Source organism: Chenopodium quinoa, unplaced genomic scaffold (genome assembly GCF_001683475.1).
Source record: "Chenopodium quinoa cultivar QQ74 unplaced genomic scaffold, ASM168347v1, whole genome shotgun sequence".
Taxonomy (NCBI): Eukaryota; Viridiplantae; Streptophyta; class Magnoliopsida; order Caryophyllales; family Amaranthaceae; genus Chenopodium; species Chenopodium quinoa.
The window spans coordinates 3474555-3617146 of record NW_018744718.1 but is presented as its reverse complement, the minus strand read 5'-3'; the positions used below and the strand labels follow the sequence as shown (position 1 = coordinate 3617146).

The 142592-nt window shown below is 36.3% G+C and overlaps 9 protein-coding genes, 1 long non-coding RNA gene, 1 other non-coding gene and 2 pseudogenes across 15 annotated transcripts; 7 read left to right on the top strand and 6 right to left on the bottom strand.

Annotated features, from left to right (window-relative positions):
* The first annotated feature begins 14876 nt into the window (after nt 1-14876).
* Nucleotides 14877-22312, top strand: LOC110703457 (UBX domain-containing protein 1-like). Of its 5 annotated transcripts, none has more exons than XM_021881269.1 (11): nt 14877-15611; nt 16159-16254; nt 16739-16815; nt 17759-17838; nt 17974-18034; nt 19256-19323; nt 19428-19509; nt 19950-20027; nt 20228-20296; nt 21260-21379; nt 21738-22312. In XM_021881269.1, the coding sequence occupies exons 2-11, from the start codon at nt 16161-16163 to the stop codon at nt 21936-21938; spliced, it is 930 nt and encodes a 309-aa protein (XP_021736961.1). In that variant the 5' UTR covers nt 14877-15611; nt 16159-16160; the 3' UTR covers nt 21939-22312. The 5 variants fall into 5 exon arrangements, with proteins under 5 accessions (XP_021736961.1, XP_021736958.1, XP_021736963.1 ...); XM_021881266.1 differs by having other exon boundaries at nt 19950-20048; XM_021881271.1 differs by lacking the exon at nt 20228-20296.
* Nucleotides 22313-28143: 5831 nt separating this feature from the next.
* On the top strand, nt 28144-36207 carry LOC110703456 (ankyrin repeat and SAM domain-containing protein 6-like). Its single transcript, XM_021881265.1, has 6 exons — nt 28144-28427; nt 32301-32359; nt 32452-32714; nt 32987-33061; nt 33152-33214; nt 35822-36207. The coding sequence occupies exons 1-6, from the start codon at nt 28321-28323 to the stop codon at nt 35864-35866; spliced, it is 612 nt and encodes a 203-aa protein (XP_021736957.1). The 5' UTR covers nt 28144-28320; the 3' UTR covers nt 35867-36207.
* Nucleotides 36208-36808: 601 nt separating this feature from the next.
* LOC110703455 (GPI transamidase component PIG-S-like) lies at nt 36809-46343 on the bottom strand. The gene is made up of 13 exons (XM_021881264.1): nt 46013-46343; nt 45057-45750; nt 44086-44170; nt 43861-43950; nt 43510-43583; nt 42421-42505; nt 42246-42335; nt 41978-42108; nt 41057-41138; nt 40331-40378; nt 38207-38279; nt 38015-38118; nt 36809-37398 (listed from the first exon to the last, which is right to left on the bottom strand). The coding sequence occupies exons 1-13, from the start codon at nt 46215-46217 to the stop codon at nt 37282-37284; spliced, it is 1878 nt and encodes a 625-aa protein (XP_021736956.1). The 5' UTR covers nt 46218-46343; the 3' UTR covers nt 36809-37281.
* A 4696-nt stretch (nt 46344-51039) lies between these two features.
* On the top strand, nt 51040-53774 carry LOC110703452 (putative pentatricopeptide repeat-containing protein At3g25060, mitochondrial). The gene has a single exon (XM_021881262.1). It carries the CDS (start codon nt 51096-51098, stop codon nt 53127-53129), a length of 2034 nt encoding a protein of 677 aa, XP_021736954.1. The 5' UTR covers nt 51040-51095; the 3' UTR covers nt 53130-53774.
* Nucleotides 53775-53905: 131 nt separating this feature from the next.
* Nucleotides 53906-58769, bottom strand: LOC110703453 (B-cell receptor-associated protein 31-like). The gene is made up of 2 exons (XM_021881263.1): nt 57692-58769; nt 53906-54604 (listed from the first exon to the last, which is right to left on the bottom strand). The coding sequence occupies exons 1-2, from the start codon at nt 57975-57977 to the stop codon at nt 54240-54242; spliced, it is 651 nt and encodes a 216-aa protein (XP_021736955.1). The 5' UTR covers nt 57978-58769; the 3' UTR covers nt 53906-54239.
* A 3078-nt stretch (nt 58770-61847) lies between these two features.
* Nucleotides 61848-64570, top strand: LOC110703142 (annotated as a pseudogene).
* A 2334-nt stretch (nt 64571-66904) lies between these two features.
* LOC110703451 (RPM1-interacting protein 4-like) lies at nt 66905-70202 on the top strand. Its single transcript, XM_021881261.1, has 4 exons — nt 66905-67097; nt 68444-69346; nt 69472-69642; nt 69736-70202. The coding sequence occupies exons 1-4, from the start codon at nt 67092-67094 to the stop codon at nt 69763-69765; spliced, it is 1110 nt and encodes a 369-aa protein (XP_021736953.1). The 5' UTR covers nt 66905-67091; the 3' UTR covers nt 69766-70202.
* Nucleotides 70203-71095: 893 nt separating this feature from the next.
* On the bottom strand, nt 71096-71177 carry TRNAS-UGA. Its single transcript has one exon. It is a non-coding gene; the product is annotated as a tRNA-Ser (tRNA).
* Nucleotides 71178-73401: 2224 nt separating this feature from the next.
* LOC110703450 lies at nt 73402-77197 on the top strand. Its single transcript, XR_002507675.1, has 2 exons — nt 73402-73708; nt 74268-77197. It is a non-coding gene; the product is annotated as an uncharacterized LOC110703450 (long non-coding RNA).
* A 6836-nt stretch (nt 77198-84033) lies between these two features.
* On the bottom strand, nt 84034-95092 carry LOC110703141 (annotated as a pseudogene).
* A 21421-nt stretch (nt 95093-116513) lies between these two features.
* Nucleotides 116514-123903, top strand: LOC110703449. The gene is made up of 6 exons (XM_021881260.1): nt 116514-116554; nt 118213-118520; nt 118633-118693; nt 120079-120194; nt 121086-121322; nt 123465-123903. The coding sequence occupies exons 2-6, from the start codon at nt 118260-118262 to the stop codon at nt 123525-123527; spliced, it is 738 nt and encodes a 245-aa protein (XP_021736952.1). The 5' UTR covers nt 116514-116554; nt 118213-118259; the 3' UTR covers nt 123528-123903.
* Nucleotides 123904-125275: 1372 nt separating this feature from the next.
* Nucleotides 125276-131600, bottom strand: LOC110703448 (oleoyl-acyl carrier protein thioesterase 1, chloroplastic-like). Its single transcript, XM_021881259.1, has 7 exons — nt 131047-131600; nt 129171-129304; nt 128981-129094; nt 128312-128407; nt 126284-126371; nt 126082-126150; nt 125276-125811 (listed from the first exon to the last, which is right to left on the bottom strand). The coding sequence occupies exons 1-7, from the start codon at nt 131386-131388 to the stop codon at nt 125533-125535; spliced, it is 1122 nt and encodes a 373-aa protein (XP_021736951.1). The 5' UTR covers nt 131389-131600; the 3' UTR covers nt 125276-125532.
* Nucleotides 131601-133291: 1691 nt separating this feature from the next.
* On the bottom strand, nt 133292-139380 carry LOC110703447. Its single transcript, XM_021881258.1, has 2 exons — nt 138572-139380; nt 133292-135654 (listed from the first exon to the last, which is right to left on the bottom strand). Exons 1-2 carry the CDS (start codon nt 138862-138864, stop codon nt 134229-134231), a joined length of 1719 nt encoding a protein of 572 aa, XP_021736950.1. The 5' UTR covers nt 138865-139380; the 3' UTR covers nt 133292-134228.
* Between the last annotated feature and the right edge of the window lie 3212 nt (nt 139381-142592).

Here is a 142592-nt window from a genome sequence, read left to right as displayed (position 1 = left end):
TTTTAACTACTAGTATCATTCAAATTTTATACTTCTACTTATCAAATTTCATAATAATACATTTCCTATCATATGTTTTTTTTTTTTTTTTTGTTAAACCATTTTCATTTTTACACTATTCATCACACTATAATTTAACTGTAAATCAAAATATATGATTGTTTTATATAACAGAGTATGTACTTTTACGCTTTGTTTGGATAGAAAAGAAGGAAGGAAAAGGGGAGGGAAAAAAGGAGGAAGGGAAAGGGAAAAGAAAGGGAGAGGGATGTGAGGTCCATTTTCCCTCCAAATCGCTCCAATTTTGGAGAGGTTATGCTTATTAAAGAAAGAGGGGAAATGGATCCCTCCCTCTCCCTCTCCTTCCCCTTCCTTTCCTCAATCCTTTACCCAAACAAGAGAATTTATCCCTCTTCCTTTCTCTTCTCTTCTTTTCCTTCCATTTCTTTCTATTCAAACAAAGTGTAAGAAGATATCAATTTTTTTCCCGACAAAAAAAAAAAATAAAAAATCAATTTTTATTAATATATTAATTAATACTTTAATAGTTGAACTTATACGGCGACATGCATTAACAATATGCTTGAAAACATGTATAAATATTAGGTGCAACCAAAAATAAAGGGAAGTTGAACATTTTTTTTTTTTTTTTTACTTTCAATTTGTTTTTTTTAGGAAAGTGGAACTTAATATAACGGTTTTCATTAGGTGTGTTGCACCGGTTTATATTATACTTGTATAACATAACGTTATACACTTCTACATTATCATTTACACAATGTACAATAATAATAACCAAGTTAATTTAAGCTTGATCTAATAGGTAGGGTTGAAGCGTCCTAGCCTCTTGGGTGCGATTCAATTAGAAGAAGAAGAAAAAAAAAAAAAAAAAAAAACCTATTTATATGTAGATAATGGTAATTAAAAAATAAAAAACAAAAAAAATTCGTTGTAAATAAAATAAAGATATTTCATTGTAAATCATTGTCATGCACGTTGAGTGAGTGTACGTACAGCAGCAAGCCATCACGAAAGAACCATTCAGGGAAGGTTGTATCTATGAATTGATTGAGCAAAACCATTCATTTATTTTTGAGGAAAATAAAGGCCCATATTTCATCATCACAAATTTTGTAAATACTGTTGAATAACGCAACATTAAAAATAATTTTAGATGATGTCACTGCTTTAATCAGAATCATATTAAGATAAACTAGTGTCATATTATAATATTATTAAACGCATTGACAATATGAACCGCTCAACCTATGCAAAATCAAAACATTAGCAACCAGCAGACATCCGACGGATTTGGTATACGCAGAGACTCGGAGAGTTCATTTCATGCATTTGTACACTTATCGATTATTATATCATTATGTTTCGAGTACCTTTTCAATCTATAAATTAAATTAAATTTGTACTAATTAGACACATTATTGTAAGAGGATATTTAATGGGTCTATTGTAAAAAGTTGCATGTGTTTGGAAATGGTCTATCTCATTTCGTCTGTTTCTTGATATAAGGTCAAAGTTTAAGCAATAAAATTAGATCAAAGTAGATTAATAAAAAGCTCATGTAAAATTAATTAAGCAAAAATTAGGTGAATTAAATTTAGTCTTAAAAAAAATAAAAATAAATTCGAAGGTAGATTAACTTGGTAATTAACTTGGATCCCTTGAATCAAGGGAGTGTGTAGGTCCTAGTTCAATTCACACCAACCCTTTTTAAGGAATTTTCCTCATCAAACATTAAATTACTACTGCAACTTTTTTTTATTGACCTCAGTATTAATTGAAATCAAATTCAAATTAATTAGTGCCAACCCCCAAGTCTTAATCAGCTAAGATCCAACTGTATTATAATATGATTAGGGGATAAAATTGATTAAAAAGAATATATGCGGCATTAAGGCATCAAGATCCATGCTGACTGTGCATGCATGTGGCAAGCAACTTGCTTAACTTGAACATGCAAGATTTGATAGAGATAGTCATAGAGATCTATAAGACCCAATTCATCATAGCATACATGTTATAAATATCACCAACTCATCAATACCTCACTGACAGATTAAAGATAAAGCTTAAATAATAATCCGTATAATTAAGGTGGTGTTCTCTTCACCTTATTTTTACTTGTTTTTCGTCTAATAAAACATCACCAATTATTCTCAAAGGCCTTATTTTGATCAACTTAACTTACTTTATGTGTACATGACACATGTGTATGGTTTATACTTTGTATATGTATTTCTTTCATTTCAAATTAGATGACACGTTTTGACTTTTGACACTATTCATTAACTTTACTTTAACTAACATTTGAGATTTATAGGTATAAAAAACATAGTCATGTGAGATTTTGTTATATTCATTTTAATGTGTACTTAATTAAAATTCAATTTTTAATTTTTTTTACAATCATATAAATAAAGATATTTTCGACTGAACCTTTATATTGGCAAACGTGATAAAAGAAACTTGTCATCTAATTTAAAACGGAAGAAGAATTATTTTATGCTTGTAATAAGCTACTCTGTACCAAAAAATTCCAAACAAAGTCGGCGTTCAATATACAAGTAATTTTTTTTTTTTAGTACATGTGGGCTGGATTGAGCCATCTTAATTCCTGGTATCAACCCAGCCCATGCATTAAAGCCCATCCCACTTATCTTATCACAACCTCATCAATCTCCTCAAGAGTCAAGATTATTGTTATAACTTACGAGTAACAAAGATTATGTTCAATTTCAATTTACTACTTATTAAATTTTACAACTTGTTTCAAATCACATTAAAAATAAATAAATAAACTTATTTCAAATTAGATCAAATTTTTTTTTATTTGCTTTTATTTATCATAAATATCTTTAGGGTAAGTGTTGTATGTGACTAGCCACACGGCGTGGCCACATTAGTTTATAAAAGTAATTTAATTTATATGTATGAGTAACCTACCAATTGGCTGTTGGTGTAGTGGTGATTGGGATTACACTTGGTAGGGGGGACTGCGTGTTCCATCCCCCGTAACAACAAATGAGAGAGGTTTGGAACCTAAAAGGGACCGGGTGGAACACCAAAAAAAAAAATGGTATGAGTAAACTCATTTTTTTATAAGAGTAACCCCATGTTGTCCATAAAAGTAACCCAAATTCATTATGCGAGTAAAATCAAGTAATTTAGAAATAAGTAACCCCATTTGTTCATTCAAGTAACCCTTATTCTTTTGTTTTAAAAAATGAAAGAATAATTCCATTTGTTTAAGAGAGTAACCCCTTTTCTCATTTAAGGAATCTACATATACGTTAAAAAAAAACCCCATTTGCTCATCACCGTGACCCCTATTACTTAATTAATTGCGTTATATGTGATTATGTGAAGTGACCACACCATGTGGCTAGCCACATATAAAAATTTGTGATATCTTTATTTTCATACGGAGTAATTCAAAAATAATACACATATGAAAATATAATATTTGAAAAATATATACAGTATCAATACAAATCTAACGAAATCTTATTTGATAAATTTTTTATCTTACGAGTATAAATTAGCTTATTCAGATCAGATTAAATCATGTGAACAAAACATAGCCAAAGTTATGTAGAAAATTATTTTTTCCTTATTTTATCCTTACTAATTCTCTCTTTTTTAACCTTCTTTTCATTAAGCTAAGAATAAGATTGTCTTTTCTAATATAATCCTTATCCCTGTCCCTAGGTGGCTAGGTATAATATTGATGTATTCCTTCTTAAATACCATCTTCTTAACCTTCCCCTTAAATAACACAAGATTTCTTCTATCCCCTTCAACGCCCCCCCCCTCCCCAACATTATCTCTGTTTGGGTCCAATTTAGTCCAATTGGGCCTAAGCACTAAATGATCCAATTAAAAGCCCAAGGTCAAGGTTCAACTCTCCAATTGTGCTAAAGTCAAAGGTCAGCCCACAAAGCAAGCCAATTGGGCTAAGGCCCAACCTCTCCATGTATGATGAGGTATAAAAGCCTTCATACTGATTCATTCGAGATTCATTCTGATTCATTCATAGATTCATATGTTCATTCATATATTCTGATATATTCCATAAAAGCCTCAAGCAACAAACTCTCTTGCATAGTGTCTTCTTCTTACACATTGTACTGACTTTAGCATCGGAGGGACCTTCCTCGGCAACACCCCCGAGGCTAGTTTACGTGTGTTTACTGTGCAGGAAATCTTCGGCCCAGCATAACTTGGACCGAATCCAGCCTTCTCCATTTCAGCGGACCTTCGGCAAGGTCCCATTGTTTTCACCCGAAACAATTTGGCGCCGTCTGTGGGGAAGACTTTCAAAAATCTTTAAGCCAAATTCCTAACCAAGATCATCTTGCAATTATCTTAGCAGCAATGGCTAAGAACCGCAAGAGCAAAAGCCTCCGTCAAGGAGCGGGCGAAAAGCCTAAAACCCCTACACCATCGCCCTCGCCGGACCCGAACTCTTCCAAGGGTGCCGGCTCGGGGGGAGGATCATACAAGGAGGATTCCCTATCTCCCGTAATTCATGACTCTCAATATAGGTCGGGCCACTCTCGGTCTAGCAGGGGTCAGTCCGATCATAGGACATATTCAGTGTCCCAAAGCCAACCATCGGCTGCGCGCCCTCATTCCCACACTCGGCCGAGGACCCCTTTGACGGGGCCCAGCTCGGAAGAGGTGGCAAGAGCGCTGGCAGTACTCATGGAGGCGATGAGGGCACAAAATATGCCACCACCTCGTGATCGAACTCCTCCGCATACCCGGCATCAGCGGAGGAAGTTAGACCATGATGGTGGGAAGCTTCCTTCCTTCCGGGAACTGGAAGAGTGGGAGGAGGATTCTTGGAAAAATGAAAAACAGAGGAAAAAGAACCCTCAATTTTTAAAAGGATCCTCATCCTCAAGACCAGAAGCGCATAAGAGCAGCAGCTCAGCTTCTCGGCCAGAATCTACTCACCGAGAACCTGATACTGTTCGCAGAAGCGTCCTTGACCGACTCGGTGGCCAGGAACCGAGCGTGCGTAGTCGCCTCTCGTTCCCTGCAGCCGAGGCCCAGACTTCCCAGCCAGGGACGAAAACCACTCCTACCTCTCTAAGAGGGCGGAGCGCGGTCCCTTCGGCCAGGAACAAGGGCAAGGCCGTTATGCTACCCGCTAGTTCACCATTCGAGCAATGGATACTGGAAGAGCGCGTACCCACGGTTAAAATCCCTTCGCACATCACATATGACGGGACCACGGATCCGAAGGACCACGTGGCCTCGTATGAGACTCATATGCATCTTTGCCCCAGATCCGAGGCGACTTGGTGCAAATATTTCCCAACCACTCTCAAGGGGGTCGCGCAAGCGTGGATCTCCAAGGGAGTAAGGCAAGGCTCCATAACAGGGTGGGATGATCTGTCCTCCAAATTCAGGAGCAAGTTTTCCACGACAAACCGCCGAGAGAAGACTACCGCAGAGCTCATGAGTCTGCAACAGGGGGAGACCGAAAGCCTTCGAGACTACCTGACCCGTTTCAGTAACGAGTCATCAAGCGTCTCCCAGCTGGACCAGGGGCTAGCCGTTTTCGCAATGCAGAATGGCCTTCAGCCAGGAAAGTTCCTAGACTTCATGGTCATGCATACCCCGCAGACTTTGGAGGAAGCTCTTAGTGCTTCGGATAAGTTCATCCGAGCCGAAGAATGGAACAAAGCGAAAACCCAACCTCAATCCGGGGGAGGGAAACAGAGGCAAATACCCTTGTCTGAAGGCCAAGGCCATAAGGCAAAGGGAAAGACAAAGGCCCCGGAGCAATCTTTGGCCAACGACCCAAAGAAGGAAAGATTTGCCTCATACACAGGCAGATACGAGTCCTACACTCCGCTCTCTCTTCCACGCGCCAAAATTTACAGTGTGACGAAGGAGGAGCAGAGTTACCGAAAGCCGAGACCACTCCCAGAGTGGTATCACCGAAAAAATAAAAATCAGTGGTGTGAGTTCCACGAGTCTTCGGGCCACAACACTGAGGAGTGTATCCAACTGAAGGACCAGATATAGGACATGGTCCGGAAGGGATACTTGAAAAAATACATCGCGGATCACCGTGAGAAAAAAGAATCCGAGAGGTCAGCAAAGGACCCTCGGCAGGACCTTGATTTCCCCCGGAAAAACAGTAAAAAGCCGGAGGGGAAATTCCCTCCGATCAATGTTATCTCGGGAGGAATATACTCTCGGAGGGAGCACAAGCGCCACCTTAGAGCTTTGACTCACCAGGTGAACAACGCTGACATTCAATCTCCCCAGTCGCCGGTGCCGAACATGACGTTCACAGCCGCCGACTGCCGGGGGATTACGTTCCCTCACGAGGATCCGTTGGTGATCATCGCCACGGTGGCCAACCACGACGTCAATAAGGTCCTTGTTGACGGTGGCAGTGGAGCAAACATTCTGTTCCGAAAGGCCTACAATCAAATTAAGCTGAAGCCCAAGCACCTTACGCCGGGTACCCTATCCGGTATCCGGGTTCAATGGGGCTTCAACTTATCCAGATGGGAAGGTGACACTTCCTGTCACCATCGGTTGCGATGAGGCAGCCCGGAACGTCATGATTGAATTTTTGGTCATCGACGCTCCTTCAGTGTACAACGTGATTTTGGGGAGACCCATAATTCACGAGATCCAAGGGGTCGTCTCAACTTATCATCAGCTGATGATTTACGTCTCAGACGCCGGCTTCCCCGAAAGGATACAGGGCAACCAAAAGGACGCCCGAAGGTGCAACTACCTCAAGCCATCCAGTAGTCGCCCAGATGACGACAAGGATGAGGAGGAGAAAGAAAAAGAAAGAGAGCCAAGCACAAAAAAGCCGAAAGGCCTAAGTGCTTCGGCCCAAGGATCTGTACCCAGAGGTAAAGGGCCCGAAAGGGAAAAGGCTAGCTCCTCAGCTGAGCCGCAAGACTCAGAGAGCCTCAGCTAGTTGCATATCAGATCAGTGGCAGCTACGAGGCCAAAGAGCCCTCCATGATAGCTTATCTTGCCAAGATCAAATCAGTCATTGCAGAGCTGAAAACTTTTGAGGTTCAGCTGATCCCAAGGGGTCAGAATACTCAAGCCGATGCACTCTCCAAACTTGCTAGTTCATCTTTTTACCGAGCTGAACAAGATCTGTATATGTAGAAGTGCGTCGAGAGAGAAGTGTCGACAAAGCACCTGAAGTGTGCTGCGCTGACCCAGAGCCTAGTTGGATGGACCCCATCCTAGCTTTCAAGCTTCGGGGAGAAACTCCTGAGGATAAAGCTTTGGCCTCCAAGATGAAGAGAACCAGTTCTAGGTTCATTGTCTTCAGGGGGGAACTTCTGAAAAAGTCCTTCTCAGCCCCATTGCTGAAATGCGTGGGACCAACAGATGCAGATTATATCCTACGGGAGATTCACCTCGGCATCTGTGGGAACCACATTGGGGGAAGAACCTTAGCCCACAAGGCATTGAGGGCTGGATATTACTGGCCCACCATGATCGCAGATGCTAAGGAGCTGGTTCGGAAATGCGAAAAATGTCAAAAATATGCTCCAGTTATCCATCAGCCAGCAAGGGATCTTCAGCCGATCCTTAATCCACTCCCGTTTGCCCAATGGGGACTGGATATACTGGGACCATTTCCAGAGGCTGTGTACCAGAAAAAATGGCTGATAGTTGGTGTCGACTATTTCAGTAAATGGATCGAGGCCGAAGCAGCCTCGAACATTACAGAGCAAACTGTCAGAAAATTTATCTGGCAGAATATCATCACTCGCTTTGGCATCCCGAGAGTAGTTTGTCTTCGATCATGGGAGGCAATTTGATAACTTACCGCTGAAGCGGTATACAGATCAGTTCGGCATCAGACTGGCATATTCAGCGGTATGTCACCCGCAAAGTAACGGACAAGCCGAGGCTGCAAATAAACAGATCTTAAATGCCCTCAAGAAGAGGGTGGAAGATCAAAAGTCCAAATGGCTAGAGGAGCTCCCTGGAACCCTTTGGTCCCTTCGGACAACTGAAAAAGAGGCAACGGGCCACTCACCTTTTGAACTGGTGTATGGTGCCGAAGCCGTCCTTCCAGTGGAAATTGGCTCTGAGAGCCTTCGAGTGCACCACTTCTCGGCTGAGAATGAGCGACTGATGAGGGAATCACTTGATTTCCTCGACGAAGTAAGAGACTCAGCCCGAGATAGAATGGCCGCCTATAAGCAGAGAATCAGCAAATTTTATAACCGAAGGGTCCATGCAAGGCCTCTCAAAATTGGAGACCTTGTCCTTCGGAATGCTGCTGCAGTTCATAAAGGCCGAATCCATGGGAAACTCTCAGCTGCATGGGAAGGACCTTATGAAATTTATGATGAGCTTCAGCCAGGGACATACCGACTTCGGCAGTTGGATGGAACTGAGTTGAAAAATCACTGGAACGCTGATGTACTGAAAAAATACCATGTGTAAACCCTTCGGGGCAGAACAATCTTTGTAAGTACATTTTGAACTAATGAAAGGCCTTGGAGCCGCCATTTATATAAATGTTTGCAACTTTTTATCCTTTCAAAATTTTCTTTGTTCTATCTACTCTTTAAGGGTTTTTTATTCAGCCCCGTCTGAAACCTTCGCCTTCGGGTAACTGGGTTTCAGATTGCTGACAAAACTCGTCTTTTTAAAGAACACTGGTCTTTCAGCTGAAGTCAAACTTCAGTAAGACTTGTTCTCCAAAGACATGAGTCCATGGACAATTCTGGGATATTGCCTTAACTGAGCCTTGTATCCCAGAGAGCCATTATCCGAAACATTGCCTTAAGTTGGCCCTGTGTTTCGGGTATCCATTTTTCAAAGATAGACAGAAAATCAAGGGTAACAGCAACAGTTGAAAATTTTTATATCAGCCTCGTCTGAAACCTTCGCCTTCGGGTAACTGGGCTTCAGATTGCTGACAAAACTCGTCTTTTTAAAAGAACACTGGTCTTTCAGCTGAAGTCAAACTTCAGTAAGACTTGTTCTCCAAAGACATTAGTCCATGGACAATTCTGGGATATTGCCTTAACTGAGCCTTGTATCCCAGAAAGCAAATATCCAAAGCATTGCCTTCAGTTGGCCCTGTGTTTCGGATATCCAACTTTCAGATGAAGTCAATCTTCAGTAAGACTTGTATCCCAGAAGCATTGCCTTCAGTTGGCCCTGTGTTTCGGATACCCATTTTGAAGAAGTGAAGAAATTGCTTATCCCGCTGAAGTCATACTTCAATTTCTGGGGGGCAAGAAGCACTCTCAGTGCAAGTATGTGCGGCAGAATTGAAGAAACAGAAACAGTAAAGCATTCAAAAACAAAGCAACTGAAGAAAAGAACATCAGATATATAATTCATGCTCAGAAATTGAGCTACAAGTTCAATTAAACTGTATCGGCAGCCGCCCACAAGCGGAAAATAACAGCTGCCGAAATACGTACATAAGCAAAAAAAAATAAACTGCTGTACGACAAGGCAAGCTGAAGCAAAAAACAAGGCAAAAAATTCAGAAAGCGGCAAGTCTAAAGTTAAGCACATGATGAACCGCAAGATTCTGAAGACGACTGCCCGAGTTCCTATGCTTCAGCCTGAGGATCAGACTGATCAGCGTTGAGCCCCATGGTGGCCTCAGCCCCAGCAGCAGAAGAAGCGGGCTTTGCACTCTGCCGAGCCTCCCTTTCCCTCTGTTCAGCTTCCAACTCCATTCTCTCAGCTTCCTCTTCGGCTTCCTCAGCCTTAAGGATTTCAGCTTCGGCTGGAGTTGCATACTTCATATGAGGGTCTTCGGGATTCTGGACCCATTCAGCACATTTAGACCAGTCCAGCTTCGGTTCAGCATGAAGGCAGACTCTTCGGCATACTCGGAACCCGTTTCTGAAACCCATTTCATATTCCTCTTGGGTATAGACACGGACTTTGAGTAGAGCCTCAGCATCAGCCAGCTTCTTCTGGGTCTCCTCCAAGTCTTCCTTGGATTTCTTCAGCTCATCAGCGAGCTTGGAGGAGGAACCTTTCAGCTCATTCAGCTCCTGCTGAACTCGGGAAGCCTTTGTCTGAGCTTGGGTCACTTCGACTTTCTGGGTCATCAGTTGATCCTCAGCCTCGAGGAGTTTAGCTCTTTGGGCTTCGGCAGCAGCAGCAGCCTCTGAGAGTTGGACATCTTTGGCCAGGAGCAGCTCTTCAGCAGCCATTCGGTTGGCTTCAAGAGCCTCTAGACGTTGCTGCACTTCAGCTTGTGCAGCAGCTCCTTCCTGAATTCGGCTCTCAACAGCAGCCTTGAATTTGGAGACGTCCACTCCCATATGCTCCTGGAGGAATTTTTCCCCTTCCATCAGTGGGGGAAAAACTTCCTTCTCCATAGCGTCGCAGAAGGTTTTGAGGGCTTCAGCAGCTCTTTTCTCATACTCCTCACCCTTCTGCTGCTTCTCTTCAGCTGCTGCTTGCTTCAGCTTAGCAAGCTTTAATTCCTCTTCAGCCACCTTCTTGTCGTGCACAGCAGCGTCTATCCTATCTTGTAGGGTATCTATCAGCTCTACAGTGAGAGTCTGATTGTGCACGAACTGAAAACAGGAAGACAAAAAATAAATAAATAAAAAAAATAAAAAAAATATATAGAGCTGAATTTCAGAGGAAATGAAGACAAGGAAAATTACCTGCATCATCAGCAGTTGGTTAGACCTGGCTGGGTCAGGAACTGATCTGCTGGATTCGCCCATCCCAGCAGTGGCCTTCAGCGACCAGATCCTTGCCCTATCTACTTCGGACATGCCAGCAAAATCGCCGAAGTAGGCTGCAGCTCCTTCTCGGTTCTGACCCCATATGAGGTCCCAGATGTGGTCTGGGATTGGAATTCGGGGGCCGAGAAACCCATTTCTCCAGATTGCAGAGTCTGGAAAGAAGGGAAGGATGACGATGGAGCTTGATTAGCTTTGGATGGCTCAGCATCATCCTTCTCAGAGGAGTCAATTACTATGACCTCCTCTTCTTCAGGGGTGAGGACGAAAGCCTCAACCTCTCTTGCGATGTCTGCCGTGAAGCCCTCAGCACTGGACATCACGGCATCCTTGTTTTCGTGCTCAGCAGCACTCTCCCTAATTTCTTCTTGGACCCCTCCCTTAGATTCGGGAGTTTTCTGATCCACCTCCATCTCAGGAGGTGGCGGAGGGGTCTTTTGAGGTGATTGGGGTGGTGGCCGGGGAACCCTCGGCGATCCATTGCCTTCCTCGGGTTCCCTTATTGCAACGCCGATGGTCATCGGCCTCCTCTGAAAGTCATGAGGGCCGATGATGGCCATTCTTCGACGCCTTTTCAGAAGGGGCTGCTCGTCCATATCTGAGTCTGAAGACTCTCCTTGTATTTGGTCTTCGGGACGAACAGGAGCTTTGCCTTCTCTGTGTCTGTTACTCTCTTCAGACTGTAACAGACAGGGGGGAGGAAGAATGTGAGTAAAAAAAAAAAAAGAAGAAAAGAAAAAAGAAAAAGTTGTCTGAAAGCTCACCGAGGTCTTCAGCAAAGCCTCGTCTTCTTCAGCTGCTCTAGCTGCAGCTTCTGCTTCAGCAGCTCTGGAGGACCCTTCTCCTCCTTCGCAAGCTTCGAGAACCCGTGCAACCTCTTCGGCTGTGCGGGCAGCTTCAGCTTCTTCGTCCAGCAGCTGAAACCAGGGGTCTCTCTTCTTCCACCAAGGCTTCTGCCTCTGATACAGAGCAACAGCCTCAATTTGGAAGTGGGAAGAGTCTAGATGAACTTCCCTATGCCTCGGCTCAGTGATAGACGGGGCCCGTTCAGTTACAACTCGTTCTCGGTTGACACCAAGACGAGCGTAGTTAATGCCAACGTTGGTCTCGTCCCGCTCTGAAAAAAGGAAAGGGGAAAGGTTAGCTCAGATAGGTTGGCACAGCATAAAAAAGCGAAGCGAGAGAAGAAAAAGAGATAGTTAAAAAGCCTCGGCCCCAGCCGAAGAAGCTTACCATCCTTAAACTTTCGGCTGAGGCCAACAGCTGCTAGCATGTTCTCTTGGAAAACGTAATGCGTATCGGGGAGCCAAGTCTCCGGGATATGCTGCATTCGGCCACTGCCCCCCCGGTTCGGCAGCTTGCCGAAGATATGTTGCTGATCCAGGTTCGGATCCGCCCCGTTATCTGCGGGGGGACCTAGACTTCCCATTTCGGGATCAGGTTCAGCGAGGTACCGGGGAGCGCTGAAGACGCAAGGGTGGCCCGGATCTGTGGGTGCCCTAACCCAAATCCATTGACCTCTCCAGTCCTTGTCTGAAGAGTCGTTTGGCCACATGGTTAGGTATTGGGGCCGGGACTCAATCCGGTACCACCCAGAACCATGGCTTCCGTGCCCACTTTGAATATTTGGCACTAGCCGATGGAGCTTTTTGAAGCAGTGCAGGTTCAGCACGTACTTGAAGAACTTGCAGACCCATAAGTATGTCATCACCCTTCGGATGCTGGTGGGAGTTAACTGACATAAAGAGATGTTGTAATGGATCAGCAAGTCTCGGACGAATACGTCCAAAGGGAACCTCAGCCCGTACTGAAGATGTCTCGTGTACACCCCCACATACCCCGGGGGTGGACGATGGATTCTATCGGATGCCGAGGGCATTCGGCACCAGTACCCATCAGCTTCAAAAATGCCGTAATGCAACTCAATTTGCTCGGCAAATCGATATTGATCGGCATTCTCCACCCACCATGGGTAGGGGCGGTTCTTTATCATGGCCGAAGCAACTTCGGCATTCTCCCATTCTGAAAACCCGGGGAGGATATCCCAAAGGACAGCGGGAACTTCATCATCCCGTCCAGAAGCGCTCGGCTCCTCCGTTCTCTGAGGAGGAGCCGAGGAAAGGGGAGTCGCCCTAATCCCTTCAGCAGGGTCAGACTCCGGCCTTTGTCCATTCCAGGTCCCAATCCTGTTCCTAGGATCGGGAATCGGCCTTGCTCTTCTTGGAGCACGGGCTCTACCTCTAACTCCTCTTGCCATTGATTATTTCAAAGAAAAAAAAGTCGAAAGAAAAGGGGAAGGAGTTCGAATTCGAAGAAAAATAAACTGAAATCAAAGGAATTTACCTTAATCTGAAGCGAAAGTTGCCGATTTACGAGTTCGTAGTGGCAAGTCTCAGTTTCTAAGCTTAATGCTCGGGGAATTTGCGAAGTTTTGATGCGGGTTCTTGGTTTCTCTCTCGAGAATTCTGGGTTTGTGTTGGTGAATAAGTGAGGAGAGATGACGCGCCTTTGTTTATATCTCCAGGTACGGGATACGAGGAGTCTGCGTTTTAATTTCTCTTAAATACTCCACTAAGTAACCGTTAAACACATGATCTTGTGATTAAACTGCCCATTATCCGTCCAACTTCCACAATCATTAATCGTTGTTATCTCATTAATTACGGTTTAAATTCAAATTTTTGGATTAATTAAATCATTTACTTCCCTCCTTTTCTGAATTAAATCAAACCCGACCCGTCATCCTTCCAAATCGGGTCTGGGGGGCAAGTTGTTTGGGTCCAATTTAGTCCAGTTGGGCCTAAGCACTAAATGATCCAATTAAAAGCCCAAGGTCAAGGTTCAACTCTCCAATTGTGCTAAAGTCAAAGGTCAGCCCACAAAGCAAGCCAATTGGGCTAAGGCCCAACCTCTCCATGTATGATGAGGTATAAAAGCCATCATATTGATACATTCAAGGAGAGAGATTCATATTCTGATTCATTCATAGATTCATAGGTTCATTCATATATTCTGAGATATTCCAAAAAGCCTCAAGCAACAAACTCTCTTGCATAGTGCCTTCTTCTTACACATTGTACTGACTTTAGCATCGGAGGGGCCTTCCTCGGCAACACCCCCGAGGCTAGTTTACGTGTGTTTACTGTGCAGGAAATCTTCGGCCCAACATAACTTGGACCGAATCCAGCCTTCTCCATTTCAGCGGACCTTCGGCAAGGTCCCATTGTTTTCACCCGAAACATATATTATTACCTATTTAAGGCTGATTAGCATGAGCACAAGACACATTGGCCTATACGCCACCACCTATGCCACCTTTACTGATATTAAGCCCTCAAATCAATAATTTAGAAGTGTAGACACATTCACTAATTCTACCTAATCTCAACTTGATCAACTCCCTTAGCTTCATAATAATTGAAACACTTTGATTTTTTCTTTTTCACTATTCATATACAATAAATTTAATTATAGTGTTTGGTTGAGGTATATAAGCAATTTGTATCGTGTAAAACTTTTTTGTTAGATATTAACATGAAGTTTAACAATATCATATATTTATACAAAAAATTTTGTATACATTCGATTTACACTAATATTAGTGTACATCGAGCAGTATAAGGGTAACTTTTAGTTAATTTTAGGGTAACTTTTTGCCTTTTTTGGGTACCTTTATACATAATACAATTTTTATTTAATTAGACAACAAGAAAAGTTTTATAAAGGTAATTTAATTATATTCAATCACTAATAATTGATTTTTAGTCATTTAAAATGTGATTCTTTACTAATAAATCATAGATAATTTTTATTTGAATTGGGTTAGTTTTACGCATATTGGGGTAACTTTTATTCATTTCAGGGGTAACTTTTAATCACTTTACGCTATCTTTATAATGGATGTACAATAATTATTGTACACCCGATTTTTTTTTAAAGTTTGTGATATTTATAACATTGTAAGCACTAAAAAAAAAAGTCAAACTCACATATTGACTTGTGTGATAAATTTGAGTGTGTTTATTATTACTAGTAAATGTGATCATCATTAGGACAGACTTTGTTTCCTGTGTTACTTGACTTTCTAGTTTAGTTATTTGTTTCCATAAATAAATTATGATGCTTGGGGATTTTGGGATTGAGAAAAATATACCGCCCTATTTTAATTTTTTTATTTATTTTTTATTATGTGTTGTATGATGCATATTGAGTTTTTAATCGATCATAATGATTTGTACATATGGAAATAAATTAGTTACATGAATATGTATTTTTTTTTATTAGGATACGTATTATAATCGTATTAATTTGTAATTTTTTTTTCTTCGGCAAAAATCATAATTAGGTCACGGCGGTTCATGTATTCCTTGAGGGCAATCGTGCTGCTGATTGGCTCGCCAATCGTGGAGTGGCTCAATCGGATAATCTTCTTATTCTAGGTAGTGCTCCTTTGGAACTTTGTAGGATTCATAGCGAGGACGTACAAAGTGTGGCGGGGTAGTTAGTTATTGATCCTCTATTACTGAAATACTGAGTACAGGGCATATTACAAATTCTTTCCTTACGCCCATAGTTAACCCAAAAATATAAATTTGGAATCAAAATTTAATTTGTAGAGCAAGACAGAGATTGCTAGAAGTAGTAATCCAGGGTTTTCTATTCGATTCTTGTTACAACAATTCTCTGCAATTTTCAAAGAATCTCTCAAAATGGCTATTCTTCTGAACCCCTTACGAAAACCCCATCAATTTCTTCATCTCCACCCTTATAAACCCCCCTTACCCAGTTCACCTACAATGCTGCAATTCTTCTTTATTCTCATCTTTCAGAAATTCTTCAAAGTTTGAATCGGTACAGTTACATTTGTTAATTTAAGTTCTGAAATTGCTTTATGATTATGAAATGTGGTGAATTTGAATTAATTCAGTGGGTTCAAAACTTCTAATTTATAAAAAAATGTCGTGTTTTTTAAGTTTAATTGCTGATTTATCATGAATGGGTTTGAAATTTGCCAATTTGGTCTTGTGGATTAAAGGGTATCTTAAAATTTGATTATATGAAAGTCCCAGTTGTTGAATTTGATATTGCTTTTCGTGGTATAAATGGTTGGGGGTTCATATCTTTGTTGTTGTTTGTCAGCTGAGGAATTTGATTTGATTTCGATTTTGCTCTTATTATGATCTTGTTATTTGATTATATGTGACTATGAATTGTGGTGCTTATGATTTTTTTTTTTTCCTTTTTCCTTTTTATTTTTTATTTATTTATTTATTTATTTTATTTTTTATGATCTTGTCAGGTGATTGTTATTGCTCATCTCTAAATTTCGAGATTTATGAAGGACAAAATATTTGATGGTAGATGTTATAGCTTATAGTGTGCTTGTTATGTGTTTCAGAAATGGCTGTCCCTAAAGTAGACAAGAAATTGCTGGAACAATTGGAAGAAATGGGGTTTTCATTAGCTCGATCAATTCGGTCACTTCATTATTCTGGTGAACTAGTTTTTCTTTTGTATCTTTGTTAGTAATTCCCTCAAAAAAAAATGTATCTTTGTTAGTAATGTTAGGGAGAAAATTTAGTCATGTGGACTTATGTCAATGAAGTTTTTGGCAGTTTCATATAAATTTGTTGCTCTAAGTAAGAACATTTCCCATATTTGTTCAATATTGACGGTTATGTTTTTGATAACTTAAGTGTTATCAAATTTACAAATGAAGCTACAACGCTATCATATCCTCATCACTGTCACTTTTTTTACTGTAATGTTGCTTTTTGTTCTTTCTTGCTCTTGTTATGTTGGATGATTGCCTGGTTTATTATATGACAGTGTGGAAGGAAGTGGGTTGGATACTGTAACTCTATAAGGGCAGTTGTAAACTCGACTTTAGAACTAAGAGTGTTGAGGGTAGCTGTCAACTTAGATTAGCTTACAGTTCTGCATCTAAATATTTATCTTATTTATTCATCTTTTCTCAGGAAATACTAGTCTGGAAGATGCTATGAATTGGATAGTTGAGCATGAAAATGACTCAGATATAGATGAGATTCCTTTGGTATGATATCAAATTTTTAATTTGTTGTTTTTGCTTAAGGATATTTCTCCTCACTCTTTATTTTATGAAGGTACAAGCTATGCTGAAATGCCTAATAGGTTAGTTGTGCTCTGTACTGCCGTATGTTTTCAAGAGAAATATGTCCCCGCCAATAAAATAAATAGCTATATTTGTTTCCTTGATTATGTGTATACGTTGGGTTCGGATACTATGTAGGACTCTAAGTTTTAACTTTATCATAGCGAGGTATAATAAAGACCCTATCCACTGTTGCTGCCTATTCTTTCTCAAAGATGAGACTAGCAGAGTTGCATGCTAAAACATGAGAATTTTCAAACATGCTCTCTAGCTCTCACATTCTCTTGTAAATTAGTAAGATATTCTTTTGTCATTTTTTCAAGGGTCCTTCCCTTGCATCTTATGTCAACTATTTACCAACAGAATTACATGTTTAATGTTTCTCTTGTCTGCTTGGCTTGTAAGAGAAAAACCATGTTGTTTGAGAGACCTATCTTCTGTTTGATACCACAATAACTCCAAATTTTACCCCTCAAAACTTTTCGTTACAAGTGATCCACTCACCCTGAAATGACCTTGCTGAGATTCTCAATTGATGTGCTTTCTTGCTACAATCAGGATTTGATATTCATTGAGGCTGAACTAAATGATTGTAAATTTTCTTTATCATTTGCCTATCTTGAGATCTTGCCCCTTCTAGTTCTAGTTCATATTTTTCAGAGGAAATTTATGATCAAGGATTGAGGAAAGTCTATTATTATTCATATCTTTCTTACTGATTTTTATGATGAATGATAGAACAAGATTGATTAATTGAAAGGATATATTTATTAGAGCATGTGTATTTGCTTGAAATCTCTAAATCTGTGGCCGGAAGTATGATTGTGCTTTGGACCAGTTAATAATAACTTTTCAAGTGCTTCAGGTACCTATGGATATTAATTTGGATGCAACCAAACCATTTCCTATCACAGAAGAAGTGAAGATCAAGGCACAAAATCTGAGGTTGTATGTTGGAAATTTGGCTTAAATTCTTCTTCTCTGCTAATATGAATATTCTTTGAAGCTTTGTTATAAGAAAAGAGTTTTACTCATGGGAAAAGACCTTAAACTTTCATTACTATTTTGCATCTACTTTAGGATTGGAGCCAACCAATTGAGCAAAAGAAAAGAGAAGGAGCTGGAAAGGGAAGGAGAAAAGGTATTATATTGCTTTGTTTCCTATGTATGTACTCTTCATTGACAGTGTCACAACTTGACACCCATGGTGGTCCTGATGTAATATGTAGATTTCCATTTCCTCAAGTTCCTTTCTAAAGAACTTTATGTCATTTTTACAGTTGCTTAAATTATACGATAGAGCTACCTTGTATGGAAGATAGAACTATTGGTTGTGGAAGAAGCATGCTCTTCTTGTAGGTTGCTGTAGTCTATTTCTAATCTCTGGAGGATCATGCTGATAACTGATTTTGCCTTAACATGCAATTTTATATGCTCTGTGCATATCCTGATCTATATTGGTTCATCAATCACGTGTATTAATACAATGCTACTAATATGACATTACATGTATTACAAATTTACAGGAGTATACCATGGGTCTATCCTGATCTGCTTAGATTTATGAAGGTTCCCATACATGTCTCTAGGATAATATTACTAAGTACTTGGTATAATTGTCAATTGGCTTAGGACATCAAAAATGTTGCGTATGTGGAACTCAGAAATTTAGTAAGCTTAATAGCCCCAATATTTTCATTTGCATCAACATAATGCAACGATGCTTGTTAAATTTTTGGATGGGCCAGTTTTTATTTTTGTCAAACCTCAACTTAAGGTTTTTCATTTAATTGTTTACCTTATACACCCGTTAGAGTCCTTATTGGGTGGGTGAGATTAACATAACTCAGACATGCGAACATGTATCAGACATGGCTATGTGTCCTGGTGCCAGCTATACTATGAACAAGTCCCGTGACTTTGATCCAAAATGAAGTGTCAAGTGTCCAACTGTACATACCGTATTACGATGTCAGAATGTTGATTGGTTACTTAAGGCGAAATGAATAGTTTGATTAACATAGTTGAGATATACGTCTAATGAGTAGTGACTTGTAGAGTTGTAGCTTGTAGGTGTGCTAGCTCCATGCACCTTTTGAAGGTCATCATGTTGCTTATACAAGTTGTTGCTTGTCTAATGTATTTACGGACAAAAATTGTATGAGAGGTTATATAATGCTCAAACTTATTTTTTGAAAAAAAGGGTGAGGGAACTAGACCTTTAAGTGTTAACTGCTTTCAATTTTTTACAGTTTGCTGTTATTTAATATGTAAGTGACTGTTGTAGAGATTTTACTTACAGAAGCAGTGAGATGTTCTTTTTTTCTATTGGGGTATGCAAATTAACAGTTTGATGCTGTAGGAGAGGATTCAAGCTGGGAAGAGAATCATGGAAGCAAAGAAAACTGCTGAAGAAAATGCAAGAAAAAGGTATCTTGTAAGCTAGTTGGTTGGTAAATAATCTGCTTGTGCCTACTATCTTGATATTCATCTTCCAAATGCCTATTTGAGACTGTCATTCTCTGCTTCAACAGAATGATTGCTTTACGTGAAGCAGAAAAAGAGGAGGAAAGTAAGGCAAGGGAGAAGATACGCCAAAAGTTTGAAGCAGATAAGGTCCTTTTCTGATTCCAGTCATCTTCCTGCTTTATGTTACACTTGTTAATACTTACTAAGTTCAGTCAGATTAAGTCATACCTAAACCATCATCCTGCTTTCTATTAGTCTTCCTAGGATCATGTGGACTCCACAATGAATTGCATCTGATAGTGGTACCTTTTCTTTATGAGGATGGCTTGTATCAGTATGTTCACAATCTTAAGTTATAGACACGGCTTATTTATTGCTTCATGTTAAATTTGGATACCTCTTGACAACTCAGTCAAAAACCAAATTTAAATTTTCATTGATCTCCTATACCAAATACGGAAGCAGTTTTGGTTTGATCCTAAAGGCTTCATTGGTATAAATGACTACTTGTTATTGAGAATTTCTGTTGCAAATAGTGAGTAGTCGTGGACATATATGATTCTTTTGTTATTGGTAAAGAGTTACAGGCAGAAAGACGGTCAAGGCTAGGGATATCACCTGCAGCTACTTCATCAGTACAATCGGCATCGACGGCAAGTCATATGGTACTGAAAAAAGCCACAGAGGTTTGCTTTACTTGATCTCTCTTGATTTGGAGAGGAGTGCTGAGTTGGAGTTGCAATTTTTTATTTTTTGTAGGCTTTGGCCTACAGTTAAAAAATGTTTTCTGAAAGGATTATATATTTTTTTATCGTCTATATTTAATTTCAAAAGTTATCTACTGAATCATACTTGGGTTTCAAAGCCTGTTACATCTACTAAAAAGGTGGAGCTTCTGTGTGACTGTTTAAGAAGTCTAAGGCGCTACCATAAGGTTAGTGGCTTGGTTTTTCATTTTAAGTTAATCTGTTAGAAGCAGAACTAGCTGAGTAATTTCATAAACCCTCCTTTCACTTTTCCTATATAGGGGTTATGAAGTTCAAAACTATTGAACAAAAACAAAAAATTGACTTCCTACAAGACCAATTTCTTCTGTTCATGACTTCATTTATACCATGAATACTGTTTTATTCCAGATTCAGAGCCATGTGTAGTATTTGGTATGGTAAAATGAAAGAATGAAAAGTGGCTAATAGAATTTTCTTGAAATGGTTCTAGACTGATAGCATACGATAGTGCCTGATGTTGACATCTTGTCTAACTTGACAAAACAGACTTTGAATATGATCAAAATGATTTTCTCTTTTAATAAATTGAATTGTTTTAGGGCTCAATTTTCTTAATTGTATGAGGTTCAGACTTTGACATGCTTAGGTAAAGATAGTATATTCAGTGAAAGATTGCTATTTCAGGCCTTTTAGGGATTGTGAGACTTTGTGACTTGCTTTCTAAAACCAAATAAAAGCATGTGTGCCTAATAATAGGGATTATAGAGATCATGAAATTTTGAGTTGGAGGGAGGCAGGGCAGTTTTCGAAATTAAGCTTGGTAAAGGTTATCTCTGCAATATGCTTGTAGCACATTCCGAGTAAGGATATGTGTTTCATACTTTCATATAGGCATCACATGTCTGTTGGATGTTACCGAAGCTTACACTTCCACTCTTCAGATTCAATTCTAAAAAAGCTTCTAGCTCAGTTATGATGCTAGATCAAGCATAATTTTTTACTGTTAATTCTTAATATTGATTATCTTGAATAATATCATTTAAAACCACAGTATTTCTCGATAAATTTTGTTGAGTTGGAAGCTGTGAACCTGCAATTACTGAACATTCTTCATGTTACACATGTCCATAATATTTTCTTTTATATAAAGTCTGGCTATGTAATTGTAGGATGAAGATGCTAGAGTAAAGAAGGCTTTCCAAATTCTCCCAATATACATTAGAAATGTCGTGAAGAATCCTGATGTAGAAAAATACAGGAAGATACGGCTCAGTAACCCAATTTTCCAGGTATGCACTTCACGTATCATATGAATACTCTTTGTACTTTCAGATTGCCTTGGGAGTTTTAATTCAACATAACCTCGACATGGGTGGTTTACGTAAAATTGGGAAATATGGTACATGTAAAGGAGATGATAAAGATATTGCAGAAGCTTAGATGATTACAAACATATTTTAAACTGTGTTGTGACAGTTCCTGTAATTGTACGGAAGAAAAATGATTGGAATCCTGGAGTTCTATATAAAGTTATTAACTACTATCAGGATAATTAACCCAATATATGCTGTGATGGCATGTATCAACTTTTGTTCTTGTCATATTGTATGATTTAGCTGATAGCAACCCTCTTTTTAAATAAATCAGGAAAGTGTTGGCAGTCTGATTGGAGGTGTCAGATTTCTGGAACTCTGTGGGTTTGAGAGAACCAATAGGGGGCAGTTCTTGTATCTTCCTCGGGAGAAGGTTGACATGGTGACACTAAATTCAGCCTTGTCTGCATTGCATTCCGCAATAACAAATCCCTTTTTCGGACTACTCTCTGTTGATAGTGTTGAACTGCCTTAAGTGCATCGACGAGGATATCTAAGCAGACAAAAGCTTGACTCAGAGCACTAGATTGGATCATTGTGGCATAGTATCAACTATCAAGTGTGTGATCAAGTGTAATATAGTTCAGGAGTTATGTTACATGTTTGTCCATGTCTGTTTCTAGAAGCTTGGAAAGAGAGGCTTCGGTGCTTAGCTTTGTTGTGCATGCAGAAACCTTTCATCACTTCTAAATTATTTGGCAGTCAATACCCACATATCAGTTTGTAATATATTTCCTTCTTACATTAGATCATACTCTATACAAGAATGTGTCATCAGTTGACTACTTGTATTTCATGACTTACATCTATTTATCAAAATGAAACATTAATGTACGAGAACTTCACTAATGTACTTACGTACATACCAATTGTTTACTATTTCCTTTTTTTTGTTACTTGAACTGTTTCTTTTATCACGCTTGCCAATGTAAAACTTTAACGATCAATAACTTAAATTCTCCATAAGTAAAAATTATAAAAGTTATATATTATGATAGTACTTATTGAGAGCCAATGTAAAACTTTAACGATCAATAACTTAAATTCTCCATAAGTAAAAATTATAAAAGTTATATATTATGATAGTACTTATTGAGAGCCAATGTAAAACTTTAACGATCAATAACTTAAATTCTCCATAAGTAAAAATTATAAAAGTTATATATTATGATAGTACTTATTGAGAGCCAATGTAAAACTTTAACGATCAATAACTTAAATTCTCCATAAGTAAAAATTATAAAAGTTATATATTATGATAGTACTTATTGAGACGAATCCAAAATGATCATACATGAATATATTTTTCCTTACTTATTATTCACAAAAGACGGTCAAAGGAGAGGTAATAAATAATGTAAAAGTCAAAGCGGGTCAAGTAATAAAAAACGGAGGAAGTATTTTCTAATATGAACGCACATTCCTACCTTCGTGTTCAAGCTTTATTTTAAACAAGTTTTAAAATTGGTTTAAACTAAATTTAGTAATCATAAAACATAATCATCCTTTTTATTTTTTCAAGCCCAATCTCCATATTCACTAGGGCTATAAATGATTTGAGTCGAGTTGAGTTTTAGTCTGTTTGAGCTAAGTTTGATAAGAAATATTAATATTTGACCTATCTGAAGCTTATTATTTTTAAGGTAACGCAATTATTTTAAACTTATACTAGTAATTACATATTCATGTCCACGTATACTAATCGGTATATTTTGATCAACGACGCTAATTCTGTGTGGCTCATGTGGTTGGGGTTACATATTCAATGGTTATTGAATCGGTCAAGAGTTACTTATTATGAGGTTATCAACTGATTAGCGTGTTTTCAGTGTGAGAGTAACTCTTGATCGACCGAGTAACCTCTGAATAAGTAATTTCATGTGGCCAGCCACATGAAAATTTTTTGTTTGTCTAATTCAACATACAAACTTTTGTATATGGCTGGCCGCATGGTGCGATAGGGGTTACTTGTGGGGTGTTACTTGTATTCTGAGGTTACTGGTATGATGTTACTGGTTTTGGTCAGGTTGTTACTTGTGGGTGTTACTTGTGAGTGTTACTTGTATACTGGAGTTACTTGTAGAGTGTTACTGGTTTTGATCAGGGATTACTTAGCTTATAGGGTGTTACTTGTTTGGTATGGGGGTTTGGTCTGGGGTTACTTGTAGGAGTTACTCAGAATACAAGTAACACCTACAGGCAACTCATACAAGTAACCCAAAAATACAAGTAACACCCACAAGCAACTCATACAAGTAATCCTAAAATACAAGTAACATATACAAATAACCCTTAACAAAACCAGTAACACCCTAGTACCCTACAAGTAACCCTGTCGCACCATGTAACCTGCCGCATTGAAAAACCTCTGTTCAATTACTTCAATATATCTATTGCACATGGGAATGAATTAGTCGTGGAGATTTGATTGCCAAATTTTTAAAATTAATTCCTAAAATTATGTAATTTCCTTAATCATTTTTATTTTAAATAAAAATAAAATAGTTTAGGCAATTAAAATGTTTATTAAAATAGACTTTGAAAGGTTTTATCTTATGGAGTACTTATTAATAAAGTAGTCGTATATATATGAAATATGTAGATTTCCATGTATTGTGTGCATAGATACCAGTATGTATTAGGAGAGAGATAAGAATACATTTGTTGCAAGTAATTTGAAACGTATGAGTACATTAATATGAAATAAAATATACTATAACATTGTGTGTTCATCATACAAAGAAGTAAATTGGTTCGATTCTCTGGCAACCATATCAACCGAAAGTTTTCTACAATGATATTCTAAACTTGTTGAGGTAATTTATTGGTTCGTGTTTCTGCTTTATATGACCGCTACCCCTTTGCTCTTTTCTTCGACGATGCATTCACTGCATGAACAATGTAGCATTTAAAATCCCTAAAAGAAAAAGATAATAAATACTTTATCAAAAATCGTTTAGAATTTACTCTAACAGTAACAGTACCCAAATTTTGATAAGTGAATCAAGTAAGTACTCAAGTGTAAATCTTATTATCTCCGGTCCAAATTACTCGTAACTTTGGAATATTTTATATCTCATAAATAATATTCCAAAGTTGCGAGTAATTTGGACCAGAGGTAGTATAAGATATTGCAGTAATGATTTATCCCTTTTTATCTTTTATATGATCTTCAATGCACGACTTTGATTGTTAACTTACTCTTAATTGCTTTTATAAGATATTTTGGTTCGTTGATAATGTATTTGTTGTTTTTTTAGCTAAAACACTATTGACTTGACACTCAATTGAAATTCACGTGGCTGTAAAATTCCACAAAAGAAATTACTCCCTCTCTTCTGATTTAATTGACATACTTTTACCAGCACATACTTCGTAATTATTTATTTATTATTATTATTTTTTTATGAAGATAGTGTCTTAAAGATGGTAAATTATGAAGATAGTGTCTTAGTCTTATTTTTAATTTATAAGGTGGTTTAGAATTATTTTTTTCGATTTTGGAAAATAATATAAATTAACTCTTATACTAAAATAAGCTAAATAATTTTTTCAAAAAAAAAAGCTAAATAATATTTACTCTACCTTTTAAAAAGTATGACAAACACTTATGAATAATGTCAGGACTATTATATTTTAAAATATTTATTTACCTATATGCCCTATTGATATAATGTTCAATGCGGGGACAAATACACCCTAAAAATATTTGTTTACATATTTTCCCTCTTTATGTTGCCAACAAATCAAACAACTCACCATACTGGGTTAGGTATGGTGTGCGCATGCATCGCACACATTAACCACCCTAATAATTTAGAAAGATCGGTGAAAAGTTGAGGATTATAGAGAAACATATACCTTGGGTTTGTCGAAGTTTTGCAAAAAGGAATTAATGTCTTTAGTCTTGTCCATGATTGAATAATTGACATGATTGAATTCAATCTAATATATATATATAAAGGGGAGTTTTTTCCCAAGTTTTTATAGAGCCACATAGGATCTAATTTTCTCAGGCGCCATGTAGGATTATAAATCTTAGTAGTAGCCAATTAAATAAGAGATTATTAATTTCTTTTAGAATTAAATAATTTAAATGCTATGTAAGCAAAATTGACGAATGAGAGTTTTAAGTTTAAATTAATTAAATATTATATATTATCTTTTAATATTAGGAATTTTATCTAAATATATAACAAATTTTAGGCTCATAAATACAAAAAAAAAACATTATTTAAAAAAAATCAAACAAACCGTGCATTGCACGGGCTTTATCTAGTTTGATTTAATTTGGGAGCCTCGAAAAGAAGTCCAGATGAGAAAGACTGCATCTTCGGACAATTGTTAATGTTAAGTTGTTGCAAAGATGACAACTTAAGATATCCTCCGGATATAAAAATCTTCAATTTGGGGCAGTCTTCTAGTCGAACACTTTCAAGGGATGGAAAGATTTCTTCACCAAATTTAGTAATTTTAGTTTCCTCCTATCCTAAACCTATTACTTCCCTTAGTAGTGGACACCCCCTTATGGATAATTGTTTTAGTTGTACAAGTGCATTTGCTATTGAGTGGCATCCTAAAGTTTTAAGCTTGCAACAAAAATCAATATTTAAGTTGCGCAAATTTTGAAAACTGGAATAATAATTCGCCTTAAAGTTAAACTCCCACAGTTGTACAATTTTATACAAATTAGTTATTTTCAACTCCTCCAACGATGGAAATATCACCTGCAGTATTGACAAAATATTAACATTTTAAAAGATATATACGTAGTAGTTGAGGAGAATATTATCAAGAAAAATACGTATTGACATAGTACGTACCTTTTGATTGAAAAGAATATGATTTCCAACCTCTTGATCATCCTTATTAGTGATGATTACTCCCGTAACACTTTCTAACTTCGGAAGATGTAATAGGGTCATTCGCTTTAAACAAGGAAATACAATATAATTTGGATCTCCATCTACATTCAGCTGATGATGAACACGCTCTTGAAAAAGGAATTTCATAAATAAGTCTAAGTTTGGTGCCTTAAAAAGTGTAGAAGAGATAGAATGCATCTTTGGGCATACTATAACTTCTATGTGCTGCAAGTGTGGAAGCTCAGGAACATGAATAACACTACAAATTCCCAATAAAAAGCTGTGTGTTTTGGTCTCCTCTTCTTGTTGTTGGAAGTAGTCATCAAAAATGTATTGCAACTTCCACATATTTTCCACCAATAACAATTGAGTTTTCTCAAGCAATACCCCTAAACTTTTGTATTTTGCAATTGAGCTCACATTATCTACACCTATAAACTCTAAAACACGAGAGTGTGTTTTTGAAGCTAACCAAGTCCATCCAAATGATAGATGAAAGTGATCCAGATTTTTGACAAATTGGAGCTCGTCATCGCGAATTGGCCATTCATTGAACTCGACTAATAACTCAACTACTTTGAGGTACCTCAAATTATTCAGCTCACCAATGCGTGCAAATGCATATCGATCACTTCTCTCTTCTTTAACATCATTGTCATATTTCCATGGTCTCTGGCCGTATCTATAAGCATAAAATCCTTCCAACTTAGAGAGCTTAGACAGGACATTAGCAGGTATTCCTTTCCTCCTTTTGATAGTGCAATGATTCAAATCTAACAAACGAAGATTGCAAAGATTGATCCCTATTGCCTCTGGTAGTTCCTCAATAGTCGATTTTCGAAGACTAAGAACAACAAGGTTTACCAACTCACAAATTCTTGATATATCTCCTAACTTACATTCCTCCAAGTGTAACGTTCGGAGACTACTCAATTTTGTAATGGAATTGGGCAACCTTAATGAAAAGTCCATTTCTTTCAGCACTAAAACTTTTAGATTGGACATCCCTTCAAAAAAAACTATTAGGAAAATGATCTCGAGGTTCACTCCTGTCTAATCTCAATATTTGAAGCTTCTACCATAAACATATTTCCTGGAGTATAAAACATATTCCTGGGCCTCAACTATCAGTTTAAGCTTTTGGTTGAGTTGGTCCACTAACATGGTATCGGAGCCAGAGTAACATAAAGGTTACGGGTTCGAATCTCATCCATGCCCCACTTTCAAGTGGAATATTAAGCGTTGGGTATGAGGAGGGCCCATATGCTGCATCCACACTTCTAGCCCAAACGGGCTCTCGCGTGAGGGGGTGTGATGGAGTATAAAACATATTCCTGGGCCTCAACTATCAGCTTAAGCTTTTGGTTGAGATGGTCCACTAACATTTCCATCTGCATTCCATTTTTCACACTCAATATTTTTTTTATTTAAAGCATTAAAATTTGTCAAATAACACCTTTTATAAGACTTTTGTTGTGAAAAACTAACTTTTTTTTTAAGACACACCTTAAATCGTTTCAGGCCATTGACTTAGTTTACCGACTTTAACTCATCACGTGAGACTCACGTGGTCCGATTAAAATCCCCTTTCTTAGTTTTGTTCCCCTCTTTTCCCTCCAATTGAAGTTTCTCTTTCTAGTTCTTCCAACCAAACCTCAATTTTTCTTCATTGAAGAAATGAACTCCTTTGTTAAGCTCGAATTGTTGCAAAGAAACTCAATTAACCTAATTTCGAGGCTAGTAAGTTGTTCTAGTTAATGAAATTGAGGTTTTTTTTTTTTTTTTTAAAAAAAAAATGTCTAGCAAACTCGTTCGCTCAGAAAAAAAATATCTCGGCTGTTTAAATTCCCCTCTCACTTTTTCTCTTTGTTTCTCTCTCTAAAATTAACTCGAATCTCCAGTATCCTGTCACTAACCTCGCTTCACCAAAACTCCCAGAAAATCTAGGGTTAGGGTTTTCGAACTCCGACATCATCTACGATTTTCGACAAGATGTATGCTGATAAATTAGAAGGAGATTCCAAGGCGTCAATCACAGAAAGGCTTAATGGCTCCGTCGCCAGTAATTCCATTCGCCGGCGTACCGTCACCGGAAAAAGGTCGGTTTTTTGCTTTTTCTGCGAGGTAATCTATGATTAATTTGTAATAATCATGATTATTTTTTTATAATTTGATTGTTGAAATTCTTCTGCATTAGCTTAGTTCAATTATTGTTGAATTGGTGAATGTTGTAGTTTATGGCGTGTAATTGTATATAGAAAATTCAATTGATTTGGTGGCGATTAGTACGATTATTTAGGAATGCTTGAATATGAGCGAGCATTTCGAAGGTGAATAGAATTTGAGACTTTTGGTTAGGGGATTGAGTAAGGTATAGATTGATTGCTCATTCTGGATTACATAGGCTAAGTTGGGAGAATCTCTACCGAGAATGTCGGTGGTGGAGGATAGATGACTGATTCATAGCTTTAGTCTGTGTACATGGTGGGAGTGTAGGACTAGGTTAGCAGTCTGAGATTTTATTTTCTGTTTTTCGAGGTTTGAGGGTGCTGAGTTGCTGGCTGTTTTGAGGACTAGAAATTGAGTGAAGGTTGTTTGAACTAGGGTACGAACTTCGTTAGGACACCTCCTTTTTTGAAGACCGGAGTGACTCTCTCTAGCTGCTGCTTGTTTTGTCGAGCCCGGCTTTGTTATCTGGTTCGATGGTTGAACGTGCTAAAAAACTGGTATATTCCGCTTTGTTTCCCATCCAAGTCTTTCGCAACACTTCAGGTTTACTTCTTTTGTTAGGTCTTGATTTTTCTGCTAAGGTTGTGCTCTTTCATTTCATCCGTAGTGCTACAATTACATCTTCTTTCTCCAATTGTATGTTAACAGGATAGCAAATTGGTAACTGCTGCTATGTGAAATTGTATGTGATATCGAACTCTTTTTTAACATCTTGATCCTCTCAACATCACTTATGGTTCGACTCCACTAATATTTTCTTTTAAACTGTTAACTTTAGAAGCTGTCTTATATAAGTTACCCTCTTTTCCTTAACTAATTATGTCATAGTCAGATACTCTTGACTATGAATATCTTCCGGTTATTTTTTTTTACTTCTTTTTTAAAAATGTTGATTCCCACCCTTTTTAGGTCATAGAAATTGTTCATGGAATCTAGTGTTGGATTTTTTTTTCTCCTTTAATTTAAATACTAGTTATGGTCTTTATTTGTCAATATATAGACTGGTACTTTTGGGGATTAGGGATGGTGACATTTAATATAGTACTGAAAAAGTCATTTTTTTGTCGTTGCTGCTTTCAAGAATTCTCCAACTCATCTAGGCCTGCCTCTTGGAGGTAAAGGGTAAAGGATCCTTTACCTTCCCTTTTAGATTATTGGCTGTTAAATAGGAAACCAAATTTTGTTGATCCCCTTATCGTTCCTAAAAAATAAAAAGCTTAGGAAAAGAAATTTGGTGGATTCCAGGTATCATGTAAACTTGAAGCTTTATAGTCTAGATCATTTGACTACTAAGTGATGATTTGGTATTTTCACCCTTTTCACCATAGTTAGGTTTCAATAATTTAGAAATTTGATGGACTCTTTGTAGGATCTAATAGATTCCTGTCTCTTTCTGTTCTTTTTTTGTTTGTTGCATCTTTGCTTTCCATTTTTTTTTCTGGTTAGTTTATCTCTGTTCTGAATTTTTGAAGGCATGTGAGGAAAGGTTATGATGTTCTTGGAACCATTTAGACTACAAGTCTTCTTCGTATTTTACCTTATTTTGGGAGAATGAACCATTGGTGGAGGCTTAGTTTTAAAAAGCGTGCCTTAGGCGTGTCTAGGTGCAAGGCACAATGAGGCTCAAGAGTTGGCGCCTTAGCTCTGTGAGGCTCAAAGACCTACAGAAGGCGAGCGCCTTTGTGCTTTATTTCTAGGCTGCTCCTTGCGCCTTTGCACCTTATTTTGGACCTTATGTTGTAAAGCATCAATAGCTATTTTGTTAGGTATTCTTTTCTATAAAACACTATGGGACTTTGTGACGGGCAAGTTAATTCATTTATAGTGGAGAGAGAAATCACATATCCCCCAATTTGATTTGAAGAATCCTAGCTATTGATCACTTGGCCTTTTCACCTTTTCACATGATTCCAATTTTACACTTATTTTATAGATTTTTTTTTTTCTATACGAATAAAGTGTGCCTCACCTACATAAGGCACACACCTTTGCCCTGCGACTAGGCTCCAAGGACTTTTGCGCCTTGGTGCGCCTTGCGCCCTTTTAAACTAAGGGTGGAGGTTCAGAAGAATAATTAATGTAAATGCATAAAAAAAAAAAAAAAAAAGCTATGCTGTCATTGATAATGGACTGAAATTTGAATGTTATGTAATTGGAGTAAGTACAGGAATACAGGGGTTTTTTTTGGGTCTTACTCCTTGGGCTTGATACATGCTGAAGCCTTTCAAACATAATGATTATGTCTAAACTCTAACCCATCTTTACTTCTTCAATGTGTCTTTGTAACTTAAAAACTTGTGAGCTGATATTTGTTCTTTTTATTTACCATTTTAGAGGTTTACTTTGAAGTTTGATGTCCTGGTTTTGCTTCTAAATGTTGCCTTTAAACAGAGTTTATCAGTTGCTCTACCTCTTACCGTGATCTTGAAAGCCGCAGCTTCTCTTTTTATCTATTTTTTGACCACACAAATACCAACTTGGATGTTGCCTCTTTTTCGTCTTTGCATGTTACTCCTATTGTAACTTCAATAATGATTGTGATTTTAGGGTTTAATATCGCTTCCATGCATAAGTGATAGTAACATTGGGTGTTGGTAGTGGCAAACAGTTTTTGGGGACAGATATTCTTGTGTTACTGCTGTGTTTAATGCCATTAATTTAGGGCTGTTATGATTGATTAAGAGAAATTTGGCGGAGAGCTATTGCTGGCAGAACTGGTGAGCAGTGACTATATGCTCTTGAGAAGTGTCTAATTCTATTTGAAAAGAGTAATTACATACTTTCTGCATTAGTAATAATGATATAGAAGGGGAGCGAAGGAGAGGGGAGGGAATTGTTTATTGCTTTTTTTTTTTTTATATATATACAGAAAATGGAGGAATAAAGTCAAAGGTTGTCACTTTGAAGCTTTTCATTGTCATGGTTAGGTTGATCCATTGATTTCCACTGGGATAACTATCTTTATTGTCTCAGTTGTACCGAATTTTTAAGCTCAGAAGGATTCCCTCATCCGCACCCTCCCCTTCCTGGTGTTACTTAATCCCTCCTGATATATTTTGATCCGTTACTATTCTCATCTTCCTGTTCCTCCATCCTCAAGTTCCAAACATACTGTGAGTTTTTTTTTTTTTTTTTTTCATCGATGCAGTCTGTGGAGTGTGGATTGTATGGACTTTAAGACCCTTTGCCCTTGGGATCAACTTTCACTAGATAACCCTAATGTCTTGCACACTTTGTTAGCATGTTTTTGGTATCTTTTCATCATGTGCCGCAACTTGATAATGACTTCTCTATCTTCTTTCTATTGATTAAAAGGACTTATCTTAGTAAGTTTAAGAAGCATATGATTCGTCATGTCACTTACTTCCAAGGCATTTCTTACTTTGCAGCTAGTAGTTAAGTTTAACCAATTTATGGATCCAAGAATGAAGATGTGGATTATGTGCATCAGAGTACTGTTGTGTGCTCAACTAAGTAATTTGTAACAGAGATTATATAAATGTTACTAAGAGATTGCCCCATGTGTTAAATTATAATTTTACTCCACCTATGCTTTTAACAGAACTCTGATGAATTCTTATATATATATATATATATTTATATATATATACATGGCATGGATGATGAGGACTTGTTCATTTATGCTGTTGGTCTTAATATATGACATGCCATTTTTCTTGTAATGTTAGCATTAATGTATTATTAGTGAGTGTTTTCCTGAAATCGTTTGTCCATATTTGCAGGCAAAGGCAGGATGACAAATGGGAACATGATCTTTACCAAGATGAGCGACCTCAATTATGTATGGATCAGCTGAGACATTTAAATAGTACTAAGTTTCCTTTATTATTTTATAGACGACATTGGGATTGACACTATCAATTGGCTTTGAAGCGCGCAAACTTGGTGGAGGTGATCTTCGTCTGAAGCTTCAGAGGAGGAGCAGCCAGCATGAAACCCAAGGTGGAGGTGTTCGAGATCTTCGTGAAAAGTTGTCTGGCTCAATGCACTCTCAGCCAGTAAATAAGGATTCTCAGAAGCCTAAACCTGAACACGAGGCTGTTAAACCTGCTAGAAGAAGTGTCATTGTTGCCACACCTGTAGCGGAGCCTAAAAAAGTCTCGAACCCCACTTCGAGGAAGAAAACTCAACAGAAGGTCTACTATCTTTCCCTTATGGACTTCATATGTGCTCTGTGTAAAATTATTCCTTTCAACATTTTTAAATGATTATATGAGGGAAATCACAGTATCACCATTTATCTATCTATTAGTATTGGGTTAAAGGTACCTGGTTTTTTTTTTAGGGTGAACAATTGCTTTACTGGTTATTGGTCATTTGCCTACTGCTTTGCTGTTAGGGAGAATATTGTCTTTTTAATGAAAATTTTTATTTTCATTCTCATGATTGATATTTGTATTTCTTTCAGGCTGATGCATCAGTTGATGGGTTTCTTCACTCCTTGGGTCTTGAAAAGTATCTTATTACATTTCAGGCAGAGGAAGTAAGCTACACATGCACGTGATTGTGGACCTTTTTACTTCTTGAGGACTCTTTATGGCTAACTTAGCTTTTTTTGTTTTTTCTTTGTTAGGTTGACATGACAGCTCTTGAGCACATGACCGACGAGGATCTTAAAGCAATAGGAATACCAATGGTAAGATCTGAAATGAATATTGAGATGTTAACCTGTAATGGATACCTTTAATGGCCATTTTCATTCCGTAGTTACGACGTGATGTACCAATGATTATTAAACCTTCAATAATGGATGCCTTTAATGCCCATTTTCATTCTGTAGTGACGGCGTGACATAATAATGCCTGGGAGAGATTATTTTCTGCTAATTCATGCCCAAAAATGTTGTAATTATAACCCTCTTCTAGATATCCTTCTTCCTATTTTTCTTCCCATGTCATACCAAAGGCAATTTCATTGTATTGTGAAACATACTAGAAACAGTGGGGAAATTTTTGTTGATATATTATTATTTAGTTGATATTTGGTATTGAAAACATACTAGCAACAGGTCAATAGTGGGGTAATTTCATCTTAGAGTTGGTTGTGGTTTTTGTGATGAGGGGTGCTTGATTGCATGCCATTCCCAGGTGATTTTACCGTTGATTGTTACTGCTAGATTCATGGCTGTTATTTTAAACACTTCCTTTAGAAGTGGAACAAGGACATCCCTCCTCCCTTCTCCTCCCCAATCCCTTTTCTTGGAGGTCTTTCATTTTCAGTTTGACATTGCTACTGGTCTTCTGTTCTTTTTGCTACCTTTGGTTTCATCTTTTAAACTCTCTTCATCCCTGAATTTTCTTCCTATTTTTTGTTTGGGTTGTCCCAGAATTTTATATTCTTACCTTGTTAGGATGCCCCAAAACTTTTTGGGCTGAAAACAGCATTTACTCTTATATTTTGTTTTCCTATCATTCTTCTCTCCTTGACACTTTCTTTATTTTTTTTTTTTTTTTTGCTCTCTTTTCTCTCTGACAAAATTTCCTCTGCTTTCACTTCTACCCTTAACTTCTATGTCAAACCCTCTCTTAAAGATAATTTTAGGATTGGTGTGTATTTATTTGCATAATTCTTAGTTTTATAAACATATTAGTAACAATATCAATCACTGTAATTATGGTGTAGTAATTATCATAACCTGTAAGGAAAATTGTGATAACTTTTGTTGTCCCTTATTAAGGGGGCATTTGGTGTAAGGTAATTAGAAACGGGAAAGGGGATAAGCAAGCTTGATTCCCTTTGTTGTTTTTAATGTCAATTTAATTATTCCCTTTATCCTTTCAGACCCCCTAAACTCCTCTACTTTGATTTCCCATTGCACCTCCACACCAACCAACATCAATGCACCACCACCTCTTCCACCCAAACCGTCACCGCAACCGCCACCACTACCCCACCGGCATTTTTACCTGTACCTCCCCACCACCACCACCTTCAACTACACTCAAAAGTTAAAATCCACCCAAATTGAAACCACCTATTCGGCCAGGAAAAAAACCCTACCATACGTAACCACCAACATCCACCAAAAGCCCATAGCCCTAACAATTATGAATAAAATCAAGGAAAAAAAAAAAAAACTTTTCATATCATCAATAATGGCTTTTAAAGGTTACTATAGATTTTTGCTCAAATATAACCTTTGAAACTTCGATATAACCATGGTAGTGGAAAAATCTGTAGTAGTAACATTAATAATCAAAAATAATTTTTATTGTTACAGTTGACCATAATATAGTGCATGAATTTATTTTCAGTCTTCGAGACCTACAGTTGAACATCAATATCTTTTTTTTTTTTTTTGATTAAAAAAAAAAAAGAAGAATTTGATACTTAAAACTATATATTGGTATGAATCTTACAATATCTCATATGACTGTATTTTTATATTTTGGTCAAAGTTTTTTAAGTTTGATCATGTGGAAATGAGCACTAGATTATGAGACGGGAGTATACTGTTAAGTCGTACCTATTTTCATTTACAATAAATGTCTCGTACATTATATAGATTTGGTTGTGGGTTAGGGATGGAGAGAATTTAAGCCTTTTTTTGGATAGTTACTTGCTTGTTGACAAAATAGATTTTTTTTTGTAATATTGTATACAAGCTATAATCTATCTTTACAACTCCATAATTCTCAACTTATTGACGAATGTGTACTTAGAGCAAATCTGGTTCTCCCAAGGTTTATTGCAGATTGCATTTTCCTGTTATCTGAGGTATACTTGAAGCAAACCTTATCTCTGCTGCCTTCTGTCTCATTTTGAAATGTCAAAGTACCTGACAATTAATGGATGTTCTTTGGGATTGTTGGGAATGAAATCCTAGCTCAACTAGGAACTCCTATCTGCCAAGAAACAATTTAATATAATTAATGACATGTTTAACTCTCTTCCCAATAATCTCGTGTTCAGATTTTAGGAGAGAAAGAGGAAAAGAACGACCTGAGGAGAAACTTACATTAAGTTCATTTTTGTTTCCCTTTGATTTACAGGAAATTAAGGTAGAAGGTTGAGAATTAGGAGAGAGGTGGTGCTATATATAATTCATTTGTGATACTTTTATTGTGGAGTGACCTGGGTCTTATAATTGTTACTTGACCATACTGAGACAGTCATAGTATTGCACTGGTCCTGTGTGCTAACTCTAGCCGTTGTATTCCTTTGCTGCTCCAGTTTTATACACAAAACAAAGCCCATATATAAATAAGCCTGTAACATTGATGCTCTCTCTTGTTTGTTTCAGGGTCCCCGAAAGAAGATATTATTGGCATTGAGTTCAAGGGGTTAAGATGGGGAGTAAAGCTGATTGTTATTTTTCTTTCCTGTCAGCTTTGTTGCCAAACCCATCTCTGCAGTCCACTGTTGGTGGCCCTGTGTTTTACTTGGTATATATATATGCCTGTTGTCTGAATGTTTACATTTTAATTTTGACAAATTGGTTTGTATTGAAGAAGCGTTAGGGCACCAGGGAGCTTCGTTTTGATTTAGGTTATATTGTAGGAAGGGTAGGTTGAAACTAATTCAGGGATTTATCTGTAATGCTATTTCAAATTATTTTAGTTGGATTTTTTTCCCCTTAAATGTGTAGTTTTCTCACGATTTATGGTTCTCTTTTGTTCTGATTAATCATTTGCATAGAGTAATTGACTACTTCACTTTGCTTAAACTGTGTGTAATCACCGAAGTGTCTGGAAGAATTGAAATCTTTGTGGGATGAGATGTTACATGTGGTTTCTTAAGAATGATATTAAGGAGGTTTTGACGAGGTATGTTTCTCAACGAGTATCCTCTTTAAAAGGAATAAAAGTGTTCATGCCAATTATCCATTGCACCCAGTTTAATGCCTTGCTAAGGCTAATGTAATTAGATGCATCTTGACCCATCGTATGTCCATGTGTGTATGAGGAAAAACCTGGAGTGGGATGATGATTTTGTATCTCCCTCTAGTCTTCAGCTGCGCTATGATACTTGTCTTTGGTGCAATTATGCGGTATAAGATTGTGTGAGGCCCGTCTTTGGTACAACCATGTAGTTTTAAATAGTATGATGGTTGATACATGCTTTTCTGCTGGACTACGAAGATTGCAGAGCGAGAGGTCGTGCTAAGATTTATTTCCTTGACACGCAAATTGTGTAATTTGAGTTGACAAAAGAGTCAAAATCCTTGTGTCTTTAACCAAGGGAAAAAAAAGTATTGAATACAAGGATGCAAAATTTTGCAAAAACATTGTGTAACTAACTATCATTTGCTTAGCCAATAATAATAATAATAATAATAAAAAATCTATCCACATCCTTGGGCCAAGTACTAAACATGAAGTTTTCTACAAAAATACAGGTTGCCCAAGTTCTATCAGAATTTTTTAATTTAACATCTGCGTATTAAATTTTTTTTACTCCCCTTTTCTTTCCTCAACTCTTCTACAAAACTAGTTAGCAAGCCATCACGACTAATAAATTAATTTGTCAGAAAGCAGGATGTCCTCAGATCTGGGAGCAATCACGATAATCAAAAAGATATGAAGCGCCAACATTTCTAGTTCGTCTCAGTGCTCAGAAAAGTGGCTTACGAGCCTTTTCCAACCCATTGCACAACAAGACTCATAAGAGGGCTTCAAAAATTCCATGAAGCCATGGGCAATTTTTCTGTTCATCACAGTTTTCTGGGAGCAGTCAAGTCTTCATTCTGCTCATTCCTGAGGTTTAAGATGTAACTTCTTTTGCTTTCCATGTTAAGTACTTCAGCTTTTCTTGCTTGTATCGTTTCCATTCCTTGAAAGCTGCAAGGAGAACATGCAGTGCTACGGGTAGGAAGAAGGGCTGTCATTGTGAAGATACATGAGGAAATCAGAATACGTTACCAAACAATCTTCCATTGTATATTACAGTTGTTTCTGGTTCATCAATAGAAATTTATTATAGCTTGCAAATTTTCCTCTAAGCTATAAATGGTCCTCAATAATATCCAGCATTTTTTATCAGGCTATGTTCCAGAAAATATCAATTCAATATTCAATTTTGGACACGGGCAAAACAAATTTAGTACATCTAATTACATAACTACAGGTCTAATCTAAAGGATCAGACGTGCAAGAATGCTCCCGTGCAACCAAGCGCAACAGGACAATTATCAGCAAATGAGACCTAAGGAAATTCTGATCAAATACAAGTCATACAGCTAAATTCCAAATGATAAAGACATGTAAGATTGCATCAAACATATCACACAACCTACTCCTCAAGTTCACAGGCAGCATTGGTTACCATAAAATGATCTAGTCTCTTTTCCTAAGATGCCAAGTCTAGCAGACGTGCAAGGACTTCAGCTTTAGAGACGGACACCATGCCACATCTCTACCATCTATATTTATTATTTTATTATATTAAGATTTCATAAACATCATTAAAAACACACACACAAAGTTAAGTGACTAACCGAGTAGACTGCAAAGCAGTGCTCGAATGAATAATAGCTCACAGACATGATAGAAGGATGAAAAAAGGCATCTTCGGCCAAAGATCTTGCTTGCCGTGACAAGACTGATAGTGAAGATGTACATATTTGTTAGCACTACATTTTGAGAAGTACAAGGTGATTAAAAAAAATCACATTTTAAACGGAAAATACCAGCAGAGTCATCATAGGCACCAAGAGTAGCATTGCTTCGTGCAAAATTTGCAGCATGAAGAGAGTATTGTACCTGCACAGGTTGATAACCTCTGATATGAATATGTAAATATATGTGCATGTGCATGTGCATACATACATGTGTGTGAGTGTGCATGTATGTACAAGTGAGTGTGGGTGTGCTTGTGTGTAGCTAGCACGTAGAAAAAAATTGTTGTAACTGGGAATGACATTGTGAGATGGCTCTCAAAAGACTCAACTAATAAGAATTGATTATATATAGTAGACTAAAATGTTTTATAGCCCCAATTCCCCAAAAATGGTTTACCTCCAAATTCATTTATAAAAAAAAAATTATATATAAAAAAAATAAAATAAAACCCTCCTTTCTATAAAGATCCTTCATAGGACTCGGAAACACCATCACAACAAAAGTAGCAACAACAAAGCCTTAATCCCAAAAAGGATGTGGGGATTACTAACATAAATAGTCATTTGAAATCATCTGTGAAAAGTGGAGCAGGAAAATTCAGTTTAGAGTGCAAAAGCTGTTTCAAAAAAAAAAAGAAAAAGAAAAAAAGAGTGCAAAAGCGAAATACTTAAATAGGGGAAGTTAGACTTGAGAAAACGTGAGTTAAAGAAAAAAAACACCAAGCATGACAAATGAGACTCCAAATGTAGGGTACTGCAGCCCCAAGGAGGGTCGCATATAATAAGCTATGAAGGAAAATATTAAGAATAACTGACATAAATTACAGCGATTTGCACGTGTTTTTGTCATAAATCTCCAAACTTACGCGGGGGACCATTTTAGGAAATACATTTAATGATGAAATGCAGCCCTTAATAACGTAAAGAGAAAAAATGGTAAGGTTTGGAAAAAGAAAGAGAAATATGACTGAGATAAGAAAAAAGCTGGTAAAACACAAAGATTTTATTAAATGTCATAAAAAACTGAAAGTATATGAAATGTCATGTCCTCGTCAGATATTCTATCCCTCAGTCTAGAAAAATCTCTCAAGTAACGAAAGACAGTAGTCTGGTTCAGTGATCCGATCAGTTTAAACAAGGCAGTCATATGAAAAATGGCGTATGGGAAACATTTAAGCTCTCTAGTGCTGCCAAGTGTCTTCTGTCAGCTTTATAGTAAACATAGGCAGCTTCCATTTATCCGTACAGGATGTAGATGATGACTACCTTAGTCGGGGTTGTGCTCTAGTGAGCTCCATGACAACAATTAGTGGCAGGCTAGTGGGCCAAAATGGTGTTGCCTGGATGTGGAACATTCAGATATGTTAAACAAATGTGGAAGTTTGCTACATATGATTCGTTGGGACCAGCTGTTTGTAAGGAAGACAAGAATAGAATGAAAACACAGCTTTTAAACACAAGTTCATTGACTCAGTCAACTTCCCAAGTGATCAATGCCATATATAGTTTAACCAAGTGTTATTGTCTAGTAACTTAGGTGTCCAAAAGACTCGTATTCTAGTAGATCTAGCTCGAAGTGACAGGCCTCAGGGAATTTCATTAATTAGTCTGCTTGTTTGGTGCCGAAAAATTTGTGGGAACAAATTGCATCTAAAGCTACTTGACCCAGATTTGAAGGGCGAAGATAAGTCCCAAAAGTAAAAGGAAAAATGATCACCAGGAGTGGAGCCCGAGATCAATGAAAACAGACTCTTAGCGGTCTCGCATCCAATTAGTTCCTACATTAAGCTACTTGACCCAGATTTGAAGAGCAAAGATAAGTCCCCAAAAGTTATAAGATGAGACAACTCTGAAGCTACTTGACCCAGATTTGAAGAGCAAAGATAAGTCCCCAAAAGTAAAAGGAAAAGTGATCACCAGGAGTGGAGCCTGAGATCAATGAAAATAGACTCTTAGCGGTCTCACATCCATTTAGTGCCTACATCAAGCTTCAGGGTACAAAGTGAACCTAGTAAATCAGATACACCCACAGCTCTCTCAAGATGAAACTAGAATCTTTTAACAAGGGTACAAAACTACAAATTTTAGTTCAAGGGAGAAACTTCTTGTTCAAAACCCCATAATTTCCGCTAATACAAATGCAACCAAAAAAAGTAAGACAATTAATGAGAGGCCTTCAAAATGGCAACTGACCTGTTTTCCTATTTCATCCTTTATGATCATCCTTGGCAGTGATTGAACCTACAAGAAATACAACTTTACATTAATTGAAGTCTGAACTCTGAAGATCTTACTACATGCAAGAAGTAAAAACATTGGGAAGATCTATATGATAATTATGTAGTCAGTTTTGAAAAATCATTTGGTTTAAAAATAAATGGAATTCATATAGTACCCTTTTATTCTTGACCATATACACTGTAAGTCTGTAACATTCCGTTGGTTTTTCAGTTTAGAGTTTTGAGGCATAGTTGAAACTTTCAGTATTACGACAACTTAAATATCAGAAACAAAGCAGGGAAACCAAAGTAGATTAACTTTGCCATCTTTGCAAAAACAATGCTATCCAATATTCTCATTCCTTAACAGTTAATTCATTATTAAATATTCCACCATTCAGTAACACAATTAGACATACCACCCACCAAAAAAAAAAAAGGAATTACATCACAAACTAGACATAGTAAAGAACCCTCACAAAGATTTAATTCTCACCCAACGGATATGGAAGAAGGAAAGGTGTGGTTTATCATTTTCTTGGTATTACAAATAATGTGATGTGTATTTTTGAATTTTTTTACAATGGCCAAAAGCACCAACATAATATTACGGTGTTTAATGGGTCAAAAATTAAGGAGGTACCATAATGAATTTCAAAAATATTCCAAACAGTCTAGATTCTACATTCAAATAGCATACCAATCTGGAAAGAGAACCAAGTGTGGTTGCACATGACTGAAGATTGAAGCATGTATGCTGTCGAGCCAACAGATCCAATTCCCTAAACATCGTCAAAAGGTACAGGACGGAGAAATTTAGTAATCGAAAATAATGATATGAAACAAAGCTCAGTCCACTTGTGGAAAAGACTAACACTTTGTTTGGATAGAAGGAAATGGAAGGAAAAGAAGGGAAGAGAAAGGGAGGGGGACAAACTCTCTTGTCTAAGTAAAGGATTGGGGGAAGGAAGGGAAAGGAGAGAGAGGGATCCATTTTCCCTCTCTCTTAAATAAGCATAATCCCTCCAAATTTGGAGAGATTTGGAGGGAAAATGGAGCTCACCTCCCCCTCCCTTTCTTTTCCCTTCCTTTCCTCCTTTTTCCCTCCCCTTCCTTTCCTTCCTTCTTTGTTATCCAAACAAAGCATAAGTGACAGAACACATCAGAATTTAAAAATGCATCCTAAATTCCAAAGATTTTAGTTCAGATGAAAATGATTTTGTTGAGTCCTAATTAGTTCTTAGTTTCTTTCTTTAGTTTGGACTTTGGAGTGCCTTAGTTATTATATTCTGCAGGATGTTATATGGATGTGTCTAGCTGTAGCTGAGTGGTTTCCTAATGGCATCTTAGCTGTTGCCTGTTCTTAATTTTACGCAATATATAAATTGTTTTACATTCCTGTTAGACAGAAACAAACCAGAATAACAGATTTCACATTTTCTTTCCTTAAAAGTGTAACGAAATACAAATTTAAGCTATACAGACCACTGAAGTTCATACAATAATGGAGTAGTATCTTTCACACCAAAATTTAATGCGAAAAAATGAAATTCAGATAATTCATAAGTAATTGTTCTTAATGACTAATTTACTGGTCAAATACGTCTTAAAGGAGCCTCACCATTCAGTGAAGCCTCTTTCACTTGTTAGAAGATTGACTCTTCCTGAAGGACCAGCATAAAGGCTCTCAGACTTAAGACCAAAAAGCTGCCGCAATTGCCCCATAAAAACCTCAGCAATATTTTCAAGATCCTATCACCAAAAATGACTATATTGTGAGAAAATAAGAGGGAAACTTGTTTCAGAAACAAAGACTTGAATGGAAACAGAGAAAAACAAGGTGGAAATAATAAGGTCATTCAACAGTGTCAGTAGGATGCTGTACTTACCTTGAAGGGGATTGTATGCCTAGCTTCACGCATAGTTTCAGAATGACCAGAACAGCCAGAAGGGTTCCAGACAATGACACCTCCCCACATCTAAAAGTAAAAGATTAGTATTCCGCAGTTTTTAATTCAAAAAAGGGAAAAAATAAAGGAATTGGACAAGAAAATGAGAGCCTACAGGAGATATAAAGCCATTTGTCATGGAGATCTCTCCATTAGGAAGCTGCAGTAAAAGAGGGCACTCCTTTGCAGATGGTATATATCTGAAACACATGGAGGATTAAAAGTATATGAGCTCCTAGAAGTCAAACACCAGAGGAAAAATAGAAGAAAAAATTCTTCATAATAGACTGTGCATAATACAGAACAGACTGAGGGGGGGGGGGGGAGTGGTATAATTTCAGATATTATGCTAGAAGGGAAGAGAGGGGGTGGGGGGGGGGGGGGGGGGGGGGGGGGGGGGAGGGGGATCACTAAAATCCAATGAATCCAACATACAGCTTGTTTATCAAATGTAACTGGAAGCTCTAACGGAAGTGAATCCAACATTGCAGTTTGTTTGTCAAATGTAACAGGAAGCACTCATGTTCATAGGGTTAGTCCCTTAAAACCATCTAAGCAAAGCTCCATGCAAGAAGTTAATATGATAGAGGTTTATTAAGGTCTTTGTGAATTACTAGAACAATGAATGTGGTGGAATTAATTTCAAAGTTCAGGGTTTATCCAACATTTTTCAGGCAAATTGGCAAAATCTCCCTTGAAATCTAAAAGCAGTGGCAACGGTTGCAACAATTAACTGTAAAGCAGAATAATACCCAACGCCATCTAGTCTAGGTTTTTTTTTTTGTATCTCGTACTCTTAGATTTAGATATCTTAAAATTAGGCCTACAATGTAACCATGCCAAGTTAATACTACCATATAAGATCTATTGTAGTAGTTATATACAGGTTCTTCCACATGTTTTTCCCCTTTTTTAATGTGTAGCTTGAGAAATGTACACACATAATCACACAAGCCAAAATACAAGTATAAAGCTGAGTGTTTTCCACACACACTATTCAGTGATTTTGTTTTCAAAAACACAGAACTTCTATATTAGATAAGAATACATCACAAGTTATTTTATGAGCATCATCAAAACTTGATTTGGGTGGGTGGGGGGGGGGGGGGTTGGACCGCAGTAATCTAACATTATGATATGCAATGAAATTAAAATCTTGACATACAACTGGACAATAATACAGCTATGAAGTTCAGGAGTTTACACAACAATGTGCAGGATTTTTGAACGTCCTCCAGCTGCTATAGAAGTATCCAAATGCCATTCATTTGAATTTACCTGTTATATGTTGAGACCAAGTTAGCAAAACATTTAGGACCACAGCTCATAAAAAGCCAAAAAAAAGGTTAGAAAGCTGTGTATGAAGTCTAATAGGTTTTTAAAAAGAGAGAGAGAAAATATGTAGCCATATACGGGTTAGGATAGAGATGCCACATAGAAATAAGATGTTAATGGTTTCCTGCAGATTTAGGAACATCAAATGACACAAAAACAAATTACTATAAAAGTGAGAGATTTTAGACAAATAAAGAAAATTGAAAATAAGTTTGCTTACAAAAAAGGGAAGGTCCTTAGAGTCATAAATGTAGGCGCCTCTTTGGTCATCCCAATAAGAGAAAAAAGATTTTGGAGTATGGTACAAAATCTGAAAAGAGGAGTCCAGTCAGCATTCAAAAAATCCAAATGAAGCAAAAGCTGTCTATTACACCTCCACGCTTGCTAGAAAATGGGAATGAACAAAACTCAAGACAAGTCTCAATTTACAGACAAAGAGCTATACCTGACTTTCTACACTTATATTAGCTAACGGTGCCAAAGCCTCAACAATTGGAGCCAGTTGAATCTCATTTACTCTCTGAAAATTCCTGCATGCACAATGTATAATAAATTTATAAATCACATAACATTAACTGAATATACATCCATAAGATATTCACAATGCTTATCGAAGTGTGATGGTATTCTGATGCATCAAACTAAATGTTTATTGGTCTAAGACATCAACTACATGGAGAAGTTTAATTCCATTCTTCAGCACTGTCCGTTAAGATAACTTCCACTGTTCAGTACTAACTTTGGCAGCAGTGTGTATCAAAGTAAAGTGCAATTTGCTTAAGCAATGTTTCAAAAAGATTGCGTCCATATCCCGCAAATTCAGAAGAAGGAATCAAATTTTCTGGACAATAATACTAAGTTGACTATCTTAAATTTAAGACAGCTGCTATATTTTCCAGTATACATGACTGAACTTTTTTCTGAAAGGGAAGCAAAAGACGAGACTCCATAAGAGAAAATAATCTTTCAATTTGTCAAAATGTAGTGATAGATTTATAGGATAATACAAATGGCACTCCTCCCTTGATACCGATGACGGATAAAAAAGCACCAAAGGTGGTAAAAATTATACAGAAAATCCAATGGACTTCAACCTAAAATGGATTTCCTCAAAAGGTGCAACAACAACTATGGAATTCACTTTTTTATATATATATCGGAGGAGTTAGTTTTATTACACAGCATCTAAGAAAGCATTAAATCATTAAGATACAAGTATACAACAAGACAATTAATAGCCCACTAATCATCTTTAAACTTAAAAGTTTAAAATTTCAGGTTGCTTCCTTTTTACCGAAGAAAAGAGGTACAAGTCAAGTGCGTATAGTCAAATGATCAACAAAGCATGACTAAAAAACACTAGAAATAATCGTTTGCAAAATATATTGCAGCAAACCACAAGGAAAAAGGAAATACCAGTCATAAATCCAGTCATGTGGATTAGAATTTAACAGGCTAAAAGATAGTACTACCCGACCATCAGCACCAACAGGCATAAACTCCCCATGAATCGAGCCTTCTTCTTTCCCTCCGTTCATAAATACCCTAACAAAAATTTCAGCAATCCTCTCCACTGCCTCTGCCTCGGACACCTTACCAATGATCCATCCATGCCTATGCTTTCCTACCACTGCCCTGACCTCCTCATCCTTTTTAACCACAATAACGCTGTAAACCTTTCCCTTAGAATCTGCACATATTTGACTGCCTGATACTGAATTTTCCAACAATCCATCAATATATTCATCATCCTTCCACTTTACATCAAAATCATTATCTTTTAACAACCCACATTGCCAAGAACATCCATTTTTGCCATTATTACTCTGCATACAACCCTTCTCCGTCTCCAAAGAAACCGAAACAGTAAAATTACTCCGGCAACTTCCACAAGCTTGATCATGACCCACCACTTCCCTCATACGCTCCGCAATCGAAAATCCCAGTTTATCCGCATCATTTAACTCATCACTAAAACCTAAAAAAACTGCTTGAAATCGACACGGAAAGAGCAACGGCTCCGATTCAATAACACTAGAAAGCGAATCCATGTACTTAAACGGAAGCGGTGATCGATAAATTTCCACAGACTTCAGCAGAAAAGGAAATCCTTCATACAGTAAGAATCAAATCAACAACACAAACAAACTATTCCAATCAAATTATTAAACTGCTAATCAATCACCAATTCTAGCAAAAATCGTCAATCAAATTCAGCTACATTAGTGATTTTTAAGCAGAAAATTCAGCATTTTTTTAGCATTTAGAAATTAAATTAGCTAATTTACAACTTCAATCAGATAATTGAACTAGTTAAAAAGCTGAATTCGATCGAATTGAAGTTAACAAAATCAAGGAGAAAGAAAGAATACCTAAGATGAAAGAGAAAAGGACGGAAAGTGTAAGCAAAAGGCGCTTGATTCCAGGCTTGGTCTTTCGCATTTTGGAGGAATCAAAGGATTCCGATTGATTTTCAGGCGAAGATTGCGATTCTCCGGCGGAAATTCCGGTGGTTTCGCCGGGATTATTGGTCGGAGATCCTGACCGAAGTTTCTCTCTCTTCGAACTGTCCGGCATGTTTTCGACAACTACCAAAAATGACTCGTCTCCATTTTTGTCCTTCCCAAATGATCAAATGAGCAGGTGGTTATGGGTTCGAATCCTAGGGGTGTTCAAAATTGTGTACGGGTTTTGGGTATCCGAAAATGCAGGTGCTTGGTTTTCGTATCACCGGGTATTAGGATGGGAGCTCTAACCACTTGAGTTATCTCTCACTCTCAATTTTAGTAATTGATGATAATTAGGTACTTGGATTTTCCCTGACACAATCGATGACATACATGATGACTTTGTGGATTTTGCTTTGGTGGATAATAGTCGTGCGGAGTTCATTGATGAAAATGTGAGGGAGATATTGAATTTTTTTTTTGGTGTTCCAAATGGTTCACCTTTTGGGTTAATCTGGATTCGGGGTGGTTGAATCCAGACCCCTCCTAATTGTTGCGGGTGATCGAACACGAGTTATAGTGAGGGAGTTATTAAATATGAAATTTAGATACTTCGTATAATTGATGTTGATTGTGTGATTTAAATTGATGGTAGTTTACTATCTATAATAAATTGGATAAATCAACCATGATTGTTTGGGTAACATGTTGATTAATTTAGCATGGGAATATGAACTAGAATTAGCGTAATTGTTTGTTATTGAATTTATTTTTCTTAGAGTAGACCCAATGGATGACCCAAAATTCTTGGTCATTGATTATTATATAATTTCTTTCTTTTTCCACTCATCCATGACCAAGTCACATGGCCAACCATGACCAAATACTCCTAATGGTTGCCCAAAATAACTTTGGTCATGATTTTCTCTCTCTCACTTTTATCATACAAATACCCATTTTCTTCTTCCAATAATACTCTGCCACTTGTCCATTAATATTTTCATGACCAAAATTTCAGCTTGGTCATTACAAAGACCAGGTCATTAATCTCTTTCATCCCTTTTTTTCTTTCTTCTATTTTTTTAATATAAAAAATCCTCTCTCTCTCCTCATGACCAGTGACCTGGTCATCCAATGGCCACACTCTTATGATTTGAATCATAGTGATGAGAACTAGATTTGAGTGTCATATATTAATCATTCTTAAATTACACAATTACCATTGCATTTAGTCTTCAACTAAGTTAGGTCTTGTGCCACGTACGACTATTTTACTTACTTTATATGTTTTTTTAATAGATTTATTACTCCATATTCAACGTTTGTTCTTGAAACAATATTTATTGTAATTATTAATTAAGAGAGTCACAAATATTTTTTTTCCTACAGTTTAATAAAATGAAAAATATGATATTATGTTGGACTATTTAATGCGTCAAAAGATTTTGGACTACTTAATAAAGAAACAAATAAGAAGAGTGCAATCCATTTATGTATTGAATTAATTTATAATTTTGATAAATTTCTCAATTTTTATAGTACTCCCTTTGTCCCTTAGGGCCTATTCACATTTACTGAAGTGAGTTGAACTAAACTGAACTGATTGGAGCTAAACTGAACCGGACTGAAATGAATATTTTTTATGAGAGAGGGAAATTAGGAGCTGAACTGATTGAAGCTGAACTGAACTGAAATTAAGTAAATGTGAACAGGTCCTTAATTATAATTTTGATAAATGCTAGAAATAGGAATCTAATTAAGGGACAGAGGGAGTTTATAGTGATTTCTATATAGAAAAATATAAATCAAAATTTTTGTAAATTGGTTAATGTATATTAAATCGATATTATATTCTTAAAAATATTCCATCAATATTACATTGTTTTACAAATGATTATTTCTTTCCTTAATCAATCGTAGTTATTACTAGCATATCAACAAAAAAAAAGGTAAATATTATTGCTCATATATATTGTTGTCAAAAACAAAAAAAATTCAAAATAACTTCCTTAAATAAAATTTCTAAAAAAATTATAAATTATTAAAAAAAAAAAAAAACCTAAAGACACACAAGAAATTGACACGTGTTATACTGGTGTGTCTTTTAGTATATAGTCATAGTTATTATTGTTATTATTATTGATTGACTTTTTTTTTGTTTTTGAAATTGAGTATTGCCCAAGTTATGTATTAATGTCATGATTCAAATTTCATATTAATTTTTGAAAGAATGACATGTAATATGTAATAATAACTTAGTGGTTAAAATGTAAGTTTTTGAACTTGAGGCTATATATGGGTTACTACAAATTTACAAAATAAAATAACTATTGCCAAAACAAAGCATTCACATACCATGCTCAAATCACATGAAAAATAACTTAACTAATTTTTAAGGTCTTTGTGTAAATGAGGAACTAGGTTTGGTGTTTGGTCATAATAATAATTTTTAGCCATTGGAAGGATTATAATTATGAGTATCTACAAAGGCGTTGTAGTGATTGAGGCGTATGGACCTCCGCCCGTAATAAATATCCATCCAAAGTCTCAACCACGTGGTATTCGTCTTGTATATCATAGGTACCACAATATTTACGGCGTTATTGCAGCAATGGGATGTAGCATTATCTCAGTCGTATTCGTCCTAATTGAGGCAATGTGTTATATATATATATATATATATATATATATATATATATATATATATATATATATATATATATATATATATATATAATATTGAATTCGATACAGAAATATAAATGTCCTTAGAGAGAAGAAAAGATGCATTTAAATGTTGAAATAAATATAATTTTTAAAATCAATTTAGGGAATTCAAGACACAATTATTACAAGCCTTTTAAAATCAAATGGGGGCAAATATATAAAAACGCATTTTTAGGATATAAACTAGTTTTTGAGCCCAGGCGATGTCCTGGATTATTACATGAAACTGGTCATTAATATACGTTGTAATTTATAATTAAATTTTCTTGTAATTAAATTTGTTGTTCATATTGTTATATGCTACTATATCCGTTTCTTTTTAATTGACACGTATTCCTTTTTAAAAAGTTTTTTTTTAGTTGACACGTTTCCTTTTGGAGTAAATTTTTTACTTTGTATTTACTAAATACCCCACTTGCTTTTTCATTCTCTCTCACTCTCATTAATATATGTGCCTAAATCAAACGCGTCAAATAAATGGAAACAGAGTAAGTATATATTAATATTTTTGTATTTAAAAGATTGCATAAAAAATTACATAACTTAATGATAAGACACTTAATTGTAGAATTTGAGGTTGCGTGTTCAAATGCACTATTCATAAGAATTTTCTTAAACTTTTTATAAGTTATTAGAGAGGAATATCTATATCTATATCTATATATCTATATTATTATTAAAATTCTAAAGCAAGGAGTATCATATCGCCATGTGTCATTTTTCTTGTGTTATTCAAACACGTCATATTTGAAACATGCCACATAATCAGAGTTGGTAATGTTTTGTCTTCATGAAAAACTCTTCATAACCTCCAAATATTAATGTTACTTGAATTGAAAAACTCTTTATATGTATAAATACTCTATTTTAATGTCTCATGTAACTTCTTAATAACTGCACAATAATATAAGTTGTAAGAAATTAATTATTACTTTTTTTTGTGCATTAACTCATAAAACTGTAGTTATTGAGTCATAATATTGACATCAAAATTATAAAGCTCTGATTTATCATTTATCCTTTACATACTAATGCAAAAAATTATTCTTATAATCTAACAAACTTAGGCCTTATTTGGTAGTTAGCTTATTGGAGGTATATTAGCTTATTTGACTAACTTTAACTGATTGACTAGTCAAACAAACTAATACAAGTGTTTGGTAGTAAGCTTATTGAAAGAGCTTATTCCACTAAATAAGCTCTTTTTGAAAAAGCTCATTTTAGGAGCTTTTTCAATTAGCTTATTCATTAATTATTGTGAAATGACACTTATAACCTCATTTAATTTAAAATTCTATCTAAACTACATACCCCACAATTAGCTTATTGGTCATTTCACATACTCAATCACCTTTAAGCTATCAGCTATTTACCAAACACTTTTATATAATCAGTTAATACAATAAGTTAGTCAAACCAGTTAATAAAATCAGCTAGTCAAAATCAGCTAACTCAATCAGCTTCAGCTTTCAGCTTTCTCCCAAACAGGGCCTTAATAAAAAAAACCACTAATCTCTTATGCTATGTTTGGATAAGAAATTAGAAGGGAAATGTAAGGGAGGGAAATAGGAGGAAGGGGAAGGGAGGGAAATAGAAGGAAAGGGAAGGAAGAGAAAGTGGAGGAAATGATGAGCTCCATTTTCCCTCCAAATCTCTCTAATTTTGAAGGGATGGTTTTTATTAACACTTTATTTGGATAAGAAGAAATGGAAGGAAAAGAAGAGAAGAGAAATGAAGGGGGACAAAATCTCTTATTTGGGTAAAAGATTGGGGGAAGGAAAGGGAAGGAGAGGGAGAGGTCCATTTTCCCTCTCTCTTTAATAACCATAATCTCTCCAAAATTGGAGAGATTTGGAGGGAAAATGGAGCTCAACTCCCCCCTCCCTTTCTTTTCCCTTCCCTTCCTCCATTTTCCCTCCCCTTCTTTTCCTTCTTTTTTTGCTATCCAAACAAAGCGTAAAGGAGGAGGGAAAATGGATCCCTCTCTCCCCCTCGCCTTCCTTCCCCTAACATATTATCCAAACAAGGAACCTTGTCTCCCTCCCTTTCCCTTCCCTTCCTTTTCTTCCATTTTTTGTTATCCAAACATAGCCCTAGTGACAAACAAGGCCAAAATATAGTTTAATTAAAGTAATAAATTTATAATGACTCGGGGCATCGTCCGGACCAATAATTAATTTTAATAACAAATCTACCACGTAATAAAAATATAAAATACCTTGAACACAAAACCTAGTGAAGGTTGGCGTAAGATCAAACCTTAAAACCAATAGATGTGGACATGTGGTTAACTAAACACCTAATTAAAACCTTACTATCATCCTTTAAAGACAAACCCACGCTTTCAAAAATACATGCCCTTCTCATTACAAGTGGTCTGATCAACCAGAGAAACCCAGCTACCAAGCTCATTTCATCTTATGCTCAAATTGGTGACATCAAAGTTGCACGCCAAGTGTTCGATAAATTGCCTCAAAGAGGCATTGATGCTTGGAATGCAATGATTATTGCATATTCAAGAATGGGTTTTTCTAATGATGTTGTGGGTGTTTATAAAGAGATGATTAATGAAGGAATAAAGCCTGATAGTTCTTCTTATACAGTGGCTATTAAGGCGTGTGCGAGTTTGTGTGATTTTGAAATGGGAGAAGAGATTTGGCATCAGGCTGTTGGGTTTGGTTATAAGGATGATGATTTTGTTGGGTGTTCAGTGTTGAATTTGTTGTCAAAGGGTGGGAGGATGGTGGAAGCGAAAGCGGTTTTTGAGGGAATGAAGAGGAAAGATCTTGTTTGTTGGACGACTATGGTAACTGGGTTTGCAAAGATTGGACAGGGGTTGGAGGCAGTTGGAGTGTTTCGAGAGATGCAAGAACAAGGGATGGTAGGAGATGGGATTGTTATGTTGGGATTGATTCAGGCTTGCACTGATATTGGTGATATGAATGTGTGTCTTTCTGTCCATGGGCATTTGATCAGAAGAAATCTTCTAATGGATGTTGTTATATATACTAGTCTTGTGGACATGTACGCGAAAAATGGTCATTTGTGCCTAGCATATAGAATATTTTGTAACATGCCTCAGAAGACTGTTGTTTCTTGGAGTGCTTTGGTTTCAGGCTATGCTCAAAATGGTTTAGCAGGGGAAGCTCTTGAATTGTTGATAGAGATGCAAAGAGTTGGGTACAGACCGGATTTAGCCTCTCTTGTGAGTGCTCTTTTGGCGTGCTCACATGTTGGCTACTTGAAAATGGGTAGATCAATACATGCTTATATTCTTCGTAGGCAAGAACTTGAACATATTTCTGCCACTGCTGCGATTGACATGTATTCCAAATGTGGGGCTCTATCATCTGCTCGTGAACTCTTTGATATGATAGGCTGTAAGGATGTTATCTTATGGAATACTATGATAGCGAGTTATGGAATTCATGGCCATGGAGAGGCTGCTCTTTCAGTATTCCATGACATGATCAAGACCAATTCATATCCCGATGATGCTACATTTGCATCTCTTCTTTCAGCTTTAGGTCATTCAGGTCTTGTAGAGCAAGGCCAGTACTGGTTCAATGAAATGATCAACAGATTCAGGATTGAACCTAGCGAGAAACATTATGCTTGTGTTGTTGATCTGTTAGCTCGTGCAGGTAAAGTGGAAGAAGCTCTTGATTTAATAAATTCCATGAAAAAACATGAAGCTGGGATGTCCATTTGGGCCGCTCTTTTGTCTGGTTGTCATAACCACAGAAAATTTTCCGTTGGAGAGTTGGCTGCTAAGAAAGTTCTTGAATTACAGCCAGATGATTCAGGCATTTATTCTTTAGTTGCAAATTTTTTTGCATCAGCGAAAATGTGGAAGGAAATGGCTGAGGTGAGGAAAGCAATGAGGATGGCAGGTATGAAGAAAGTCCCTGGTTACAGCATGGTGGAGGTGAAAGGTAAGCTCCATGCTTTCCTTATGGAAGATAAGAGCCATTACCAATATGAGCACATGGTCCTAATAATAGAGAAATTGGACTCTGAGATGAGAGCCATGGGTTATACGCCAAAAATCGAGTTTGTTTTCCATGACATTGAGGAGGAAGTAAAGGTGAAAATGTTAAGTTTTCATAGTGAAAGATTGGCTATTGCATTTGGCCTCTTGAACACTGAACCTGGGACTAAGTTGGTGATTAATAAAAATCTAAGAGTTTGTGGAGATTGCCATGAGGCGATAAAATATATATCAAAAATTGTCAACAGGGAGATTGTTGTAAGGGATGTAAAGCGATTTCATCACTTCAAACACGGTGTATGTTCATGCGGAGATTATTGGTGAGTCATGACTTCAAGTCTTCAAAGAGTGTTAGTACTAAGGCTAGAGAAGTAGGTCCTATTATAAACTGATCCTTCTTACAACCTTACACATGCTGTGGTACTATAAAGAACAGCTACTTGAAGCAGAGGAACAAGCTTGTATTACTATTCTATTATCAAGGATTCATTTGGTAGTATCCTTGCAAGAAATTGCCAGCTTTTTGAGAAGATTATATGCTATCCTCTGACTGAACTTCTCCTGAAAATAATACTACATATCCAACGGTGGCTTCTGAGATCGGATAAATTGTCTGCCGAGACATAAGCCACATCATAGAGAAGTTTTACGTTGATTGCGCAGGCAAAAGAGGTTAATCCTTCATTCCTTTATTGATCTCACTGATGAAATTGCAATGTTAAAATCTGGTATTTCCCTGATTCAATACACATTCAAAATAGTTGACAGAAAACTTCCAAAGGATTTGGAGCAATTTCATCGCTTGACATGCAGTTTCTATTCCTGTAGTTCTGGAGACCTTGCTTAGACATTAGTTATGCTGTTGAAAGAGCACAGATAAGTTGGTATACAAGAGATAATTTCATCATATAAAGCAACAAGTGTTTTGTGATTGTAAATTTGACATGAGTATGAAAGTATGTTGTAAGTAATACCATTACATTGAAAGAAGTAAATCACTTTTACAATAATAACCAGACTTCAGAAATGTAGTCATTAATTAATTCAACTAGTTCATGCATCACCATTCATCAGTCAGGTACTCAGGTAACAGTTGAAGGTTTAGTATGGAAATGTGATTGCTTGCGAGCATTAACATATATTTTGTATGAATAAAAAGAAAGACCTGTTTTTATCATACAAAACATATATATTTGTAAATAAAAAAAAAAAAAAATTAGCACCGCCGACACCAAAACCATCTAATAACCTGGTTCCATCCCTTCATTCTAACCCCCAAACACCATGCCCCAAAAGAAGGGAAATCCTTAATTGTTTCTGTCCAGCTGAATATAGAAAATACAGGTTTTGGCAATGGAAGCCTTAACCATATGAATATCAAAATCAAAATGTTTGTATGGACTTAAATTCTAAGTTCTTGTCAAAATCCTTCCGTCACCTTTTTTGAACTTGGGTCTGAAGGTTTTGATTATCTTCTAGTAGTCGGTCATACTCGAGCAGCAAATCAGCCGCCTGTTTCTGAAGGGCGACTACATGAGCATCAGCAGTCTCGATCGTCTTGTCTTTCTCTTGTGATTCCACCTTTAGCTTCTTTATTTCCTCCGTCAGCTTTGATAGCTCGTTCTGCAGCGTTGTTATTTCCTTTGAAGCCTTCTCCTCCTTCTCCTTCAGCTGTTGCTTTTCTTTTTCAATCTTCTCTAATTCCTCTTTTGATGCTCCAACCTTGCTTCTAATATTGATGAGTTTCCGGAGATAATGGTGCATACGTTCAATTAAGAAGCCAAGAAATAAAGTGAAGCCTGTAAAGAAAATAAATAGCTTTGTTAAATGTCTAATTAGGTATATGCAAGAAATCAGAATGATATAAGCTATTGCACTCTGGCTAGATTAAGCAAATTTAAGTCAAGGCAGCAAATGGCCAATATCTCATATTCCGAAAGTAAACAACAGATTAGGAATCCATAAGAACTCACAAGGGTGGACAATCATATTTTCCATCCAACATATAAGATACATACAACAACATGAGTGACCTCGAGCAAGGAAGAGAATTATGAGTATTGAGTAGAAATACAGCTGGTAGCACCCAAATAAGAAACAAATTAAATACCTAGGAAGGGCAGTGAGGAAAGAATGAAACAAATTCCAAATTCATTAATGGTTACCACACATGCTCGGATATGTTGGTAAGGGGGTTGTAGCAGCTTAACGGCTTAACCTCTCGGGTTCAAGCCCTAAGTATGTAGAAGCATTGGAAGGGAGAATTCCCTGTTTAAGGTCTAACCCAACTTGAATTTAAATCCAAGGCTTTGGATACCAGGTGATTTCTCTCAAACAATAAATTATGATTTTATTGATTTATATGTATAATGGTTACCATCACATGCTTAAATAAGCTGGTATGGGGATTGTAGCAGCTTAACCAAAGGTCTAAGGTTCAAGCCCTGAGAATGTAGAAGCATTGGTAAAGCGAATTTTGCCCCATTTAGGGCCTAACCCAACTCAAGTCCAAACCCAAGGCTCTAAATACCATGTAGTTTCTCTCAACATTGCACTATGATTGACCAACTTCTTATCCTAACACAGGACTAAGTTGCTACTTGCTGCTACAATAACAGTTGAGAAAAATAAGATCAATCAACAAATTCACACAAATCCAAATGGAAGAAATCACTATTGGGTACTTATGTTTGGAGCTCAAGGGATAACATATTGTTGCTTGTGTACTCCCTTTTACCTCAAGTGTCAGACTCAAATTCTGGCACAGGTACATTAATTTGGCCAAAATCAACCAAAAACTTTCTGGAAATGGGTGTCGAGTGAAGAAACCACAGAAGCAGCATAAGCACTTTCTTTCACCAGGTAAGTAGTCCCAAAGAGAGTTCATATTCATCAAGATGGTCGATTCACCCAAAATTTTCCAAAAGAACAGCTAGTTTCAGCCTTTCTCCAGGACCACAGATATTCAAGAACAATTATGTCTAAATATGCATCTTCTGTACCCATCATATCTATCCTCATAATGAGCTTATCACTGCAATCTTGTGTCCATATTGATTCATTGATTGTAAGTGTTATATCTTCGGTAGCCTGCATTAACTGATTCACAACCTCATCCCCCCCCCCCCAAATAAACCCCCCTATAAAATAAAATTCAAATGACGAGGCAGAATAATGGTAAACAACCATCAGACATTCAATTGTTTTATCTTCAACTTTCATCAAATAGTCTTCTCTAAAAAGTTAAGTCAGTCAACTAACCCAAAAGAGCTGGATGGTGCAAGGTCCATGAGACAATGTCAATTTTAAAATTGTGGAACTATGTACAGTCTCAAACTATCGATACTAAAATGTCCCTCAACATGTCATTACTACAACCAAATTACCAAACTCATTTAAAATGCCATCCAACCTATCAAAAAGTCCTTTGAAGCGGTGAGGAGTACAGATGAAAATATGTAGACAAGTTTACTTGGCTGTATATGAAAACCTCATATCAACTGTTATTCAACATCAGGGTCATATGACTTTTTACTAATGAGAAAACATCTGGGATATAACATGTTGAGACTGCAAATCGATAGATCACCAAAATTTAACACCTATAGACTATCAGCAATTGAGAAGTCATACGCTAAAACTCAACCTCATTTACACTTGCTTGCACTAAAAAAAACGCAGAGATCTGCAAAATAAATAAACAGTCTAGGTCCATTTTAGATATAAAACTCAGAAATTCCATCCCCTCAAGCTTCTGCGCTGTTAAACAGAAACTACTAGGTAACAAAGACTTTTCCATCTTAAACAACAGATGTTAAATCGAACTGATGCTTACCAATCTCAACCTATAAAACCCTTAAACCTTTAGCCAGATGCAGCTTTTGAAATCATAAAGAACAAAGGCCATGCACTTCACATTATGAAGATTTACTGCAGACACCTGTATTCATATGAAGTATATATTCTCCTATAAACAGACACCAACCTTTTTAAGCGAAACAAACAAAACACCAGAACCTCATAAATAGAAATTCCTAAATTCAAATTTCCTAGTGCGTCCCAAGATACTAAACATCAACAATCCAAGTGCTCCATGTTAAATATATATCACTGACCCCCACACTATACCACTAACAGACATTGGCTTTTATGGTAAATATGCATGAACAATATCTATATTTTTAGGATTTGGATTGGATCATATTGACCAGATCAATACGTAATCCCATCATTTAATAAACAGCATGTTATCAGCATACTGGTTTTACTGAACATTTGAACAATTTCCAGATTACTATATTTCTATTTCACGATTTCTTCCGGCGTTTAGCATATTAGGTCTCACCTTAACACTTGCCAAACTAATAACTTTACATACAATTTCACAAATTGCTATCATTACAAGCTACTAAACCTCCCAAGTCCTAACACTGACTGATAACCACTAAAATTGCTGATACCCAAAAGACTACTCATCGCCCTCCACGAAATTATAGCATTTCCACATCATAGAAACAATTGAATGTATAATCCAATTCAAAAACATTTCCTAAACCACAAACCCTAATATGTCCCAATTAAATCACAATTAACTACTCTCTTCTAAAATGCCAAATATTAGCATCATATACCCAAACAATCTCCACTATAACACAATCCTTATCATTCAAATTACACAAAGAAAATAATAACATGAAAGATTTATACAATTTCCACTATATAACACATTCCTCATCATCCAAATCACACATTACAACATACAACATACAACATCAACACAAACAGAAATCAAACGAAACGGCCCGAAACAAAAACAACCACAAATCACAATAAACCAAATCAAACCAACAAGAAATTGACAATAGAGAATTGAAGATCATTCATACCCATAAGTGAAGCCTCAAGCAAATGAGTCCTCCACAAAACTTGATCCATAGGTGACATAGTACCAAGCTTATTACCCTTATTTTGGATCTTCAAAATATTCATCAAATGAAACATAAATATCACAGACATTGTACCAGCAATTGTTTTCACTGTTGCTGGTCCTCTCCCTAATTTCACCTGGTCCAAGCTTTTCATTACAAGCTCTCTTAATGGCCCCACTTTCACTAACAAGAAGAAAGCAACCCCAATTTCTACACAAAGAACAAGGAACAAAAGCTGAATCATCTTCCTCTTTTGAACTTCTTCTTCTCTGAGTTTTTCTGTGAAAATCCACCTTCATGTAAATGAATTCCACACTTATGGAGGAAGATTAACTTCAGAAAACAAGTAATTTTCTTTCGAATTTTATGGAATTAGCATGATTTACAAATTTTGAAGGGGTTTTCAACATTTTGCTAAAATTGGCAAATAAATTGTAAAAAAACCCAATGTGAAAAACCCACCAACATCAAAATTAAATACTAGTATAAGAGAAAAATAAAGGGTTTATCAAAAAGAAAAAAAAAATTCCAATCTTTACAAAAAGAAGCTGCTAAAACCCTTTTAAAGAAAGCAGGGTTCTTTGGTATTTTGAGATATTAGATCTGTAAAATTTGCAATTTTTAGCAAAGAAAAACTGTTTTTCAAAGTTAAATTAATATTAAGAGCATAAAATGATGTTTTAGGGATTAATAGAAGGGTTTTTAGCTTGAAGGGTTGCCTTTTTTTTTTTTTTTTTTTGGGAAAGGTGCAAAAAAACAAAGATGATAAAAACAAAGGGTTTTAGCAATTAACAGTAGATATTAGAAAAAAGAAGTAATTAAGGAGTGAATTACAAGAAAAAAATGGAGAATTATAGTAAGAATGTGAATAAAATGATGCGTAAAAATGGATTCCAAGACTAAAAGGAGAGTGAGGCAGTGTGGAAGACAGAGTGTCAGAAAGAGTGAAGAGAGAGAAAAGCAAGTGTTTTTTTGGAACAAATTGTACTCTCACTTTTAACATTTGAACTAAACTCGCCATCTATTTTATGTTTGGTCTCCTTATTAAACTTTTAATTACAGATTATGGAGTACTTTTTTTTTTAATAAGTACAATTACAACACAGATGAGGTATATGTGGATTTAGATTTTTGAATGTATTAGGTGATATTTCCTCCACTTGATTATACCTAAATTTAGATTATTCGAAACTAAATTAAGTCTAAAATAATTTGATTTTAACTCGAATTATATTTAGAATTAACTAAAAATGAAATTGATTTGAAGCAAACCGACTACACTAAATAGTTCATAATAATTGTTTCGGACAATTCAACTTAGATTTTTATACATGACCCAAAAGTTCACTTATTATGCCAAAGCCTCCATGCATTAATATATCCCATAATTATATAGGCTTGATTCAAAGCTTTCTTACTAGAATAAGACTCGACTTGAAAAGAAGAGTATCAGCTCGTATCTTAACTAAACAACTTGTTTGCTAACTCACTATGTAAATTGACTCAAAACTCCTTTATTATAATTTAATTGTAAATTTTGTTTCGGAAGCTTTTTTGAAACTTATTCATACCTTATATCTCACTATGTACGTTTTATAAAGAATAAAAAGAGAAGGCTTTTAAAGAGGGAGAAGAGAAAGGAGTCAATCGGCGTTTTTTTTCTTTTTTTTTTTGGGGGGGGGGGGAAGGGAGAAAGTAGAGGTAATATAAAATTTGGGACGACCATCGCCTAAACATAAAATGTAGTGCCCAAACTCGCAAAAAGTAACAAGTTTCTCAAGCCAAAACGGGTTTTTCGGACCAAGTTCGGATTTTGAACAGAAACAACTTTTTTTTACTTGCCCTAACTCACCCTATTTTCGAGTGAGTCATACTTGATCATCTCTTAATGAAAAGGAGTTAGGGTAGGCTGGGCTGGGCTGGGTTGGTGGTGCGAGGGGAGATAAAGAAAGGGGTAAGGGTGGGGGAGGTGGTATGTGCGGTGGCGAGGGGGTGGCCGGGGATGGGAGCTGGTCTTTTTTGTTAAAAACTACTCGTACATAGTAAAATCAACCACAAAAAGTAATTTCCATTCAGTTTTCAATATCATTATTGCCTTATTGGTACGATTAATTAATTTTTAATTCATGATTCTATCTAATTCATATGACCTGCAAAATCATAAAACCAAAAATTGATTGTGATACTCGTAGCTTACTTATGAACAAAACTACTAATTGAATGTCCCTCAGACTACTTCGTATTAAATAAATCTTAATAATACTTTTCAATATACTTATTAGTATTAAAGCTTCTAAGCTACAGAGTATTATTGTAAATGAAAATATTACCTCTATTTTTTAAAGGCAAAAGCTAACGAACGTCCGGGGCGTTAGATAAGCTAGCTAAAAGTAGAAAGATTAAATTAAAATGAAGATTAAGTACACCGATCGACGCGTAATTTTATCATGCTTTCCCAAATTTATACCACTTTTGGTATTATTTTAAATGTTTATCCAACGCCACGGGTGCGTTCATTAGCAAGATCCTCTTTTAAATGCAACTTATAAATTTTAGTTGTCTTACAAGTAAAATTATGATATGCCAGGAAGCAAAAAGGCACAAAAACTTAGCGGGTTCCAAGCATCAAATAAAGCTCTCGATCAAATGGGTTTGTTAATTGCATACTACAGATTGATCAATTGCCACCAAATTTGTTCTCGATCGATCTCTAATAGCAGACTAAACGAACAAATCCCCTTAAACAAAAGATGTATAATTTTGATATCTTCTTAATTAAATTCAATAGACTACTTAGCTTAGCTTGTGCAGTCACTTGTTATATATAAGTACATATTATATCAGCACTAGCAAATCAGGTAGTCAAAAACTAAATATAGAGCATGATAACATTTTGAGTCATATACACACCATAATAACATGTCATAGTGAGCACATGAACAATTAAACTACTACTCCCTCCGTCCCCAAAAGAACGACCCTTTTGGGTTGTTTTCGTGGGTATTAACAAAGTTAAATAAAAAAACGAAAAAGTATATTGGAAAATAAAATTTAAATGGGGTTTACAAAAAAGTAAAGAAAGATAGTACTAAAAGTATATGGAAAAACAAAATTTTATATGGGAAATCTAATTTTGCACAAATACAAAGTATTATTGCAAATTGGTGGGTATTTTAATGTTAATGGGTCATTCTTTTTGGGACTAAAATTAGGCTAAATGAATCGTTCTTTCGAGAACGAGAGTATTAAATTAACAATGTATGTTGACATAGCAATAACGTAAAATAAAAGGCAAGGTTTTAGGCCGTTGAGACACATCGAGCACTTCTGAGAAGTGATTCTAAGCATAAAACAGATAAAAGATAACGAAATTATTAGAAGACAATAACTGTCATTCCATACCATATTATCATATGGGCTTTAGGGTAATTCCATTTTGTCATTCATCACTTGGTACTTCAAGTCCACAATCGAACGCAATCTTACAAATCTAAGAGTTTAATCCCTTAAAATTAAAAATAGAATCATCAGATTGATCACTTGTAAATTTGTAATTGTAGCTCTAAAGATAAATAAGTTTTACATTTATCTTTTTATCTTTTATTTATGAATTCATAGGAAAACTATATTACTGATTTAAAAAAAAAAAAAAAAAAAAAAGGGTGACATATGATTAGAATCTTATGAAAACTTATCAAATCATCTAGACTAAAAACAATATTATCCCTAATCATAAATTGTATGTAATTCATAGGAAAACTAAATTATTGATAAAAAAAAGGTGCCATATGATTAGAATCTTATGAAAATTTATCAAATCATCTAGACTAAAAACAATTTTATCCATAATCATAAATTATTATATGTAATTCATAGGAAAACTAAATTACTGATAAAAAAAAAATGACATATGATTAGAATCAAATCATCTAGACTAAAAACAATTTTATCCATAATCATAAATTGTACGTGTTTGTATGCTTATGGAATTAGTATCCAAATCTATAAATTAATAATTCTACCTCCAAAATTTCACATATTCTTTCTCTTAGTAATTATACAATTGCACCAAAATTTTACGTATTCCGGCGCTTTTTGTTACATAATAAAAATTATGAAGATCATAATTGTAGCATTGTCAATAATTTTGGTGATCCTCAACTTATCACAGCTTACAATTATTATGATGTGGTAACCCTTGGGGCAAAACCCAATTCGAATTCGGACTCTTCTAAGGCGTTGGAGGCGGCTTGGAATATAGCTTGTGATTCAACGGGCGAGTCGACAATTCATATTCCTGAAGGAGAATACTTTGTTCCAAAATCCCTTAAGTTTTCTGGAAAGGGATGTCAAAGTAGTAAGATTAATTTTGTTATTAACGGAACCCTTATAGCCCCTAGTGATTTTCGAGTGCTTCAAAACTCAAAAACATGGGTGTTATTTGAGCATGTCAATGGTCTTACACTTTCTGGTGGAGTGTTTGACGCTGCAGGATCTAAGTTATGGAACTGTAAACGATCCGGAAAAGAAGCATGTCCTCGTGGTGTGGAAGTAAGTTATTTATTTTCTATGCATAAATTATATGATAAAGTAATGCTCTAATTTAACTATTACGTACCTATGATTATTTTTACATTAAAGGATCTTTATATGTTATTTGATCACAGTCCTAAAATTATTATGTGACGCAACATCGTACTCAAAACATACTTATAAATTAAAAAGAAGTTTGTTGACACAATTAGAAAGAAGTTAGGGCTACACAAATTAATATTAGCTTGTGATTATGAATTTATTTTTTTCCGCAAATTAATATTTAATCTGTTTAACACGCAATTTCGAACCAATAGTCTTATCTATTTAATGAAAAATAACTTCTTTTATCTTTCATTTTATTATTACACGCACGCTTAAAAATATTAAACTGATTTATTTATTTTTATTAATATATAGAATATAAGAAAATTTGTGAAGAATAAGCCAACCTTTACATGATTAGCTCAAAATAAGTCAACCTTTTGATTAACTAAAAATAAGTCAACCTTTATAGGATATCTTCTCAAAATAAGTCATGACCGGTTGAATTTTGGAATTACCGGTTGTTTGGGTTAATTATTCATTATGTAATTGGTCCTTTTATATAAAAAAAATTTGATTAACATTTAATTTTGATTAAAAAAAACTTTTTGTTCAATTAACAATAATATCAATAAAAATAAAGTAAAAAAAAATTTCAGCCACCTACCCAGTACCCACTGCCAGCCTCACTCCCCAGCATCTCCCTTGCCACCGGCGGTGAACCCCCTTCCCTGGCCCACGCGACCAACCCCTCTCCCTTCCCCCACCCACGAACACACCTATCCCTCCCAGCCTCTCATTCCCCTTTCCCCTTACCCAAACCCAAACCCCGACACCTACTCTTCTTTCGCTCTGCAGTTTTCCATAACTTCACATTTCTTCTGCTGATTTGTTTTCTGGTACAATTCCAATGCATGGTTTCGAAATTTTGACAAAATGTGGGTAATAACTCACGGTAGGGGAAGCGAGAAAGGGGAAAGAGGAAAGGGAGGCTGGGAGGGATAGGTGTTTGGGTTTGGGTGGGGTGTTGACATGGATGGGGAAAGGGAGGGGATACAAGCACCATGCCGTGGTAGAGGGGAGCTGGTGGAGATGGGGTTACTGAGATTTTTTATTTTATTTTTTTAATTATTGTAATTATAATTAACATTTAATAAAATAATAAGTTATTTTAATTAAAGAATCACTTGTTTAATAGGTTTTAGGTCATTGGACCTGTTAAAAGAAAATACCTCTGAAAGTCGACTTATTTTGAATTAATTGAAAAGTTAGACTCATTTTGAGCTAATCAGGTAAAGGTTGACTTATTCTTGACAAATTTTCCTAGAATATATTAATCTATTTTGATTTTTTTATATTAATACAACGATTTTTTTTTTTTTTTTTTTGAATTGCAGAGTTTAGGTTTTGTAAATTCCCAAAACATTGAAATAAATGGTATAACGTCATTAGACAGTCAATTATACCATATTGTTATTGATGATTGTCAAAACGTGAATGTGGAAAGGGTTACGATTTCTGCCTCGGGTCATAGTCCTAACACCAATGGTATTCATGTACAATCGATAATCAATTGATGTTATTATATCAAGTTCGAACATTGCTACAGGAGATGATTGTATCTCAATTAGACCGGGAACTAAAAATTTATGGATTCAAGATATCACATGTGGTCCCGGTCATGGCATAAGTATTGGGAGTTTAGGAAAAACTTTCCATGAGGCAAAAGTATATAATGTCACGGTACAAACGTCAACTTTTACTAATACGGAGAATGGGGTGAGAATTAAATCATGGGGAAGACCAAGTGATGGATTTGTTAGCGAGGTTGTGTTTCAACATCTCACAATGGAGAATGCTAAAAATCCAATCATCATCGATCAAAAATATTGCCCCAATGATAAGGATTGTCCCGGAGAGGTATATGAAACTATATTTTTACGTTCAAGATCTTATTTAATTTTTTCTTTTTTAAATCTTCATAACGTGATTTTTCTTATTTTTTGTGAATAGGTTTCTGGAGTAAAAATAAGTGACGTGACTTATGACGATATCCATGGATCATCAGCAACATCGATTGCTGTGAAATTTGATTGTAGCCCAAAACATCGTTGCTCAGACATAAAATTGAAGAACATAAATTTGACTCACAAGAACAAGCAAGCTTCTTCTTTTTGTAACAATTGTGAGGGATCAACTTTTGGAAATGTTCAACCTAAAAGTTGTTTCAACTGATTAATTTTTATGTGCACTTTATAATACAAAAAAATTTATATTCAATAGTTTGTTTATACCTTTAATGAATATTGTGAAAAACACATTTAGATTATAAACTTTAAACCCTCAAAGTTAAATACATACTCCTCTGCTAAATTCTCAAATTAGCAATTACTTTTTAATGTATAATTATTATCATTATTTATAGTAAAAAAAAAAAAAAAAAAACTTGAATATGTATTTTTCAACTTAACATAATTGTTGAATGAAAAATTATTATATTTGAATAAAAAAAAATGTCATCAAGGTTCAAAATAGAAGAAAGCAATATAATATGTATTAAAAAAATTAATATATATATATATATATATATATATATTTAAGTAGCTTGATATTTTTTTAAGTAGCTTGATTTAAGATTAAAAAAAAAAAAAGATTTTAAATTGTTACCCGGTTACAAAGATTAAAAATCGTTCAGTGTAGTGAGTGTATTTTTGTCAATAATTTTATAAATTTATACTTCGTACAATTTTTAAGAGTGTTTTTAATGTTTATATGTTATTAGGGTTCAAAAAAAAAATCATTAACCAATTTATAATATGAAAAAGATGGAGATAGTGTTTATCTTTTACTAAAACGGTACAGCTGCCCATACTAAATTCTAGAAGTATAATTCTGCATAAAAACACCAACAGTGACTCGTTAGAATATACACAAAATCAAAAAATTCTAGGGAGTTCATTCATTAATCATATCGGAGTAACACATTTAAATCTATCAAACCTCAAAATTACATTTAATTAATATAAGTAGTAATTACATATTTACATCAAACTAAATTGCTTTTCATATGCCAAACCACGGGCTAGGAGAATAAAAAAATACATGTATAATAATAGTAATAGTTAATGTGTACCCGTATTTTATGTAAGCCGCCATTGAGAAACTGGTTCTCTTTCAACATTTCTCATTGAATTGGTCAAATTGAGACGCCCATTCCTTAATCTAAACGATCACCTAGCAATAATTTTTAAGATCTAAATATAAATTAGAAAAAAAAATAAAAAATTAATGCCATATGTTTTTTTATTTGGTTTCCCATATTAGTTAAACAACAAAAAAGTGTCATTTACAATCAAAAACTTTTTAAATGTTTAGATTATATATGGAGACAACATGAATGTGATTTTAGACATGAGTCAACTGTATCAAAGAAGAGTATAAAACATTATTGTAGCGTAAATGTTTGTTTTTGGTTGAGTAAAACTCACAAATTTACAATTACAATTGGTGATATTCTATTTTAGAAGTAACACAATTTTTAAGTTTGAGGGAAGATTGAGTGAGCTTTTAATGTCTTATACAAGTAGTATATTAATGAATTATCTATGGCTTGATCATAAGATTAAGGGGTTTCAAACTTTTGTTAGAGAAATAAATCCACCACTAACAAAACAATAATAATAATATTCCATTTGTTTCAAAATAATTGCCCCATTTTGATTGTTAAATTTGCCAACACAATTATTAAATAAATGATATCTATAATAATTATTGTGTTCTATAAATAATAATAAAAAAAGTTTTTCTTTTTTTTTTTAATTTTTTTTAATTTTTAATCTTTATTTTTATAAATTACACATTGAGACAATTCTAACATGTTTTTACTTATGTTTAATCTTAACTAAGATAATCAGTAATATTTTTAAACAAACGAAATAAGTTGTTAATATGGTGGCATGTAAAGGTGGCACTGGGTTGGGCCAACCCGAAGCCCGACTTGAAAAAAACCCCGACACGACATGGACACTAAAAAGCATGACACATCACAATACTTTGCATATGGGGCCGTGGCTGTCTTTATTTGGGAGAAGCATGATAAGGCACGACACAGTTAGGACCGACACGACAAAACATGCTAAAATCAATGCAATTTGCTTAGACACGCAAGCCTGGCATGATGGCACGTTGGCCTAGGCCGTGCACGGGCCAACCTTTTGAAAACTTCGGTTCAACATGACTCGGCGCAAAACTCGTGGGTCGAGCCATAAGCCAGGTCTAGCTAACCCTAAAGCACGTGAGCTTAGCCCGAGACACGACCCGATACGGCCAGAACAATCTTTAGTGGCATGGTGCAAGTGTGCTACTAAGTACTTAGTTCCATCTCTTAGTTTCTAAGAATTTAGCCGTGCTCAAATGTTGTACGGGAATTGTCCTGTAGCTAAGATGAAGCAGTCATTGCCAGACTAGACTTAGAATGACTTTAGGTAAGGGTATGTAATATGTATCAGAAGAAACAAAGAAAGAAAGAATTAGAAGAATTGTCAAATATTATACAGTTGTCTTAACCAAGTCAATGCTCACAACAAATTGTACACTACTATAATATATATAAATCCTCCATTTGCATTTTCTTCATACCCACCCTCCCACCATTTTCTTCCTTAATTACTCCAATTATTGTTCTTTCTTCACAAATACTCCTTAATTTTCTCTGATTTTCATTATTCTTTCTCATTATCCTCTGTTTTCTTGGGTTTTCATTCCAAAGTTTGCTGCTTTAATGGCTGTAAGTTTCTTGCTTTCTTCTTCATTTTGCTAGTGTTTTGACCTTTTCAAACTGTTTGTTTTTTTTTTTTTTTTTTAATTTTATTTTCCATGGTTTTGATTGGGAGATTTCTGGGATTTTTGTGGGTTTTTTTATTTAGATAATTATGAACATTTTTTGGGTGTTTTTGGGTGGTGGAAGATCAAGGAAATTATGTTCCTCTGTTCATAGTTTGTTGACTGAATTGGGTTTGAAATTTGCAATCATTATTAGTTCTTTGTTTATGATTACGAATTATTTGCAATATTCTTGTAAATTCTGGCATTACTGATCTTGGAGTTTTTGTGATCAAAACATTGTATTTGCTAATAATTGTAAAGTTGTAAATTTGTTATTATATAGCTCCAACTAATTTATATTATATTTTATCTACTAAAAAAATTATAGTTCTCATATCATTGCTAGAATAAAGTACTGGTATCTTTTTAAGGTACGGTTAGAATGATTAAAATGTAGAAGGATTTTGAGAGATGTCATTAACATTATTTAGCAAAGTCAAATGTAGTTATTAGAACAATATTTCGTCAACTTAAGTTATCTTGGTAGCAATAAATATTGTCTTGGAAAATCATAACCCTTTCTTTTCATCTCGTTGATTGTTTAGTGTCTTATTATGAGAATACGCGCTTTAAGTCAATACTTGTTTATTCCACCATAAGAGATTCTTCTTGGACATTGCATATTTGGAAATATTGACTTTGGTATTTTTTTGATGTTATGATCTTTGGTTGTCCAATATATTGTTGTGAGAGATCCTATAATTATAAAGCGATGTTTAACTTAAATCTGTTTATGTCAACGTAAAATTACTAAAGTATGTATTCTGTTTCACTTTAGTTAAAGTTTTAAATTCTTAGCCATATTTATGGAGAGGCTAAAGAGTATGGATGACAAGCAATTGATCATCACTTTCCTCCATTATGCCTTCAGCTTCTAAGAACATATGATTGTTTCATCAACTAATTTGGCAATTTTGATGTAACTAGAACAAATGATCACCTTTTTACTTCTAATTTAAGCTCCTTGACTTGCATTTGGCAAAGGATCAAATGTGTCTTTCGAGTGTAATGAGTATGAACACTATCTTGCATTAGTGTGGTTTATGCTTATAGTTTAGTTTATGTGAATTGCGTGCAAGAAAATAAGTTATGAACACGAATTTGTATTAGTACTTTTCTTCTTGTATTCTGATTTATAGCTAGTTTGTTTGACAAATTTGGTTGTGTACTAGAATACTCGCTGTAACAAAAAGAATGAAGTTCTATGTTGATATCATACTTATTACCTCTTGTGCTTTCTTATTTCAGCAGTCTAAAGTACCAAAATTTGGTGCATGGGAAGGTGGAGAAAACTACACAGTTTTCTTTGACAATGCTCGAAAGAAGAAGAATAATGGTCAGATAATTAACCCGAATGACCCTCAAGACAATCCTGATATGTTTCCACAAAACGGAGGCCCAGCTTCTGCTCCTAAAGCAGAACCTAAAGGACAGCAAACTAAGGGCCCTGAATTTGGTGCCTGGGAAAATGGAGAAAATGTTTCCTACACCGAGTATTTTGAAACTAAACGAAAATCCAAGAATGGTGAGCCTACAGCATCAGTTAATGAGCCCCAGATGAACCGAGACATGCATCCTCGTAAGGATCCTCCTGCACAGGCTCGTCCTGCACCATCTAAATCAGAACCAAAACAAGAATCAAGGGCAAAGGTGCCAGCGTTTGGTGCTTGGGAAGGTGGAGGTGAAGGTGGTTATACCCAGAGCTTTGAAAACGTTAGGAAGAACAATAGGAATGGGCGTACTGTCACACCAGAACCTTCTTCTGATGCACCTCGTGGTGTAAGTGAACCTCCAGCTAAAGAGGTCCGTTCTAAAGTGCCTCATTTTGGTGATTGGAATGAGGGAGAAAATGGTGCATATACCGCTTACTTTGAAAATGCTCGGAAAAATAAGACTGCAGGGCCTGTGCCAGACCCTGTGGAGCCCCAGCTCAACCGGGATGTCAACAATAGAGCTCGGCCTACTTCTGCTGCTGGGACTAAAATTAAGGCAGATGATCATCAGTTCAGAAATGCAAGTCGAGGGTCCAATTCTTCTATGAATGAAACTCCTCAGAGAATTGGAAAACAAAATCCTGGGGGTCATTCACCTATTCATCAGAAAGGAGGCAGGCTTCAGCAAAAACCTCCAGCTGGCCGAGGAAATCAAACTGTAAGTGCTCTTTAATTTCTTAAAGAAACCATCTTTCATAATCAATTTCCTCCATCAAATGGTCTTTGGCTTCTTTTATGTAAAAAATTGTGTTACTAATAACTTTGTGTTAAAACCTTTAACAGCCAGATAGAGGGACAGCAATTCCAGCATGGGGTGTCTGGAACACTGATCCTCAGCAAGCTGAGGGTTTTACGGGTGCTTTCACAAGGGCTAAAGAGGAGAGGAACACACCTCTCAACTCGAACATTCCACAACGCCATAACCAGCAACATCAGAGATCACCAGAGAGAAAGGTTAATATTGCATCATATATATATATTTTCCTGCAGTCTAAAGCATTTGTTTTTATTATACTCACTAATTTACTTTTGTTTCTGGTTTTACAGAAGGGAGGTTTGTTTAGTTGTTGTTTTTGATAAAGAACGCTGTCTAGTTGTTAATCCAATTATACGATGAAGGCCTAAAGGCTTGGATAGTCTTGGGTGGTAATGACTCTTATGAGCTACAATTTGGCTTCTTCATATGTCAAAGATCCAAAAAAGAGAGTTTTGAAGAACAGGAATGATTTTCTGACAATGGGTGTTTATACGTGTGCTTTTCTTTTTCTTTTTGGGAGGGGTAGGGGATTCAATGGTGTAATTGATAACTCTAGTCTATGCTTTCGGGTTTGGGTTCATTAGTTATTCTTTTGAAGGATCCCATATGATTAATATTCTTTGAAGTTGTCGGTATATGTTTTGAAGTAGACTTTGAGCTTCCATTTGTTAGTTGTAACAATCTTATTATGCATAAATTTGAAGCAAACTTCTTGAGGCTCTTTCATGGTCTATGACTTTCAGACCTATCCACTGAATTCACTTGTCCTTCTTGCTTGGCCTGAACAATCGTAGCACTGTCACACCCATGTCAGCATGGCATGGTTGCCTCGCGGCTTCCTGCTAACTTGCACGACTGCACATTGAGAGTTGTCAATCCTTCACAGTGTCTTGCATGTACAGTTTTATGTATTGTGCACAAACTAATTAAAAGCACAAGATAACTAGTGATAATATTGCTCCACAAAGTGAAAATGATATTGTGGCTAAATATTTAGGCTAAACAGAAAATGAGGGAAAGGAAATTAGCACCAAGTAAAAAGAAACGCAGGATGTAGATGTAGAATGAATTCTCTATTTTGCTGTGAAGTTCTACAATTTGTTTGCTAATCACTTATGGCCTTGCCAACATGAGCAAGCATGTATCATTGTTGGAAACAACAAACAAGTTTGTAAATGGTTAACACATAATCCTGAAGTTTGGAGATGAGAATCAACCTCATCATCAACTTTCAAGATAACTTGTTATGAGCATTCACTTTTTTGCTACCAAGAGGTGCTTAGATAATTGGACCAACCGTAAGGAAGTTGTTTTTAACTTAACAAGAAGTCTCGAGTTCAAGCTCTCAAAATACATAGCTCTAAGAATTCAACAACATTTTATTGGGCTAATTTTTTCTTCAATAGTAGTATATTCTAACTCAAATCCAGATTAGTCAAGAGTCTAATAGGCTTTTGATTATAGGGTGACGTACGCTTAAAAAAACATTTTTGCTACTTGTATTTGACAATTCCAAACTTTTCTCAAAGTATGTATTGTTAATAAGATTTTTAAGCTCCAAGTTACTAGATAAATGTTAATCTAACCCATTTGTTTAGAAGCTATAACCAAAAATTGATGGATTTTTGCAATTTAAAAAAAATATTAATTCGTCGACAGCAGGGTTCGAACCTGCGCGGGCAAAGCCCAACAGATTTCAAGTCTGTCTCCTTAACCACTCGGACATATCGACATTTGTTGCCATATTTGCAAAAGTAAATTATATAAATAAAAATTCTCAATTTTATAATAAGGCATTATTTTTTATTTTTTCAGATACAAAAGTTATAAATGTTGTGTAATCTGTATTCGTAAATCGTAAATCGTAACATCTGATACATTACAGTATGAGAATAAATATGGGAAGGAAGATGAAAAATCAGAAAAAATAAAAGTTATATGAATGTAAAATCAGAAATAATTGATTACATAGAGGAATGAAGATTATACAATTGAGTTTGGCTAGATTGGGGAAATTAATTTGACAAATTCACCTTTCCAAAATAAAGGAGCTATTTTCTAGGAGAAATATTAATATGAGGGAGATTATCATGGGGGAATGAATTAACTGAACCTTGAAACGCTACAGAGAATTAGTTTTAATTTTATTAATTTTAAGTTTTTTTTTTTTTTTTTTTTTTTTTTTTTTTAAATATTACACAGGCTTCAGATTTCGGGGCCCTGGGCGGCTGCCCCAGCTAAAGATTGATCAATTGCCACCAAATTTGTTCTCGATCGATCTCTAATAGCAGACTAAACGAACAAATTCAATAGACTGCTTAGCTTAGCTTGTGCAGTCACTTGTTATATATAAGTACATATTATATCAGCACTAGCAATCGCACCAAAATTTTGCATTGTCAATAATTTTGGTGATCCTCAACCTAAACTCTGTTATCACAGCTTACAATTATTATGATGTGGTAACTTTTGGGGCAAAACCCAATTCGAATTCGGACTCTTCTAAGGCGTTGGAGGCGGCTTGGAATATAGCTTGTGAATCAACGGGCGAGTCGACAATTCATATTCCTGAAGGAGAATACTTTGTTCCAAAATCCCTTAAGTTTTCTGGAAAGGGATGTCAAAGTAGTAAGATTAATTTTGTTATTAACGGAACCCTTATAGCCCCTAGTGATTTTCGAGTGCTTCAAAACTCAAAAACATGGGTGTTATTTGAGCATGTCAATGGTCTTACACTTTCTGGTGGAGTGTTTAACGCTGCGGGATCTAAGTTATGGAACTGTAAACGATCCGGAAAAGAAGCATGTCCTCGTGTTGTGGAAGTAAGTTATTTATTTTCTATGCATAAATTATATGATAAAGTAATGCTCTAATTTAACTAGTACGTACCTATGGTTATTTTTACATTAAAGGATCATTATATGTTATTTGATCACAACCCTAATATTATTATGTGACGCAACATCGTACTCAAACGTACTTATAAATTAAAAAGAAGTTTGTTGACACAATTAGAAAGAAGTAATTCCTTTTTCTCACCCTTATACCAGCCAAAGATTATTGCCAAGATGTACCAAGACAAACATCCTCCAGATCAGGCTTGTCCTTCACCAGCCAAACGTCCCAGATTTGATGATACAAATGTTAGTAAGCCTCCTCTTCTGGTAAGTGCTGCAATTTTACACAAGCGTTATTATTATTATTATTTAATTATGGTTAGATTAGTCTTTATATAAAACCCTTTTTTATGGGTTATGTGAATTGGTAGTTAAATTACATCTATATACTTATATATATTATATTAATGAATGTTAAGATACTATCTCAAGATTTATCTTTTAAATTCAATTATTTTTCATACCATACAACATTTTTCTAGTTCAATTTTTTAGATTTATAAGGTCATGATGGGTACATAAATTTTATTTTTAAGGACAAAATAGTTTTGATGATAATGTTATGTAAACAAGATAAATGAAAAACAACTTTTTGATGCAGCAGGCTGCCAGGCCACACCATGTGACAGGGTTACTTGAGTTTTTCAGTTAGGGGTTACTTGAATTTGTTCAGTTAGGGGTTACTTGAGGGGTTCGGACATGGTGTACGCGAGGGATTCACTCGGTTAAGGATTACTCAGTCACGGGTTACTCAAGAGGCTAAACTCTATTGGAATTTTCACGGTTAAACTCTATTGGAATTTTCTCCGAAAAAAGTCAACAAGCACATCAAAATCGTGTTGACTTGTTCAAATACACTCAAATGCATTTGAACAAAAATAAGCTTCATAAGTCCTCGTTTATGTGTACTTAAACAAAACCTATGAATATAGATTGACATTCGTCACCTTACATTTAAACGCAAGTCATCGTCAATAAATGTCATCCTACACGTGTCATCATCAACTTGCGTAACAGTATTAGAGGATTTATTCTAAGATCGCCTAAACAAACCACCTGATCAAACGCAGATTCATTTGAAATATGTGCAATGTTACTTAACCTTTACTAATTTATTTATTTATTTTTTTGTTTTTGTGGGCTCCCATTTCAGCTGGACTCTGAGCGGCCGTCCCTGGGTACAACCCCCCTGCTCTCCACAAGTAGTTTTCCGGATGATAGAGGGATTGAGGAATTCAGGGAACCTGTCAATTGTATAAGGTATCCTTTACTAGATGAGAATCTGATGGATGAAAGAGGTTGGCCTCTACCAGGGGACTACGGGGGAGGTAGAACATTTACAACTCCTCATTCCAACTTCATGCAGGTAAAACGTCAGTTTATTTATACATACTTGATCTTCAGTCTTCATTTACACTTTGTTTGGATTGAAAGAAATGAAGGGAAAAGAAAGGAAGGAAAATGAGGGAACTAGTATCTCTCATTTGGATAGTAGAAGTGGAAGGAAGGGAATTGAAGAGAAAAGAAATGGAGAGATTAAATATCTCCAACAATGGAGAGATTTACAGTTTGTTTGGATAAAGAAAGAGGAAGGAAAAGAAGGGGACGGAGGAGAAGAGGAGGGGAGGGAAGAAGGATGAGTTTTCCTTCCAAATCTCTCCATTGTTAGAGGGATCAATTTCTCTCTCCTCCAATTCCCTCCCTTCCTCATTTGCTATCCAAATAAAAGGTACTATATCTCTCCATTTTCCTTTCCTTCCTTTCCCTCCATTTCCTGAAAATAAATCTTTCTTCCCTCCCCTTCCCTTCCTTCCCTTCTCCTCCCTCCCCTTCTTTCCCTCCCCTCATATCTATCCAAACACATTGGAAGTATATATCTTGATTTCCTTCTGCTTCATTTACATTATTGCTCCCTATTATGCCAGTCAAACGGGGGGGCATCCAACGGACAAGTCCCAAACTCAACTGATCACCCTACCCAAAGGAAAAAGGTAAGTCTATTTATGCATACATTCACAAATAAAAAAAAAAACAAATTATTGTTATGAAATATTTGTGGATATTCATTATCCTCCTTTGTATCATTGCGGAACAATCTAGATCTAGAATTATCCAATCAAACCCTAATATATTGTATGTATATATACACCTTATCATATGAAATAATATACACAGATTTATTCTCTCCTCAATTATTCTCTTATTCCCTTTATTTTACAATACGTTATCAGCACCAAATCTAACCAAATGATCATAATATCAAGGGAAGTCTTAGATTGTTAATCTCGATATTGGCAATCAAAGTAACCGTAAAATTCAATACGATGGACTCGTTTGATTGATTAACCGCAAATATTAATGCTGCCAAAGGTACGCTTATTTCTGTTTTTGACGACATGCTAAAATCATATTCTAGTAGTTATACACCTTTTGTATGTAAGCCACAATTAGAATTTAGAATTAGATTATTGATGATTAATCGATTGAATGATTTACCTAGAGTATTAGATCTGATAGTCAAAGGTCCACATATGATTTATTGTTTTATCAATTAATTTGTTTTGAATAATTTCTTGATTGATAATAATTTCTTAAGTGATAGTATCCTTGAAGATAAAATTTTGGATCAGATTTAATTTAGGCAATATTATATGCTGACAATGGTTTTCATCCATTCAAATTGCATAATTAATAATAATAATGACCATTACGCCTCCTCATAATCTATGTATGTTTGTTGTTTCTTTTGCCAGAGTATATTATATAGTTAAGCACCAATTTCATCTACTATATCTAATTGGATCCATGTTTAAGATTAAATAGTTTATATATATATATTAGTCCGTGTCGCTTGCCTTTAGCCTCATATTAGACAATGTTTATTTACTGTATTTGTTTGGTATCTTTCAAATCATGTCATGATTTTGATGATAGGATTGACATAATCTTAGTGATAATATCTTTTTATTATCTTCCTTAATTATCTCCTATAAACTAGATGTACATATATTGTTGCCACCATTACTCCCTAGATTGACATTGACTTATATTCTCAAGCTTTATGAAGGAAATCATCAATAAAACATTCTCTACACTTGTATCCTATGTTGTTCGTACTTGATTATTCTTTAATTCACACACATGTATCATGAACTATATCCCAACACTGTTGCAATTATTAATCCTTTATGGATGTCATTATGTGTCAATTTTATTCTATGTCTAATGACTCGTGATGGCTACTTATGGCTACTTAGCATTGCTCTCATGATCTTATGTACCTGATGTGGTTAATTATTCGATTTGTTTATAATTCTACCATGTATGCAGTAGCATTATACTTATAGTACTCTATTAAACCTATTACTTTCATTCATGATTATGTGATTGGAGAGAGAGAAATGATTGAAAAAAAAAATTAGATAAATAAAACCGAGCAAGTATATTGTTTGCGGAATAGATGGTTTTATAAGCATGATTAAGTTATTATATGATGTTTCTTATATATGACATCAGATTCTTATATATGATAATTAATTATAATGGTTAATAACCATGACACCGCTATTATATGAGATACTTATGATTTACTTTGAAGTGGATAATAAGACAAGGAGTGTATTACTAGTAATTTTATTTCCTTAAGTATAATATGAAAACATACATGTACATGATGACTTACAAATGTCCAACAATAGTTTCTATGGTATGTTGTTGGCTATATTATCCTCCGTAAGCAAAACCAATGTATGTAAAGTGAAAATAAATACATAAATAAATACTTTGAACAATCGATATATTATTATATGGTCTTTGAGTGGATATCCTTAATTCCAACTTTGGGTTAAAAGTGGAGATCCTTGATCCCAACTAGACTATTAGCTCATTCCCAGAAGTAAATGAGCAATCTCAAGATTGAAACAATAATAATAATAATATAAGCATGTTTGCATGATGTTATTTTGATATAATTCATTGGAAATTCATGAGAATTACCAAAACGATTACATATATTAGCTATTTGAGCAAGAAATAGTGTTATGAGTTCAAGAAATTACCCTTATACCAGCCAAATGTAAGGGCATCGCCAGAGAATGAGGCCCAGATGAACTCACCAAGTAAACCAGAAACACGATCTAAGGTGCCAGAGTCTCGGTCTAGGCTCCGAAAACAATTGTTGGATGGTGGTGAGAGTGTCCAGAGTGACGATCACAGGGAACCTTTCAATAATGCAAGGTTAGTGCTGAATGACGTTTTGATTGGTGGAACACTTGAGAATTATGGAGAAGGTGACGTTTTGATTGGTGGAACACTTGAGAATTATGGAGAAGGTGCAAGATTACAAAGGGAACCTGTCAATCGTGCAAGGTTTCCTCTTCTGGATGAAGCTTTGATTGCTGAAAGAGGTTGGCGTCTACCTACAGATAATGGGGGAGGTAAAAGCTTAACAGTTAGTCAAACTGGAATTGCATCCCGGGGCTTCCCAATTTCTAGTACTGCATCTACTACTCTCCAGACAGGGTCAAAACTCAAGCAGGTAATACGTCAGTTTGAACATACTCTTCAGTCGTTATTTAAATGGGCTAAGTAGCCTAACTGTGAGTAACACTTTCTGTACAAGTAACTGTATTTGCAAGGTCATTTTTGTGTACGAGTAGGACACAAATCTCATCTGTTGGCTATAGCTTTCACATCCTTCTGCTTAATAGTGGAATATTGTACTCCTTTATATGGCTGTTTATCTTTTGATGGTATGTATCTGTGTTGTGTATGGCGTACTTGGTTTGTGTACAACTAGGACATTTAGGCCCCGTTTGTTTTGGTGTAAATGTTTTAATGAAGAATGATTTTCCGATTTTTCTTTGTTTGGTTTGTGAAGGGGTGGCGGAAAATTGCATCCTTAATGATGGAAAACATTTTCCTTCACAAAACAAGGGAGAACTTCAAATTAGATTCCTTCACAATCATTAAGAACACAATCATTAAGGAATAACAAGTACAGAAGGAATCAGAATCACATTAAAAACACTTCAATATCTGTTTTTCTCTTTAGGTTTTTGATTTCAATATATTTACACTGGTAGTGTAGAACTTTTGGTTTTGAAATGCAATCTTGCTCGAGTTTTCGAGAAAGTTCGGACTGGGTCAGATCTATAGAACTATTAGAAGCAAGCAAGCTAATGCTGGTTTTAAATTTGCTTCATTTTGCCACTCAAAGTATCAACAACCTTAAAAATCTGTATGCTCTAATTTTAAAAGCAGGTTCTTACTTGAACTTGTTGCAACTTCAACGAGGAATATGTACAGAGAGATGGGTTCTTTATTTGGTGTAGGTAAGTGAGGAATATATAATAGAGAGGGAAATTTTGGAAAATATATGAAAATATGATGGTTCTGGTAAGTTTTATTGCTTTTTTGTCTGTCAAAAAAAAAAAAAAAAGATTTATTGCTTTTTTGGAAGAATAGATAATCAATGAAGCCACAAACTTTGAGTACAATATTCTTGATAAACTCTTGACAGATTTAAACAAGAAACTTGGTACTACTATGAATATATGATCTTTAAATTCAACTTTCAGCAAGGCATAACTCATGGGGCCTGAAGAATTTACTGATACATCATAGTGGTTTTGTTTTAGCTCATAGATTCTTATTTATTCCATATGTGCCCTTCACTAAAGCCAACACTAAGTGCCTCTTTCATCAAGAAACAAATTTTCTGATCTTATGAGCTTAATGTTGTGATAATATCTTCTCTGTTGCCTTAGCTTTGGAATACATTCCATAAAAAAGGCGCTTCTTTCTTTAAGAAAGCAACATCCGTTCCAAGAGACAAGCAGATCAATTTTAGCACCAAGAATGCAAAGATGACTCTGAGAAATGACACTCCACATCATCATTGATATCACTTGCCAACTTATCACTCCAAGAAAGGTTAGTATTATTTATGCACTTCAACGATTAGAGACGAGGATTTGGTTGATTTTGGAAAAATGGTATATTTCAGTTTCTTGAGGTAGCTAGAGTGAAATAAAAACAAGAACCGTAATTGCATAAAGGCGGTTAATATTATATACACTCCTCTTATGAATATTGCCATTTGATTTGTAGTTATATCTTGGATACTATACTCTCTAAGTTTTAGAGTTCATTTAAATTTAAGCTATTGGTTAAACTCCATAAATAAGCTATGATTCAGATACATTTATTATTGCCGTCTTTTTGCAGCAAATTGTATAATAATGCATTGAGCTTGCGAGAAGATTGAGGATCTTCTCGTGAGCCCTTCACGAGACAAACTTTTAATACTTGGCGCTTGATGATACCTTGTTTCCCTGTACAAGCTGCTAGTTGGTTTTTTTTCCCCTATGTTTCAGCTGTACAATTATGAATGATTTGCAGAAGTCGGAAACTGGTATGTTTTTGTATTAAAGAGGGGCAATCATATCATCTTAATTGAGCACCCTAATACTGTGTGTTTCCTGTTTTCATTAGTATTTGTTTCAACATATTATACTCACTACAGTTGATACACACAACTATGTACTCCCACAAGATTATATCATTAAGCCTCCCATATATGGCTAGAATTATCTTTTAATCTCTCACCTGACATAGGATTACAGGAGCCTGTAGAGAAATTGTCTCACATTAACTATCATGAGACGTTGTAAATTGGTGAGAACTATGTCATGTATTGTTCAGCCCTAAAGAAACTTAGAATGAGAGCAAGTAGTGATTTTACTAGAATCTTTGGAATTACTGGTTTGCATCATGATGAGGTCACTCATGATAAAGAGAAATAAGGTCTTTCACAATGATGCGCCTTAACAGGACTAACACTTTGTTTGGATAGGAAGAAATGGTAGGAAAAGAAAAGAAGAGAAATGGAGGAGGACAAAATCTCTTGTTTGGGTAAAAGACTGGGGGAAGGAAGGGGAAGGAGAGGGAGGGATCCATTTTCCCTTTCTCTCTAATAACCATAATCTCTCCAAAATTGGAGAGATTTGGAGGGAAAATGGAGCTCACCTCCCCCTCCCTTTCTTTTCCCTTCCCTTCCTCCATTTTCTCTCCCCTTCTTTTCCTTCCTTCTTTGCTATCCAAACAAAGCGTTAAAGGAGCAATGACTAAATGAGCAATGCCTAAATGAGCAATGCCTAGGAAAGGCTAAAGACTAATTTTAAGCCAAAAGATGGTGTTATGATCTCCCCTTCAACCCTGGTAAAATATGTTCCAATCAGCTCAGCATTACCAAGTTGTTGCCCAAGCTGAATTTGATGTAATAGACAGAACCTTAATTCCTCTATATTGTGATGATCAAGCTGCTCTTTTCTTTCGTGGCCAAATATCAAGTTGTTCCTAACAGATTAAAGACTTGGATTGCCACTTTGTTTGTTAATGTATAGTTAATTAGTTATTGGTATATGCTGAAAGGGTTATGACTTGTTTGTATGTATGTGAATTGTGAATACCTTAGAAACATGTACAGAAGATATCAAAATTATATGTAGGTGCCATTTGGCTATACTATATTAATGAAGTCCCTTTTCTTTTTGTCTAAAAAAAATAATCACAATTTTAAAACTCCATTTGCACCACCACAAAAAAAAAAAAAAAAAAAAAAAAAAAAAAAAAGACTAACAATTCTTGGTGTATGGTGTCTGTTGCTGCATTTGGTTTTGAAGGTAAATAGAATTGAGGTTGATGAGCAATTAAGGTCTTGTACTTTTGTGTTCCATTTCTCTTGTGCTACTTGCATAATATTCAATCATGTTAGCTATGTGGTATTGTTTAGCAATTAGATCATGTATTAGATCATGTATTAAGCCAAAATTTTGACAATTCACAATCCCTTGTCAACTAGATCTAATATGCAATTAAGTTTGCTATCTTGGGACATCAATTCAATCTAAAACAAACAACATGCCATCATCAATTCAATCAATTTAATCACACAATTATCATCAAATTTATCTCAAATAACTCAATTAACCATAACAAAGCTTCACTCAACACCTAGTAGAAGGAAATCTACTCAAACATGATTAACAAAGCAATTAATAAAGCATAAAGAGAAGAGAGAGTAAGAAATGCTCATTGATATAAAATGGAGATCTTCAAATCATCAAATTCCTCCTTTGACTATCCAAAATCCATGAAAACCATTGTTTTTCTCACTTTCTCTCTCCAAAATTTGAGAGTTTATCTCTCTAAAAACCTAAAACTAACCTAAAAACTACTAAAATATGAAATCCCCCCTCTAAAATGAGCAAAAAAACTATTTATAGCCCTTACTAAATTGCCTAAGAAGCTCCGCAAAAAGTCGAGCAGCGCGTAGAGGAGCGGGCGCTCCAATTTCGTGCACAGGCGCTCCTAGCTGTAGCAAAATATGGCAGAATCGTTCCGGAAAGTTTGGAGCGGGCGCTCCTCACAGGTGTGTGCCCGATGCTCAGCTTCAAATGAGCATGTCTCCCACGTTTTACATCGGAATTGGGCGTATGACCTGTTGCTGGAGAGCTCTCGAGATAAGCTTTCATCTCCAATTAAAATCGCCCCAAAATGTTTTGTAGATCAAAAGATATAGGAGTTTGAAGTATGATCTTTGCAAATCAAGTGCACATTTCTTCATTACTTGTTCTTTTATGTTTTATATTTCTTCAATCTTGAGCAATGAACTTATCCAAGTGTTCCTAAACATAAGAGTAAACCAATAACGTTTAATTTAATGTCATAAGCCACCAAAATATGCAAGAAAAGCCAAAATTGAGCAATAACGACATTTCACACACAAACATGACAAATGTAGTAAAACGTTATTAAAACCAAGTAAAAAGATAGAAAAACTATGAAAAACTAACTAGAAAACTCCTAAAAATAGAGACATAAATTACACTTATCACTGATATACTCTATTGGCTAGATGATATCCACTATTGGCTATATCATATCATGGCGGGATGATATCCTCTATTGGCTATATGATATCATCCAACCATGATATCATCGATCCAACCAATGGAGGATATAAAAAACCCGCTAGACTAACGAAACATTTGGTCAATTCGGACTGACGCAATATCTTCTCATATTAATATTATAATGAACGTTTATCAAATTGAAAATGAACATTCATCAAATTGAAAATGAACATTCATCAAATTGAAAATGAACATTCATCAAAAATAATTTTCACTAAGAAATAAATATATAATTCTATAATCCTACGAAATATGTGAACTTATCCACAAATAAATTAGGACATTTATACTCTGTTTACAAGGTTTTTTATGTCCAATAATTTTGTAATCTAATCATTCTATTAATCAACATGAAATCTTCTAAAATGAACATTTACGATATATTAAATTTACTAGCCAAAATTCACCGAGTAACAATTTAATGCACAAATAAGTAATTTTAATTTAGTAACCGATTTAATTTCAACTATCCAATATTCAAACATTATAAACACTTATGTATTGTCGCATTCTTTTTTTTTTATCTTTGAAATACTCTTCTCCATTCTACAAAATAGTACAAATGATAGTAGACTCTAATTATTTTTGAGCAACAATAAGTATAAAGACTTTTTTGTGAAGAACTACCTTATACATTACAGTTTAAATTTTGTGAAAAACTACCTTATTAAAAAGATGTTATAAAAAAAACCCTTATAAACACTAAATCTTGTAAGAAACTACCTTATAAAACACATAATGTTGTAAGAAGCTACCTCGTGTCGGATTATTGCATTGAATAAGAGACTTTGAATGACCCATTTTCAATCATTTTTTCTCATTTTTCCCACCCAATTTCTCCATAGCCCCTTATAACTAGGGGTGTTCAGATTCGGGTACTTGATTTTTCAACCAGGTACCCGCATTTTCGAGTAGTTGAAAAACCGGTCCATGATCCAACCCGAAAAACTCGAGTACCCGGGATTTAGGTACCCAAATTTCAAAGGTTGGGCTATAGGGTACCCGAATCTTTTTTTTTAATTTTTTTTCTTTTTTCTTTTTTGTGTTGTTGCCTACTGCCATCTATACTATATACTAAAGTAATCATCGGAGGGACACTTGACATGATTTTGTGTTAAATTTTCCCTCCAAAAAGCTCTACTTAAAAAAAATCTATTAAAAAAAATTAAAATTCTTTTAAAAATAGACATTAATATATTCAACTTTCAAAAAAAAAAGTGTTACAAAAGTGATTTAATTTCAAATAACTTTATTTTAATTAAGTACTAGATGTAAGCCCGTGCGATGCACGGTTTTTAAATATTTCATTTTGTATATTTTTTTGTAATTTCTTAATATTTTTTGTTTTTATTTTCTATTCTCTTATTTTAACATTAATTTAAGGTAAAATATTTTGTTAACTTTTAAATTATTCTTATTCAAATTTTATGTATATATAGAACTTGAATATATAAATTGAAATAAATATTATCTCATTCGTCAGATAGTTAGATAAAATCATTAAATCAAAATATATTTTTAAATTTCTAATTATTTATTAAAATAATACTTCGTATAAATCCTAATGTAAAAGATAATATAAAAGATTATTTTTGTTTTTTTTTCATATTTTAAATCTTAAATTACTATTTTTTGTTTTCAATTCTCAAATTTCATTTGTTAATTTTTTCTTAAATGGCGATTGAAAATTAAAATTCTAAATTAATATATAAGTCTAATTTTTCATTGGTCGAAATATTACTTTTGCTAATGTGGCGTGGGATGCACGAATTTTTATATACATTTTGTATATAAATATTTTTTTTTGGTGATCTCTTAATTTTTTTCTTGCATTATAAGTTTTAAAATTTTGTATGAAAGTATCATATCATCAGATATTTACATAAAACCATTAACATCAAATGATAATTTATATTTTTTAAATATTAAAATATAATTTTTACTTTTTTAAATAATATAAATCCTAATATCTAAAGATAATTTTTAGTTTTTTATTTTTTTATTTTTTTTGACAACAGATAATTTTTAGTTTTTGAACAAATAAAAATGATAAAATTTAGTGTTCTTAAATAAATGAAATCCTAATAAATTACTATTAGTCATTTTTACCTACGTGGCAAAAATTTAAAATTTCATTCGTCACTTTTGTTTAGGTGGCGAGTGATTTTTTTTTAATTCTAAAATAAAATAGAAATCTAATTTTTAATTGGTCGAAAATATACTTTTTCTTATGTGGCGCTCCCAAGATAATTTTTAGTTTTGGAACAAATAAAAATGATAAAATTTAGTGTTCTTAAATAAATAAAATCCTAATAAATTACTATTCGTTGTTTTTACCTACATGGCAAAAATTTAAAATTTCATTTCATCACTTTTGTTTAGGTGGCGAGTGATTTTTTTTAACTCTTAAATAAAATAGAAATCTAATTTTTGATTAGTCGAAAATATACCTTTTCTTATGTGGCGCTCCCAATGCTCTCCAAAAATGCCTACTTTATTTATATATATATTAGATTAGATTATTATTATTAGTAGTAGTAAATCATACTTTATAAATTCGTGCATTGCACGGGGCCAAAACTAGTTATGAAATAAACACAAGACTTAATCTAATTCAATGGAAATAATAATAATAATAATAATAATAATAATAATAATAATAATAATAATAATAATAATAATAATAATAATAATAATAATAACACAATAAGAATTAAACAGTACAATTACACTTTTCAAAGTTGGGCTGCATTCTTGAAAGCCATGCCAAATACAAATTCACTAATTCAGCACCAATTTCCCGGGCTGCATTCTTGAAAGCCATGACAAATGCATTACCATGTACTGCCCCAATTCGATGCATCCCTGTCACCCCAACATTTGACACTTTATCTTCTTCTTGTGTTAGATAAGCACACAGAAGAGGCTTCATTCTTGCCCCTTTCTCTCTCAATGCATCCATCACGAAGTAGCAGAATTTGTTTAATGCTTGAGGATATCCTAATAGCTTGGTGTCTGTAGAATCTTCGAGTTTAACCCACCTGAATTTCCCCCCACTTCTTATTCTTATGGTTATATAGCTGTGCTTCCTTGTCTTAGAACAGCTCGCTGTACCTTCACTACGTTCTGCATTCCAACCCTCAACTGATCCAAGTCATTCATTGACAGGGCATCATAAGCAACCCCAAATTGCTTAGAAGCACAAGAACCAGCAAACCTGATGAACAATTCCAAAAGGGCAGCAACCCCATATACCACATCTGCAGCAGAAACCCTTGATCTATACCCATGAAGCTGCATAAAACTTCTGTAATAGAAATCAGTAATCCCATATTCAGGCATAAACTACTCAAACTCATCCTTCATTTTCGGCTTAACATCAATATTCATGTATTGAAACTTCTGTTGGAAGTCAATAAGTGCAAACCCCATCTTAGCCAAGAGAAGCTTAATCTTCTGCATCCCATTGTCACTCCAAGCCTTCATCTTTGTTGCAATGTAAGAAGAATGCAGCATTTAATCAAATAAATTCCACTCCCTCAACAACATCAACCTTGGCTCATCCTCATATGCTAACCTAGATGAATCAGGAGAACGAATTTTAGTCCCATCTTTCAGAGTTACTAAGGTAAAAGCATCCAAATTCCCAACACTATTGATATGCTGCTCCAGCTCCATAACCCCTTCTTGGCACCTCTAGCAGTGGTCAGCCTCTCATGTCTCATGAACAACCTGATCAGTTATCGACACACAAGCTAACCATAGCTGCTCATTCGTGTTTTTCCTCAAGGAATGCGATAAATCATACATCAAACACCCAGATGGCTTACCATGAAATGTACCTATCTGATAATACTGTCTTTTCAACTTCCTGAAAAGCTTATCTGGCTGAAGCTTCTTCTTCAATCCGAAACCCTCCTCTTCTTCCGATTCAACCCGGCCTCATCGCCATTCTCGCTCCCCTTTTCATCACTCTCTGTTATTTCGGATGATATACTACAAGAGGGGGGGTGAATTGTAGTATGTTCCTAGTGCCTACTTTTCGCGGAATATAAAACTGATTGCTGTTAGGAACTTAGACAATGCAAAGCGGATTTTACGAGGAAACCATCCAGGGCCCAACTGGAAGTAAAACCTCGACCCTCCAAGGGATTTCAAGCCAAACCAATCCACTATAATAGGGCAAACACCAAGTTACAAACCTATTAAGTGACAGACCTTTACTCACAAGTTCCTGACTAAACTTGCTACACGATAAGACCCTATCTTACCCAATCTAAGTCCCAAACTTAGATTCACTCAGCACTCCCAAAGTGCCTACACTCGGCCTCTCATTAGAAGCTCATTCGGCTTCACCCTAGAAGCTTACACATTGCACTCTTACAATACAATATTATAAAAACGAGAATCCTCACGAACTCTCACACCCCAATACATAAAACACTCAAAACCCTTTTTCCCAATTACAAGATCTCAAAGAATAACTCTAAATACATACCAATGAATAAAGAGATAAAACTAATATGCTGGACACTTCAAGATCTATCTGGAACTTACTGGACGAACTGTAACTGGAACCTGACTGGAACTTCGACCTGGAGGTTTGACTTAGCTTCGTGGTGAAGGATGAAACCATTAAGCACGACCACTAAGCTTCATCAGCCTCAACTTTGAATGAATACATATGAGCATATTTATAGTACACCCAAATTATTCTTTTCGTAAAAGATAAGTTTTATTAAAAGATAGAAATAAAAGATATTTTCCAAAAATAAGTTTTCCATAAATATATCTTTTGTTAAGAATATATTCAATCAATAATAATAAGATATATTTACCATAAAATCAGATTTTATCTAAATCTTATATTTTCCAAATATACTAATATATCTTTTAACAAAAGATATACTTACCATATCCTTTTACAAAAGATATACTTGCCATATCTTTTTATAAAACATATACTTAACTTATCTTTTTACAAAAGATATATTTACCATATCTTTCAACAAAAGATGTACTTGCCATAAAATTAGATTTTATTTAAAACTTATTTTACTGAAAATACTTTCCAAAAATAACTTATCTTTTTCCAAAAGGGATTTATTAGAAAATAAATATTTTTATTCTGTAAAACCAAATCCCTAAAAGATATGCACGTATTAGGTAAATATTTATATCATTAGATTCGACCTGCGACCTTTAACGACGTGCAGACCTAAGTTCCGATTAGGTTCTGGAACTCTGACAGTCTCTGAGTTCCTTGAGTTCCTGACAAGTCAGTAACTCTAATTTCATTGACTATCATGAGTTCACCTTGGTTCTTTAGACTTGTTCCAGACTGACTTTTATGTCCAACATACTTACATGAATCCTAGAGCGACATACTTCGATTTCTCCGTCTTCATGTTGTTTCTTTGAAACACTTGTTCTGGAATCTTGTAGTATTGATGTATTCTATATCTCGGGGCAAGTTCCTGTTAGGGAACTTAGATAGTTCTTTTTAGAGAACTAAGCACCTGTTAGGGAACTCTTCATGTACCTGTTAGGGAACATAGAACTCTTCATGTACCTATTAGGGAACATGCTCCGGCTTTCGTGGGAAAGCCTGCCGAAAGAACCTTCTGGATCTTGTTAGAGAATACCTTCAGGTTCCTTCGTGGTTTGGTTCTCATGAGAGAACCTGCTTTAGGTTCATTCATTCTCTCTTGTTCCTCTTGAAGTCTTCTACGTTCCAACCCATTGACTTCACCTAAGTCAGTTCCTGTCTTCCCATAAACACTTCATAGTTCCTTAGCCATCATCATGCTTATCAACCATAACACTCATCATTGTTATTGTTCTTCTATTTCTTATCATATATTGCTTAAGTTCCTTATATACATAATTGTCATTTCTCAGGTTCCTTGTATCCTGTTCCAAGTATAACTTGTTCTTTCTATGCACGACTTAACAAACACATTAGATAGATAATCATCATTAGTTTACAATCATCAAAACCTAATTACTCAACAATTTCCCCCTTTTTGATGATGACAAACTAATGATGCTTATCACACATTAAAGGATAAATCGTTGTACATTTATTCCCCCTTAGTCTTTCAAGGAAATAACATTTAGAACAAGTTAGGAACATACACAGGAACATCAGGAACATACACAGGCACTTCACATAGTTAGAAACTTAGCAATACACATCCTTATCGATATATATATATACTTTCAAAGATCATGTTGTAAGAACTTTAGACTTAACTAATACATACCATAAGCATCATACATATTCTTCCCCCTTTTGTCTTTATCAAAAAGGGTATTGTTCCACAAGTTTGTTTTCCGTAAACTACACACAAATAAAGTCATATGTCACACCTACCACCATATAATAAGTATATATATAATGGTTAAACACTTGTTGTTCCTAAAAGTCTCAAGGTACTCACTTTTCAAACTGGATACTATTTCCACACTAATTTCCAACTCACAATCCAAAGGCCCAACTTCAAAACCCTTAATTGAACTTGACAAATAAGAAGTTAAAAATCAAGTAAAGAACAGAGCTAAAAAGTTAGAAATGGATTGCATAAATAGGCAAATGAAAGCGCAAGCTCAAAGGATATTTAAAGAAACATATGGAACAAAATAAGTAGAGGGAACATGAAGTGGAATTTGTGCTCTTCATTTAGACCTTTTGAGATGATAAGGTTCACCACATTTGTTCTTCATTTCATACTCTTGAACCTCCTACTAAACACAACACATATTCATCTTGCTAATTGATAACCAAGTTCCCTTACTTCAACTACCAACTTCTTTGAGAAACATTCTGCTTACTGGAACTTAAACAGATGTCAGCTTGATAGTCAAGTTCCTTCAACGTATAATGTTGCTCCTTCACTAGCTAGCTTACCAAGTATACGAGTACATGACATCAACATAGTCAATATTCTTCATATTTAGAAATCTAGGAAATTAAATATTGGATCACCCTTCTTCTTCTTCTTTTTTTTTTTTTTTTTTTTAACATAGGGTGTCATTACACAGATTTTGCATGCTTTCCTAGAATAACACATTTTAAATCAATGAAGAAAATACTTACTCATACACTTGAGTTCCACAACCAGCTTTGAACCATTTTGATTTCTTGGTTCCTACCTTATTCCCCCTGAGTTCCTTATCATTCTTCTTCCTTTTCAAGTGCTTACTTCTTTTCTTTTTCTTCAACTTCCCCCTCAACATGTAATCACCATTCTTCACGTTTCATTGATCCATAAAAATATTATGAACAAACTTAGAGCACATGGGAATTAAGAATAAGAAGTATGGCTATATGAAAAGATAAGGAAATAGGGTCGATAGAATCTTCGAATATATGAAAATATGAAATAAGTATAGCGCAACACGGACACTCAACTAAAAGTTGTAGAATAATGTTGCATTCGAAGAAATATGGTGTGGATACTTGAAAGTTGGCTAATATATAGGTTAGTTCCCTCTGAAATTTAAACGGGTGAGATACAAACGGTCTGGGAACTTACCTGTCTTGTTCCATCAAAGTTTCTTCCATTGTTCCTTTGGCAACTTAGGAACTTCGTGTTTGACAGCACCCATAGTTCTATTATGAGACCTCTAATACTTTTAGGCAAGTGAGTATGTCTTTTACAACACAAGAACTAAGTGTGACACATAAACAATAAGCGCACATTCTTTACTTCAAGTTTAACATGCATAGGAACCCCAACTTGACATAACTTAAGGGAAAAATACTTTATACTCATGTTATGTTTCATCAAGTCTTGTTCCATTAAGCAATATACAAGAATATGACAAGTCAAGACAAAACCATAAGAGAATCCATTCACAAATTCACATATTGCATTCATACCAAAAAAATATTTCAATTCAATTCATCTAATGCCGACATGTGAAAAGGAACTTATATCTTATGTAGTTTATAACCAGTAAAAATATAACTTTTAAAACATTGGTTGACATGATGGCTTACCTTGGAGTTCTTGAAGTGGTTGTTTTGTTCCTTGATGATCTCAAATCTAATATGAACTTCCACTTCTAACTCAAGTTCCATAGTCAATGGCTAATGCTTACAAATATATTTTCTCATCATAGAATCATCAAAAACCAATGCACAATGGCTCGTTAGTTGTACTAAAAATATAATCAATGTAAATAAGTACAACTAGTACCTTAGTCCATCTTGAAAACAAAAATTGACAATTTTAAAGCTCAATTTTCAAGAAGGAACTTGGATAGCAATCTATCCTAGAGTATGTTCCACATAAACATCTATGACAAAAAGTTATACAAAAGACATCCATGACATCCATGTGGTACAACTCTAATCCCATATAAACAGCAAGATAAAATAATATTCAATTACCTTCAAGTCTAGCTATACGAGCAACAAGTTCCTGAAAAACAATACATACCTTTGTATTGGTTGTTTCCTATAAGAACCAACATGGCCTTGTTCCAATCACGTGCCTTACTCAACAAGCTTTTTCCAGAACACCCTTTTTAATCTCCGACCCTTTTTAGGTGTTCTAGAATAGGTTCAGGATGTAACAAACACCTTCTTCCTTTTAAGCTCATTGAGTTCTTGTTACACACCTAACCTTCAAGCTCCATCCTCAAATGCTTCAATATCTTGAGGCTCGGTCTTAGTTACATATGCATATAAGACACTGTAGCTCCATAGTTTGTTGAGATTTTGCTGGTCGGAACAAATATTATCTCAGTTTTGGAACTTCGTTGGAACTTGCTTTCTTGTATTGAGTTCATTAAACTTTACTGCATGAGTTGGAACTTAACATCTAAAAGTTCCTCAACATGTGTAGCTAGCCCTTGCTATTATCCTTAGTGACATATTTCTTTATTAGGAACTCAGTTAGTTTTACAAGAATTTGTGAGTTCATCTTTTATAACCTGCTTGATGAGAACAAACCTGTTAGTCTCAAAATATGTTCACTTTTTGCACATCAAACATGATAGTGTAAACTCTTTTTGTTTTACTGATCTAGGCGTTTATGGGTAATCGCCTTGGCATCAAACATCCCTAAGTGGAACATAGGGTGTCTTGTTAATCAAAGATCTATTGCTTCAGTGTTGATGATGTAGTAAGAGACATTGAAAACTATTCCAAAGAACCCGCAAAGACCATTAGCATATAACTTTGTTCTCTTCATGTCTTTCATGATTCAAAGTTGGAAACTTGTTGTCAATCTTGTGTTCCTACTACAAACATCAAACATGACTGGAACTAGGTTCCATTGTTAGATCCATAACTTCATAAATAATGAACATTTAGCAACAAACCATGTGATAGAAAAGACTTTCAACAAACAGTTCATCATCTCTTCTATTAAGAAAAGTAACCAAGTGTCCATTTGCGTTCATTACTTATAAACAAGACATATCTTTCAATTAGTCTCTTAATATCACATGATAAACAAATCCATATCACTGAGATCCAACGGATTAGTGTTGCTTACCATCTACCCGAGGTTAAAAGAGAATATAACATGTTTTAATCCTCATGCTTCTCAGTTTTTACCTGTTTGGAACTTACGTATACATATACCTATTATCAAGTTCCTACTAGGTTTATCAAGCATAAAAAGATTAACATGTTTACAGTTTGAAGCATAGAATTATTTTGTAAAACATCTAGAGTTCCAAGCATTTAAAACACCAAAATGTGCATCAAAAACTCGACAAGAAAAATGTTCACAATGGTATAGGAACTTGACTTACTAACCACTGGTTATGCAACAATTTTACCTTATGTGTTAGTCTTATAAGTCAAAGTTATTCCATTGTAGGTTTATAGCAGAAAATATCTTGATTTAACAATCATCATCCCTTTGGAACCTCGCTGTCGAGATACTACGAGTTCCTTCCTACTATGCACCTTCAACTGTTCATGTTCCTATTGATATCAGGTTGGAACATGCCCTTCTAGTCCTTTTGACCATTGTATCTTGGGTAGAGGAACGTGTTGGTTTAATCTCAAATTCTTCAAAACCTTGTCAAAGTTCCTCAAATATTCATTCTGAAGATATACCTGAAAAATCAAAACCCAAGAGAATTCTTTTGTGCTTTCAAAAGGATAGTAGGTTAGTCAAGAGAGATAGATAAAATCTAAAGCATAAAAGTATTGAAACATAAAGTTCCAGTAAGAATACTCCCTTTTGGATGTCGTTCCATAAACGTAATTATGGATCTCCAACACGTAGTCAAAGATAGTCATCTTAACTCATCATCCTTCATAAGAGTCTGCTACAGGAATTTATGCTTGGTTCCAAAGAACTTTGAACAATAGGAACTTGACTGGAACTTGCATAAGAAGCTGAACAGGAACTTGTACACTAACTCTTATAGCACCTTGATATAGAAGCTTTGTTATTCCTGTATCCTAAATCTATTTTATCAATTCAAGTTCATTAAGTTTCAACTAGTTAAGCACCAAGTTCCTAACGAAATAAAATTTTATGCACCGATTTATCTCAATGGACAAACCTACAAAACAATCATTAACAACCAACACCAAACTAGAAGAGAAGTTAGTTTGTCATGATATATGCTATAAGCTTTAAAACAACTTCTCTTTTACATCCATTCACAAATACCACCTTGGAAATATGTACTTGAATTTCAACAGGAATCTGTGAAGGATTAAGATATATACCAAAAGAAAATGACCAATATTTACATAGATAAGTATAGGCGACTTACACACTTTTCCATATTGTCGCTTCACCTACAAACCTTCTTATAAAGGCTCTCTAGTGAGAGGAACTTGCACATAATTCCTTATATACAAACAACCAAAGTATCATCATTATTAATAGGTTGTCTCCACTCACATAGCCTGCAAAATCATTCACCTTTTGGCTTTGGTTACCCAATATATATTGGGTACCTTCTTGTTAGTAATAGTCGTCAATAACCCATAATTAAAACAACTACGATTAAGCCAACTATCTTTACTAACAATAAACATCACGTGTTTACATAATAAATATTCAGAATAATAAAAACACATGATAAGGTCATTCTTTGGCAAATATTCAAAATATTCGTTTATTACCTTGCCTAAAGAATTAAGTTTCCATTCAAGGGTAGTCCAGGTTCCAAAAGACCAAATATGCATAATTCTAAACAACAAGTACCTTAAACTATTTCCAGTAAACAGATTCTTTATTAATAAATCAATTTATAAATCTGAAAAAAAGATTTTTAGATACACTCAAATCAGATCTGAGGTTACACAAAATTGATTTAAAAACATTAATAATAAAATCAACAATTTAACTAAAAATACCGCAAGGAACTCGCACACATAATAACATGCATATAACAAAGAATTCAAAGACGAAACACTTACCTCAAAGATGTTGACCTTTGAATTACTTCTGCTTGACAAGAAGATTTTGGTCTTAATGTGGAGTTGGGAACATTCTCGGGCTGAGTTCCAATTGTTGCATTTCTCGTAGATATACATCCTAGCCTGGAACTTGCTCCTCGGGGTTACCCGGTTTTATCTAGAGCATTGGCTCTGATACCAATTGTTATTTCGGATGATATACTACAAGAGGGGGGGTGAATTGTAGTATGTTCCTAGTGCCTACTTTTCGCGGAATATAAAACTGATTGCTGTTAGGAACTTAGACAATGCAAAGCGGATTTTACGAGGAAACCATCCAGGGCCCAACTGGAAGTAAAACCTCGACCCTCCAAGGGATTTCAAGCCAAACCAATCCACTATAATAGGGCAAACACCAAGTTACAAACCTATTAAGTGACAGACCTTTACTCACAAGTTCCTGACTAAACTTGCTACACGATAAGACCCTATCTTACCCAATCTAAGTCCCAAACTTAGATTCACTCAGCACTCCCAAAGTGCCTACACTCGGCCTCTCATTAGAAGCTCATTCGGCTTCACCCTAGAAGCTTACACATTGCACTCTTACAATACAATATTATAAAAACGAGAATCCTCACGAACTCTCACACCCCAATACATAAAACACTCAAAACCCTTTTTCCCAATTACAAGATCTCAAAGAATAACTCTAAATACATACCAATGAATAAAGAGATAAAACTAATATGCTGGACACTTCAAGATCTATCTGGAACTTACTGGACGAACTGTAACTGGAACCTGACTGGAACTTCGACCTGGAGGTTTGACTTAGCTTCGTGGTGAAGGATGAAACCATTAAGCACGACCACTAAGCTTCATCAGCCTCAACTTTGAATGAATACATATGAGCATATTTATAGTACACCCAAATTATTCTTTTCGTAAAAGATAAGTTTTATTAAAAGATAGAAATAAAAGATATTTTCCAAAAATAAGTTTTCCATAAATATATCTTTTGTTAAGAATATATTCAATCAATAATAATAAGATATATTTACCATAAAATCAGATTTTATCTAAATCTTATATTTTCCAAATATACTAATATATCTTTTAACAAAAGATATACTTACCATATCCTTTTACAAAAGATATACTTGCCATATCTTTTTATAAAACATATACTTAACTTATCTTTTTACAAAAGATATATTTACCATATCTTTCAACAAAAGATGTACTTGCCATAAAATTAGATTTTATTTAAAACTTATTTTACTGAAAATACTTTCCAAAAATAACTTATCTTTTTCCAAAAGGGATTTATTAGAAAATAAATATTTTTATTCTGTAAAACCAAATCCCTAAAAGATATGCACGTATTAGGTAAATATTTATATCATTAGATTCGACCTGCGACCTTTAACGACGTGCAGACCTAAGTTCCGATTAGGTTCTGGAACTCTGACAGTCTCTGAGTTCCTTGAGTTCCTGACAAGTCAGTAACTCTAATTTCATTGACTATCATGAGTTCACCTTGGTTCTTTAGACTTGTTCCAGACTGACTTTTATGTCCAACATACTTACATGAATCCTAGAGCGACATACTTCGATTTCTCCGTCTTCATGTTGTTTCTTTGAAACACTTGTTCTGGAATCTTGTAGTATTGATGTATTCTATATCTCGGGGCAAGTTCCTGTTAGGGAACTTAGATAGTTCTTTTTAGAGAACTAAGCACCTGTTAGGGAACTCTTCATGTACCTGTTAGGGAACATAGAACTCTTCATGTACCTATTAGGGAACATGCTCCGGCTTTCGTGGGAAAGCCTGCCGAAAGAACCTTCTGGATCTTGTTAGAGAATACCTTCAGGTTCCTTCGTGGTTTGGTTCTCATGAGAGAACCTGCTTTAGGTTCATTCATTCTCTCTTGTTCCTCTTGAAGTCTTCTACGTTCCAACCCATTGACTTCACCTAAGTCAGTTCCTGTCTTCCCATAAACACTTCATAGTTCCTTAGCCATCATCATGCTTATCAACCATAACACTCATCATTGTTATTGTTCTTCTATTTCTTATCATATATTGCTTAAGTTCCTTATATACATAATTGTCATTTCTCAGGTTCCTTGTATCCTGTTCCAAGTATAACTTGTTCTTTCTATGCACGACTTAACAAACACATTAGATAGATAATCATCATTAGTTTACAATCATCAAAACCTAATTACTCAACACTCTCACTATCGTTCAGCCTCTCATCTTCATCACTCCCCTCCCCCTTTTCATCACCACTATTCAAATCACTCACATTAGCCAACTGCCAAATATCGAAATCATAAGTCAAATCAGCCTTTTCCTCATCATCCATAGTATTGATAGATATTATTTTTTAGATAATATTTGTTGGATATATTTGTATATATTTCGTATAATTATCTTATTAGATTCCTAACGTGATTAGGATGAGCTTGTAACATTATATAAAGTGATCAATGGTACACACTCCAAATTTGAGGAGTTTTCCCGAATATCTAACATGGTATCACAGCTTTAGGTTACGATCTTAGTTTTATTTTCTTAATTTTTCCTTGCTTCCGCTACACCAAACTGTCGCCCACCCTTCTTCTTCACTGTTTCTTTAATCTAGCTTGCAACTATGACTAAAGATGGCGAATCGTCACCTCCTCCACCGCCAACTCCACCTTCACCCGGCCCTCGCGGTCAATAATATCAAGAATGTGATCCTGATTACCCTTGACTACACAAACGTCCATTATTTCACTTGGGTTGAGTTGTTTGAGAATCATGCTTGTGCATATAACGTTCTTGACCATATCGATCCCAAGACTAAGAAACCAACTGACATCTCCAATGCTCTTTGGACTCGTCTAGATGCGATAGTTAAGCACTGGATTTATGGAACGATTTCTGTTGATCTGCTCAACACTGTACTGTCTAGGAAAGCTACTGCTCAGCAAATTTGGGATCGTATCAAGGATATTTTTCAAGACAACAAGAGTACAAGGGCGGTATACCTTGAAAATCAATTTAATACTCTTCATCTTGATAATTTTGCCAATGTTACTTCGTTCTGTCAACAATTGAAAAGCATTGCTGATCAATTATCCAACCTTGATCAACCCGTTTCTGATCAGAAATTGGTTCTTCGATTGGTTGCGGGTTTGCACAAAACTGATTTTGATACGGTGGCCACCATGATAGCTCAGTCGGATCCCTTGCCATCGTTCAACACAGCCCGTTCACGATTATTATAGGAAGAAACCCGCCGGAATATCGAGTCCTCACCAGCACCATCTTCGTTTGTTGCTCAATCTGGCCAGCAGGCCGAGCCCTCACAGCAACAGCCGCAGCAATCGCCCGCCGGCAGGGGCAGTGGCACTGCTGGAAAGGGACGCGACGGCGGTGGGAGGGGGCGCGGTAAAGGCCATTGTAATACCTCATATTTTAATGTATTTTTATAAAGTATTTAAGTATTAATAAAATGTATTGTTAAGGGCTCAGGTATTTTAATTAAATATTTTAAAGGGTTAATATAAGGTTTTATAAAAGTAAAATATATTTTGGACTAAACATTTGTTAATTATTGGGCAATGTAAATTATTTCTACATACTCTTATTGGAATAACTCATTCCAAAACTCATAACTTAAACCCACATTTTTATAAGCCCAAATTTAACCCTACACTCTTTACTCTATAAATACCCCACAAATCCCCAGAAATTTCCCACATAAAAAGGTTAGTCTTATTTTCTTTCTCCTTTGTTTTATTAATTTGTGTAATTATAGTTATTGATTTATGGGTTTCGATTGTTTGAAATTAATTTAATTAGTATCAAATTGTATTTTGATGATCAAACTTTATAATTTCAGATTTTATAAATGTCATAATTTTCAGATTTTGTAATTTTTATAACCTAGTGTTTTAATTATTGAAAATCATGATTTTAGGGTTTTTATGAACAATTAATTTAGGGCTTTTATAGTAATGATGTTTTGAAATTTTGGTGATTATAACTACTGATTAGTTTAACTTAATTCCAGATTATTTTGAACACGTAAATTCGTGTTTTAATATTTAGATTTCTGTTCGTTAATAATAATCCCGTTTTAATCCCGATCAGGTTCTGAACTCATCCGATTTTGATAAAAAAAAAAAGTAGTGTTTTCCATGTGGAAACAACGTTCTAAGAAAGACTCACTACCACCACCCTCTCCTGGCCAAATTCAACCTCTAAATACGATTTTCGGGCAGTTTTTGATTTTTAACGAAGTTTTTTTTTATGCTTTAAATTTTATCCTTGAGTTTAAAAGGGGTAAGAGATAATTTAATGTTTCTATGGATAATTTAAGTATAAAGATATATTTTGATGACATTTTAAAGGGTTTTTGATTAGTTTAAAATGCTGGAATTTTATTTAAAGTAGTATAATTGTGATTTTAATAAAAGGGTGTGATTATCTATTAAAAAAGGAGTTTAATTAGGGGTTTTTTTAAAAATAATTTTCAGATTATTTTAAGTAGTCTAAAGTAAATTTAAGTTGCTGGAAATTGTGTATACAAGGAGAATTAATATAGTATTATTGTCCCTTTATGTAGGAGACTTGATTCGGGAATTGTTGTAGTGTAGTCGGCTACTTTAAGGGCTTAATTGAGGTAGAATTAAAAAGGGTTCAACATTAAATAATATGTGATCACTAAGTATTCAAGAATTAAATTGGTATGTTTGTTTGATTGATTAATTATTGTTGATTGAATTATTATGCTTTGAAAGTCATCACCAAGTCTATAATACGTAAATAACGTAAAGTGAAAGAGATTACGCACCAAAACTCTTGGAACGTATATACCTTTAGTATGAACATAAGGGGGGAGTTATGTGACTTTATATTTGATCATAATTTCTAATGGAGTACAGGACGCTGTACATTCCTTTTTATTATTATTATGCGTTGGAATTCCGCCACCTGGCCTACCTCAATTTATTTGGGGGAGGTAGAGTTGGAAACCCGTTCGATGCGTGATCAACGCTAAATAAATTATTTAGTGGTCTAGTTGAGAAGTCTTGTTGAATCTTGTGTGTGCTTGTAAGCAGGTGCATTGAGGTAAGTGTGTGTTGATAGGTGAAAGCATGTTAGTGTGTTTATTTACGCTTATGTACTCAGCTTTGCTGATTGTGTGTGTGTGTGTGTGTGTGTGTTTTGGCCATGTCTTTATCTTGGCCTATGATGACCCATTTTTAATGGAGAGTAGTGGAAACAAGTAGAGATAAGCTTTTCAAGTATTGAGGCATATTCATGACGGGGCGTGAGTGAAGAGAAAATCATGCTAATTTTCATTAGTTACGATGTGTTTTATGCTTTACTTATTTATGATATTATTTATATGTGGAACTAATGCTAAGTTTTGGATTTGATTCGGTTTTTAATAAGGGCCTCTAATGGTTCCAAGTTGTAGGTTGACTTATATTTGACTTCATTTGATTTGGTTTTAACTTTACTTTCGTTTGGATGACTTTTGAGTTGACTTGTTTTAAATGAATTTTGATTTTAAGTCTTCCGCTGTGTATCTTTGATAGTTGCCTTAGTCGTTTTCACGGTGGTGGTAATGTCTTAGATATTCCTAAATCGTATTTTTAAAGAGTAGAATAGGTATTTAAAGGAAAGGAATTTCTAGGGTGTTACAGCCGTGGGCGCGGCGATGGTCGTGGTGCTCCAGCCAACCCGCAACAGCAACAGAGCAATCAACAACAACCTCAACAATGGCAACCTTCGCCCAATTCTAGTGGGCAGCAACATTGGGCCCAGCCACAACAGTGGCCCAATCAGCAACGCCTGGCCACAACAACAAACTTGGGCTGTTCCTCCTGCCCCGTTTCCCACAGTGGACCAATATCAGCCTAGGCTGATTCTTAGTAGGCCACCACAGCAAGCCTACTATATGGGGCCGACCACTAATGGCCCACCTTTGACTCCGACCGAGCTAGGCAATATTCATCAATGAGTTTATCAACTCCAGAGAATGGATGGTACATGGATCCGGGTGCAACGTCTCATATGACCAACAATCCCGGTACTCTTCTTCCCCTTTTTAATTTAAGCACTAATAATCATATTTTAGTCGGCAATGGGCATCGCATTCCAATTACTGGTTATGGTCATACCTCCCTTCCAAATAATAACCTTAGGCTTAATAATGTTCTTATTGCACCACAAATTATCAAAAATTTAATTTTCGTGCGTAAATTTACCTCTGATAATTTGACGTCTATTGAATTTGACCCTAATGGTTTTTCTGTGAAGGATCTCCGTACGGGGAGGGTAATAACGAGATGCAATAGTGTCGGGGAGCTCTATCCAGTTACAAACGATATTCCAAGCACCTGTCTAGCCACCTCTCTCACTGCAATCAACCCGTGGCATCGTCTAGGACATCCCGGGCCTTCATCTTTACAGTTTCTTAGGAGCAATAATTTTATTTCTTATAATAAGGAGCACGACTCCTCTTTTTTCAATTCTTGTCAAATAGGAAAACATGTTAGACTTCTTTATGATTCCAATAATAATACTGTCTCTGCTTTTGACATTAGTCATGCTAATTTGTGGACTTCTCCAATTCGGAGTATTAATGGTCATAAATATTATTTGGTTCTACTTGATGATTTCACACATTATGTTTGGGCTATCCCTCTTGCTTATAAATATCAAGCCTTCCAACCATTCTTACACTTTCGTCAATATGTGCAAACACAATTTAAACGTCCTGTTAACTGTTTTCAAAGTGACCATTGTCGCGAATTTGACAATGACCCTTTCAAAAAAATTTGCCTTGACAATGGTTTGACTTTTAGATTCTTTTGCCCTCACACTTCTTCTCAAAATGGGAAAGCCAAACGTATGATTAGAACCATAAATAATATCAAACGAACTCTATTATTTCATGCTTCCTTGCCACCATCATACTGGTCACATGCTCTAGAGACGACCACTTATCTTCTTAATATTTTACCAACTAAATCTCTCAATCATATGACCCCAGCTCAAGCTTTGTTTCATAAAAACCCTCATATGATCATTTACGGGTTTTGGATGTCTATGTTTTCCTAATCTCTCCGCCATTGCTCCACATAAACTTGCTCCTAGGTCCACTTCTTGTGTCTTCTTAGGGTACCCCACAAACCATCGAGGTTACAAGTGTCTAGAACTTGTAACCCAAAAAATTATTATTTCTAGGCACGTAACTTTCAGTGAGTCTATTTTTCCCTTTAAAGACCTTGAGAAATTTGCTTTACAAGATTATGAGTTTTTGGGTATTGATGACAAATCACCTCTACTAACCCATATGTTTTTGCAACAGCCCTTGTCACAAATTCAAGCCCAACATCAACTCCCAAACCAATTGGGCGCTGGAAACCCAGCGGCCCAACCAGTAGCCACCAGCCCGGAACCAGCGGCCCAACCATTGGGCGCTGGAAACCCAACGGCCTGTCAGAAGCCAGCAACCCAGGTCCAGCGGCCCACCAGTTGGACGCTGGCTCCCCCCTTCTCCCTAATTGGGCTCGCCTCACGCTAGGCCCAATTCCCCTCAAGCTGCTTTAGCCCAGCTCAATATACTCCCCCAACTCGCCAATCATCCATTATCACTCGACCCAACATCCTCACTTCACCCCAAATGCAGACAAGGTCTCGTCATGGCATTATTAAACCAAATACAAAATATGCTAATTTATCTATTGAGCACAAATCCCCTTTACCCAAAAATCACAAATAAGCCCTCCAAGACCATAATTGGAATGTCGCAATGTTTGATGAATATTGTGCTTTAATTAAAACAGGGACTTGGGATTTGGTAACTCGGTCTATGGGGGTGAATATTGTTAATTGTATGTGGTTGTTTAAACATAAATACAAGTCTAATGATGACCTTGAAAGGCACAAACCTCGTCTTGTATGTGATGGCAAGTCGCAGGAAGTTGGAGTTGATTATGATGAGACATTTAGTCCGGTCGTCAAACCGGCAACTATTCGCACAGTACTCAATTTAGCTATGGCTAAAAAATGGTCCATACATAAGTTAGATGTTAAAAATGCTTTTCTGCATGGTGACTTACAGGAAACAGTTTATATGCATCAACCTCCGGGATCCTATGATCAGAGAAAACCCGACTATGTCTGCCATCTTCGCAAGGCTCTATATGGTTTGAAACAAGCCCCATGGGATTGGTATCAACGTTTTGCTAATTTTTTTTATTAAGTTGGGGTTCATCATTGCTAAAAGTGACACTTCTCTTTTCACTTTTCGGTAAGGGGACGACTTGGCATATTTACTGCTTTATGTTGATGATATTATTATAGTCACTTCTTCTAATAGGTTGCGCACGAAAATTATTTCTAGCTTACAGACAGAATTTCCTATGTCGGACTTAGGGCCACTGAGCTACTTTTTGGGGATTGCAGTAACTCGCACACCCTCTCATATGATATTGTCTCAGCAAAAATATGCACAGGAAATATTAGAGCGTGTAGGAATGAGTTCCTGTAAACCTGCCGCCACTCCAGTCGACACTAAGTCTAAACTTAGTGCTAATTCGGGTTCTCCATTCCGGGATCCTACTCTATATCGCAGCCTTGCAGGTGCACTTTAGTATCTTACTTTTACTCGTCCACATATTTCTTATGCGGTACAATATGTGTGTTTATTTATGCATGATCCCAGGGAACCACATTTTTATATTGATGCGTTAAAACGCATTTTGCGTTATATTTAGGGTACTATTGATCACGGTTTACATTTATGTCCTTCTGCTCCTACTCGCTTGATTACTTATACTGACGCTGACTGGGGAGGTTGCACCGACACCCGTAGTTCCACATCGGGTTATTGTTGTTTTCTCCGGGACAACCTCGTTTCTTGGTCAGCAAAGCGTCAACCTACTTTGTCTAAATCAAGTGCAGAGGCGCAGTATCGAGGCGTTGCAAACGTGGTTTTCGAAGCATGTTGGCTTCGTAATTTATTATTGGAGCTTCATTGTACCCTCCGACATGCTACTATCGTTTACTGTGATAATGTTAGCGCAATCTATCTTTCTAGCAACCTGGTTCATCACCAATTCAACGCACCAAACATGTGGAAATGGACATCCACTTTGTTCAAGAAAAGGTTGCGTTGGGTGAGGTTCGGATTCTTCATGTTCCATCATGATATCTGTTTCGGGGTTTTCTGATGTCCTGCGGGAGAGTTACAATTCCGAGACTGGAACCGGACGCCTGTACCTGCAAAATAACGGAGACTCCTGAGAGCTCCGCCTCCAACGGTCAAGTTAGTACCTGATTAAGGGGTAATTAATGCGGAAATTAAAGTAATAAGATCTCTCTAGGTGAGAGTGTTTAATGTTGGTAATCTGCGTCGTTAGCGAGATTAGCCGGTTATTAGTGTTCCGTAATGTTTCTGTTCTTCTCTTGATTTCTTGATGTTTTTCTTCACCTCTTAATTAATGAGGATTAATTAAGTATTTATAGCCTTGAGAAGCGTGCCACTCTCTAGGTTTAGGGTAAACCTAGGGCTGACCGGGCCTCTAGACAGGATTGGGCCTTGTTGGCCGGTTTTCCCATTTGGCATGGGTGGACACGTGGCGTGTCTCGATTGGTCCGTAGAGGACGTATCTGTGATTGACACGTGGCAGGCTCCTATTGGCCTTCGTGAAGGACACGTGGCGGAACCTGGTTGGTCCACTTGTCAGACGGTGATTGGTGGATAAAAATCCCCTAATCATTTGCCCCTCACAGGTGGCACGTGACTGGTCACGTGTCGCCTGTGACAGGTGTCGCACGGTGACAGGCGACGGCCTGCTACAGGTGTCACCTTGCAAACGGCCGAGAGATTTTCCCGCCCAAATTTTGAATTTGGAAGCGACCTTTCGCCTTCTCACTTTGCCTATATAAGGAAGTGCTGACTTCGGTCATTTTCACATTTGAGAACTTTGCGAGAACATTCGGACCCCTGAACTTGCTCTGACATTTCGGACCTTTTCTGCCTACCGCCTGTTCTGACAAGCCGACTGCACCGGATTTCCAGAACTTCATCAACCGTCACTTGTTCAGGTAACTCAGTTCTCTTACTCTTAATTTTCTTTTTATTTTTTGAAATGGCACCACGGAAGCACACGACACGACCTAAGTTAGTGATCAGCCGGTCACCGGGGACGGCTGAATCTAGGACTAGGAGTGTCGCCTGCCCTTTTCTGGACCCATCTTTGCCCTTTATACAAAGTCCGACTGTATCTGTGTCTATGCAGAACGTGATGGCCAGAACAAAACAGACTGCTATGATATCAAACTCAGACGGCTCCTCCCAAAGGGTGCTCATTAGTGAAACATCTGACCAGGCGCCAGATGTAGAATTGAAACGAGGCGGCTGCCAAGCCGACAGTTCTGAGAGAGGGGCCAAGGTGGTCCCTTCCCATCTTACCGTTGATATGTCTAATTTTCCTCCTGCTCCTTCTAAGGGAGAGGAGGCGGGCCCCTCTGGGAGAGGGGAGGAGTCGTCCTCTTCGGACTCGTCAGAGGACGAGTCCGAGTCCAGCTCTTCTGGCCACAGTTCTCCAGGCTCAGAAGAAAGACATAGCCGCCTACAAGAGGCGAGACTTTCTCATGCAGTTGAGAAGGGGGACAATTGGGCGGAGCCGTCCGCCTCTTACAGAGAGGAAAACGCCCCCTACTACTGCATGGTACCCCGGGGCCGGATCGCAACCATGCAAGACAAAGTGGAGAGCTTTATTGCTAACCACAGAATGGGCCCGGAATTTTTACTGTTCGTGCCGGATCCAGAAGACACTGTCGTCTGGCCGGCTGGTACCAGCTATGATGACGGCTGCTTTGGCTGCTATGTGGCGGCCATCAAAGCTGGACTGCGCTTCCCATTACATCCGGCTGTTCAGCGGGTTTTAGATGGGTATGATTTGGGGTTATGGCAGTTAGCCCCCAACTCTTGGGTAAACGTACTCGGCTATGTGGCCGGGTGCGAAATGTACGGGGTGGAGCCAAGCTTTGAGGCTTTCGCCCACATGAACTATCTCAGCCGGACCCCTAAGTCGGGAGGTACCGGCTGGTATCAATTAACAAGCCATAGGGGTTACCTCATGACGAGAGGTAAGGCGAACAAATGGAAGGATTGGCGGAACACCTTCCTTATCATTGAGGGTTCAGATACGGAGCTGAACCAACGTTTTAACAAGTGGAATAGGGATCCGCCTCTTCTCGCAGGCGGCCGCAGCATGCCGCCTGTTCCCCCAAAGGCTAAAAGAGAGATCCTAGACAAAGGACTCTTCAAAGTAAAGACTAGGGTGAACTCTACTTCAGGGGTACGAGAGCAAGTACCCCTACACTGCGTCCCGAGCTTCAAGTGGCTCTATGACGAGTACTTTTTGGCCGCCTGTGGCCTCAGCAGTCGGTGCTCTAGAGGTAGCCGGCCTGACAAATACTCTGTTTTTTTTCAAGCCTTGTTTACTTGGGATCTTTACTAACTTTGCTGTTTATTTTTTGCAGCTGACGCCATGAGTAGAATAACAGCATCCAAGACTGCGGCGGCCATGTTGCGGGCCTCTCTCATGCAACAGTCTTGTGCCGACTCCCCCAACAAGGGGGCACCCTTGGTAGGCTTTGAAAACTCTTCCTCTTTTAGGAGTTGTCTTATACAAATACTAACTCTTTTTGTTTTCAGTCTGGCACTCCAAGAGCTTCTTCCTCGCAACAGCCGGACCCCAAGGCCCGGAGGACGACTGTTGCAAGCTCTCCTGGGTCTTCCAGGAAAACAGTGGCGGCGGAGAAGCAGCCGGCCACTTCTTCTAAAACCCCGGCGGGGCCGCCTAGAAGTATGGACAATCACTTGTAAAAACTTTCACACTTGCTTCCTTCTTGACTAGGTCTAACTTGCTTTTTTATTTTTTTTTATTTTTATTTTTTTTTTTTTTTTTTACGCTTGATGCAGCCGGCCCTCAGGGGCTTGACTTGGTTGAGGTAGCCAAGTCCATGATCAAAGTAGTTCCTCCATCTGAAAGGGAGGCGGTCAGGGGTGCCGGCACCCTTGACCTTGATGGGATATCAGGGGTCCTTGCTGAGGTATACTTAGCATATTTTTGAGTATTTGAGTTCCAGGACGCCTGTTATCTTTTTTGTTTGGAATCTGACGCCTGTTTTTTTTTTTTTTTTTGTACTTAGGCCCTGCTCCGAGTCAACAGCCTTCGCAAGCCGATTGATCGGAAAAACAAAGAGGTAAAGGCCGCAAAAGCTATGGCCGCCTCCAACTGTGATAAGGCAATGTTTCAAATTGCCCAAAATGAAGTACTGACCATTGATATTCTTTATTATCAGGCGCAGGCTACCGCCGCTGTTCGGGCTCAGTTAGAGGCGGCCCAGAAGAAGAATGACGAGCTAGAGGCGACCGTCACAAATCTTAAGGCCGAGCTGAAACCTCTTCGCCAAAAAATGCACTCTTACGAAGCCATGGAGAAATCTTTGGCCAACGTAAAAGAACGCCTGGTGAGCCAAGAGAAGAGTCTTACCCAAGAGCTCTCGGAAAAGGCCGAGCAAGAGAAGAAAGAGCTCGTCCGGGAGATGGTGGAAGACTCCGCTCAAATCCAGCGCATGACCTGGGGCCGCCTGTTCCCCAATGCCGACTTTGCCTCATGGGAGAGAACGTACCGCCAGTGTTCGGAAACATATAATCAAGAGATCCTGGCGGCTGCTGAAGAAGAGGCGTTGGAAGGTACGTTGGAGGAGGAGGAAGAGCCGGTTGTGGCGCTTGTGCCACTTGGGGGTAAGGCATCAAAAGAGGGTGCAGCTAAAGCCGAGTCCAGCAAGAAGAGTGCTGACCAGGCGGCAGCTGCTAATACTGAACTGCCCCCTTCTTAAGCTTTAAGTATTTTTTCCACGGCCTGCGTGCCGTTTGCTTTGTATTTACCCGGCCAGGGGGCCGGGGTTTTGAATATTTTGCTGGTCTTTAATGACCGGCTTATTTTTAATCAAATTTTTGTTTTGATTCAAATTTGTCTAAGTATTCCATATCTAATATCCCATTGTTCACTAGACCGACTGTTGTGTATGGCCGAACGTTGCAGACAGGTACAAATAGTAAGTACGCCGCCTATGCCCCTGGACGACTGGTTGTCTGTTTCCAGGATAGACGATCAGTCGACCATTTATTCAATCGGTATTCGAACTATTTATTCAATCGGTCTGACCAAGTAAATAGTATTACCTAGTCGCCAAGGAATTAAGTAAGATAACAAGCGGCGGGTACCGGTTGTTTCCCTTTATTGCCAATGTTGGCTTTTAACTCGTAATTTGTTAACCTAGCAAGAGTAGTGGTTGAGAGCCCCTGTTTATTAAAAACAGGCGGACGACTCATACCTTTTAGGCTCCATACTAAGTTTGAGTGACTATTAAGTTAACATAGGAGTTACTTAGTCTTCGTCACAATCTAGATTGAGTAGTAGAGGTACCAGGCGGCGTAGGCCGGCTAGACCCCTTGATTCGCCAATGTTTGTTGGCTATTAACTCAATAGGTACCCCCTGCATTTATCCCAAGTAATACAGGCGGTCATCTGACTCAGATGTCAACTGCTACCACTGGTTTGGTTAGTGATAGAGTTATCCTTGTCTCAAAAACGGCTACGTGGTTGCCCTTGGGGACAGTCGTATAGGTGCCGTGTAATTAGTTTATAGAACAATGTTCCACCCAAAAGGGAGCTGCTCTCTGCGACGAATTTCATCCGGAGGGATGCCGTCGGACGCCTGCTATGATGTTGGGACAGGTCGTATTAGTTTTGTAGATTTGATCAGGTGGCTTGGCGCCTGGTCTGATCATTCGGCCGGTGGCCTTGGTAAGTTCTTGGTGAACGTAGGTGCTAAGTAAAAGAAGGGTAGCCGCCTGTTAGGCACAGGGTCGGCCAGGCCCTAATTTTTTTAGCTAAGTATTGTGAGTAAAGTACTCAATGGAGAGTAGCCGACTGTAAAGGAACAGACGGCATGCCCCTCTGAAGATTGAGTGAAAAACTCAATGGAGAGTAGCCGACTGTAAAGGTACAGACGGCATGCCCCTCTGAAGATAGAGTGAAAAAACTCAATGGAGAGTAGCCGACTGTAAAGGTACAGACGGCATGCCCCTCGTAATACAAAAATTGAATAGTAAGTGCAAACTTTATTAAGTAGCTCTTTACTTTACATCTTTCAGAAGAAATATTTTTTAAGGTTATCTACATTCCAAGTTCGAGGCAACGGTTGTCCGTCTGGTGTTTCCAGACGGTAGGTACCGTCCCTGACTTCCTCATAGATTCGGTAGGGTCCTTCCCAGTTGGGAGTTAGTTTGCCAGACTCATTAGCCCTACCAACTGCTTCCATTTTTCTAAGTACAAAGTCCCCTACTTTGAGTGGACGCCTGTGTACTTTTTTGTTGTATGATCTAGTCATTCTAAGGCGATAGATCTCATGGCGCAAAACAACATTGCCCCTCTTTTCAGGAAGTGAGTCTAATGCCAGGCGCATGGCTTCCCAGTTTGCCTCTTCGTCATATAGCATTACTCGAAGAGTCGGCTCGTAGTGTTCTATTGGAAGAACAGCTTCCGCACCATAAGTTAGGAGGAATGGAGTTTCTCCAGTCGCCCCTTTTTCAGTCGTCCTAATGGCCCAGAGAACATGTGGTAGTTCATCCGCCCATAGGCCGCCTGCTCGTTCAATCTTTTTCTTGAGACCGTCTGAGATGATTTTATTAAAGGCTTCTACCTGGCCGTTTGCTTGTGGACGACCGACAGATGCAAAGTAGTGTGCAATTCCTTGGTCTCCCAACCAGCTTTTGAGAACAGGCGTCTCAAATTGGGGACCATTATCAAAAACCACAGACATGGGAACCCCGAACCGAGTGATGACGTTTTTCCAAATGAATGAAATTACATCTTTCGTCTTGATTCCCTTTACAGCCTCCGCCTCTACCCATTTAGTGAAGTAGTCAACGGCAACAAGTATATACCTCCTGCCGCCTGTAGCAGGCGTATATGGACCCATAATGTCCATGCCCCACTTAGCAAACGGTAGTGGGCTGTGAATGGTAGTGAGGTCAGTAGCCGGACGGTGAATTAATTTGCCAAACCTTTGGCACTTGTCACATTTTTTCACCATCTCCATTGCATCTGCTTCCAAAGTAGGCCAAAAGTAGCCCTGCCGCCTTGCCCTTTGAGCAAGCATCCTACCACCTACATGAGAAGCACAGAAACCAGAGTGAAGATCATCTAGTATCTCTCGTCCCTTTTCAGGAGTAACACACTTTAAGAAGGGTTGAAGGTACCCCCTCTTGTGAAGTTCTCCCTGTATCATTTCAAAACAGGAGGCTCGTTTTTTCAGTGCTGCCGCCTGTTGAGGATCATCCGGCAGTGTACCGTTTGTCAGATATGCCCTGATTGAATCCATCCAGGTTGAGCTTCTGTCTAGGATTCCAATAGGGTTTTCCTCGATGCTTCTCTTCTCCATTACTTCCCAAAAAACAGTTCGAGGAGTATCGGAGGAGGCGGATGATGCTAATTTTGACAGTGCATCTGCTTGGTTGTTTTCTGATCTCGGCACTTGGATCAGATGGAAATCCTCAAGGGAGCCGACTGCTTGTCGGACCGCCTGTAAATACTTGATCATGGCCGGATGGGTTGCTTCGTATTCGCCATTGTACTGACTCACTATCAATTGTGAATCAGAACAGGCGTCTATTTTTCTTGCCCCTGCCGCCTTGCACATGCGGATCCCGGCTAGTAAAGCTTCATATTCTGCCTCATTGTTTGAAGCCTGAAAACTGAAGCGTAGAGCATACTCGAACCTGTCGCCCTCTGGAGATTGACATACGACGCCTGCTCCACAACCATTTGAAGTAGAGCTTCCGTCCACATATACCTTCCAGACTTGGTCTGGAACTTGAGAGTCAGGAGGACGAGTCATCTCTACAATAAAGTCAGCAAAGGCTTGCCCCTTCACTGCTTTTCTAGGCTCGAAAGTAACTTCGAGGCTCTGTATTTCTATGGCCCATTTGATCATTCGTCCTGACGACTCCATGATGGTAAGGGGCCGCTTGATTGGTTGGTCGGTATACACGACGACTGCATGTGCCAAAAAGTAGGGCTTCAATTTTTTAACAGCCATGAAGAGTGCAAGACCAAATTTCTCCACTAGGGGATACCTCAACTCGGCATTTTTCAGTACGTGACTGACAAAGTAGACCGGGAGCTGACAGCCGTCCCTTTCAGCAAGGAGCACAGCGCTTAACGCATGATCAGAGACGGCCAGGTACATGTAGAGATCCTCTTTGGGCAAAGGGCTGACCAGCCTCGGCAAGGAATGCAAGTGAACTATTAATTTCTGGAAGGCGGCCTCAGCATCCGGCCCCCATTCAAACCTTGCCTTTTTCTTAATTGCCTGGAAAAAGTATAGGCATTTGTCGCCTGATCGGCTTAGGAATCTCCCCAAGGCCGCCAGACAACCTGTTAACTTCTGAACCTCTCGGATGGTACGAGGCGACTGCATGTCAATGACCGCCTGCACCTTCTCAGGGTTCGCCTCTATTCCTCTCTGATTGATAAGGAATCCGAGAAATTTCCCAGACTCAACTCCAAATACACATTTCTTGGGATTGAGCATGACATGGTGCCGCCTGAGTGTGGCGAAAGTTTCTCAGAGGTCCGTCAGATGATCTTTCTGAAGTTTAGTCTTGACAATCATATCATCAATATATGCCTCGACGTTTCTCCCAATCTGATCAAAGAACACTGTGTTTATCATTCGTTGGAAGGTAGCCGGGGCATTCTTAAGACCAAACGGCATGACCGTGTAACAGTATAACCCCTGATCAGTGACGAAGGCCGTCTTCTCCTGATCTTTCTTCCATAAGGGAATTTGATGGAAACCAGAATAGGCGTCCATAAAACTCATCAAGGCATGACCCGCTGTTGAGTCGACCAGGTTATCAATTTTAGGCAGAGGGTAACTGTCTTTGGGGCACGCCTTGTTCAAGTCTGTGTAGTCTACACACATTCGCCAGGTGCCATTCGGCTTTTTAACAAGCACCACATTTGCAACCCAGTCTGGGAAGTAACATTGCCGAATGAACCCTGCATCAAGTAATTTTTTGACTTCGGCGGCTGCCGCCTGACTTCTTTCTTCGCCATGGTTCCGCTTCTTTTGCCGTACCGGCTTCTTTTTCGGATCCACAGCGAGTTTATGTACTGCCAGATCAGGACTAATGCCTGGCATTTCATGGACTTCAAATGCAAAGATGTCCTTGTATTCTTTCAATAGGTTGTGAAAGTCGTCACCAAGGTTTCTCAGAGCAGTCGTCCCAACTTTGACTGTTCGGTCAGGACGTGAGTCGTCTAAGATCAGGTCCGCATGCTCACCAGCCGGCTGAGGGCGGAACGCATCCGGCCGCTCCTCTGCCAATGATTGCTATTTTCTTGCTTTTCTTGCGGACTCTGTCAGGGACGCCTTTCTCTTTTTGTCGCCTGTTTCTTGAACAGGCGCACTCTCCTTGACATTGTCAAGGTCTGTTTTTTCTCCACTTGACCCAGTGGCCATAACAGTGGGCTTGACATCCGAGAGATAGCACTCTCGGGCCATCCTCTGATCTCCCCTTAGGGAGCCGACTGTTCCATTATCCCTCTCAAACTTAAGCAGCATAAGAGACGGGATTATAACAGCCTTGGAATTATTCAGGGTTGGTCGACCCAGAATCATGTTGTAGGCCGAGAGTTCCTCTACTACTAGGAACCGGACTACCATGTGTCGTCCTTCCCCTTTTTCGCCCAGGCGAATGGGTAAATCTACTCGTCCCAGTGGGTGGACGACTCCTCCTCCAAACCCTATTAAAGGGTGGGAGGCCGGATGTATGCAGTCCGTCTGATATTTCAGTTTTGACAGACATTTGCTGCTGATGAGATCTGAGGAGCTCCCGGTATTTATGAGGATTCGGCCAACTCTCTGGTTGGCCACTTTACATTCAATAACGGGAGGGTCGTCATGCGGCCCCCTTACCCCTCCTAGATCCTCTTCAGTGATGACAATCTCAGGAAATGTATATTTGGACGGCCGTTCTTGGTGAACGGAATTTACATCTAACCGCCTTATATTATCTTTGTTGCCCCTAATAGTGGGGCCGCCTCCTGAGAAGCCGCCTGCAATGGTGTAGACGACTGCATCATCTGTATCAGAACTGTCGGCCTGTTGATTCTTTTTGGCCGACTGCTTTTTTGAGGAAGTGTTCCCCGTAGATTTCTTGACATAAGTGTCAAGATCACCTTGCTCAGCCAAGCGGTCTAGGTACCGCATGAGACTGATGCAGTCATTGGTGTGATGACCAACGTCATCATGATAAGCACAGATTTTGTCTTGGTTCCGGTTGTTTGCAGAACCCTTCATGGGGACCGGCTTCTCAATTGAGAACCGTCCCTTTATTTCTTTTAGGATAAACTGGTTATCCTTGTTAAACACATACTTTGGGGAGTATGGTTTGAATTCTTTTTTCTTTTTCTGGGTCGGCTGTTTAGAGGAATCAACCGCCCAGACCTCTTTTCTTTTCTCATCTTTGTTAGACGACTGTTTCTGTCGTCCTTCTCTTTTGTCGAACCTTTTCCCGTCCGACTGTTTTATCGTACACAGATCAGTCGCCTGTATATAGGCTTCTGCTTCAATCAAGGCCTCTTGAAGAGTCGCCACCCTTTTTCGAACTAAATCAAATTTGAAGGTAGACCCGTCTTTGAGACCTCTAAAAAAGTCAGTATAAGCTACCTCATCCGGTAACCCTTGAATCTGTATTCTCATCTGGTTGAACCGCCTGATGTAAGAACGAAGCCCCTCCTTCTCGCCCTGCTGAATTGTTCCCAAATCAAGGGTCGTTTTCTTCGCAGGGATGTTCATAGCGAAGTTGGAGGCAAATAAGTAAGCAAGCGTCCTGAAGCTGTTTACACAACCAGTCGGCAGGTTGCCGATCCATTGCTGTGCGATTCCCTTGAGAGTCGCTGGGAAACACTTGCACCAAGTGGGATCATCCAACCCTTGAAGGTACATCAGGTTGGTGAATGCCATCAGATGGTCTTCTGGATTAGTAGTGCCGTCATAGGCGCCTACTAGTACATTTTTTACTTTGGCCGGCTGAGCGGCTTCAGTAATTTCCTTGGAGAAGGCCGACGGCTGTTCACTAAGTCTAAGCAGCCGTAGCTGCCAGTCCATAGGTTGGACGTTTTTTGCTGCAGGTCCACCAAATGGAGGTGGCTGCATAAAATACTGTTGTTGCGGCACAAATGGTAAGTTTGGTACCGCCTGGGCACTATGAAAGCCGGACTGACGGGAGGTGCCGCCTGACTGACTCTCATGGTACGACTGAGTATGCCTCATCGAGGCATTTCGCAAACTGTCTTGAAAATTTGAAGTAGAAGCCGATTCTGACAATCGGTCACTCTTCTTCTGCTCTAGCAGTAGCCGAGCATCTGTGAACGTTTGCTTTGACCCGTCCGCCTGAATATGACGAACCGGTTTCCTATTTCCCGTAGGAAAACGGAATTTTGTGAAATCAAGGGCAGGTGGCTCCCGCTTCTTGGATTTAGGATGAGGAGTCGCCTCTCGCCCTTGAACTGGCTTCCTCTTCAGTGAAGTGGAAGGTTTTTTGGCCGACTGCTCTTTGACTGAAGCAGGCGGCTTTTTGTTAATCAACTCTTGAATCTCTCCCTTGAAGTCCCTCATGAAGGTCATGAGTTCGTTCCTTGTGATAGGAGCAGACCCATCAGTCGGCTGTTGCCGAGCAGGCGGTGCGCCTGCTGGCTCGCTTCCTGTTTGAAGATGCTCCCGTTCCCTCCTTTCGGTATGATGGGTACGTCGGGCCCTTAGGGTCCCGTCTGGAGCTGTATGAGTTTCCACTTCAAATTCACTTTCGGTATCATGGTCCGACTGAACTTGAGGGTCGTCTAGGGGACGCCTCTCTTCAGGAGTCGGTACAGACTTGGATGCCATCTCTGAAGTACTCTCCCCACAGACGCCGCCAAATGTTTCGGGGTTTTCTGATGTCCTGCGGGAGAGTTACAATTCCGAGACTGGAACCGGACGCCTGTACCTGCAAAATAACGGAGACTCCTGAGAGCTCCGCCTCCAACGGTCAAGTTAGTACCTGATTAAGGGGTAATTAATGCGGAAATTAAAGTAATAAGATCTCTCTAGGTGAGAGTGTTTAATGTTGGTAATCTGCGTCGTTAGCGAGATTAGCCGGTTATTAGTGTTCCGTAATGTTTCTGTTCTTCTCTTGATTTCTTGATCTCCCTAATTAATGAGGATTAATTAAGTATTTATAGCCTTGAGAAGCGTGCCACTCTCTAGGTTTAGGGTAAACCTAGGGCTGACCGGGCCTCTAGACAGGATTGGGCCTTGTTGGCCGGTTTTCCCATTTGGCATGGGTGGACACGTGGCGTGCCTCGATTGGTCCGTAGAGGACGTATCTGTGATTGACACGTGGCAGGCTCCTATTGGCCTTCGTGAAGGACACGTGGCGGAACCTGGTTGGTCCACTTGTCAGACGGTGATTGGTGGATAAAAATCCCCTAATCAATTCCCATTAATCAAACAATTTTTAGAGTAGAAGGAAAATTTAACCAAGGGGATGAAGGTGGAGCAGAATCAAACAAATCTGGGGAATAATTCGACACTTGTAAAGCCGAATCCCTTAATTTTGAGTAAAATGTTTCAATTTTTTGCTCTCTAATAATGATTTTCTTTAATATTTGTGGATTCAATTCAGTTCAAAGTGGGATTGAAATTGATAATGAAATGAGCTAAGTACGGAAAAATAAAATTAGGGTTTTTTGGGGGAAATACCTGAAATTGATGGGTATTGATAAAAATTGCCGAAAATTCGTTCGCCTTCTTGATTGTTAGCTCTCCATATTTACAGAAAATAGAAGAAATGAAAAAGAAGGGGTTTTTTTTGTGATTTTTTGCGTAGATTAGTTCGAAAATTGAAAAATGAAATGTATTTAAAAATTTCAGGAAAGCGCGTAAAATGAAATTTAGCGGTATTAATGAGTCACGTGATAGAACTATAGAAGAAATGGAGTAATGGGTTTTGGACCTTTTGTGATTGTTTTGACTCAAGATCAAACCATTTTTTTTAGAAGAAGAAATCAAGATCAAATCAAATTAATTAAGCGCCTATTATGTTCAACTTATTTTCACATATTTTAGGCGTGATAAGTTTAGTTTTAATATGTTCTAATAAGGATTACACAAGTACAAATTACCACTGAAATAAGTTTTAGTAAAGTCTAATAAATTCAAATTAATGAAAATCAGGTGAATTGAACATACCCTAAATTAAGTAGGGGAGTACTACTTCTATGTTGTCACTTAGGACTTAAACTATGTTTTAACCTTATATTCCATACTTTATACTTGTTTATCTGATCTAAATTATGAAGTAAGAAATTATGCCGTATTTTTTTTTCTTATTTGATATGATTGTCATGGTTGACTAAACTTAGACCTTAAATACACTGTTTTTATTTTCCTTTTGCTTGCTATACTTCTAACTCACGCTACTTCATCCACATTAGCTTTAATGCACCCCTGAGTTATGTACCTCCAGCTAAAGTAGACAAGAATGGCATAGGTCTATGCACCTTTATTGAGTGTGAATTATAGTCATAGTGTCACGGACCGAATGTTTTGACACCGGATCGTGCGGCGCACACTTGTCTATTGACGACAAGGACTCAAGCCTAGAGCGGGAAAGGTTCGTGAGCACACAGCAACACGGACCAAGGGTATCTCAAGGAAGCACTCGTCAACCACGGATGCGGAGTCGGGGCTTGTGATGACCGATGCTTCAAAGCGGGCACAAGCGGAACCGGCGAGATGAAGACGTCTCTTGGAGGTTTCTTAGTTTGGTGGGGGATGCTTTAAAACAAGGTAAGCACAATATCTATAAAGGCTTAAAACAAGACACAAGTCTTAACACAAAGACAATGGGGTAAGGAGCCATAGACTAATCTGTAGAAACCCGCAGCAAGCATAACAACATTTGGCCTTTTATTTTTGAAGTGTATCAAATTTCTACATCTCCAATATGCCCACCAAAACGCAACCCTTAAGCTAATCACCTCGGTGTTATGTTTTTTATTCAACCAAATCCACAACTTAGCGAACGAGGTACTCGAAACCCTTACAAGATTTTCTTTGAACTCACTGTATTCCTAAATTGCCTTTGTTGCCTCATACTCCCTATCTCCTCCCACTATCAATGCTAAAATCCTTCCCCCTTTGGTAAAGTGGTAAACAATATGTCGATCTTATTATAAAGACTTAATTTTTCACTAACCTTCAAAAAAGACCATCTTAATTTACACCTATTTAATGACAATAGGCAGCAAGAATCGTAGCTCTAAATTATGGAAAAAAATATGGTAACAATTATCTCTCCATCCCAATCCATGTAGCCCTCATGGACGATCTTTTTTCGTTACACATAGCAAGTATGTTTGATGGATATTGTGCACAATTTTTTACTAGCTAATGGGGCTTCTTGAACCTTGAATCCTTGATATGCAAACCATCACCCCATCCTCCAAGTCAACCTGTCTTGTTGCAAAGACTTTGCACCCTAAATGCTCCTTCACCATAGTTTAGGTCATGTCTCCGATATGTCTCAATAACATTTGAATTTTTAAAGTACCTTGTTTTGAGGATTTTATAAAGTAATGACGACTCATTAGTAAGCAAGCACCATACTTGTTTTAGCCTAGAAAGCTTGATTGAAGCACTTGAGATCTCTAAAACTCATTCCACATTTAGCTTTTGTTAGATAGAAGAGTTTCTCCCATTTTTGCCATGAAATTCCCATCATTCTCCCTCATACCCCACCAAAACCAACATTAAAGAGCGTGGATCTTATTAACGAGGCTCTCTGAATTTTAAAAATGCTCATCATATTATAAGTAGAAATTGCTTATGCCATTGCTTCAATCAGGATTTCTTAACTGGCCTAGAGAGAAGGCATTCATTTCAATCATTCAATCTCTTCCTAATTTTCTCCTTCAAATATGCGAAAATGACTCTTTTTGACTTTTTAGATAACGGTAGGTAGACCTAGATTTTTTTTTTGTCTTGTTTATGAACTTCTCTTATCCTTAAAGAATACTGTGATCTACAAAAAAAAATAATAAAAAAAAAAAAATAATAAAAAAAAATTTAACAAATGAGAAACACAACAGTATCACAAACTTTCACCCCACTTTTTTTCTTCTCCGAAGTTGACTTTAAGAACAAAGTTAAAAAGCATCAACACACAACAAAAATAAGTATGGAAAACTTAGATCCCCATATCAAAGACCCTAATCGGGTTAACATGGCCTGAAATTTCGATCACGATTTACCTTCAAAGAAAAAGAGACACTCAAAATACAGTCCATCACATGATATGATGTATCCAACACTCACAAAAGCCCATTGTTGACATTACTCATTTTGGAAATTACACATGTCGTGCAATTAGTTTTATTTGAAATTTCCAATTTTCTAAAATAAAAGAAAGAAATAAAAAACCGTCTTTCTCTCTTCTACTTCTTTATGCTGGTTCACACCTCAATGGTCCGCCCTATATAACTCACCACTCCACCGTCTCTACGCCTCTACCCACCTCTCTCTTCTTTCTCTATCATAATTTTTACAGTCGTTCTTTTGTAAAATCAACAATATTAGGTCTTTTTAATTTTACCCCCCATTTTGGGGTCTTCTGCCAGAATCATCAATTCATCATCATCAGGTAGTTTTTTTTAACCAGATCAGCATTAAAGAGTGTGGATCTATTAAATAAGGCTCTCTAAAATTTAAAACATGCTCATCATATAAGTAGGAATTGCTTATGCCATTGCTTCGGGAAAGACTTCTTTACGTGGCCTAGAGAAGGCATTCATTTCAGCCATTCAATCTCTCCCATATTATCTCCTTTAAACACGCAGAAGTACTTTTTTTTTTACTTTCCGGTGATGTAGGTAGATCCTGATATGTTTTTTTCTTGTCTCTGAACTTATCTTTTTCTTAAAGTATCAATTATTGCATTTATCTTATCAACATTTAATCATTCACTAATAGCGTTTCTATATTAACTTTCTAACAAGATGATCTATATCAGCAATTGTTGAACATTCATGTAGAGTAACTTTAGTAAATAGAATATTGTAAACTACAAAAAAATGCAACAAATGAGGAAACAACAGCATGACAAGTGTTCACCCCATTTCTTCTCTGAAATCGACATTAATAACAGAATTGAGAAAGCATCAGCACACAACAAAAATAAATATGGAAAAATTAGATCCCCAAATCAACCCCCATTTCTTCTCTGAAATCGACATTTATAAAAGAGTTGAGAAAGCATCAGCACACAACAGAAATAAGTATAGAAAAAAAAAATTCCCAAATCAACCCCCATTTCTTCTCTGAAATCCACATTAATAACAGATTCGAGAAAACATCAGCAACTGAATAAGTATGGAAAAATTAGATCCCAAATCAAAGTCCTCTCATCCAGTTAACATGGCCTGAAATTCACCATTCACCCTTCAAAGAAAAGTACAATCCATCACATGATGTATCCAATTCTCATAGACGCCCATTGTTGACATAACCCATTTTGGAAATTACACATGTCGTGCAATAAGTTTGATTTGAAATTTCCAATTTTCTAAAATAAAAGAAAGAAATAATAAACCGTCTTTCTCTCTTCTGCTTCTTTATTCTGGTTCACACCTCAATGGTCCGCCCTATATAACTCACCACTCCACCGTCTCTACGCCTCTACCCACCTTCTCTCTTCTTTCTCTCTCTTAAATTTTACAGTCGTTCTTTTGTAAAATCAACAATTTTGGGTCTTTTTAATTTTACCCCCATTTTGGGGTTTTCTGCAGGAATCATCAATTCATCATCATCAGGTAGTTTTTTTCTCAAGAATCTTTAATTCGATCATGTTATTATTGATGAATTTTGATCTGGTATTGTCAATTTGTTGTTTGATTGTGTCAATTTGGTCAATTGAATTGGAATTATGATTTTAGGGTTTCTGATTTGAATTTTGTTAATTGGGTATTTGGGTGTGTTGGAATTACATAAAGATTGAATTTTTAGGGTTTGGGAGCTTCTTGATTTCTTATTTTTGAAAAAAGATTGCATCTTTTTCTTGATAAAAATATATATTTTTTTAATTATTTTGTAAGAGGGGTGTAAGAAGTGAAGTGGAATTTGAAGCTTAAATTCATGCAATTACTGTGCTTAATTTTGGAAGCATGCTGAAAAATGATAATTAATTAGGGTAATTTGAGGGGTTTCACATGTTTTTGATGTTTGTGAAAGGAGCTAAAACAAACTAAGTGTATGTGGTTTTAGTTGATCTGATATCTAATTAGTGTTTTTACATGCTTTAAGGGTTGTTAGGCTGCAGCGTTTCATATGCGACTCAAATTGTTTGTAGCATGAGCGCAAGGGTTTCGAGGGTTATTCCTCCCAAAAGTACTGGCCGCAACTCTCAACGTAGTAGAATGGTATTAAATGTTGATCTCAATGTGGCACCTTCTGATAATCTCTGTGATGTTGGCACATCGAGCCATGCACCTCCGGTTGATCAGCAAGTTCAAGCTGGGCAACAGTTGTCTGCACCACAAGTTGTAGTGCCAATTGATGTGGATTCGTTTGATGACGATGTTGTTTTATGCTCTCCAAGGGCCTTTGCGGAGGTAGATTGTTTTCCTTTTCGTTGCTTAATTATAGTTGAGGTATCCTTCACAATTGGCGTGTTTAACTATTCAGTTTGAATGGTTGTGTTTTAATCTAATTTTCTTACTGCAGGCCAAAAATAATTCAAGGAGGAATCAAACTAGAAGTAATGTTGTTGTTGACATTGATCAGGGTAAGGGATTTCTCTTCATCATTACAGTTAAGGCTTATTTTAGGTTATGGAATAATCCCTTTTCTTTCACTTTCCTGTGGATCATGATTTTTCTTTATTTTGAGTATAAAATAGGGTTTTTTTTTTTTTTTTTTTTTAATCTTGGACTTGCTTTCTTTTAAGTGTGTAATGAGTTGTATTGTTGTTGAAAAATGTGTGGTGCAATGATTACAAACCTTAGGTTTTGTTTGTTTTGTAATTAGATTATACATCTTGATCTTGCTGTTGAAAAATGTGTTGTGCAAATTATTTTCATTTTGAGTCATTAATAGAGTATACTCATCTTTCACAAACTTAGGTCTTGTTATGTCTCCTTATCGAGTTGCCTAATACTTTGCTGTGAAACTTTTGGTTTAGAGTTAGGGGAAAGACTTTCCAGGATTATTAAAAGGCTGAGAGTCTTGACACTTTGATATCTGAAGTGGGTGAATTGTGGATTTAATGATCAAAATGATTGTTACTTTTTAAATATTGGTGCATACAAAAGATGAAGGATATCTGGAGTGATTGTTTTGTGGTGCAATTTTTTTTTTGAAAGTTCTTAATGATAGGTGAGAAGAATGGGGGAGAAAAGAGGTGCATAGCATACATTGCAGCCTCTTTATACTTATGGAGAATGCTGGCTACTCTAAGGATACTGTGTTATGCCTTTGACGAGTTTATGAACTAAAACATGTTGTACATTGAAGAACCCTAGCTATTAATCACATTGCCCTTTCTCCTTTTTTCATATTTTTTTGTAAGACTTATCTAATACAAATTAATTTTTAATTTTTTATATACTTCCTCCGTTTCATATTATTTGAAACGATTTTGACATAAAGTAGAGAGGAAAAATGTCTAATCGTTGCAAATAATATTTGCGGAGGTATTATAAATAGTGTGCCTCACCTACAAGGCACGGGTCTTTGCCTTGAGCCTAGGGTCCAACGACTTTTGCGCCTTGCGCCTTTTTAACTAAGCTTATATTTAAACATATCAGTTTTAATGATGCACGCTACTGTACTTATATATAGACCATAGAGGCTAATCATGAGGTAGTCAGGTTTCAGTAGGATCATATTGAATAGAATTCGTGGAACTTTAAAAGTGAAGGTGGTGGTTTTGGGATCTGTTAGTCTCTGAATAAAATCTGGCACACTTTGTTGGGCACTAATAGTATAGTAGATGGTTTTGCAGGTTCTGTTTTTGCTTAAATGAATGTACATGGTAAAGTTTATGGATTTTGTTTTGCGTTTCCAAATGTGTTTTATCTGATACATGTGTTATCGATTAGTTTTATTTTCCTTTCTTTTACCAGACTGCAATGGACTTATTTTTGCTGTATGTTTTGTTTTTTGGAATAGAATCTTCAAGCAGAGTTGCTGCTAATAACCGTAACAAGCGACAACGAGGCTCAGCAAACCCACCTGTCATCAATTGTGAATCATATGTTATTCCGGAAAGGCGCGGCAATGGCGTGGTAATTATCATATATTGCGAGTCTATTTTCTCTTTAGTATGTGTTTTCCTGTGCTCTAGCCGGCTATTCTTGTTTCTCATTTTAGTTTGATCAAGTAACCAAACTTAATAAATTGCAAGGTTTACAAAGGAAGAAGGTAATCTCTTTATTTCCTTAATTAAGTTTTAATGGGCACAATTGCAAAGGCTTTGTATGTACTTTTTATAATTTTTACATTTGGTTATATTTTTAATGAGCTGCTAGTGTACCTACCAAATTTTACTTGGTTTAGTAAGGAAAGTTTGGTTCTGTCTATTTAGGGTCGTGTAATATGGCTTGTTTCTCTTGGACGAGTGTAAAATATGATGGATTGATTTGATTTTGTTTAATATATTGCTCATCTTAGCTTGGGATGTTGGCCTAGAATTATCCCAATAGCGGAATTGTGTTTTCATGGCTTTTAAAAAATTTTCCTGATCAGTTTGAATAATTATTATCGTGATTCCTAGCATAGCTGCTTCAGTACAGTGAAATATGGAAATTATTTTTGCCTTTTACAACGCTCTTGAGCCTAGATATGGATCTGCGGTAATTACTCTCCATTTTGATCTGTACTTTTGCCTGTTTTTGGAAAGTAGCAGGTTATGATACTTTATTGTCAAGGTGAAATATGTTAGCTGTCTTCAGTTGTTGTGGATTCACTTGCTTCAATCGTTGTGTTTCATCGTCTTGCATTCATAATGTCATTGCTATTTGATTAATGGTTTTGGCTGCTTTATACATGGATGGTTATTTCAGGTTTTGGAATTGTATAGGTAGTGATAATCTGTGATGTTTGGATAGGTTTTAGGCATTTATTATTTAATTAGCTGATTGCCATAGCCTTGATATTCTTTGCTTTCTTGATGTTAGTGTGGAAATGGTAAGAGTTGTCAAGCGCAAACAAGAAGCATGGTTGCACCACCACCACCACCACCTCCTCCTCCTCCTCCACCTGAGCCCACATTCAGTTGTCCTGTTTGCATAAGTCCATTGGTTGAAGAGGTGACAACAAAGTGTGGTCACATTTTCTGCAGGGCATGCATTAAGAAATCAATATCTTCTCAGGGGAAGTGTCCTACCTGCAGGAGAAAGGTGACAATGAAAGATGTAATCAGGATCTACCTACCTACTACTAGATAAATTTGGGGTTTGTTTCTGCTTCTATTATTGGCATTACCAATCTCTCTGCTACCTGTTCATTTTATCAGTGCATACCTTGAATGTATCTGTTAAATGATAGTCATCTGATCTAATCATCACAATTTTTTGGGCCCTACATCATTGATTTGTTTGTGCCTTGTCTTTTTGTTATTAATCATGTGTTTTATCTGCAATACGCCCTTGAAGCTACACAACTTGTTCTATTTATTTTTGGACATAGGTTGCAGCTTTATCTGGTGTAATGTTGTGACTTCATGAACTCACATGAAGTTGACACTGGCTGAGTTTAATGCTTTTGATTTATGGGGCCTGTACTTTCTCTTAGATGACATCCCAATCTTTTTTCTATTTTCATTTGTGCTCTGGATTGTATTGCATTGACCACCAGATTAAGCTTAAGGATCTGGATGATAGGTAAAGTCGTAAACTGGAAAGAATTAGTCCTGAATTGGTGGATTTTGAACATAGGCGCGGTTCTGAGAGCCCTACTTAAAATAATGAGTCTTCATGCCACCTCCTTCTTCTCAAACCCCAAAAAAACATGTAGCCCTACTTAAAAAAGCAAAAGGCAGTCTTCCTCTCTAGTCTGTTATTATGAAGCCCTAGCTGGTCTCCTCCTCCTTTAGGCAATGCTTTTGTTTTTATTGATGTGATTTTACTCGCAAGCAACCTTTGTTTATAATTGGGGGTTTTAGATAACATTACTGTATGCTGTTGGGATAACATTTTATTGACTTGGTATCCTCTCATCCTAGGTGTGTTTCGTTGGATATATTTTTTTTTTAATTAACCGTCTTTGCTGAGGTGTTTGTATAGCATGCTGAAATCCTTTTTTGGTTAAAGTGTTTTTGAAAAATATGAAATGGACTTGATAAAGAGGATTAAATTGTTTTTGTCTGGTTTATGGTTTGAACTATTTTATATGGTCTAAATTTGGTGACAAAATGTTTTTAAATCATCATGCCATACCTCATACCCCACCTGGACTTGTATTGCCTCCAACACAAATCCTGTTGTCTGCCTTTGTCTCTCTTCTTACCTTCTTATTGCAATGCAAGTATTGTAATCCAGCCTTTGTTCTGGTGTGGATGTATGGGCTTTTAACAACCAATGGTGTAGGACAGCTAGGGGTGGTCGTGAGCTGAAATCTTGGGGTTGGATACTGCTGAGAATCACCCCCTTGGTCTAGTGCCATTGAGATCATTTTCTTTGTTTATACTGGTATCTAAGGGTTTGTCCCTGTCAAAAAAAAAATTCTAAAGGGTTTGTGTGTGTGTGTTGGTTAGTGGTAGACTGGTAGTGGTGGAGGGAAGTGGCAGGATATTGAACAAATTGTTTGATTTCCTTATTGGTTTTAACCAAATGACAGTTATAACATCGGTGGCATAGATTGTGTTATCGTGAATTTGTGGTGGTGCTTGGTGCCAAGGAGTTTTTGTGGTTGCTTGCTTGCATGTGCTGTATAAAATTGTTCTTGGCTGTGCATGATGGTGATGGTTATGGCTTCCTCCTGTTGATTGATTATCAGTAGTATTTATTAGACCTTTTTTATTACATGTTTTTCTTTGATATATTAGATTGTTCTGTTTGTTGCTATGCTGTATAAGTAGACATATCAAATTACAGAGTTTATTTTTTGTTTTGTGGTTATTTATGCAAGTATTATTTAATTTGATTTGTTCTATTTAAAGACTTGTGTGACGGTGATTTTGTATTGGACAAAGCTGGTTGGATTGAAATAATGTGATGTATTTTTTGTTTTTTGTTTTGTTCCTCAATGATGGAATATCTTCATTTAATACAAATTCAGTAGGTTTCTAAGGCATATTTGTTTCTCTCCTTTTCACGGGCTGCTTGTATCTTTTATTGGATTTCGTTGCTTTTATTCAATGAACCTCCTCTTGCCCGGAAGATTGAAAACCTTTTTGTGTGGAAACTGTTGTAACTGTAATTTGTGATGTAAATGGCATTCATTTTGAACACCAAATCCTTTGTTTAAACCTGTTATGCTAATAAAAGCTACGTCATATCTGGAAATTTGTACCAAAAAAACTCACTGAATTTTTGGTCATTCTTATTTTTCAACAGATTCCTATCTATTCATTTCAAGGTAGGAAATTCCTGATGTCTTTTGATGCTGGTGGAGGTTAGAAAGAAGTCATTGATCTTCAGCAAATTGTTAATTAAAGCCTTCAATTTATAAAAAAAGGACTAAAAGGTTGGGGAGTATCCCCATTTGCCAATATCCGGGAGTTTGTAAAGTGATGTCCGTTGTATTGGTGGAACTTTTGATGCCCTAATTTAGGTTTTTCTTTCTTATTTCTTTCTTCTTTCTTTTAGCATTAGCCGTCGGGGCTTCAAGCTTACCAAATCCCATTGGGTCATATTATTCAAATGTTGTGGTTATTGACCTTTGATAGAGATACTATCATTGATATTGTTGGCAATATAGATTAGACAAGCTTATCAAAATGATTTGTAAACATTCAATATTATAAATTATTAGATGGATTGGTTTTGGTTAAAACATTTGATGCCATATTGGCAACAATATTCTGCATCTTTTGCCAATGGTATTCTGATTACAGGAAAAAATTGTTTCAGCTTTTTTAGCTGATAAGTTGTTAAAGACTCATTGCCCCTTTTAAAGGGTCAGTATTTTTGTGGCTCGAGATTTCAGTATTGTACTCTGATAATTTCTCCTACAGTTGCGAAGGGCAGTGGTTCTATATACCCAAGGATTTGGTTGTTGAAGAGCTCCTTAACATGCTATTCTGTATTAATTTGTATTGTCTGTTCCTAGCGCAGCTGTGCAGTGTAACCTTAATTTTCCGAATAGATTAGAGTTATTTTTCCAAATAAAATTATGAGAAAAAAGTTTGTTAAGAATTTAAGATGCAACCCTTTACCCTTGTATATTTTAAAGGCATAAGCAACAGGAACCTTATATTCATGATTTTTTTTTTGTTTAGAGCATGAAAACAACAGTGACATTGCAAACTTCACCAAACAGGTAAAAGACTTTATTCATAGTTCATACATATACTTCAAGTGTTAGCATAGTCAGGTGCTCAGATCATGGTGCAGCTGCTACTGTTTCAGCATTCGGATTACCCTTGTACAGGCTTCCTTCGAAACCATGGAAGAAACCAAATCTGCCAAAAGGACCAAAGAGAAACCCAGGCTTACCAAGGGGAAAGACGCCAAGGAATGGGTGCCCCAACAAACCAAGTCCTTGAGGCTGATAGACTTTGTCCATTGGCACTTCTCTTCCAGACACGGAACCAGTAAGGACTGTCCCGAGGACCAGGACTAAAACCAGCAATGTTGCTGGCAGTTTCATCATGATTTTTTCTTCTCACTCTTTCTTTAGATATTGCTCTTTTGTATGATATAAACGTGCAATGAAGAATTGGTACATATACACGAGTGACAGAAATCAAAACCTGTATATGAAGTATTGTTGTTCAATATACTCTGCACTGACAAGATGGTAAGAAATGGGGGTGGTTCTTATTTTGGTTATAAATTTGGTAGAATTATTACTAGAATTTTACACAAGGTGAGTATAATCTCCACTTTACAGAAAAAGACAATATATTGCATTCTGTTTTAGTATGTGTTAGTTGTTCAATTAGATGCATTTCAGCTACTTCACCAACTTGGGAAAAGTTTGCTCTACCCTGGAGTAATTTGTATCAAAGCAATTTATTGGCAGTATTTTACCATTATTCTGGGTTAATTCTGAAACTAGATCATTAAGCTGAGCTAATGCAATACACAGTTCATTGATATGAAGCACAGTGAAGATAGAATGTTCGAGGCTAATCAAAATCTTCGTTGTCGTTGCTTCACGGCTGCAAAGTTATGAAGTATAGAGTATTAAGTATCCGCAACTATGCTGGCAAAGGAAACTCATGTTTATAACCAAATTCCCAAATGATGAAGAAAACAGTACTATAAATTGCACCAAATAGGCAAATACTACATACAAATTTAATTGGGCCGGCAGAGGGCTAGTGTTCTTCCTGATTCTACGACGAAATCAAAATATTTATCAAGTGCAAAAAGAACGCAAAATAATATAAATGCAAAATCAACCTCAATAACTAGGGTATACTGAAAATAAACATGAAAAGAAGCAAGAAAAGAATGATCATTGTCTCTGAGGCTTCCTTCTCCATTCAGTGCGTCCTCGGTTGATTTCGGACCCATCAGCAGATAATCTCAACAGATGCAAGAACTGAACACTATCATTTTCGTCTTTAGTTGATGTGGGAGCTCCATTTGTTCCATTCTGTAATATGGATTCATTTAATTTTATTGGTTCGGCACTTGTGAGAGAATCTACAACATCATTACGCTGACACTCTCGTCTATAGTCCAAGGTGATGCTTCGCAACTCATGAGTGTCCACGAGTTCTTCAGGGGTACTCTGCCAAAAGATACACGATGTTAATTGCAAATAATTAGACCATATTGTTTTTACACAAGTACACGCCCACTGACCTGATGGGGAGAGCATAGAAAATATTCAATTAAATATAAAGTTTAGTGTACTCATGATGGCTAAAAACGTGACAACTAGATGAACTTATTCCAAATGGATGAATGTTCACACATGTCTTTTTGGTAAACAGAAAGCCACCTATGATGGAAAACAAAAGTCTGCAAGGAACTCGCAATAAAAAGGACCTCAACTCACCTCCAGAGTCCATCCAATGTAGGTTACATTATTTACATGGTGGTTCATGTCCAGATCACCTCTTCTGGGCTGTATAATATTCGACACACAAAAAGTTTCATGTTAGTTAGAATAGAGAAATTCAAGCAAAAAAAAAAAAAAAAAAAAAAAAAAAAAAGTCACGTTTGTAAGTTGTTTATGCTCAACAATTTAACAATCTTACCACCAGCCCTTGTTTTGAATATTGAGCAGGATCTTCCAGCTTTGATATTTTCTTCAAGCTATTGTTGTTTGGCTCAGGAAATGCTAATCTACAGATGTCAATAAAAAAAAAGCTATCATTAGAATGAGGCATCACATTATATTTTTCAAATTCTAGACAACCACCTTGCATAGTCCACCTAGAGGGACATTACAGAGGATCAACTGAGGAATCCAAGTAAAAGATTTAATTGCTGGGTGAAGGGATAAGCACAGTAGCTAGCTTAGTTGGTAAAGTTGGGAGTGGTGGGAGGTGACTTCCTAAGATTAGGGATCAAATCCCATCTACATCATTGCTCTTTGTGGCTCCCTATTGACCAAAACCAAAAAAGTTTCTGGATGAATAGAATTTTGTTTTCTGGTGAAAGAAAAGGATCTTAACAGGGCAAAACACTGATGAGGCAATCTATGTAAACCTGTAAGAAGCCTTACATACGACATTATATAACATGTAGTATTAATATTGAAATCCCAGGGCCCAGAAATCCAGAACAAGATGTAAGAAAGCAAAAGTTGGCAATCAAATGATAAATTAAGTCCTATTTTAGTTGGAACTCTAGGAGGTTCTTGAAAAAGAATGGTGACAAAAATTATCCGTAAAATAAAGACTTGAGAGAAAAGTATAACATAGCAGCCCAAGGAAGACTCATAAAAGTCTAAGCTTTGCTACAGAAATCCTTCTTTTATCTTTGAGGCAAAGGAAGAGGATGAATTGCTCAAAAAATTGAGAAAAGCTTAAGTGCGTTGTGCTGTAATTGCTCTATCTAAACCTAATGATGATAAGGAAGAAGATTCAGTTAAAAGATTAAAATAGTCCACAGCCAAGATAAAATACACCAGTGTATTCTGATCATTCAAGATGTTTGTGTATTTATATATTTTTTGGAAAGGGGGAAACTAAGGAATGGTTGCAAAAATCCTCCTAAACTCTCATTGCTGTTTATGCTAGCCTAAAGGAATACACAAAGGTTGCTCACCAAAACTAATGCAAAATATACCATCAAAAGTGTACATGGAATTTCTATGTCACTACACAAGGCAATGCATGCAGATAAAATTGTATGAAAAGATAACAGGCAATCCTTTGAAGATATCAGGTGTATGCAAGGTAGAGAAACACTGAAACTTGCAAAAAGATAATGGAAATTCATCTCCAATAGGGGTTGATGCCAAGCAGAACTTTCAGGCATACAAAGTGTACTGTCCTAAAGATTTTATTTGTCCACTACGAATCTACAATGAAGTTTGCCTTTATTGGTGATCACATCACCCAAAATTAAGTATCCAAGTATACAAGTAAAAGACAATAAATAATGAGGATTCCCATTCCTCTCAGCTGTCCACTCTACTGGAACTGTTACACATATTCCCTAAGAATATATTCCTCTCAGCCTTAGACTCAAACGATAACCACCACAAAGCAAAGAAGTTGAGCACAAGAGGTGCAAGAGCATGTAAATTTGCAAGGTCCAATTGTATACTATCTGGTTGTCACATAGATATAGTGAGATCTTATACACAACCATGGCATGCATATACATGGTACAATTGAGCACTTATCCATCTTTCATAACTTTGCATTTGTTTCATTTGCACTTATCTACAGTATATTGTCGTTCATTAATGATTGATCCAAACCAAATCTAGTTTTTAATTAAAAACCCACATTAGAAAACAGCCAGAGTTTCATTGCCAAAGAATTATCACATCATGATTGTTCTAAACGCTTGGAAATAGATTAAACAAGTGATAATTGAAAGAATGAAGGCTTATTAGACACTTAAATTCATACCTGCATACCAAGATTCATATAATGAAAGGGTTCAAAAATGTGATAATGAGCAGTAAACCAGCTAATAAACTACAAATGCAGGATGACAAAAAGGGAAGCATGGTTAAGACTACAACTAAGATACATCAGAATATATTGCAGTCTTCAGTCTTCTATCACACACTAAAAATGCACACGCAGATATATTAAAGGGCTCACCGAAGCTCTTTTGGGCAATATATCAAATATTCCTCGCCAATTTGAGGAGTAACTCTCTCCAACCTTCTTGTATCCATGTTCATCATCACCCACTTACTGCAATAAGAAAGAAAACTGGTAAGCAGCCATCTTCAACAAAAACCAATACAGGTTTTAGGCTTTCTTAAAATGTACCAAAGATAATGGGTTTATTATTCATCAGTAAGAGACCACTTCTCTTTTTTTTTTTTTTTTTTATGGGTAGGACCGGGGGGGTGGGGGGGGGGGGGCGTTGACCATACAAAAGCCTTTACAAATGCCTATATGGCCAGACAACATTCCTATCACAGTGGAAATTAAAAATATATTAAAAAAAAAAAAAATCTTACTCAGTTCCCACCTTCCACTATTGTAAATAATGAACATAGGTCTTCTGAATCAAATTGTGCTTTAGTGTCATCTAATTCAACATTGAAGAAGAAAGGCTAATTCCATAACGTCTACAATAAATTTTTCAACAAAGACAGGAAATATACATCTAGCAAACAATCTTTTGGTAAGGGTAAATCCTTATGTAACTTAAACCTGTATACTGTACAATACACATTTTATTAAGACATCAATCACACAAACATTACCTACAACGAATGAGAGAAATGAGAAGAAATAGGTCTGATGACGGGAAATTACCTAGTAGCTCTTCCAATAACTTCACCATTTGCATAGTCCTTAAGAATGAAATCACGCCTCGTCCCAATTTTTCCTTCGGCTTGGCACCACGTCTCTATCTCAACTACATCACTCCTGCACCACATATAAGACATGTCAATGAATAACATGACCTGAAAAACCTCAACTTCGATAGAAAAGGTAAACATACCAGGCTGGATATCGGTATATCTCAATGTGCATGCGGGCAGTCACCCATATGAGATGAAGCTTTCTCATGGTAGGGGTTGTTGCAAATCCATCAGTTGAAAATCCAACACTTTGTGCATGGTTGCATCCCACTTCCTACATCACAAAGACCCCTTCTAACATTATAAGGGAACAGAATACAGTCTGTATTCATAAAGCAAATCCTGTAAGAGAAAAAATCTCTTAACAGCACTTTAATTACAATAGTTGTTTTTCAAATTGATACCAATATCATGCATCTATGCATAGTAGAGGATATCGGAAAATGACAAAGAAGAATCCGTTCATGGAAATTGCATAAAGAATTACCAGCACAGTGTTACACAATGACTATAACACAGATCAAAGAATAATCAAAGACGTGATCAAATGAGTCTTAGTTCAAAATTTGGCATTTACGAAGTACAAATTTTCAATGGTTCAAGTTCAGTATCTCTTGAACTACGGGTAACAACGATCTTTGTCATATGTTCCTTGAAAAATAAAATGTCTAAGCTATTGGTGTAACAGTCATAAGAAGTCATTTTATGCTTCTTGGACCATAATCACAATCACAGCCATGATCCCAATTGTTTTATGTAAAAGACTACTCCTCCAAATGATCATTGACAAGACCAAAAAGTAAAACATTAAACTTCCTTGCAAATGACATCACTATCAAGAATCAACTGGACAAGCATACATTAGAAACTTTTAATCAAGCTTATTTTAACTGATGTCACCAAAATTCCAGCAAAACATTCATTTAAAAATCTCCAATAAAGGATAAACTGCCAAATTCAAGTCCTCAAGGCTCAGATCAAACACATTAAACAGCCTACATCAAGATCATAAACTAAGAAGGTAGTTCCATAAGATATAAAAATCTTAAATATGAGAGAATTCTAACATCTATGATCCTGAATGATACCCAAACAACAAATAACTGACTAATTCATACTCCATATCCTAATTCATACTCCATATCGCTGAAACTTGTTAATCCAAATTCAGCAATCACCACAAAGAATTTTAACAGCCCAATAATCCAAATTTACCAATAAACATGTAAAAAGCCAAAAGTTAGACAAACTCATAGATCTAATTTCTCAACTACAGCTCATAAACCAAAACTTCATCAAATCCAGCAATCCAAAATTCAGCATTTTACCACTCAAAAACTTGATCAAACCCATTATGCAAAATATATCAATAATCCATGGACCAACCAAAACCAATTATGCTTCATTATTCCAAATTCACCACTCAAAAGCCAAAATTAACCAAAGTACCAAACCCATAATTCCAATTCACCAGATTACTACTCTAAACCAAAATTTATAAAGCTTATTTTACCAAATTCACCACTCAAAATCCAAATTTAATCAAACCTAAGATTCCAAATTCACCAGATTGCTACTCGTGAACCAAATTTTTTTACCAAATCCATTAATCCATATTAACTGATTTAACACTCAATAACCAAATTTAATCTAACACGTCAATCAAAATTCACCAAATTACTACTCAAAATGCAAACTTTCATAAAACTAATAACTCTAATTTCACCATTTAACACTGATAAACCAACACTTGATCAAACCCATTAATCCAAATTCAAAAATCAAAACATAATCTTCACCCACAATTAGAATCTCATTAATTGACACTCATAAACCAGAATTACACCAAACCCATTAATCCAAATTCACCAATTAATCAAACCCATTAAACAAAATTCACCAAATTACAACTCAAAACCCCAAACTAAATCATACCCATAATGCAATATCCACTATTAACCCCTCATAATCAAACAAAAAAACAAAAATTTCCAACAAGTTAAAAGGAGAAATTACCTGTAAAAGATTAGCAATAGTTTCAACAGTAGCAGTCTTATTAATCCCAACTTCATAACTCCTCACAATAAAATTCTCCTTATAAGACAACCCATCTTCAGTCAAGCTTCCTAACCGGAGACGGTCCGCCAACCCGATCGAACCCGACCCGTTTTCAGTTTGGGTAAGCCCATTGTTACTCGTCGTTGAAACAGAAACAGACAGATCAGGGCGTTTCGAGCACGGAAAAGAAACGTTTCGGCGACGATTCAAGTTAGGGAGGATTTTGGGAGAACCCCAGAAACTGCATTGAGTAAAAGATTGAATTTTATCACTTACTACATTGCATGATGAATTCAACATCGTGATTTATGATCTCTGATTTTAATTTTCAGTGATTTTTCTCTGTTTCTATTTGTGAACAAATTGTATAATTTTCGTGGGTTTTAGACTGAGTTCGATAACATCGAAGAAGGGTTTTTTATTTTATTTTATTTTTTTGGCTCTGAAATTTAACTTTTACAATTGGGACGATGGAGTCACTACAACTGTGCAACTCAATTAAAAATAAATTAAAAAAGATGCAGGTGAGAAAAGTCTACTTGTTTCCCATAAAATTAGGAGCAGACTTTTTGGTTCTTTTAGATTTACACATGTGATCGATATTAATAACAGTAAATTTTTTATGGTAAATGGTAAATTTATTTTTAACTCCGTTTTGGGGATGAAAAATAAAATCAATTTTAACTCTTTGGAGTGGTAGTCCACCTTTTAAGTCACCCAAAACGAGTTTTTGCTAATTCTAAATATTTTTTACAGCAAATAATAGTTGTCTACAAATCGATACATTTTTGTCACCCAAAACGAGTTTTTGCTAATTCTAAATATTTTTTGACGTGTAAATCGATACAAAAATGACCTCTAAAACCTTAACCGAATATTTTTGGACGCATAAATCGATGAAAAAGTTGAATCGGGTTGCAATATTCAATCGCAATTTTTTTTTTTAATTTGCTGCAATTTGCAAAAAAAACAATCTTTAAACGGTTGCAATTGACAAATTTTCCTTTTAACTTTAGACAAATACTTTGCAATACATATGCTATTAAGTCCAAAATAAGTGGCTAAATATTCACTATTAATAAATTACAATAATATGTAAAACAAAATCTTGTGAATTAAACATTTAAATGAGCCTTAATTAATAAGTATGACAAATAAAAGGATCAAAGTACAGAAAAAAAAAATTAAGGACATTAAGAAAAGAGTTAGGGTATATTAAAAAGTTCTTCATACAAGACACTTTGATTTCAATAATATGACCTTAGAATTTTATTTGCTTTTTTTTTTCCTTTCCTCTCCTTATTAACACCTTTATTTAATAAATTGAGGCCAAAGGCTGTTACTTGTTCTTGTTATTCAGTGAGTAGTTACTCTGAAGTAGACCCTTAATAATCTACTCTACCTGACCTAATGCTTTTTCATATGTCTTGCCAAACTTTGTGCTCCACCCTTTCCTCTTTCTTTGCTTTCATCTAGAATATTGCTTGATTAAACCTTGAAAGTCTCGACTAATACTCCTTATGTTGCGTCAAAGTAGTTGTATGGAGGAAGGAAATTGTGCTTTTAACACAACAATTAAACATAAATCTACTTAATTAATCATCTAGCTTGACACGATAATTGCGCATGAGGATGTTAGACAAAATGGTCGTATATTTCTAAATATCAACACATTAATGTATAATGATACTCATTATAAAAAAGAAATCTGACAAGAATAATCTCAATTATGGGCAGCTTGTTCATAATGATCACATTATTTGATTGTTTTGAAACGCTGAGTCACTAACTACGTAGGGTGTCTTTCCAAAATGATTGATACTTTGGTGATACGAAATACCACCCTACACTAGCTACATTGGCTATTAATTTTTGTGTGATCAACTTATAACAGATCATTAATTGAGGCTTTCTAACATAAGTTCACTTTAGTTTGTATTATGGTTAATTCATAGAGCATAAAAAGATGGCAAAACTTGCAAATGATAACATGACTATTCTCATCTAAATCTAAAGATAACCTCAAAATCAGCAAACAAAACTCTTAACAATATTTTGCCAAAAATACAACTTTTGCTACTCTTGCTAACAAAAGCAACAGTCTAATAATAATAATAAAAATATATATTACTCCATACTATTTTCCAAATGAGTTACAAGGACACTACAAATTATCAAAGAGGGAGATATTCGAATTTGTAACATATTTTAAACAAACCATCAATCTTTGTTAATAGGCCGAAACCTCATATACCCCCAGTGTCCCACAAAGAGATCAAGTGCATGTTATCCAGATCCTCTGAATTATTTCACATAAAAAACTTAAGGTTTAATATCATTATATATGCACCCAAATCCAGAGGAAAAATGGACCACCCAGGTTTGGTGTCCTTACATGCATAACAAGTGGATAAAGAAATTTTCAGCTTTCTGTTGCACAGCTTATATGCTCGTGTCTGTAATAGAGCCATAAAATTAGTCCTGTTGATTCTATAGCAGATATCTGAACATGAGTAATTGACAGTTTATACAACGGTTTACATCAATACATGGACCATGCTACCACCTTTATATGTCCTATTATGTGCAGAACAGCTAATTTAGTGTCTGTATGAGAAAACGTTGCCGGCTAGTTTGTCGTCTCTCTCTTGAGATAGCCGATGTGGTAATGAGCCCAAAGAAGGGGTCGGGTGTGGATTGGATCTTCTGAACTCAAGGTTGGGAAACCGAAGAGGACATGAGGTACTAAATTGTACCATATGTCCATACTCCACGATCCTCATGTCAGCTAGCTTAGTTGATGATAAGATGTTACGAGAGCTGTATATAACATTTTGATTGGTGTCAAACTGTCAACGACTAATAGCTGCAATTCAATTTTAGGCATATGTAATTATGTATTACATGAAGAATGAGAAATTGATAGTGTACAGTGGAGCTACAACATTTCTTTCTAATATTTTTCTTATTATTCAAGAGGTGCCTGTCTACAAGGGTGGTGACAACAAATTAGTTACAACTTACAGTGTAAGAAAATGGAAACAATGGCAAGCGGCTTCACTTTTCATGTACCACAAATGAAGAGTTATAACTTTATCGTATATCCTTTTATCTTCTACATTTCACAATCTGTAGGTACATCAAAAATTCCACCTAGGCGAAGAATTTACTGCAGTTGGCCGAGGCCTGCTTGGCTGTGGCGGCGGTGGAGGGTGCTGCTGTTGCTGCTCGTTGTTCCGCTTCTTCATGATAGAAGAGACTGTAGGACTAAAATAGTCCATTGTCTTGTGAGATGGAGCTCCTTGTGAGTAAGTCTTTCTCGGCTGCATAAAACTTCTCTGCTTTTCCAAGGACGATGTTCTTCGAGCCACAGGATTCCGGTGAACAGGACCCCACCTATTGTAGCTCACACAACTTTGGCTCCTCCCAACAGGCTGGAACTTCCCTTCCCTAGGGCTAGTATAATTTCTGCTTTCAGCAGTTTCTGCTGAATACAATGTCTCTCCATCACTACTCTCTGCATCTCTCACTCCTGAGACCCCTACTGGTGAACAGCTAGACTGCACCTCGCTCTGTGCATCACCCACTGATCCAGTTGAGCCAGTTTCCTCCATCACTGCAGCCTCTTTATATTTCATTTGGTGTTCCTCTTCTCTTTCCACTTTGTATGAACTTTGTAAAGGAGCTTCATTCACACAATTCTCACCTGAGCCCGGGAGAAGATCCTTTGAAGGTTGGGTTGGTGGGGCTTTAAATATTCTTGGAGGGAAGTTGATATCTAAGAGTTGGATTTGTGTCGTTTCGTTCTTCTTTACAGGATTTGAAGTGACCTTTGGTGATTCATAGATTTCTGGAGTTGGAATTCCCTGAAGGTGAGTGGTGCTACCATGTGGTTGCAAGACTACCTTTTCCTCCTCACCATTGTGTCCAGCAGCAGAACACCCTTGTCCAGACTGTTCTCTAGGTTTTGATACGGTATTTGAAGATGATGTGGTTCCCTCAATTTCTTCAGTTGCCTTGAAAACTTGCCTCATAGTAAAAGAAGCACAAGAATGCTCACTTCTATGGCCTGCTGACATCAGCCTCATCAGTGGCAATTTTGGTTTGCTTAGGTCATCAAGGCTGCCTTCCCAGTGCTGATTTAGCCAGTCATAGATGATTGGCATCGGGATGCCAAATTGCATAGGAAGATCCTTCTTCCAAGATGCTGAAGAGGATGATGAGGTTGAAGAAGATTTGGTATTTGGTGAGGTGGCTAGCTTCATTGGATCACAGATCATGAATGCAAGGTTGCCTTGCGAATCAAAACCAGCAGATCCAGGGCTCCAAGTAAAGCCTTCAGTGGATAGTTTTATGAGATTATCTGTAGCTATAACCACTTTCCCTTCACCCATGGACAGTTCTTTTTTCTCTGCGTGCCCAAGAAGATATACAATGTTGCCTAATTCGAGGTTTGGTTTAGAACAAACTTTAAAGTGAGGTTGCTGACCATGTGCAACTGAATCTCCTTCAATGGTATCTAAGCCCACAATAGTAAGATCAAGCACTGAACTGGTGATGAAAAACCTGAGAGCAGTTTCGGAGTTACAAAAATAAAGGATCAGTTAATAGAATAGATGACAGTATCTTCTAGTCATAGACTCATAGTCTGAATCGTCAACCACCGGAGCAGATGAACTAAATAAGGAAATCGCCACAGATGAGATAATTAGGAAATCTTCCAACATATTTTACTTTACATGTATAATTTTAATTCCTAATACTTCGTACTCACTCACCTAAAAACTAACAGTCAACTAGTCTCTCCAGCAATTTCCAATACCAACGTGCTTCGAACCTAAAAAATTTAGCCTACATTTCACTGTTTCATATATCTCTCCTCGTCACGTAAGTCCTTAAATCTAATCATACTCTTTTAAAATCCAATGAATAGATAATCTACTAAATTTTCTTCTGCTTCAGAGGTGATTCCATTTATTCAGAAGCGGCTTCCAACAATTCATAAATCACAATCCTTCTAAGAAAGTAACTTTGTCATTCTTCCAAGAGAGCAACAATAATGCTTTAGAATCCAGATGAATACACTAGGTTATTTGAAAAAGAAATAGCAAAAAAACCAGAACTGAACCTGGATTTTATTCTCAGTTTAGTGAAATCTTTTATTTTCCAGTATCCTAAATAAGTAGTGTATTATGATCTATGAAATAAAGTTTGGTTAAAGCATGCAAAACATCAAATTGAGGTGATGGGACATGCATATATAAGGGAGTAGGTTTCAATTCAAACAAGTTAACATACCATATAATGTCCCTAAATCCATATATGGAAGTTTGGTTATTTGTTAATTAGCACAAGTAGATTGGAGGTTAAAGAGTAAGGATGGAAATTGGTATTGGAGTTATATTAAGAAATTTACAAAGAGATTTTCGTCACTCAATATGGTTTGTTATGAAAAAATATCGTAATGTATAATGAGATTACTAAACAGACTAATTAAATACCTTCCATCCTTTAGATATGGCAAATTGGTCAATTAATATTTGGTTAGATTTCCTACCTCTAATAACCCCGTCACAATCAAAAGATAATAAGAAACCTTAAATCTTAATCTCATCCCTGTGTGTGTGTTTGTGTTTTTTTACAAAAAAAAAAACTAAATCCCACCAACCAAACATGAGAATTGTCATTCTGAGATCCCGTTTGCTATTCCCATCTTTCTATCCCGTTAAAAACAAACGGCCCAGGTACAAAATACCTCAACAAGAATCAAGCCTATAATCCTATATAACCACAAAGTCTTGCAATTCTCTGCTCAAAACCTTTAACCAGGATGATAATATGGTCTGCTTATATACTGAAAAGGCACACTCCATCAATCGTTTGCAACTAAAACTTATTCAAAGTGACTACATTATAAAGGAATGACACTGACAAGTCTACATTCACAACAACAAAGCCTTAATCCCAAAAATGCATACACCTAATAAGCTTTACAATATCATTGCTTGGAACCTTTACCATCAGAAAAAAATCAATAAATAGGATTTATAGAACCGATTGCATTCCAAGTATCACTCCAAAATTAGCAGAGCAAGCCATAATTTCACCTACATAGTGGCCATGTGTATTCTTATATATCCAATTGTATTAGCTATGCTAAATCAAAACTTCCAAGACTAGCTGAAACTCCAACATATCTTTTAATTTTCCATGCCAGGAAACTAGGAAAGCTTCTTCAGTTCCTCCATGGCTTTATCAACCCAAGTTATTCTATATCAACCTCAGCAAATATCATAATTACATTATAAATAGCTCCACAAACACATCAATCCCAGACCATCTCCTTAGTCCTTATATAACAGAATCTTCATAAGGTCATTTTCAACCGTTCCATCATGCTTTTTATGTCTTCAAAACAATAAATTTCATAATCAATCTTCATGCTCAACAGCCAATTATCATACTAAAAATTGAAATCTAAAACGTCAATACAACTAAGATTCTCCTTTAACCTCTCCTTTCTACTAAGCTGATCAAATGCAAACCTGCTATCTGTTCAGTGGACTGGAATTCTCAATCTGTCTATCATACGCCTGGTTTACCAACCAAATCCAGCCACTTACATGTCAAACATATCACAGTTTATCACATGCTCTAGCACTTACCTACTCATTTTGTACAACCTGTCATGACTTATGACCAGCAAGGATTCTTAGAATCTGAAAAGTATGTCAGATTATTCTATATACAACAGATGGGCCCAAAGTAATAGAATATTTCCCTTTCTTGATATGACATCATAGTTTACCACATGATTACCATAGTTATCTTACACATCCGATATTCCAAAGCTCTTAGCACAAATTTATACTTTAATAGGCGTAAAAGGTAACGAGAACATTTCAAATTAAAGCATAAGTTTTACTAGTGTAAATCATTGCTCCACAAAATGTGATCTCCATCAATTTCACCATCCTGAAACTCTAAATTTTAAATCATAAAGCACAAGATTTCTTTATTGAATTTTTTTATTCATTTTCAAACTTAACAAAAAGCAATCAATGATACAGATTACTATCTTTTAAAAAAAAGGTTATAGTAACTGTTCATAGTAACTCAAATATCATCAGAATCTTCAATAAGGTTAAAAAAAGGATGGGGTCTACAAATTTGCAGGTCAATTACTACACCAAACTATCTGTAATTTTTTACAATTACCTTCAAATTTCTCACATTTTAACTGATAAATTCATCATATCCCAATTAACAAAACTATTCAACAAATCATTTCTTCTCAATTAACACTCAAATGAACTTGAATAGTAATTATAACCCTCAAATCTGGCAAATTTACAATCCAATTGAGAACAAATAATAACTGACACTACTAAATTGCATTCAAACAACAAATCCCAGAAAATTTAACATCAATTTCCCAACAAAATCATAATAAAATCAAACAAAAGATGATAAGAAGTTTCACCTGTGAGGCACAAGAGTGGCAGGAACACCATTTTGAAGCCGGATCTCAGCAGACTCAGCAGCATTAACAGAAGGAATGTTGCCATGTGTTGTCAGAAGAAGGTTCCTGTGAATCAAAAACCCAGTTCCAGAAGCTTCTCCGCCGCCACCGACGGAGCTTCCAGAGGCGGAAGAAGCTGAGGAAGCTGAAAGTTTCGCCATTGCTGAGCTTTTAGTAGTAAAGATGGCAGCTTTAAGTCTTTCAGACTTACCCCCACCATTGCAAAAACACCAAGATTCACTCAACACCCTCATTTTTAGCCAACTTTTCACCCAAAACTCAAAAAATTGAAATGGGGTTTTTGAGATACAATGTGGGGTAGACCTTCAAATTAAGGGTTAGATCCAAAGAATTTGGGGCATTTTGAGAAATGGGTAGTTCATCAAATTTTCTCTCTCTTCCCCTTTTCAGCTCAAATTGGAGTTACTGGGATTAAAATGGAAAGAGAAAAGAAGAAAATTAATTTAAGGAAATAATCAGAATAAAGGGCAGCAGAATAATGGAATATTAGGGAATGTTTACAGTAGATAGAAATTGAAACTTTATTTTAAGTTTTCTGAAATTGATGGGCAAAATATGAAAGGAAGACTGAAGAAAGGAGAAAGGAGAAAGGAGAAAGAGGATTGTGACCTTGATTGGATAGTGAAGGGTACCAACGTGAGTAGTGAAGAGTGAGACGTGCTATGAACTAAACTCAATTTTACATCGTTTTCTTCTTTTAGATGTGTAGTGAATTAATTTAGTTATGAAGAATTGAAGATAGAGTTTGAAATATTAGTCCATCAAGGACTTTTGAATTTCTATATATAATTAACGAATAATTATTACGAAGTATATATCGGTTTAATAAATAATATTTCCTCCGTTTCTATTTAGTTGACTCGTTTGATTTAGGCACAGTGAGAGAGATTGAAAAAGCAAGTGGGATAGTTTATTAATACAAGGTAAATAAAATTACCCCAAAAGGAAACGTGTCAACTAAAAAAAACTTGCTAAAAAGGAATACGTGTCAACTAAAAAGAAACGGAGGTAGTAGTTTGTGAAAAAAAAATGATACAGAGTAGTACTTTTTTTTTTTTTTTTTTGGAAGAATCAGAGTAGTACAATTTTAAATAGTGAAATGTTTATTATGTTTGGATTTTAAAGATAGATAGAGTTTGACTTTCATTAAATAGGAATAAAAATCAATTGCACAAGTATTTGAAGGATAATTGGTAAGAATGTAGGATGGTAATGGTACAATATGATTAGTGGTACAAAATAAGCTTGATTTTTTAAAAAAAAAATGGTAAGTAGAACCCTGACAATAACTCAATCCTAACGGTTTTTTTTATATGATGTTTACGGGTCAGACACTTGAGAGTAAAGGGGAGAGTAAGTGAATCTTTACTCCAAAGGCCCAAGTACCCTCACTTGGTAAGGTTGGGTGAGCCAACACTTTAATTTGTTGGTACAAAATAAGTTTGAATTACTTAAAATCTTATATGTAGTATATGAAATTGAGAGTTTGACCTTGCTATTTGTCATTTTGACTAACTGAATTTGCCAAAAAAAAAAAAAAAGTGTACAAAATAATATATGGATTTGTTTTACTTGTAATATATAAATAATACAAGTACAATATATGGTGAAAGTAATGTAAATGAACAATATTAAAAGCCAATATAATGTAATTATTTTGAAACGAGGAATTGAAATTATTAATTAGTGATTCAATATCAATTATTTTATGATCTTACTCAATTCTCTCTAATTCTATAAATCCACTTAATTAAAAAGAACTTAGGGCTTGTTCTCATTGACTGAACTCAGCTGAACTAAACTGAACTGAGCTGAACTGAACTGAACTAAACTAAACTGAACTGAACTGAACTAAACTGAATTGAGCTGAACTGAACTAGAATGAATATTTTATAAGAGAAGGAAATTAGGAGCTGAACTGAACTGAACTGAGCTGAGCTGGACTGAACTGAACTGAACTGAATTTCAACGTAAGAGAATAGGCCCTTAGTTTGACAATTATTCTTTATCATTGAGGACATTGATCAGAAACATTAGAAACCCCTTTTCAATTCTTCAAAAAATCTCTTCATACAACGGAGAAGCATGCATGCTAAATAAAGATAGCAACCCTGCCTTTGTTGGTAGAAGAGAAATGTTGGTGATGTTTAAGAATAGAATTGAATTCCAAATTATTAGTATAATCACTATGATATGAAGTGCATATAAATATTTATATTCATTGAAATTCCTATAATCTTTATTCATTTCTCCTTCCTTTTTACAAATGCCATGTGTATTTAAGTATTTTGAATAATTGTTTAGATTCTCCACCGTCCTTAATGTTTGAGTGACAACTCAATGAGGAGAAGAGTTTACAGTTTACTACACTTCTTTTCATCCTATTATGTGACCATCATATCATCTAACCAACATAATAAACCCACCATAAAAGTTGCTTACATGTTTCACATAATCACATTTATTTATTGACTACACTAGCTCTTGAGAATTTGGTAAAGTTTTGGGTGAGACTGACTCACGTGAGTCCACCATCTTCATTCTCTTTATTCCCCTTTCTCTGTTCTCCCTCATCAATGGCGTCCAGATCCTCCACCACTCTCCGCCTCCTCTCAACTTGACAACAATGAATCTCCTCCAACCCCCCCCCCCCCCCCGTAAATATACTCTCTCTCCTCCTGAACCTCAATCCAAAACCCTAAAATAGATGAGTTCATCTGATAGCAGCGAAACGAAGAGTATTCTGTCAAAGTAGGGACAATGAACAAGCCTATTTCGAAACCTTAATGGATGAAGGAATCTGATTTCCTCCCTTCCACTCACTTCTCATGAATTTCATTCTGTTTGGGCAATATAATTTTTTGATTTTAGATTAATGGAGAATGGAAAAAATGTCAAATTGGTTTCCTCCATTATTGAAGCGACTTTGAGGTGATAATTTTTTTTTTATAGTAGATTACCAATTTCAATGTATTGTCAGTTTCATTAAGGGCGTGTTCGGCAAAATATAGTTGTGAAGGTAGTTGTAGCTGTGGAGGTAGCTGTTAGCTATGTAGGTAGCTGTTAGCTGTGAAGATAAATAATTTAGATATGAGTGTTCGGTAAAGTAGTGGTAGACTAGCTGTTAAATATAAAAATCAATTTTTTATTTTTAAAACTATAGATTAAATTTTCAACAGCTACTTGAAAAGCTACCTCTAATTTCAAAAGCTAATGTTTCTAACTTTTCACAAAAGCTACCTCCACCACTAAAAGCTACCCTAACCACTACTTTGCCAAACACTCACATTTTTTGTTGAGTAGTGGTTTGACTTGGTCAAACCACTAAAAGCTACCTAAAAGCTACTCAAAAGCTAACGCCGAACACGCCCTAAATGTTTAGTGTCAGGTATTAGATTAATATTGTCAAGCATTAGATTAGTATTGTCGAGTATTAGATTGTCAGGATTAGAAAATTTTAGTCATGAATAAGATTCTTTTTATCATAAATAAGATAATTTCAGTCAGGAATAAGATTATTTTTATCAGAAATCACTACAAGAAAAAGGGGTATTAGCGACGACCAAAGTAGTCGCAAATCCGTCGCAGAAATGGATTTGCGACGGATTAGCAACTACTTTGGTTAGTTGGCAAAGACCTCGTCGCAAATCTATTTTTGTGACTAATTTTTTAACAGTTGCAAATTTAGCGACAGATTTGCAACGACTTTGCAACTGTCATTTAACGACTAACTTTCAAATTTTAGCGACTAAATCATTGTCCGTTGTAAAATATTTGCGACGGATTAGCGACTACTGAAACTAATGTTTTAAACTACTTTTTGCGACGGATTAGTAACTACAAGACCAAATTCTGCGACTACAAAACCAAACTTTGTGACTACAAAGACTAATTTTCTTGCGATGGATTTGCAAGTTAAGGCCAAAGTTTTGCGACTATTGAAACTAATTTTTTTGCGACG

Excerpts from the sequence above, each read along its gene's own strand:
- LOC110703456 (XM_021881265.1), top strand. The coding sequence starts at position 28,321 with ATGTATGCTGATAAATTAGAAGGAGATTCCAAGGCGTCAATCACAGAA. Across the intron at positions 33,062-33,151 it reads TTACATTTCAGGCAGAGGAA|GTTGACATGACAGCTCTTGA; the intron begins GTAAGCTACACA and ends TTTCTTTGTTAG. Across the intron at positions 33,215-35,821 it reads AAGCAATAGGAATACCAATG|GGTCCCCGAAAGAAGATATT; the intron begins GTAAGATCTGAA and ends TGTTTGTTTCAG.
- LOC110703449 (XM_021881260.1), top strand. The coding sequence starts at position 118,260 with ATGAGCGCAAGGGTTTCGAGGGTTATTCCTCCCAAAAGTACTGGCCGC. Across the intron at positions 120,195-121,085 it reads AAAGGCGCGGCAATGGCGTG|TGTGGAAATGGTAAGAGTTG; the intron begins GTAATTATCATA and ends TCTTGATGTTAG. Across the intron at positions 121,323-123,464 it reads GAAAGGTGACAATGAAAGAT|ATTCCTATCTATTCATTTCA; the intron begins GTAATCAGGATC and ends ATTTTTCAACAG.
- LOC110703457 (XM_021881266.1), top strand. The coding sequence starts at position 16,161 with ATGGCTGTCCCTAAAGTAGACAAGAAATTGCTGGAACAATTGGAAGAA. Across the intron at positions 20,049-20,227 it reads TACTGAAAAAAGCCACAGAG|CCTGTTACATCTACTAAAAA; the intron begins GTTTGCTTTACT and ends TGGGTTTCAAAG. Across the intron at positions 21,380-21,737 it reads TCAGTAACCCAATTTTCCAG|GAAAGTGTTGGCAGTCTGAT; the intron begins GTATGCACTTCA and ends TAAATAAATCAG.
- LOC110703453 (XM_021881263.1), bottom strand. The coding sequence starts at position 57,977 with ATGATTCAGCTTTTGTTCCTTGTTCTTTGTGTAGAAATTGGGGTTGCT. Across the intron at positions 54,605-57,691 it reads GCTTGAGGCTTCACTTATGG|GCTTCACTTTATTTCTTGGC; the intron begins GTATGAATGATC and ends TTTTCTTTACAG.
- LOC110703447 (XM_021881258.1), bottom strand. The coding sequence starts at position 138,864 with ATGAGGGTGTTGAGTGAATCTTGGTGTTTTTGCAATGGTGGGGGTAAG. Across the intron at positions 135,655-138,571 it reads GCCACTCTTGTGCCTCACAG|GTTTTTCATCACCAGTTCAG; the intron begins GTGAAACTTCTT and ends AACTGCTCTCAG.
- LOC110703452 (XM_021881262.1), top strand. The coding sequence starts at position 51,096 with ATGTGGTTAACTAAACACCTAATTAAAACCTTACTATCATCCTTTAAA.
- LOC110703455 (XM_021881264.1), bottom strand. The coding sequence starts at position 46,217 with ATGCCGGACAGTTCGAAGAGAGAGAAACTTCGGTCAGGATCTCCGACC. Across the intron at positions 44,171-45,056 it reads CATGACTGGATTTATGACTG|GAATTTTCAGAGAGTAAATG; the intron begins GTATTTCCTTTT and ends TTGTGCATGCAG. Across the intron at positions 42,506-43,509 it reads AAAATCCTGCACATTGTTGT|ATATATACCATCTGCAAAGG; the intron begins GTAAACTCCTGA and ends CATGTGTTTCAG.
- LOC110703451 (XM_021881261.1), top strand. Across the intron at positions 69,347-69,471 it reads CTGGCCGAGGAAATCAAACT|CCAGATAGAGGGACAGCAAT; the intron begins GTAAGTGCTCTT and ends AACCTTTAACAG. Across the intron at positions 69,643-69,735 it reads AGAGATCACCAGAGAGAAAG|AAGGGAGGTTTGTTTAGTTG; the intron begins GTTAATATTGCA and ends CTGGTTTTACAG.
- LOC110703448 (XM_021881259.1), bottom strand. The coding sequence starts at position 131,388 with ATGTTGAATTCATCATGCAATGTAGTAAGTGATAAAATTCAATCTTTT. Across the intron at positions 128,408-128,980 it reads GTTATTGGAAGAGCTACTAG|TAAGTGGGTGATGATGAACA; the intron begins GTAATTTCCCGT and ends TTCTTATTGCAG. Across the intron at positions 126,372-128,311 it reads TATTGCCCAAAAGAGCTTCG|ATTAGCATTTCCTGAGCCAA; the intron begins GTGAGCCCTTTA and ends TGACATCTGTAG.